This window comes from Stylophora pistillata, chromosome 3, assembly GCF_964205215.1.
Source record: "Stylophora pistillata chromosome 3, jaStyPist1.2, whole genome shotgun sequence".
Taxonomy (NCBI): Eukaryota; Metazoa; Cnidaria; class Anthozoa; order Scleractinia; family Pocilloporidae; genus Stylophora; species Stylophora pistillata.
In genome coordinates this window covers 6,846,875-6,986,288 of record NC_142521.1, presented here as the reverse complement: position 1 = coordinate 6,986,288, position 139,414 = coordinate 6,846,875, and the positions used below count along the sequence as shown (strand labels likewise).

General features: G+C 38.4%; 16 protein-coding genes and 2 pseudogenes across 20 annotated transcripts; 10 read left to right on the top strand and 8 right to left on the bottom strand.

Annotated features, from left to right (window-relative positions):
• Positions 1–2,964: 2,964 nt before the first annotated feature.
• On the bottom strand, positions 2,965–9,361 carry LOC111334505 (uncharacterized). Its single transcript, XM_088754446.1, has 4 exons — positions 9,103–9,361; positions 8,009–8,985; positions 5,019–5,063; positions 2,965–4,879 (listed from the first exon to the last, which is right to left on the bottom strand). Exons 1-3 carry the CDS (start codon positions 9,129–9,131, stop codon positions 5,053–5,055), a joined length of 1,017 nt encoding a protein of 338 aa, XP_088610572.1. The 5' UTR covers positions 9,132–9,361; the 3' UTR covers positions 2,965–4,879; positions 5,019–5,052.
• Positions 5,045–6,545, top strand: LOC148734324 (uncharacterized; annotated as a pseudogene).
• A 2,027-nt stretch (positions 9,362–11,388) lies between the features above and the next one.
• Positions 11,389–16,296, bottom strand: LOC111334501 (uncharacterized). The gene is made up of 3 exons (XM_088753448.1): positions 15,920–16,296; positions 14,220–14,999; positions 11,389–13,695 (listed from the first exon to the last, which is right to left on the bottom strand). The coding sequence occupies exons 2-3, from the start codon at positions 14,827–14,829 to the stop codon at positions 12,527–12,529; spliced, it is 1,779 nt and encodes a 592-aa protein (XP_088609574.1). The 5' UTR covers positions 14,830–14,999; positions 15,920–16,296; the 3' UTR covers positions 11,389–12,526.
• Positions 16,297–16,465: 169 nt separating this feature from the next.
• On the top strand, positions 16,466–18,621 carry LOC111334502 (uncharacterized). The gene has a single exon (XM_022940252.2). The coding sequence runs from the start codon at positions 16,604–16,606 to the stop codon at positions 17,999–18,001; it is 1,398 nt and encodes a 465-aa protein (XP_022795987.2). The 5' UTR covers positions 16,466–16,603; the 3' UTR covers positions 18,002–18,621.
• Positions 18,622–19,372: 751 nt separating this feature from the next.
• Positions 19,373–22,775, bottom strand: LOC111334499 (uncharacterized). Its single transcript, XM_022940250.2, has 3 exons — positions 22,443–22,775; positions 21,832–22,046; positions 19,373–20,691 (listed from the first exon to the last, which is right to left on the bottom strand). The coding sequence occupies exons 1-3, from the start codon at positions 22,737–22,739 to the stop codon at positions 19,422–19,424; spliced, it is 1,782 nt and encodes a 593-aa protein (XP_022795985.2). The 5' UTR covers positions 22,740–22,775; the 3' UTR covers positions 19,373–19,421.
• Positions 22,776–22,780: 5 nt separating this feature from the next.
• Positions 22,781–29,713, top strand: LOC111334504 (ribonuclease P protein subunit p40). 2 transcript variants are annotated; one of them, XM_088753449.1, is made up of 9 exons: positions 22,781–22,937; positions 24,606–24,753; positions 24,949–25,017; positions 25,575–25,664; positions 25,969–26,001; positions 26,315–26,440; positions 26,826–27,048; positions 27,527–27,664; positions 28,411–29,713. In XM_088753449.1, the coding sequence occupies exons 1-9, from the start codon at positions 22,818–22,820 to the stop codon at positions 28,601–28,603; spliced, it is 1,140 nt and encodes a 379-aa protein (XP_088609575.1). In that variant the 5' UTR covers positions 22,781–22,817; the 3' UTR covers positions 28,604–29,713. The 2 variants fall into 2 exon arrangements, with proteins under 2 accessions (XP_088609575.1, XP_022795993.2); XM_022940258.2 differs by lacking the exon at positions 25,969–26,001 and having other exon boundaries at positions 22,782–22,937.
• LOC111334510 (centromere protein N) lies at positions 29,334–36,570 on the bottom strand. The gene is made up of 8 exons (XM_022940266.2): positions 36,340–36,570; positions 35,703–35,759; positions 34,894–34,976; positions 33,954–34,121; positions 32,968–33,069; positions 32,249–32,321; positions 31,049–31,182; positions 29,334–30,558 (listed from the first exon to the last, which is right to left on the bottom strand). Exons 1-8 carry the CDS (start codon positions 36,548–36,550, stop codon positions 30,349–30,351), a joined length of 1,038 nt encoding a protein of 345 aa, XP_022796001.2. The 5' UTR covers positions 36,551–36,570; the 3' UTR covers positions 29,334–30,348.
• Positions 36,571–36,864: 294 nt separating this feature from the next.
• Positions 36,865–52,008, top strand: LOC111334488 (SUMO-activating enzyme subunit 2). The gene is made up of 19 exons (XM_022940241.2): positions 36,865–37,029; positions 38,916–38,999; positions 39,752–39,822; positions 40,323–40,387; positions 40,562–40,662; positions 41,748–41,869; positions 42,199–42,391; positions 42,753–42,849; positions 43,496–43,586; positions 44,131–44,188; positions 44,675–44,768; positions 45,039–45,151; positions 47,981–48,082; positions 48,288–48,341; positions 49,369–49,426; positions 50,314–50,352; positions 50,672–50,777; positions 50,975–51,096; positions 51,608–52,008. Exons 1-19 carry the CDS (start codon positions 36,874–36,876, stop codon positions 51,775–51,777), a joined length of 1,896 nt encoding a protein of 631 aa, XP_022795976.2. The 5' UTR covers positions 36,865–36,873; the 3' UTR covers positions 51,778–52,008.
• A 3,038-nt stretch (positions 52,009–55,046) lies between these two features.
• On the top strand, positions 55,047–90,366 carry LOC111334498 (short transient receptor potential channel 4-associated protein). Of its 2 annotated transcripts, XM_022940249.2 has the most exons (27): positions 55,047–55,515; positions 55,590–55,721; positions 55,971–56,099; positions 56,821–56,887; positions 57,102–57,163; positions 57,401–57,486; positions 57,578–57,645; positions 57,764–57,874; positions 58,199–58,264; positions 58,852–58,914; positions 59,048–59,131; positions 59,302–59,378; positions 59,530–59,595; positions 71,164–71,252; positions 71,494–71,542; positions 71,658–71,716; positions 71,813–71,868; positions 72,153–72,198; positions 72,387–72,470; positions 86,969–87,059; positions 87,230–87,367; positions 87,544–87,649; positions 87,771–87,880; positions 88,170–88,250; positions 88,575–88,633; positions 88,931–88,997; positions 89,315–90,366. In XM_022940249.2, exons 1-27 carry the CDS (start codon positions 55,435–55,437, stop codon positions 89,429–89,431), a joined length of 2,244 nt encoding a protein of 747 aa, XP_022795984.1. In that variant the 5' UTR covers positions 55,047–55,434; the 3' UTR covers positions 89,432–90,366. The 2 variants fall into 2 exon arrangements, 1 of the variants encoding a protein (XP_022795984.1); XR_015998507.1 differs by lacking the exons at positions 55,047–55,515; positions 55,590–55,721; positions 55,971–56,099; ... (20 more) ...; positions 88,931–88,997; positions 89,315–90,366 and adding an exon at positions 83,304–85,528 and having other exon boundaries at positions 87,230–87,276.
• Positions 65,099–70,149, top strand: LOC148734323 (uncharacterized; annotated as a pseudogene). Its single transcript, XR_015999409.1, has 2 exons — positions 65,099–65,192; positions 65,336–70,149. The product of XR_015999409.1 is annotated as an uncharacterized LOC148734323 (transcript).
• Positions 73,079–76,100, bottom strand: LOC148734322 (uncharacterized). Its single transcript, XM_088752449.1, has 4 exons — positions 75,836–76,100; positions 75,170–75,244; positions 74,303–74,480; positions 73,079–73,510 (listed from the first exon to the last, which is right to left on the bottom strand). Exons 1-4 carry the CDS (start codon positions 76,025–76,027, stop codon positions 73,374–73,376), a joined length of 582 nt encoding a protein of 193 aa, XP_088608575.1. The 5' UTR covers positions 76,028–76,100; the 3' UTR covers positions 73,079–73,373.
• LOC148734321 (uncharacterized) lies at positions 76,598–81,603 on the bottom strand. Its single transcript, XM_088755374.1, has 3 exons — positions 81,586–81,603; positions 81,018–81,198; positions 76,598–77,247 (listed from the first exon to the last, which is right to left on the bottom strand). The coding sequence occupies exons 1-3, from the start codon at positions 81,601–81,603 to the stop codon at positions 76,598–76,600; spliced, it is 849 nt and encodes a 282-aa protein (XP_088611500.1).
• On the top strand, positions 80,942–83,305 carry LOC148734320 (uncharacterized). The gene has a single exon (XM_088752448.1). The coding sequence runs from the start codon at positions 81,937–81,939 to the stop codon at positions 83,281–83,283; it is 1,347 nt and encodes a 448-aa protein (XP_088608574.1). The 5' UTR covers positions 80,942–81,936; the 3' UTR covers positions 83,284–83,305.
• A 3,633-nt stretch (positions 90,367–93,999) lies between the features above and the next one.
• LOC111334506 (collagen triple helix repeat-containing protein 1) lies at positions 94,000–96,698 on the bottom strand. Of its 2 annotated transcripts, XM_022940260.2 has the most exons (4): positions 96,540–96,692; positions 96,014–96,173; positions 94,760–95,074; positions 94,000–94,557 (listed from the first exon to the last, which is right to left on the bottom strand). In XM_022940260.2, exons 2-4 carry the CDS (start codon positions 96,104–96,106, stop codon positions 94,207–94,209), a joined length of 759 nt encoding a protein of 252 aa, XP_022795995.2. In that variant the 5' UTR covers positions 96,107–96,173; positions 96,540–96,692; the 3' UTR covers positions 94,000–94,206. The 2 variants fall into 2 exon arrangements, with proteins under 2 accessions (XP_022795995.2, XP_022795997.2); XM_022940262.2 differs by lacking the exon at positions 96,014–96,173 and having other exon boundaries at positions 96,540–96,698.
• A 2,131-nt stretch (positions 96,699–98,829) lies between these two features.
• On the bottom strand, positions 98,830–109,648 carry LOC111334507 (perlucin-like protein). The gene is made up of 7 exons (XM_022940264.2): positions 109,605–109,648; positions 105,111–105,205; positions 104,377–104,442; positions 104,124–104,189; positions 103,840–103,905; positions 102,194–102,247; positions 98,830–99,464 (listed from the first exon to the last, which is right to left on the bottom strand). Exons 2-7 carry the CDS (start codon positions 105,175–105,177, stop codon positions 99,049–99,051), a joined length of 735 nt encoding a protein of 244 aa, XP_022795999.2. The 5' UTR covers positions 105,178–105,205; positions 109,605–109,648; the 3' UTR covers positions 98,830–99,048.
• Positions 109,537–117,914, top strand: LOC111334489 (adhesion G protein-coupled receptor D1). The gene is given in 9 exon segments (XM_088753667.1): positions 109,537–110,148; positions 111,373–111,550; positions 114,119–114,331; positions 114,859–114,944; positions 114,946–114,995; positions 115,444–115,580; positions 116,038–116,295; positions 116,402–116,522; positions 116,918–117,914. Coding segments are annotated over 7 exon segments (882 nt in total). The 5' UTR covers positions 109,537–110,148; positions 111,373–111,529; the 3' UTR covers positions 116,519–116,522; positions 116,918–117,914.
• A 1,176-nt stretch (positions 117,915–119,090) lies between these two features.
• On the top strand, positions 119,091–125,239 carry LOC111334490 (acid-sensing ion channel 2). Its single transcript, XM_022940243.2, has 6 exons — positions 119,091–120,455; positions 121,036–121,189; positions 121,766–121,828; positions 122,347–122,572; positions 122,920–123,011; positions 123,570–125,239. The coding sequence occupies exons 1-6, from the start codon at positions 119,538–119,540 to the stop codon at positions 123,698–123,700; spliced, it is 1,584 nt and encodes a 527-aa protein (XP_022795978.2). The 5' UTR covers positions 119,091–119,537; the 3' UTR covers positions 123,701–125,239.
• Positions 125,240–125,751: 512 nt separating this feature from the next.
• On the top strand, positions 125,752–134,091 carry LOC111334491 (acid-sensing ion channel 2-like). Its single transcript, XM_088755365.1, has 7 exons — positions 125,752–125,882; positions 128,768–129,890; positions 130,443–130,596; positions 131,169–131,231; positions 131,752–131,977; positions 132,253–132,344; positions 132,878–134,091. The coding sequence occupies exons 2-7, from the start codon at positions 128,970–128,972 to the stop codon at positions 132,988–132,990; spliced, it is 1,569 nt and encodes a 522-aa protein (XP_088611491.1). The 5' UTR covers positions 125,752–125,882; positions 128,768–128,969; the 3' UTR covers positions 132,991–134,091.
• Positions 134,092–139,414: the final 5,323 nt, after the last annotated feature.

The following is a 139,414-nucleotide window of genomic DNA, read 5'->3' as shown; positions in this document are numbered from 1 at the left end:
AATAATACATTCCCATCGTTGAGCTCAAGGGAGAAGAGATGGCTAAACCCAAATCAAAATTTGAGAAGTTTTTCTCGATTTCTAATATTTGTTGGTTTTACATGAAACTGCTATTCGAGTTTGCGAAAGGTTTGTGTTTGAAATGTTTTCAAATTGTGCCGCCAAAAGGCTAAAAACGAAAAAGCGTGACGTCACTACTGTGTTTACATTTTCTTACCTAAACTGACCAGTTGAGCAGTGAGAGCACACGTGCTCAATAATTTTATAATTACGTATACATATTGACTAACAGTATACTATGAATATATCAGGGCAGATCATAAATCAGATGTTATTTTCGCTAAGATTTCTACTTTAATCTGTACTTCCTTTCCAGCCTTCTTCAATTTGCAACGGTGGAATACCTGGTATGCAGGGGCGTGACGGTCGTGACGGTCGACGTGACTGCCGGCGCGCCGTGATGGACGCAAATGAGAGAAAGGTGATCGGGGCAGCCCAGGGAAGACTGGAGACCTGGGACCTCCTGCGTTAAATTTGTATTCCAATAACCTTTCTTTTCAAAATAAACAACAACAACAACAGAAAAAACAAAAAACAAAACAAAACAAAACAAAAAAAAAGAAAGAAAGAAAAAAAATATATATTTTTTAAAGGACTATGTGTTCATTAAGAAACACGCAAGTACAGTGCTTCATGTTTACTGGACTGTTGTTCTTCCAATTGCTGGCTGCAATATATGAGAAACAATCCAGAAAGATTAATTGAAAGTAATACAGACCATTCTGCGGCGGATCCAGGATTTAGTCAAGGGGGGTTTGGAGAATTGCCCGAGAGCAAGCTCCCCCGGGAGATTTTGAAAATTAGGTCATCGGAAACATGATTTCCAGCATTTTGAGGGATAATTTAGGAGAGTTTGAGCGAACCACCCCTGGATCTGCCTCAGCCATTCAGGGTACATGGGCTGATGCAATTGTTATACAAGCAGTTGCTGATGCATTAAACTCGACAATTCAGATTATAGAATTAATTTAATCCAGGATTTGCATCGGTTACTTATATCAGTCCAGTTAGCTCAGAAACTGATACTACTGTCATAAATATTGGACATCTTGATGAAATACACTATGTTTCAACTGTTCCTTTCAATAAAGAGGCAATGGCAAACAATGTAACATGCCAATCAACCAGCACAGTAAAGAGGGGGGCTTTGGGATTTTCGGTTTTGCGGTTTTGACTGTTTTTTGGATCGGTTTTTCGGTTTTTGGGCCAAAAAGGTTCGGTTTTTCGGTTTTGATGTTCAGAGCAGTTTGCGGATTTTAATCGTTTTTGCATTCGGTTTTCAGGCAAACTCTTATGCGGTTTTCGGTTTTTCCTTTTTGACCCTTTCTTTAAAGGTGAAAATGTAGCGGTTTTGTTAGGTCTTATCAGGTTTGCATGCGGTTTTCAGTTTTGCTGCCTTTTTTCGGGCCAGTTGGAAAATATAGAATGGACTCTGGACTAGACTGGACTGGACTGGACTGGACTTTACTTTTTTGTTAAATTGTATTAATATTAAATGGAGTTAATATTTTACTAATTATTTCTAAATTAAAAAAAAAATAAAAATTAATCGAAAAAATTACTCGAACGCTCCTCTGCGATAGCGCGTGGCTCGCGCGATATAAATTTTGTTCTGCGTGCATCCTGACGGCGAGTGAAATATGCTTCGTTTCCAAGCTTGAAAAGTGTTGACAGATTCAAAACACGGAATAGCGAGTCACAGTACCTTGTATGCGAAAAAAAAATAAATTGGAGAAAACGCCCGACTGTACTACATTTTACAGAACTTCAATGCAGTAACTATTGGCAGATTCTCTTATTACCTGGTTAGTAAATTAAAGTCATTTACATCAATGATATGCTTTTCTTTGTTTCCCCCAGTTCCTCTTAATGCTGGGAAGTCTAAGATTGGCAAAAATTAAAATAATAACTGTCCATTTCCTACAAAACTCATCCTTACCCTCTTCCCCTTCACACCTCAAACACCAAGCTCCTACCCTTTCACTCCCAAAAGTGATAAACATGTAACTTCTCCCTATAATATCCATACATTATCCAGCAAACAGGTAATGAGAATATTCAAACTTATCAGGTAGAAGTTGTTACCTAGATTTTATTACACCCCTCGGGCAGTCAGAGGGCCAATAACTAAAATCAACCAATCAAAATGCTCTATTGCCGGTCAATATTCTCTCAGTATTGGACCGGGCACTGTCCCGAATGGTCCCGAATGGTCCCGAATGATACCGCACTTGCGTCCCTTTAAACTTCAGTCGTATAATAAATCTCTTATTAACCAAGCTTGCTCTGGACCTTACTGGAAGAATATCGGCCCTCGGTCTTTTTTATACGGACCTCGCTGCGCTCGGTCCGTACTGTCAAGACCTCAGGCCGATATTCTCCCAGTACGGCCCTCGCGCTTGGTTAATAAGATATATGAACACCATAGGCGTACGAGCCGGGGGAGCGGGGAGGGGGGGATGGGAAGGAAATGATGTAATTTTTCGGGCAAAACGCTCTTGATTCAGGCATTGACATTTGGGAGAAAACATTATAAAATAATGCCGTTGGCGTGATTTCCATAAGTCGTGAATAAAGTTTCTAGTTAATTACTTTTCAGGTGATTAGATGCCTGAAAGTGGTGTCTTCAGAGATTTCGTAATTTGAATAATATCGTGTAAAATGTAAAGGGTATTGTTTAGGTAACATCTGCTGCAGTTCGTGCCTAATTTTCGCGCCAATTTCGCGGAGCGGGAAAACATTTTGACGAGTTCACACGGAAGGTTTAGGTTTCCTCATTGAAGTTCATTCGATTCGTTGTGAAGTCTGTGGACTTGAAAAGTTCAAGAAAACGTGAAAAACTTAGGTAACCAAAGGTCAAGCGGCCGTCAAGGTCAACAAGGCGAAAGGTAAATACTACACAAATTCCATTAAGTAATTCGTTTATTCTATTCGATCGATTCTATCCGTAAATCTCAGTATTAAAGTATCCCATAATTCGAGCTGATGTCACCCAGCTGGTAACTACCAGCTATTGACAGCTTTCAATGATGGCAGTTTCATTTGATGGGAAAATGGTGAACGTCTCCGTTTGCATCCCGATTTCAACCCTTACCCTTTCGGGCATTGCGTGTTTTTTTCGGGCAAGGAAGTCACCGCCCCCTTCCCCCCCCCCCCCTCCCCCAAGGAAATCTGTAGTAGCTAGAGAGGAGAATTAGCAATCAGGGCCCAGTTGTTCAAAGGCCGATTAGCTCCAACCCAGGGTTAAATTTTAATCCAGGTTTCTAAATTCTCTAATCAAAAGCCATTTTGGGATAATTTTCCTAGTTTATTTTAGGACATTCAATCATCAAATTGTAGACGAATGGAATTAAGCTGAATTTTCTTTCAGAGCTTTCAGATCTGAAATCAAATTTCACACTAACCCAGGGTTATCTTAACACAGCTTTGAACAACCCGACCCAGGTCTTGGGAGTTAAAGGGTTAAATCAACATAACTATGTGTATTCTATGATACAAAAGTTCATTCACATTTATTTATAGAGTCATGAAATTATGCCTGGATCTTTACTGCAAGAACCCGCATGTACTAGATCCCCTTCGACAGTTTATAATACTTCCAAGCAATAAAACAATACGGTATGGAAAAGTACAACGGCACTTCATGATTTTATAAAGTTACTGGGAAGTGTTTAATAATTATTGACAAAAATAATTTCGCCCTGTCCCTTTTCCATATTGTGTGAAATAAAACAGCAACATTATTGAGATCCATGATAATTGGTCTATATTTACAGAATTTGTAAGAACAAAGTTAAAGAGATCCCAGGGTGGAATGATGAAATCCTTAGATGGTGCCTAAATGCTGCTGAAGAAAGTGGTTTGAAACCAGGAGATTACTTAGGAGGATTTGCAATTGATAAGATGAAGATTCCAGTGAATTTTAGAAAATTTGGAAGACATACTACACTAATGAAAGGTATCCAGCATAACACTCATGTTTAAAATGAAACGTTCACAATTAAAGCAGTGAATATGCTTTTAAGTGAAATCAAATACTTTTTGCCGTCACTATTTTTTGATAGACATGTACATTTCACTACAAAAACAAAATTAAGTATACTACTCACTTGACATGTGTCCTGGGAGATTTTTAGTTTTTTAAAAAAAAAAAACAGTTCAATATTTTCATTTCCAAGCAGATTACTTACTTACATAGCACTAATACTGATTACCTCATTAAACTTACAGAAGAACCTAGAGATGACCTCTGTAGGTGGCAAACACAACTGATCTTGTAGGCTTTGTTGACCTTGGAAAGGGTCACGAACTGATGGGGAGTATATCAGGTTTGTTCTATAAATAACTTGCATGTCATCAACAACATTTGAACAGCTAACATAAATATATAGATTTGGCAAGGAGCCTCTTTTTCTATGTATTATTTTTATAAGGAGCAGTCAAATTAGAGTAACAACATAAACTATAGGCCAAAAAAATCTTAACATCCCTATGAATTGTACTGTATGGGCCTTTGGCACCAGATAACCTTTTAGAGGAAGGGGCTAAATGATTGAGAAAAAATATCCTATAACAAACCTGAATTGAAAGTGTTAAACCGTAGGTCCCTTCAGTTGCAGCAATTTACAGGTTATGATTTCTAAATCAAAACTTCAACATTATATTATCAATTTCAGGTCAAGGCAATGATCTAGAACTAGCAACACATGTGCTACAATTTGTCTTTCTGAGTGACGGTGGCTTCAGGTTCCCAATAGCTCAATGGCTGTGTGTGAAATGTGCTCCAAGTGACCTGTATCATCTGTTCTGGGAGGGAGTCCTGAAGATGTTAGAAATTGGATTTAAGTGAGTGAAATGACTAGTTTATTCTCCACTATGCACATACTGGTACAATTTAAGTCAACAATATTAATATTAATTAACAGGCATATACAGCTTAATAGTAACAATATACTTACCTTGCTTCATCGTTATCACATGGCTGGTAGGTATTTAAGTTGTACCTGAAAATATGGAAAAAGAATAATTTATTGCAAGATAACAAAAAAGGACACAATAACAAAAGAATATGTGTGAAGATGTAGTCTGATCGTCCGGGTGAGTGTAGTCCTGAGAAGGACTGTTGTCGGTGGCAGTGACTGACGTTTCGACAACCTGTGCGGAAGTCATCATCAGAGTCAAGTGAATGATTGTTGTCAGTAACTTAGTACTATTAGTACTATCCTTAATAACTGAGTATCAATTTATTGAATATATTCTTTTCTAATGTAAAAAATATACTGGTGTGTGATGGATGGTGCAGATTGTCATAGGCAGTTCATTGAATTGCATTTCAAGAATAAGGACCCTGCTGAAAGCAAGTTTGTCACAACCAACATTTATACTGGGGGTCTAATGATATTTATAATGGATCTAAAGGTAAAAATCTTTTTCTGCTTATTAACACAATATTACCCCTTACATTGTGGGTTACATGAGGATTGAGGAGTATAATAAAATTGAGGGTTTGGAATGGAAACATTGATTCTCACATGTTCACTACATACATACATACATACATACATACATACAAACATACATACATACATACATACATACATACATATATACATACATACTGTATTTGATGCGTAAATTAAGAAAAAGGCAGCCATAGGCTGATGTGGACCTACAGAATTACAATTACAAATAACATAGTAACAAAGACAGGAAATAGAACTATTTACAGAAATTCAATAGAGATTATTAACAAGCTAAAATATTTAAATGGGTCACAATTTACAACAATATAATTAAAATAAGCAAAAATATTTTTAAAATAGATAAAATCCTTTGATTTCATTGTGATGACTGATGCTTCTTCATTAAAAGAAAAGGCCTCTAAATCAGCTTTGATTTCTTTTTCAAAGAGCTTTTCAAAGAATTTTTCAAACTATTTGCACTGGCATGGTTCTAGGTGATCAAATTATTTTTTTTATCTGCTCTAGAAGAATTTATTGGGATGAATTTAGTCAATACAACCTAAAATCCTCATCAAAAAAACTTACTGGTATGTTGATTTTGATAGCAATAAATAATTGACACAAAAATTTAAATTTGTTATCTTTTCAGCAGCATACCATCAAAAAAATAAGGAACAATATTTAAAAAAGCAACAAAAATGGCAAGCCTACGAGCCTCAATATTGGTGGGAAATGTATCATCTGGAGCCAATTCAGAGAAGCTTTTAACTGGGACCAGCAGAGCTACAGCCTGCCATTACATGAGAAGTTAACTGTCCAGCACTTTGACATTGATTCAGTCAGCATTATGAGGAACAAGCTTGCAGAAGATGTGCTGGATTCAAGGATGCTTTTTTTGATGCAGGTGAACAATATTTAAAACCTCTTGAAACAATTTTGTATAGTTATATATTAAAACTCTACTTGCATTCCAGAAGTACCAGGGACACAAATCCAATGATGCTAATGCACTAGATGCAGTGATTGAGCTGTTGCATCACACAAGTGAGCTTCTCAGCCTATTTAAACAATAGAGTGTTTTTGTCGAGGAACTATAGGCTGATAGCTGCCCTGCGGAAATTTGATGTTCTTAAAACAAATATGCTAGTTTTAAAAACATCAAATTTTCATGGGGTAACTATCAGACCTATAGTTCCAAGACATAAACACTCAATTGTTTTTATTGTTCACCACTAAATTTTCTTCTGCGCCTACAGCTTGTCACAAATGTCAATAATTTGCAACCGTACATTGGCTAAATAATACGTTGTACCTGTCAGAATTGAAAAGTCACTGTTTTTCCGATCTGCCTAACTTCGCGGCCGTCAAACTATTCAAAACTTTTCACGGATGAGTACTATCAATCCAGGTATTTTCCGTGGACGGGCACTATCCATCCGGGAATTTTCCACGGGCGGGCACTATGGGCTGATAGTGTCTCTCCACAGATGAACACTATCGCGTCACGTGATCGATTTAAACCAATAAGAACTGGAGAAAATTTAGTGGTGAACTATAATCAAGGATATAATTTGGATATATCAACAAAGTTGAAATGGTAAATTGGCCACCGTAACGATTACAAAAGCTGACGTTTCGCAGCCCCAAACAGTTTCTTTCGAAACTATCAGCCTTTATAATCAATGATAGGCTCTTTATCACTTCACCACATGATGCAACACTGAATGGGCTGAACAGCTTTTATTACTGGATGCACCACTGGGCTGATGAAAGTCAAAGCCACAGCAACCACTTCATATCCCGTAAACTTTGGTTTGACTTGCAATCAATGTGCCCTGGCTTCCAGTCTCTGGTTCACTACAAGCTTACTGAATTTCCAAGTAAGACTGCATTATTATATTATTATATTATGAATTATTTTTTTATCTTTTTAGCCTTGTTCTTGCTGTAACTTTTAAAATTAGTAATTAGGATTGGAGATACTAGCTTGTAAGCTACACTGAAATTCGAGGATAAATAAAGCTTATGATGCATGTATCTATGTGGAGAATCATTTCTGCCAGATATGTTCTTGCAATGGGCAAAACCACAATCCCACATTTTTACAGCAGCAGTCAACCCAAAATTCTATTAGGTTAGGGCAAACAACAATCAGTTCAAAGAGCAATGCATCCTGTAACAGCCACTGCTTAGGCAAGAGGCCATGAATTAAAGGAATAGTTATTCAGATAGAGTGCCATGCATTTACGTGTTAGCATCTCTTTGGAGTTTTTCCTGTTTCCTTCAATACTAAAAGTATAAAATTCTCTCAATGGGAAATCTAAAAATATAGAAATGCACAGGGCTGTGCTCTTAGCACTATGGCCTGTGGTGTCCAATTTTATGAAAACTTTTGCTCTTGGGCGACAAGAAAACATCACATTTATTTTCAGCAGTTTTCCTACATACAGCAACTTTTAAATAAGTTATATTATTATACTCAATACCTCTTGAAATCCTTATCCTAATATGTCCATCTACTTCAGTGCTTTCTGTCACCCGCAATATTCTATCGTCCACTGTATGGTCTTCATCATCCATCTCCAGGCACTCTGCCTCAAACTTTTCCCTCCAATACTTTTCCCTTTTTTCTGCATTTAGCCCTGCTTGCCTCTCTTTTTGAAGCTGCTTGCTTACTTCGGCTTTGGAGAGGAAGCGCTTGTTGGTAAAGGGGCTGACTATTCCGTTGTTCTCAAGTTTTCTCTTTTTGCATTGCCGAACCGAATATTGCAATTTTTTGCAATTGGTGCAAGAATCACCTAAACTGCAGATTATTAAACATTTTGCAGAAAATGCTCTCCTTTCTGAATTGTTTGCTGAACTGGTCAAATCAGCGGAGTAATTGCCACTTTCATAGGGAAGCGTAGTATGTAGTGCCTCATTTGTAACTGTAATCCCACGACATAACGGGTAGCTATTAACAGTGGACAAGACCAATTCTATTCTGCCTTGTTGGTTTTCAGGGCAGTCGAATTTGAAGAAATCGGTGATGTAAGTTTGACATCCATGTGCTTGTAGTGAAATGGAGTTGAATCCATTTTCGTCCCTTACTTTAATCTCCGTAATCACTCTTTGGTTTTTAAATGACCAAGACTCGTGGCGGATGAAAGAGAGATCTTCTCCTTGATCAAGTAAGTGCCAACCTTTCAGCGATGAGATCTGCTGAATCTGTGACCTAAGGTCAACCAAGCTGGTGTTACAGGGCGATTTTCGCTGCAGATTTTCATAGTAATTCACCCGCCTTTGTTTGTGCGAGCCCCGTTTTACTAGCTTTACTCTGCATCCCCATATTTGCTTTATTAAGTGACCGAAAAGTTTCGAGTTGGGAGGGCGGGCAAATTTTTCTTTCACTTGCTCTGCATCAGAAATTATGTCGTTGACTCGTAACAGACCTCCCTCGCAGTGTTCAAAGCTCCGCAGCAACCTACAACAAAATATGTTCATATTGTACGTGTATTCGTAATTTTTTTATAGTATCCGTGATAGAATTCAAAGGTATCGTAGTTAGTCTACCTCGTTAGTTATATTTTTAAAAACTTACCATGCCTTCCATTCCAGCGATGAAGTCATCACGTTAAAAAGAACAGGAAAAAAAAAAAAACTTTGGCGAGTTCGAGGATGAGAACAACAATGACGATCGATCCTGTATTCACGATTCTGTATTCAAAATCAAAGCAAACATCAAAACAGCAATGACCTCATCCTCATCGATGTTCTGGCGACGCTACATCGAAGGCGTTCGTCGAGAGTTGGAAGTCACGTATGGGATAGACCAGAAGGCCCTCCCTCCTTCTGAGACTGGGACCGAGTGTCATCGGAAAAAGTCGGAAAAAACAAAATGGCGGACGAATGAAATGCAGTGCTGAATAAACAAAATCTCCAAAAAATCGATTGATGCTCAATATGATACTTAAACACGAAGGCGCGCTATAAATGGAGAGGTGCCTTAGGGTATGGCGTCCCATCGGGGCCAAAATTCAACATTGCGATTTGACATTGTACTTTTAGTATTCTTCCTTATTTCACGATTGGATATCCAAGTTTTTATTCCTTATGAAACTTTTTCCGATTCAACATTGTCTTTTTTACAATTAAACTTCCAAGTTTCAAGTATTAAACATTGTACTTCTCGTAATTCCACTTTGTAGTGGATATTCAGCATGCAGTACTTCGCGCTATTCAACATTCAACTTTCCATCATCCAACCGCAATCCAGCTATTAACGAAGGAGCGCAGGCTCACTAAGGTCAAGTACCTCATGAAAGCCTCATAACATCGTACGAGGTTATCTTGTGAGATGAAAAATGGACGATATCTCGTATTTGCTGGACCGTGTTCATAATATCCTAGATATTTTAAGTAATGTTGAAGGCGTACATAACAGTCATGGAAATGTTCAGCTTCTTGTTGGTAAAGTAGATTTGATGTAAAGGATGTTGGTAAATCTAGACATCGATGATTTCATTACAGAAACCATGGGAAGAGCTCATAGTTTGCTGGTAGAAATCGAAAGAACTGCGAATTCTTTTGGAGGTTATAGCGCTAGCGTGCAACAAGATGGTAGATGTGGACGTCCCTCTTACGTAATAAGCAAAGAACAGCTCTCATATTTAATTGAACAAGGTTTTAAATTGCAAGAGATTGCTACTAGGAACCTTTCTGCCAAGAAAAAGAGAAAATCAATCCTTTTTCTAGGTTGAAAGATATGAGCATTTTTAGATTCAAGTCACTGCAAAACGTTCAAGATGAAACCTCCATGCACTCACTTAGTAGAAGCTACAAGAGGAAAAAACAGCCTTCGTTCCTCGGTAACATTCCCCTGAATTATATTCATCGGTAAAAATTGACATCCCAAATCTTACTTATAACAGAAACGGAGGATCAAGTCTTTGATTCTTGATATCTATTTAGATTGTAGAACAAGACTGAATGGGGATGTATAGAAAACATAGACCGGGGTCCATGGACCACCCCTTTGGACCCGGTCAATGGACCACCCCTTTGGACTCGGTCCATGGATCACCCCTATGGACCCGGTCCATGGAACACCCCTATGGACCACCCCACTGGAACTGAGTTTTGTCGTACACGTGGGAAACATGGAGGAAGGTAAGAAGGGAAAGTGTTGCTATTTTTTCCTTCCCCGTGTTTGATTTTTTACACTAAGTAAATAAATAAATAAGTAAAAGGACTTGCTTTTGGCCGAGTTCAGGATAGCCCTACGATGCTCTAAAAAATACTGCGAAACCCGCAAAATATCCCCCGTATCATTTATAAATGAATTAAAAAGTGCATTTCTGCCATGGATTTAACAGATAAAAAAGCTTTGACTATGCTCTGTTCTGTTGTAAAGCACTCAAGATGCAGTTAGATCACGAGAGAAGTGTAGGGGGTAACACGAGACGTAGTTCTTCTTGAGTAACCCAGGAACTACTTTATCCTATCTAGTTTTCAACCAATCAAGGCTCATATTTGTCCATTTGAAATTTATCATCTTAGCCAAAGACCCCTCCTCAATAATGATTTATTTTCTCAGTTATTTTTCTCCTCAGGTCATTAAGAGGATTTGATTGGCTTTCACATTTACGAACCACGAAACGAAATGTCCGCGTTTAAGGCAGTTCGGATATTTCACAATAAAACAAAAGAAAACATGATATAATCTTTCTCCAAAATCCTTACTCCCTATGTCCTACGTATAGGAAAGTTGGAAATTAAATATTTCCTTCCTTGCTTAACCATGGACATTCATTCGGAAGTTCGCTATATCGTGTTTAGACTCTTGCGCATGCAATGTGTTTGACCGCGCTGTGTTAAACAGACTAAGTTAGGAAAGACTCAGTATGTGCGAGTATTTTAATCATAATAGTTATTATTTTCTTTCTTAAATTCCTTAGAACGTGACTTGTCTAAAAACCAGCTAAGTTAGGGGCGCAGGGATGGCGGAGTGGGGAGAGCGCTTGCCTCCCAACTGTGCTGTGGCCTGAGTTCGAGTCCCGCGTCTGGTGTTAAATGTGGGTTGAGTTTGTTGTTGATTTTTGTTCTTGCCCCAAGGGTTTTTCTCCGGGTCCTTCGGTTTTCCTCCCTTCACAGAAACCAACATTCCAAATTCCTAGTCGACCTGGAAACAGTGGGCAAGAAGAGCAACTTAATGGGATGTCCACTGCTGAAATTATCATTACCACTTAGGAGAGTAGATACCTGAGAAAGGCGAGTAAAACCGAGTGAAAAAAAAAAAAAAAAAAAAAAACAAAGAACATCCTTCATGATTATGCTCACAATGGCGCAGTATTTTAGAGGAAATATATCTGCACTTATTAGTGCCATAACTTCAGTGTGTGCCCTTTCGGAAATTAGACAAAAAGAAATTTGAATTTTCAATGCATTATTTACCCGGTTTCGCTGCATGATATGGTCACGAGAGGAACACTAACAGGATGGCCACAGCAACATGTTGCTTCCAGCGCGCGTTGGGCTTCAATTTTCGTTGCAAAAAAACAAATCAGTGCGGTAACATTAAATTCACTATTTTTGCAATTATGGATTTCGTTTCTTAACTTTGAAGAACTTTTTGGTAACACTTAAAAAAACAAAAGTATAGAGACAAAATGACAAGATAGAAAGCGAACACACTAAACTGTTGCGCAGGACAAACTATGCAATAATTAACAATCACTCCACGAGCGCGAGTTGGATATGAGATGATAGATAGCCAACGAGGCGCGTAACGTTACTGATATTACGCGAGGGGTTCTTTTTGAACTATACAATGTTACAATGACTATGTTTGGTAAACTGCATGAATCAACCACGGTAAGCTTCACTGGTACTGAAGCAATGCCAAAATGAAAGCACACCGCAGAAACGTGGCTTTCAGGAGAATAAATGATAACTTGTCTAAGCTGTTATTGTCTAATTCCTCCTCACCGGTCCCTTATCAGGAAAGACACTTTAAAAGTAGTTTGTTAAGTCGGTTTGACAATCCACTCGACAGCTCTTTCAAAGCCATTTAACATGGTCACTCGGCGACAGTTTAACAGCCACTTAGCTGGAAAGACGCGATTTTGGCAGCGGAGGAAGTTGCGGACAATTAACCCGTTATAATCTGCTACTGATGACCACGTGAGCTTGCGATTACGCTGGAAAGGGACCTCAGAGGTCACCAAAGCAGCTCGGAGGTAAGTGATGAACTCTACACAGTGGTCTTGGTACTCCACGAAAGCCTGTCTCGCGGTGGAATAGGCGATGGCATGACTTTTGGTGTCTTCAAGGACTTTCTTGCGAAAGTTGTCCCCTCGTGGCAAGTCGCGTGCAAATTTGGCAGCCTTGAACTCCCAATCTGTAAACTGGATCCAGTTCTGAAACTCAGTGATGATGACTGATGAAGGGTTATTGGGATTCATGTGTGGTTTCAACTTTTCCAGAAGTCTCCCCAGTGGTACAAAATCAGCGATATTTGAGGTTGTCACTCGATCGTACTTCCGGTCTGGAGGAAGGAATGGAGTTATCTCCATACAGTTGCACAACAGGAAGTGAAATTTCACTTGCCCTGTCACCAACCTCAGAGAGCATCTCTTGAGCACCTGACTAACATACTCACTGTACATTTTCAGAATTGACGGTGCACTGCTTACACGGCGGACATCTTCGTAATCCCATGATGTGAAGGGAGAGACCGAAGACTGAATGATGTAAGAGAACGGGCCTTTATTACGACTGATCTGAAAGTCAGAACCTGTCAGAGTGAAATTTTCAAAAAGAAGCGCACCTCTCGATTCCTTGGACAACAGGATCCCGTTGGCAAACCAATCTGATGCAGACTTTTTATGCTCTTTCGGGATTTCGGCCAAGTGCAGTCTCATGCCCTCCTTCGCTCCGGGGTTGTCAAAGCGTCTTCTTCGGGCTTCCGTTATCCACTTTTCCTTCCGTGAGCTAAGTTCCAGCCAAGTTCGCCACACTTGCGCGACTTCATGAAGTTGGTTTTGCTCCATCCTCAGGATGCCTTCTGTCAGTTCTTCAAGGCTGGACGTTTGGATTAAATCTTCCAAGGCATTGACAACCAGCTTATAATCATATTCGCTGAGATACAGTGAATACCAAATCTGCGTCACGGAACTTGCAGCTTGCTCTCCGCCTGTTAAAACAAAACCAAAAAAATCCATTAAACTTTGCTTTCTACACTTATTCAGATCCCATTCAGTCTGTAGTAATTCAAATTGTGAGGGAGTTTTGGAACTGAGTTCTGGATCCTCATTGCACCAGGCAGGTTGCCTGATCTGTCAAGTAGGGTGACCCTGTCAGCCGGGATCGCAATTTACCATGTACGCATCTTAAGGTGGGGTAACCCGCCTAGTTAGGGTCGCGTTCATGTTACATTTGCAAGCGCGTGAACGACCTCATCCTGGGATCTCGGGGTTGGAAGATTGTATGTAAACGCAGGTTTTTAATTCCACCACAGCTTAGCAGGTTACCTCACCTACCCAGGGGGTCCCCCCACCTTCGTGTAAACAGGCCCTGATTTTAGAGTCCAAATTTTAGTCCCAAGGTGTTCTACAAGACCCTCATCCAATCTTTTTAAACTGATCTGCTGATGTACGCACAATTCCAATGTCCTTGGTTACCCCCTTTGTGGCTCTGATTTATATAAACGTGCCTTACCTTTGATTATCATATAAAGTAAAAGTATCGCTCTGGCGAGTGTACAGGCGCAAATGTCATTCAAGACAAAGGTGAGCTCTTCTTGGTAAACTTCTGGAAGCTTTGAGACCGACAACACGATATTGCGTGGGTCACCAACACCACAAGCAAGGATTGACATAGGCTTCGAATACTCAGCACCTTCGTTCAGCGGAAATTTGATAAGATCTTGTGCAGGAATGTTACCCCAGTAGTAAACCGTTGCAGTGCCTGGCGTAAACTCTGTGAGGTCGTGGAGTTTCTTAATCTTTAGAGACATTTCTCTTGTATTTCTCGTCATCTTTTGACAAGAAACTTTATGTGCGGGCCAGGATTTCCTCAGACAAGCCTGATCGCAATACCAGGCTTGCAGACAGCTACCGCACTGTTTCAATCGGCTACTTTCCTTACTGCATCCAGAACATTTCCTCTTTAAGGTGGCAGTTTGGCAGTCCACCTCATGTCGAAACAGATCCCTGTTCCTGCACATTTCGCTGCAGTAATAAGCCACCTCGCATTTACTACAGCACACCTTCGAAGTCGGTGACTTACAGGTAACATCACATCGCCAACACCGATCATTCTTTAGCATTTTCGCCAAATTCACTTCTCGGTAGTGTGAAACCAAATCAATTTCATTCAAGCGGAAGGCCCTTTTGAAGTGATGCGCATGCGTAACTACAACATTGTGTTTCCACGAAAGGAGGCCGGTTTCCGGGAATTGGTCATAACAAACGTCTGCATTCTGCTTTTAATATAAGCCTAAAAATAATTAAATTTCATGTTAAGGTTATCATCAATTTTTTCGATAGTAAATGAATTATAATATTCATGACGTAGCTAGTAATACCGGTACCCCTTACAGAGTCCAAATTATTCTCTTTTTGCATATACGGTCCCAGAGCTACGTCAAAATATCTTACGCAATGACAACGATAGTATGGGTTTACATTGCCAACTGTACTTGTCGGTGAAGTTCATGGGAAATGTTTTCATGCCATATCATATATACTCCGTCTTCGAAAACGCTTCAGTTCTCTGTAGCGGCGTTGAAAATAGAAGAGTACCAGGGCCCGCGCGACAAATGTTTGACTGGGTTGGAGAGGGAACCATTATAGATTTGAACGAGGAATTATTGTCTATTGTCTACCGAAATGTATTTAAGATGATCACCCGTACTTGTCTAGCTGCGAGCTTTCATAGGGGGTGGGGATGGGGAAGTCGATTTCACTTCATGACTCGAAAGATAATTACTGTTTTCAAAGGGCTCTTATTCTAGAGTTACCTAGTATGAAAACGCGATGATACTCAGTTCGCGAGAGGAAGGGAGGAGAGGAAAAGTAGACTGGGGCCTCTAAGATGGCAATGGCAAATAACCTGCATGGACATGTATAGTTTCCCAAATTAAGTCTGAGGCGAATTAAATAGATTAGATTAAATGCAAATCGATAACAACTCGATGAACCCTCCTGTCACCCACTGACACTCGCGTCATTTTGCAGATCAATATGCGATAGACTTCCGCGTCTTAAGAAATTACAACAAGTAGCAATAAACAAACAGGGCCTCTGCTTCTAAACTAAAACAATTAAGGAGTCGCCGTTAGAACAGTATTGGCTCCGGCAAATAAAAACCTCTATAGCTGGATTACAGGATTAACGAGCGATAATCGTGATAATTACCTAAAGGAGTTCATTTGCCCTTCACGCTTCGATTTGCCTTGTCTCTTGACTTGATACGCCTTGAGTGATTCGCAGATCATTGGATTCTCTGTCAGAAACACAGAGACGGTTCTTTGTCAGTGATGAATAATTTAGTTTCACGGAAACATAAAAAGAACTCGATCGAAAGGAAAAGGAATGTTAAATTGGAAATAAAACTCTCAAAAACCATGAAAATTACAAGACAAACGAACCAAATTAGGACAAAATAGGCTTGGTTTTCTTTGTTAGAAGCCACTTGAGGTTCTTAGTATGTAAAACTGTGGCATTGAAAACCAGACAATTGACGCGGCTAAAAATATAATTATTAATCATCAACTGTCTGACAAAATAGCTCTGTCGTGATTCCCTGTGACAACATCTGTTATTTTTCAGATAGAAACTCTTTCAAAGAATAATTTTATCCTAGGTTTTGTGAAAATGTAGTTATTTTGTATCGTTTGTTTGAATGGTTGTAGTGGGCTAATTAGCAAGGCGCGCTTGGGGCTCGTTGCCTAGCAACACAAACTCATAAAGAAAGAAATCACATTCACCCTTTCAAATGAATTTTAAACAAGGTAATGGAAAATGGACAGTAAATTCAATAACTTATTCCGCAGTGGGAAAGCAGGTTGAATTATTCAATAATTCCCAAACAATTTTGATATGGAACCAGCTGACGGTCCGAGCGTAGAAACGGGCAGTAAAGAAAGAGAGCTAATAGAAAAGCTACTCGATTCTAGCGAGAGTCGAGAGGAAGAAGATTTTGACCGTGTCGTGTTCTCGAGCAGCTGGGATGAAGTCACTTGTGGATGGAAACGCACAGCGCCAAACGTTCGATATATTTCATCCGCTGATCGAAAGAAGAAGGCTAAAGACAAATGTTGGCGAAATAGCCCGGATTCGGAAAGTCATTACGCTAAAGTGAAGCGTCTCGCTGGAATGATCACGAATTCGAATTCGAACGTAAATAGCGTCACTGAAATAAACAAGGTAAAAACAGGAGGAACGTGGCCAGGAAATAAGACTGTGAGAACAAATATGCGGAATTTTCAAAACGCTGATGTGCTATCTTATGACAGCCCTTGCTGGAGATACATTATTGATCCTCGAACGTTGGAATATGTCGAGAGAACTCCGCTTCAAGTGCTCAGAAACATGACTGCCTCTCACAAATATCCGAACCAAACGCTTCTTCTTGAGAACGGTGGCATGATCACTTTTCAAGAGACCAGCAATGGAAGCATTTCTATCAGCGATCCGGCGCAGACCTTTGATCGTCGTCTCCTGGAGAACTTAGATCTGAAAGGAGAGTTCTTTGTTGATAAGCGCAGGTTTCCTTTCTGTTTCGAGCCTTCCGTTCGTGTTCCGTTGATCACCCAATACCGAACCGAAGATCATAAAATCAAAGTGATTCACGCAGTAGCTGCACGGAAGGAAAACCCAGTGGTTTCATTCTGCGATTTATGTCAATTGAGACCTCAGGATATCGTCAAACCTTCCTCAAAAGTTGAGATTTCTACGAACAGTTCAACGGAGCTTAAGCCTCTGCAGAAGATTACACCGGCACAGCGGCAAACTGCTGATGACAGCATCTTGGCAAGTAAAGTTTTGGGGTCACACTCTAAAAAATTGGACGATTCCACTAGTTCAAAAGGGTCCAAAAAAACGAAGGATCAGAGGGTTGTGAGCCAAAAAAGAAAATCTGGCCCGGTAGGGGAGGGTAAGTTGGACTGGCTGCCAATCACCAGGAACACCATTGGATACCCATATCCTTCAACAGTTGTGAGTCAGCCTCATGGTAAATTTGCTGAAAGGTCATCAGCTGGTTTCACCAAGGCATTCTCTTTACCAAAGTGCAACAAGAAAGGAAAGAAACTGACTCTGAGTGAGGCTGCAAATATAGTGCCAAGTACGGGAAAGCTGGATGATGCACTGAAAAAACTGTCCCAAGAGATGGACAGAAAGGTGAAGAAAGGCCTCAGCTTTTCTGAGCCCTTGTTGCCACGTGTTTCTGGAACAAAACTGGAAGTCCCAGCTTTGGCTAATATATGTGACAACTGATGTCAGAGAATGCCATAAATCATACTTCATCAGGCATGCAAAATGTTAGAACTTCCACAGCATCCAAGCAGACATTTAAGTATAAGCTATAATAATAAACATCTTCGCATGCATTACTCTACTACCCCTAAGCCTATAAGTTCATGGGAAAAAAGCTTGATCACTATATACCACTGAGATAGGAGTAAAGCTTGTCATTATGATCTGTATTTATTTCCTTGATAAGTTGTTAATTTCTTTTTAGTTAAAATGTAAAAGTTTCAAGTCATTTCTGATGATGAATAAAACAACACCTCAGTCAGAACTGAATTTATAATCTTGGTTGCTGATTTCTGTACATCATTTCTGAAGTTTACAATGCTATAAACTGAGTGTTTTTAATTTTAGAAAATTTAAGTTAGTACTGTCTTTGTTAGGGTTAGGAATCATTGACAAAGAAATGAACAATGTTAATAGATGATTCTTTTTTCTATTACAGATACTTCAGTTTTAACATTAGTAGTACTCAACAAAATCAGGAAATTTATTTCACTGGTGTACACATTCAGCTCAATCCTCAGTTTTTAAATAATGACAAATGCATAGTTCTCTCTTTTTCAATAAAAGAAAAGCAACTTCAATCAGTTAATATTTTGAATTTTTTGTCACTTGATCAGCTCTGTGAAGTGCTTTTTTCTTACAAAGTTATTAGTAAATAATAACAAACTGGAGGGTCAGGTGAGTGAAGAGGAAAGAAAAGCTGAAAATCTCACAGTGCTTTACAAGGGAGTTAGAATTACATAGTAAGAATACTTACCTGACACTGGCATCTCCAGAGTTTGAGTACCAATTCCATCATCACATAGTTTGAGGTTTGCTTTTCATCTTTTGTAGGGAACATGTGGCATGATGGTTATTGTGCCAAACTTCAAACCCAGAGGGCTATTTGGAACTCTGAAATTCAGTCTTGGAGAACGTATAACTTTGTCACAAAGGCATATATTTTCATGCTGTTTTGGTGACAAAATTTTGCTTTGTCTAGTTTGAGGTCATAGTTTTTCAAACCAGAAAAAAATTGTGTAAAACTGGAAGCTATCCTTGGTATTTCAGCTTGTGATGATTTTAGTGCATGACATATCATTTTCTTCTTTACTGGTGAACCCTTGAACTCCCAGAAGTGATTAACATGTACCTTCTCCCTATGATATCCATACATGCTCCAGTAAACAGGTAATGAGAATACTCACACTTATCAGGTAAAAGTTGACATAATGTAACAACAAATTCTTGTGACTAATGTAGAAGAAATTGTGTAGCAGCTAGAGGAAAGAAATTAACAATCAGATCTTGGGAGTTGAAGAATTAATAATATAACCCACAGAAACAGATCTATTTTATTTTGCAATTTTATTGCATTAAAGGTACAGTATGCTACAAACCACTATGTCTGAGTTTCAACACTGGACATCAGACAACTGTGATCAACAACACTTGAACAGGTTTGTGTTTGACAACCTGTGGAGGTGACAGAACAACTGCTGCACTGTTCATACATGCGTGATGTGTGTACACAGTGTGAATCTGTCTGAACACTGGATGACAATAAACTGGAACAGTCCAAGTCACTCTGCAATGTTTGAGTTTGTGAGTTTGCAAGAACAGTGTCATCAGCCAGCTCGGTGAAGTCTGACATTACTATGGATGTTTGAGTATGTATGTCAACCAAGTCTTCAAGAGCTTTGTACACAAACTCCTGCCCACTGTTTTCAAGACCTGGTGAAGTGACTGTTGAGTAGTCGTTAAACCATGTTTGGGTCTGCGACTCTGTCAGCTCAATGTCTTCAGAGTCAAATAAATCATTGAGAAGGTTTTGAGTTTGTGTTCCAGAATCAATAGAGCTATTTGCATCAATACCCAGGAAGGAAATCAATGTCTGTGTTTCGTTATCCTCTAGAGGAACTTGCTCCAAGCCACTTGTCTGAGTTTGTGAGCTAGTTAATGGTCGGAGGTCACAAAGACCAAAGTCTGAGCTTGTAATATTTGTCTGTGTTTGGATATTCAAACACAGTGGATCAATGGTAAGAGTCTGCATTGAGTTCTCATTTGTGGAAACAAACCCTGATCTTTGTTGCCCTGTAACAAAAGAACTATAGGGAGGAAGAGGTTGAACCTGGGAATCTTGTGGAATCCTTTCTGCAAACCCAAATGGTTGACTACTACTACTACCAGCTAAGCCTAACTGTGCCAGGAAACTTTCATCAGTGCCAACGCCAAAGTCACAGTGGTCTGTCAACACGGCAACTTGAGTCCCAACAGAAGATTGGTTATTGAAACCAATTCCTAGATTCCCATCAACATTGTTAAACTGAAACTGTTGGCCTGCAGTTGGTGGAAGAGTCTGTGTGTATGAATCACACCCTTGATCCATACTCACTGGACAACTGGGTGTTTGGGTACACATACTGTGCACATCGCAAGGAGGCTGTGTTTGCACGGACTTATTAACTGCTCTTTTTCTTGAAGAACTGAAAGAGCCTCTACCGATTTCTAAGGCTGTGACTGGGCCAGGTTTAGGTAGGATTGGCTGAAGTTTTGCAGCCTGATTTCCTGGACTGTCTTTCTTTCCAGAGTTAATTCCTACACATGGTATTGAGGTTGCAGGTTTAACAACAAGTACAGCAAATGCTGGTGCAGGTACTGGAGATTTTGTGCTAAAAATAGATATGAAAAGAAAATTAAGGTCATCTTACCTTACACCAAGTGTAGTAATAAAACAGAATGTATTCTTACAGGTATCTAATTTTCAAGCTAAGTGTATATGCTGTAGTTCAATTTTATCCTTGGTTCAAATTTTATTTTCCTTTGTTTCAAACTCATTAATCATACATTAACATGACAGAGAACAAAGGAAAATTAGATTTGAACCAAGGATAAAATTGAACTACAACATATATATACACATTTCATTTAACCCTTTCACTCCAGGAATTGTATTTAGAAATTCTCCTTACCGTCTACCATACAATGATTATGATGTTAATTCTGAGAATTTGGTTTTGGATCAACTAATAAAATTACCCTAACTTATATTTTGCTATATTCTCATCACTTGTCTGCTTGATATTGTACTGACATTGTAAAGAGAAACTCTGTCTTGGTCACTTGTGAGAGTTAAAGGGTAAACAGTTGGTTGGTGTAAAAGCACATGTTCATTGAACACATGGGAAGTTCAGGGAGAAAAAATGATACATTAACCCTTTCACCACCAAGATCCTCTTAATAGCAGGACTCCCACGCACGCTTTGCGCACGTGTGGCAGAGCCCCATACCAATGGAATATGGTCAACCACTTCGTTTGGTTGTCACGTGACTGACCGAGTGTACATATGTATGTACGTGCCCTCAGATTGCACGGGTATGGTAGGGGAGAATATTAAAATGAAGGGAGGGGTGACTCAGGCAAGTCTTGGAAAATGCACATCTTTTATGTTATCATTAATATTACGAACTTGGGAGCTCCGCTTTTAGGCTTGGCTAAATCTATATATTAATTCTCCTTACTTTCTGCTCTACAATTCTAAAAATGCAAATTTGAAGGACTTGGTATTGGATCAACTAACAATCCCTTTTTTCTTTATTCTCATCACTTGTCTGCTTGATATTGTATTGATATTGTAAGGAGAAAATCTGTCTTGGTCAATCATGGGAGTTTAAGGGTTAAGTTGCCTATAATCTGCCTGATAGCAACTCTGTACTTTCTTGAGTGCCTGCCAAATTTCTCAACTGCTTCATTTCTTTACGAAACTAAAAGATCTTAGAGACATTCCCTAAAAATGAAGGACACTACTAACCTTGCTGCCTTGGTTTTGTATTCTTCTGGCACTTGGTGCATCTGACGCCGTGCATGGGTGAGGAGTGCTTCAATTGTGGTATAAGGACACCCACATGAGCATGTGAACAACTGCCCACACTTGAGTTCATGCCGTTTACAAGCATCAGACAAACCAAAGCCTTTACCACACTTGCTGCAAACATTTGTTTTCTCTGCATGTACTGTCATGTAATGCTGTTTGATGAATGAGAAAAAATTGTAGGGAACTCAATACACACAAATGTTTCCAACCCTTTCACCCCCTAAATCTCATCAACAATTCTCCTTACCGTCTGTCATACAATTCTTATAATGTCAGCTCAGAGAATTTAGTATTGGATCAACTAATAATCCCCTAATTGATGTTTTTCTTTAAATCTTGTCCCTTGTCTGCTGGATTTTGTATTGACATTTTAAGGAGAAATTCTGTCTTGGTCACTCGTGGGAGAAAAGGGTTAAGATGCACACAGCGGACATAGCTGTAGCTAATTTATTTCGCAAAAGCCACCAATTCAAATCTTTCACCTGTGTCGGTTAGTGTATATTGCTTAATTTCTCCTCATAGTAGTTATGATCAATTGTTTTGATTACCTGTTTCAGCTGAGACATCCGTGGGAAAGGTCTTTTAGTACCTTGTCCTCGCACACAATGTTTAACTGGACAGTAAAAATGTTTTTCAACTTGACTCTTTCCCTGACCACGGGTAAAAAGCTTCTTTTCTTTGCTATTCGGCGCAGTGCCATGAGTCTTGATGAGGTGCATCCTTAGGCATGGACGATTTTGAAACTCTCTGGAACACCCCTCAATAGGACAGGGGAAAAAAGCAGCATCTTCCTTCCGAATAAGGGCTTCCACCGAAGGACAAACTTCTTCCACAAGAGTCGCCATGTTTTTTTCAACTGTTGATAGCTGAGTAGGAACTGGTGATGAACCGAACCAGACCCCGCAAAAGACTCGGTCGTCAATATGGCGGACGGATTAACTTTTAGCACGCCAAAGAGGAGACTGACGATTGATAAGTGTTCCTTCCGCGATGAAAAGGAAACATTCAAACGACACATAGAAGAACATCCCTTCAATCATGCGGTTTGTTCATATTTTATTTAATTGGACGCAAACGTCTCTTTTAATACAATACTTTATTTCAGAACAACATGCAAATACATAGTTATTAAGAAAAAGGAAACCCAGAGGTTGGCCCTATATCAAGGGTCTCCTATTTATGTATAAAAATCTTACAGAACTAGTTAATAAAAACAATTAGTTTGCCCAGATAAACTGTAAATAGACTTTGTGTTGGCAGCCTGCGGAAGAAAATTTTTATTCATAATTTTTTTAGGCTATGATTTTGAGTATTCTGATGTATCTTTTACGTGGAAATTTTTACCCAGGGTACTTAGGATTTGGCACCTCTAGGTCCCTACCCCCATATCATCCCTCTCTAACCTACCCTGTCATTTTCTCTTTGAACCTCTGTCTTCTGGTGAAAAACTTTTTAATTGATTGATTGATCAGCTGATCAGACAGTTACTTATTAAAGTGCACCTACACCCAAAAAATTTTTTTCGCTTAACGAAGTAAGCTTATTTTTTTGAGTATTTCTGTGCAAAAATTTTTTTATTTGATCAAATCTTCAATTTTCTATGCCCAGTCAAAATACGGAAAATCGGCCACCATCTTGCCCCACGACCGAGTTTAAAGAGGAATGGCTCTAGTGGGTAATGTGACGTCAAATCGAGAACACGAAAGTCTGCATTTCACACATTTTCACTTGTTTGGGAAGGTTGTAGTCGATAATTGTCCGAAAATATGCCGACTAAGTGTGTTGTAGAAGGATGTAGCAACGTGCGAAATTTGCAAGAGGGTATCGCGCTTCATACATTCTTCATACAACACACCTAGTCGGCATATTTCGGACAATATCAACGACAATCTTCCCAAACAAGTGAAAATGTGTGAGATGCAGACTTTCGTGTTCTCGATTTGATGTCACATTACCCACTAGAGCCATTCTTCTTTAAACTCGGTCGTGGGGCAAGATGGCGGCCAATTTTCCGTATTTTGACTGGGCATAGAAAATTAAAGATTTGAGCAAATTAAAAAATTTTTGCACAGAAATACTCCAAAAAATAAGCTTATTTTGTTAAGCGAAAAAAAAATTTTGGGTTTAGGTGCACTTTAACCCTTTGCACCCTAACATCAGTATGTATATTCCCCATACTGTTCTCTATCAGGGCTGTAGCCAGACTTCCAACTTGAAGATGAATTAAGCAAGTTTTGAGCACTGAAGGTGTGGGCTGCTAGGGGGGTCTGGGGCATGCTCCCCCAGAAAATTTGAAATCTAGAGGCTCAGAAATGCTCTTTTAAGCATTTTCCATGGCATTTTTCTTCAGAAAAGTCAATTTTCAAAAAAAAAAAAAAGGCCACAATCAAGACAAGGTAATTACCTCACCTTGCCTCATGCTAGCTACGGCCCTGTCTATGCATTTCTTGTAGCACTGACAAGGAGAATTTAGTTGAAAATAACGACTTTTTCAAGTTTACCATCATTCCTGTAATTCTCACAAGCCTAGTATTTTATTTAGCAGTGATACCTTAGTGTATTCAGAGAAACTGGAGGCTAATCACCTGGGGTTCAAAGGTTTATGAATTAATCAATCAATCAGTCAGTCAATTAATCAATCTTTAAAATGATATTTTTAGCCTTTCTTTTATTAAATTGATGCTCAGTTTTGATTTCCTTTGTATTTGCAGGTGGAGATAACTGTACCAGATTGTTTACTTGAGAATGTTACACAGTGTTTTCAGAACATTTCACCATCTCAGGATTCTTATTGTTTGATTGACCTACCCGTGCATGTCTTCACAGAAGTGGAGTTTATCAAGACATTTCTACAAAATGGTAATTTTCTGAAGCCTTCTTGTTTAAATTAATTTTTTCATGATATTTAAACAGCTGTTTTGGACTTGCCCTTCAGGCAGTTTATTTTTCAGAAAAACGTATCTAACTGTGTAACACATTTTGTGCATCTGTATCAAAATAGTTAGTAGTGAATTTTTAGTTACTATTTTGTGAACGTTTGAATTTGTTTCACAGGCCAGTTTATTGCACTTAGCTGGGAAACACACATTGATGCAGGCAACTGTGCAGCAGTCCTTCCAGCTGGTAAGAATGTGGCATATGGGTCAGACCTAGCAACCCTAAGCTGATAATTTGTAACTGTTTGAAAAGGTGTGGATTTTCACATTAGTTCATAGTAGTATTGATAAAGTGGACGTGGCCAAGTTGACCACTCAGCTGAATTCCATCAGTAAAATGAGTAGCCAGCTGGGAAAAATTGGGTCCTTTTTAATTTATCATCTGGTCACTGAGATGGAGCCCGACAGTGGCTCTTGCTCTGATGAAACAGAGGAAAACTAGGAATGACAGGTTCTTAATGTTTCACCCTCTATTTTATTCCTCCCTCTCTATTTTTCCATCATTTCCACTTACTAGGAGCCTGGTATATTAAGCCTACTAGTAGAATAAGATAAGATTTCAGACTGGTTTTTAAATTTATATATCAGAAGCAAGAAAGGTGATCACAATAGGGAGGTGCTTGTGATAAGGGTCACAGTTGCACTTATGATATAAAGAGAGAATTAGTGGAGTCTATACCAATGAGTTATAAAAAAATAATACATGATATTAATTTATATCTTACTTCTTGGTGAATCATATAGGAGTCCTCATTCTTTCTTTGGACAAAGACATGTATGAGCAGTTGGGTCTCACAGGGAAACCATCAGTGTTCCAAAAGAAACACAGATTCAGTAAGTACAGTCCCTATACTCACATTCATTACTTGAAAACCAGTTACTGACAAACTGTAATCAATTTATTCAAACAATTCCATATTATTGCTGCATGTCTGTTCAGTAACACATTGCAGTCTGACATAAAAATGTGGCAGACAAGGTGTGGCCAAGTCACAGTGAGGAAGTCTTCTGTGATCAATTACTGAACAGACCTGCGGCAACATGGAATTCATTTGCTCTATTTTTTTTTAATGAAGCAAAAGGATATTGTTCAAGGTGAAGTCATGCCTTGTGTATAACTTTCTGACTCCTCTAGTAGATCATAAAGAAGAACAAATCAAGATCCATGATGGTACAATTGAGCTTTTTTTATAATTATATATAATTAAAATGAATTAGTTCATGAACTCAGTGTAGTGTACTTTCAGTATCATTTACACAACTGCACCTGATGTACAAAGGTTTATGGGATTTTTATTATTAGCATGGCAGATTAACTTTGGTGAGGTTTGTGTGACTTTGGAAAAAAAAAAAAAAAAAAAACAGGACATGCAGGACCTGGAAATTTAGTCTTGGAGTTATAATTTTAGGACAAGATACTTTTATTAATTTAAAACTTTTGAACTCTGTGGGATGGTGCAAAATTTTATTTGTTTTGAATTCAGATATAGAGATTAATCTGGCTTCATCAAATTTTGTTCCTGGAAAAAAGATCTATGACAGAGTCAGATGGTGTTTAAAGGACAACCTGCCTTTAAAATTCAAGTTTCTCATGAGTTGGACAAATGAAGGTAGGTAATGACATACTGCAAGTTAAACTCTTGCGTATATGGGACGTTAAACTGAAGCCTACTCTTGCGTATATGGGACGTTAAACTGAAGCCTATGTTGAAATGATGACCTGAGAGCTACATGCCATTCATCTGGTCCTCGGTTTCAATTGTCTCAAGTGAGAGACACCCTGGAAGATGAAGCAGTTTAAGGGTTACCCTGCGAGCCCTGGCTGCTGCATTGTTGTGTTTTGTTTAAGGCAAGAAACATACTTTACTTTTACAGTGCCTCTCTCCACCAAGTAGCATATTATTAAATGGTTGGTGTGTTATTAAATCTGTCAGAGAATTCTGATAAAATGCTGAGGGTTAACCTTGTTTTAACCAATTTTAATACCTATCTTAGGTCAGGTATCAACGAGTAAACTCCACTCTTTCTTCAGCTCATTTTGTGGCCAGATGTTGCCAAATACAGAGGATATGAAAAAAGTTCAGAACCATCAGAAAGCTCCAAAGATAAGCTTTGACAAGTCAAGTTTCACAGAAGATAGCACCAGCACAGAGAATGATGTTTGTGACTGTATGTCATTTTTTGAATGGCTTGGATGTGTTACTTGTGGAGTGGATTGGTAATCAACAGCTATTTGCTCTTAGCTTTCACTAGGCTGATCTATCCTTTCATTTTTACAGATATAAAATTTATAGTCATTCGTTGGACAGCTGAGATCTAATACTCATCATTAACTGTTTTGACTTTGCTACTTTTTATATTTGCCTACACATCCAGTAATAAATTGGACACTCTGACTGATGTTTGTGGTCACAACCTAAGGGTGCAGTGCATAATTATTTTGTCATTGACTTAATTACAATTGAAAATAACTTGTAACTATTATCTGACTAATACTTCCTTTTAACTTTCCAAAAAATAACAAGATCTTCCATGGAGTTTAGTAGTAAGGAACCATCAAATTATAAACAAAAACCAAAGTAAGCATATAAATGCATAGTGTATTAAGTAACTGTTTCTTTCATACCTATTACTCTTACATTCTATAACAGCTTTGATTAAATGTGATTCAACCTTTTCCTCAAACTTTTTCCCAGCTCAGCAGCCTCTTCAGACAGCTATATATCAACATTAACATGTCCAGAACCATCCCGCAACATGAAACAACTGATTACATGCCGCTGGACTGGAATGATTACAAGCAAAAGCATTTTAACAATAATACAGACTGTAAGGTAAGCTCATAACTATAGAGCAAATGTTGGAAAGTGGATAAATATTTAAAACTAACAAGTTACCATTCTCAATGCTGGAATTAAAAGTAAACTTTTGTTACTTGTGAACTGACTCATTCAGCACTGCAATAGCTGGAGTAAAAACTATACTACGTGTATGTAATGAGGACAATATATACATTAAATACCCCATTTCTTTAACATCATCCACATGGGGGTAAAGTTTAACCTTTCCTAGATGGGAAGCTATTCTATGGCAAGAATTCTCCTAACAGTTTGCAGGTACCACTTACATCTGTTCATCTGAGAAATCTTAGTGTGGATAATTAGCTAAGATCTGAGCCCAATTTCTGTTCATATAGGAGATTTCAGGACTGTTACCAGGGTGAACATTGCTGGACCCATTAGTGGACTGACACTCCTTCTCATTTGAAGACATCAAAATTTTAGTAATCCCTCAACTTCCAAGGTCGGATTTTTAATTCTCCCCTTTGGTGTTACACATTTCCTGGTTAATTAGTTACAAGAATTTGATATTAGATCAAGATAACTTCCTCCTGAAAATTTTGAGTGCTCTTATTATCTGTGTGGTAGATAATGTGTGGATATCATTGGGAGAAGTTGCATGTTAATCACTTCTGGGAGTTAGAAAATGGAGATCTCTCCAGTCGCATTGAGAGGGCTTGCATGAAGAGGGCTCTTTTTTAATAGGTAAAAATCACTTAATATTAAATTTTCTCCTACAGAAACCTTCTAAAGACAGCTGAACTTCCTTGGGTATCAGTGACTGTGTGGGGATTTACTGACTGTCCAGTCACATGGAAACAGAAAGAACATGGACACTTTGTCAGTGGAGAGAACTTGTACACCTTTGTGGTGTTTCCCAGTGATCAGTACTGGCTCTATACAGCTATGGGTGGTCAGGATGTTGGTTTATAAGCTGTTATGTGGCTGAAGTACTGGGTGACGTAACAAGAAATTTGTCATTACCCATGATTATTCTCAATTACATGTATACTCACTGTTGGCATTGGTTTCATCATTCACGGATTACTCCAGTTGGCATGTAGACCAGTACAAGTGAGGCGCTGGCATTTGCCCAATCCAACAAAATATTCTTTTTGCCACTTGCTGTGAGTAGGTAGTAATTCAGACCGGGCAATTTTGACACATGTATTTGCATTGTGTTGTGTTCTTAGGCAAGACAGTTTACTCTCACAGTGCCTCTCTTCACCCATGTGTTTAAATGGGTACCAGCAAAGTTAATGCTGGGTGGTAACCCTACAACGGACTGGCATTCCATCTGCAAGGGGGGGGGGGGGGAGTAGAAATACTCCTAGTTGCTTCATGCTACAGAAACTGGATTTAAGCGCTGGCCTGATCAGCCACTTGGCTCGTAAACTGGCTTTACACATTTCCAAACCAGAGCCTCTTAACAAAGTTGAAGGCCCAAATCACTTCCAACAGTGTTAGCAAGTGCAAAGTCTGCCTTCATGGATTAGTTAGCCTCCTCCTCAAACTTTTTCTAGCAGAGCAGCCTTGCCAGACAGTTGTACTGTATATCAACACTTACATGTCTTGGACCATCCAGAACCGTTTGATTTTATGTCAGGTATTACATATTTATTTAAAATAGATATTAGAAAGGAAAAAGAAGTCTGCAAATAACAACTGGTAATCGGAAAAATGTTTAATTTGAAACTAAAGAATGGAACAGTTTGGTTTCTGATCCAGAAAGCAATTAGAAGACAGTGCAGTCAAAATACCTAGAATAAACAACGTCATCTTCCTTGGAAATCTTTTTTTGAGATTCAACCACATTAATTTTGCCTTTTGTCAGGTGAAAACAACAACTTGAAAATGTACTCAGTAGCTTGATAAATGAGCTGGTTGTGGACAAAAATTTTTTTTCAGGCCTGTCTTGTTTATAGAACAGACAATAATAAACTTTTGTCTGATATTTAATGGACATTACTGTAACAGTAACTATGATTTATTTCTTGAGGCAAAGTGTTGCTTGTTAACGTATATTAAATGAATTGAAGATGACGTTACATTGTATGTAATTGAAATGAGGGTTGAAATGTAACTCACAGGCCTGGATGTCAGAGACAAGATTTCTCACTCTAACAAGTTAAGCTCCATACCTGTGGAAGGGCAATTCAACTTTGATGTTGAATGATGATGTTTACAAATACCCAAAAGGCCTGGTACCATTCAAACTTTGCCTATACTCAGAATTATCTACAGAAATGTTCTTCTCCTTGGAATAAACAACAACATTCTATTTCAAACAGTTGATTTACGCTATTTAATATATTTCCAAATCCAAAATCAATTGTTTGACAAGCCAAGTTTAAAAATACAATCATCATTTGTAAACTATTCATGTTAAAAATGGTTATTTGCAAAAGAAAAAAATTAAATTAAAATTGAAATAATTTACTAAAACTACATTTATAAGATTCACTGTAAAAAATAGCTTGGATTCATACTTTAAAAGAAAAAGAAATAATTCTTATAAAAATAAAAGTGATCATAAAGTAACTCGGAAAATTTCAAAAGTAACACAGTTGTTTTAAATTTGTTGTTGTTTTAAAACAACATGAAAAGATGCATTTCAAACCTTAGCATTTAATTCTATCATTAGACTCTTAATTGCTACTGTCCTCCAAACATTGTTTTTATGTAGTTTTCTTTTCTTTTAGCAAAAGTGAGTTCCTTGATAGAGAATGCAGATTAGTCAGATAAGATGGCAGTGGTATGTCAACAAAACTCTGTGATCCAAGATTTTTGATGCCTTCTAGAACACTGGATCCTTCAAACCTGACATTGCATGAGATTGGACTGATAAGCTGAGGGAATTGTTGTCTGCTGCGTAGCCTTGTCTGCATCTTAAAAGTGAATTAAAAGGAAAATCAGGGTTGATTTATAATATTGGTAGTTTCTGACTGAATGATAAATGCATGCATTAAATAACAAATAAATGAAAGAACTAGCATGTAGAAAATAAGATGTATACTGCAAGGAGGAAATTGAAAATATTTAAAATCTAAAGGTGAATAGAATCAGGTAACATTTTGTCCAAAGAGCAAATCACACTTAAAATGTGGTTGAATTACTTTTCATAATAAATTCTAACAGAAACCAGAAAACCCTACTTTGACACCTTCAAACTGACACATTTTAATAGGGAAACTGTTCCAAGAATATCAGCTGATACCAACATCAATATTATTAAATGATCATGATTTTGCAGAACTTGTTAATCTGGTGTACTTTTTATAAGTATGGAATTGTCATTGATTCTTAAAGTTCAAGTACACTGCTTGATTCATGAGATTTCAAAAAATTTAATTTAATAAATATTACCCTGAGACCAACCTTAAACTCTATCCTTTCTAACTTAGGCTGTAGATTTGTGCCAAATGCACCATCTATTAATTGCTGTCTTTTTTGCTCCTCTGCCCAGTTCTCACTTGTGATTTCCTGACTTTGTAAAACTTCCAGTTTTCTATCTGGATTTAACACGAAACATAAGACAATAAATTGCTTTCATTTAAATCCAAACGTGTTCCAACTACAACTTACACCTGCTTAAGAGGACACATAGACCTCCTTTTAAGTCCGTCACTTCTGGAAGTACACAGTTTACACTTGACTCAACAAGGTTCATGTTCAGAGAAAAGTATTTTTATGATCATTAATCTCAACTCAACTTTGGTGCCATGTAAATGTAGCAGACATCAATGGGACATTCATCTTTGCTTGGGTGAACTAAATGTCCCATTGATACGGAATGATTTGCTTTGCACAGATTAAACAATACAAAGAAACTCTGTGGTGGGAGAAAGGCTCTTATAACATAACCAAGGTAAAGCACGCGCTCTGATTGGTCAATTTAGCGTCCCCCATTTGCCCATGGGTGTACGCTGCTGATGTGAGCAAATGCAAAGACTATTTTTCCGCGTGCGCTTGTTTTTTTCTGGTCACGTAAGATTTGTTAAATAAAAGGGAACTCTTTAGCTACAATGTGTTAATGTTATGTTATAAAACAAATGGTAAACACCTCAGCGTACACTATTGAGTTATGGATGCACTTGGGAGGTTTGCTAAGCACTCAAGAAGCTAGAGTCGCTCTCGGCTATCGCCTCGAGCAACTCTTACGCTTCTTTCGTATGAGGGCAAATTAAACATCAGCTTGTTTGAGGGGTTAACAATTTTATACACGTCTCATCAGAAGGATGGTTGTTAGAAAGTTTTGAGTAAATGTAGGCTGCCTTCTGACATGACAGTTCAAGTAGAAGGAGGTGGAAGTTTTTTTTTCCTTTCTTTCTATGACCTGGCTATTTAACCAAGTAGGAATTTTTTCTAGCTACCGGCTACTATTTACAACCTCACTTGATCGTCTCACTATAGCAAAAGTGTAGTTACCCCGGTACTAACTGGTCACTCTGCATAAAAAATGAAAACCACAAGGGTCCTGGAGACTTACTCTATGTACTGATCTCACATTGTTCCTATCAATTCACATTCATGTTAAAAAAAAAAAACTAAAATATATCAGATCTGTCATTCCCTTACCTTTCTCTCTCTTTCTCTTTCTACTGAGAGGGTTTCCATCCACCTGATTCAATCTGTACTTACTTAAGACTCCCTTCAAGAGACCAGAAAGCTGTCTTGTCAGCTCTCAATTATGAAATATAGAATTTGCGTACAAAACTTCAATCCCATAAAACTGAGTGGCAGATCTAGAAGGGAGGGTCTAGACTTCCCCAACCCTTGTCATACGGGTGGGTGGTTTTTATTACTTGTCCAACAAAAAAATTATGACAACAAAATTGAATATTACTATTCAACTGGCTGATTGTTTGTTTGTTTGTCTGTTTTTTTTTTCTAATAGAAATGTATGAATGCGATTGGAGGGGGGTGTGGGGGTGGGTTGGTCAGGTTGAGAATTCATTTTGATTCTCCCTTTCAAAAAGTCCCTGATTAGCTACAATGACTGTAATTGATTGTTATTGGCTTCACATACTTGAAATGCAAACAGGGAAACAAAAAATTAATTGAGAATAAAGTAACATAATTTAAAGTGATTATTATCAAGACTGACAAGAGGCAGCCCAGGAAGCCATCTAAAATGCACAAACTGAAGCTAGACATGGATCGAGTGGCAACAAATTACATGAGTTGATGAGAGGGAAGGAGGGCCTAACCTCATATTACCAGATTGAAGCCAGATACCCAAACCACTCTTTGACAAATTACCTTGAGTTCATATATTTTAATGTAGTTAGACTTACCTGGCTGCTTTTATTTAGCACAAGTTCCTTGAGTGAGGGCACATCCCTTCCTGACAACTTTACCTCTTCCAGAGTCTGACTGTGCAGTAGAGTTGACAGAGTCTGTGTGCAAACATTGGTAATAAACCACCCATGAATTAGGGTTTTTGAGAAAGTGTTTATGAACAAACTGCCTTTATGATTCTGGCAGTAGGCCACCAACCCAAAAGGTTATGAAATTAAATTTTAGTGTATCATTAGCCAATAAGTAGTTGACCATCGCGGGACTACTGACTGACTATCAGATTGACTACTGAGTACGTACGTGTATTAGTCCATCTACACAATGTCATGAACCTTGGAAAGAGCATGTTTTAATAAGCAGCCCTGCAAACCCCCACAGAAAGCTAACCCTTACATCCCCAGAAGTGATTAACTTGTAATACCTCCTTGTGATTCAAATATGTTATCTTGCTATTGAGTAATGAGAATAAACAAGCGAATAATAAATTCAGGGTTCATACACTTTTTCAGGCCAAAGATTCAAGGACTTTTCAAGGACTTTCCAGGACCCTACTTAGAAATTTCAAGGACTTTTTGTTATGACAATTTTACCTCAAAACCAAGAAAAATGTTTCTGTTAACATCTATGTTTTGGGTTTACTGATGGTGCAAAACAAAAGCAGATATTTTTGGATGTTGTACAATAAAAAATCAAGGACTTTCAAGGACCCAAAATGGAATTTGAGTACTTTCAAGGCCTTGAAATCGGCCTCCTGAATTTGAAGGGTTTTCAAGGGTTTTCAAGACGTGTGCGAACCCTGGAATATCAACCAGAGGGTGTTCTATCATAACACCAAATTCTCCTATCTAATTTACAAGAAAATGTATGGCATTCAGTTGGGAGAGATACTAATTGGATCTTGGAACTTAAGGGCTAGTTAATTCTTTTGTCATCGACTGTAAGACACATAAATGACACGTAAGAGATGAAAAGTACAATTTACCTGGAAAATATACTGTTTGTGGGCTGCTTTAATGGTGGACATGAAGACATATTCAGAGTTAGGATAGTAGATGATGAACACATTGTTGCTGAGCAAACTGGTGGAGGATCTATTACAGAATTGAATTCTTGTCCATAACCCATTTCTCCAGAGATGAACATAAATTTCCTTTAAAAAGGGTTTAAAATATTTATCACCTGCTCATACAATGCATATCCACTAAATCACTTGTATCAAAGGCATTTATAGAGTTTAAAATCATGATCTTAAAAAGGAATGTCACACCCACAAAGGGATAAAATCAGGAAGTTCAGACGGTAAAAGAGTTACACTTCAAATATTATATGTTTATCTGACTACCCCTAAACATTTTATTCGTGAGATTGCAACATTGCCCATGTTTTGAGACTGCAAAGAACAACCTAACCTTTAAAAACTGTCCTCAAAAGTGCTTGACACTAGTCAGACACTGCTACAGAGAGTTTAAATTTTTCAAAAAACCTATTACCTTTTTTCATTTACTGTAACAGTAAGTCCTACTTTTCTTTTTTTCAATCTCTTAGTGATCTGTTGGAATAATTTCTTGTAGGCATTCCACAGAAACACTTTCTTGAGTCAAACAGCCTTTTTTTTCTCTTTTTGCAATAAACAGTTACAGCAGTTCTGGATAGTGAACTGCCTGCTGTGGTCTCACAACTACAGTCAGTTTACTAAAATGATCATATCCATTGTTTAATTTTAGGCACATTATTTTGAAGACAACTTTTGAATGATTAGATTGCTGTTTTAAACCTCAAGATATAGTTTGTAGAAAAGTGATGTACAAACTTTAATGATATGGAATGAGAAAACTGGAGAGGGCTACATGCAAGTTGAACAGGTCTGAATTACATAATTTTTCCACAAAATAAAATTGTAATATATAAGAATCTGAACTCACCACTTTGAAGTAAAGTCCAAGACAGGATTTCAATTGTGACCTAAATTTCCAGGGTTCTGATGTATTTAGCATTTTCTTGGGATCTAAAAAGTAAAGTATGTGCACACAGAGAATAAACATTAACCTTTTGATCTCTCAGAGTAACTAGCATCTAAGTTATCCCTAAAATATCACCCTTGAATCAAATATTAACTTAGAGTGGAGCTGTGGTCTAGCAGCACCCAGTCGCCTGACACCTTACTTTTGCTCTTGGGCGATCCAGGAATCTTAGCTTTTTCATAAAAAGCATACGCTGGGCACCCTGGATTTCACAGTTTCAGAGCACTGGCTCCCTTCCATTTTTCTCAGAGTACAGCCTTGCTTAAAGGTAATGAGAATAAAGGAAATGATCACAAACTTAAAAGAAGCTCTTGATTTCACCTCAGGAAATGTATAGAGAACATTTTAGAGAATGTGCATACTGATATTTTGGAAGAATGTTGCTGAACAGTTAAAGTGCACTCCTGGTCTTCAACTACAGTAACAAGGAACAGAGAGATGTGATGAGCCAATAGGGTAGCTGGGTAAATTCAGTACAAGCGGTCGTTTTTTTTTTTTTTTTGTTGTCGTTGTTTTTTTTTTTTGGGTGGGGGGGGGAGTCCATACTATTTTTAATAGCTGGGTGTATAGTTAGCCTGTCACCTTATACTGTAGTTAAATGGTCATAACACATTTTTCTGACTGGTTTGTCATTAAAAATAAGTGATTGTCTTTGAGTAAAATATTGTTATACATGAGTATCAAAGGTTACTGTGGAGACTGTCACTTACCAAAGCCTACAAGTTTGTATACAGTCCATTTCTTGCAGTTAGGATGAGACTGGTGATCTGAAAAAAGCCCAAATGCAATAAACTCTCTCAATTAACTGAAACCTCCAGTGCACAGAAAAAGCTCCGAGGGATCCCTCAGATACTCAATTGGACCTCCTATTTTTCTTTTTCTTTCTTTCAGTTTTCCTTTGTTTTCTTGTATAGTAAGGCATTGATAAGTGTACAACAAAGAAATTAAAATCAAACCTAGGATCGATGAAATGGAGCCATGTAAATTATAAGCTTATTTATATTTAATAAACTTTAAGTGCTAAATTTTTTTCGAGCCTTTTTTCAATTTATTGCAATATGTACATTTATCGAGTGTTAATGCGTTCATGTTAAAAAAGTAGCTCTTATCTTTAAAACAGTATACTGAACAATTGGCAAAAATATGAAAGTTTGATTCGAATTGACACACAGCTGATCGATCACACAGTTCCAGTTTATAATTATTTTTGTTTTAATTTCTGCCGTTGATTTAGACTAAGAGTACAAATCTTGTACTTATTTAGACCAATGGAATCTATTAACATCAAATAAAAACCAAAAAACATTTATATCAGTCCAACAGGTTACCTAAGAGAAACGAACTTACAGATTAGATCCATTAGGGCAACATGTTCGGCCGTCACATTTTTGTCAAAACACTTCTTCAGAATGCGATTGACGAAATTTTCCTTCGTTCCTTCTGTATCCAGCACACCATCTTTCAAAAATCCATGTTTAATAAGTCCCTCAAGTAGTTCTTCTTTGTTGAATTTCTTGAATAATTTGCACAAATCTTTGATGAGAGGGTTGTCCGCCATGTTGGCGATTGCAAATCGAGCGCCAAAACGTGAACTAGCCAATCAAATATGCTTCCGCGAAAAACAACTTCTTATAGGGGATAGGGTGGACTCGGAAAAATTTTATTCTAAACAAAGAAAAGTAAAAAATGAATTACTGGAACAATATTTTCAAATCACTAGTAGCAGAATAAGTTTTCTAAAAACCCCCATGGGCTTTTAAAGTTTAGTCTTATTATAAAGCTATCTTTCCTGGCAAAACTGATAACCTATACCTCCCTACTTGATAAGTAGTTGTTCTCCTAAGGCTTAGACCGCTGACCGTCTCATAGGTAAATTTCAAGATGGCGACGGCAACATGTGAGATCTACCGCAAAGTTTTAGGAAGCGATTTGTCCCAACGCGTGGGAAATTCAAAAGTTTTGATGGTTGGGGCAGGTGGTATCGGCTGTGAACTTTTAAAAAATTTGGTTCTAACTGGTTTTAAGGACATCGAAGTGGTGAGTGCGCCAACTACTGATGTTGTGAAAAAATTATGACAATGCACATGTGAGCAAGCAATTGACAGCTTTAATTTAAGCGAAACGATTGAAAATATAAGTAACGGCATGCTTAATTAGCTGTGAAAGCTCTTACAGCTTACTGGTAAGTATCGCAGCTAGATCGGCTCTCTATGGCTGGAAACGTCTTTCACAATGATTTTCAAAATTTTTGACATCAGGCTTGGTTTTGTACTTAAACATAACTTATTGTATGCAAAGAGCCTGAATCTGAATTGCATTTACCGTGATGATGAATGAACAGATGTGGATGACGTGGTCTGTTTGTTAAACTACTACAACTCACTGATAATTGCTTATATTGTAAAACATGCACACTGGCCTTAAAAGTAATCATATAAATACTTTCCATTTCCAAATTAAGTTTTGATTGTATTCTGATCGTCTCTGTGAGGGAAGTCCTGACAAGGACTGCCCTTGGTGATGTTGCTTGGCATTTTAACAACCAGAGCAAAGTTGAAGTCTCAGTCACTGCCATTGACAACAGTTCTATTGAGGAAAAACTCTTAGCCACATAAACAGAGGAAATGATCAATATTATTTGGTGAAATTTCTGTTATGACCTGTTTGGCCCCATGCACTTTTTCATTGAAAAAGAACAGAAAAATCCCAGTCGATACCCAATTGTACTTGATAGTGCGAGAAGACAAATGTCTTGACCGGAAGTAAAATCCAAGTTAAAGGGAAAATACAGAAAGAGTGGTGGCTACAGGTTTAGATGCAAGTTGAATGCATCAGGTCATGTCAGGCAGAAAAATATCAAAAGCTCCAATGAGCACATGGAATACATTGCATGTGCAGTAAAAGATTACAAAGAAATCACGTGTTTTTGATACAATACAGTGGAACCCCTCTAAACCGGACCCTTGTTAAACTGGAATCCTCTCTATACTGGGCCTTTCTTTCAGCCCAAAATCTGTCACACATTTTCTCTATTTTTAACCTCAATAAACCGGAACCCCTCACTTCTGGAAACCAGACGCTTTTTTCAGTCCGTAATCACATACTGATAAAGAAATTGACCTTGTTAAACTGGACACGAAAGTTTTAAACTTGCTGCCAAAATCAAATCACATGTTTTAAAACGTGATTAAAATTAAAATCGTAATCATGCAGCTGTAAAATCCCAATCAGAAGTGAGAAACATGCATCGGCTAATTACTCGTTGTTCTATCGGTACTGAAGCAAAAAATCTGAAGTCGACAATCGTGCCGCTGTTGTTGGGTTGAATGACAGCCAACAATAGGGGTCAGGTTAAGAGACTGTCATGTTGCGGGTGAAAATCCCTTGTGAAAACAAACAAAGTAGCAAACATCGCTATGTCTGAGAGACCAGCGAAATGCCAAAGAATCAGGTTATCATTAGAGAAGAGAATTGAGTTGATCAAATGCGCAGAATCAGTGACTAAACCAACACTGAAGGCTCTAAGTGGTGAATTTGGGATCGGTAAATCAACTGTAGGTGATAATTTAAAGAAGAAAGAAGTCTACAAATGAATTAAAAGCGGCGATCATATTACCCTGTGTGTAACACTGAATTTTTTTGTAGATTAAATAAAATTATGTTGAAAAGCTTCCTCGTGATCCATGTTGTTAGTTCCTGTAGTGATGTGCTTTGGTGGTGCTCGTGTGCCGTGTACTGGTACTTACAGTCAGACAGTACATTCTGCTGCATAAAATTGCCTTATGGGTAAAACCTCAGTACACCGGACACCCCTCTAAACCAGACACTTCCCCTAGTCCCAAGGGCATCCGGTTTTGAGGGGTTCCACTGTACTCAGTTTACTAGGAGTTAATGGTAATTCCAATTTTCATTATCTAATTTAGATTGATCTAGATACCATTGATGTTAGTAACTTGAATCGTCAGTTCTTGTTTCAAAAGAGACATGTTGGAAAATCCAAGGCACAGGTACTGTAGACAAATGTGAGGCTTTCATTATTTAAGGATTATGCTGTAAGGATTCAAACCCCTCCCAGTTCTGATTAATGACCTGATGTTTCACCAACTGAGCAGCAGTACATGTGCATTAGCTCAACCATTTATACAGATTAATTGTGACAATGATACATGATGGTATTTATTGCTAAATCATCTGTATTTCATTTATTGTGCCCCATTATATTAAAAAGAGCAGAATTTATACAAATAAATTAAAATGTGAATGCTCACTACTGAGCTGAAAGATGTACCAAAACAGAAATTCACAGAAAATTGTAGTATATAATATAAGTATAGGTAGTTCAGAAGGCTTAGTAATATTTATTATCTAAACAGTAATATTGAATGATCGTCAAGGATCAGCTATACTTTAAATTTTGGGGGTAACTCTGTAAAGAAACTATGGCAGGTATTTTATGAGATTATTTGACTTTATCAACTGGGCTGATAACAGAAATTGGTCACTCTAAATAGTTTCTGAAGCTGACATTCAACTAAACAAATAAAACCAAATTATCTTAATGTATATTTAAGTGTCCTGTGTGTAGATGAATTCAAGAAGATGGAAATTTTTTTCAACCTGACTAAGGTAGAAAGCAAATGTTGAAAATGTTTCACAAGCTTTAGACACTAGATTTCCTCAAATTGACAAAGATTTTGATCTATTGGTGTTGTGAATTAAAGGATGCTAGTAAAAGAAAGCAAAATTGTACAACTCACAGGTGTCCCGTGAGAGTGCTCTTCAATTCAATCCTGATGCAAACATCAAAGCTCATCATGATAACATAATGAGGTGAGCCACTACGAGTAAACTACGGTCATTACTAACAAGTTAGCCCAAAGGATAGTGCGCTGGACTGTTGTGTGGGAGGTCTAGTTTTTGAGCCCCGGCCGGACCAACACTCAAGGTCTTAAAATAATTGAGAAGAAGTTGCTACCTTTCTATAACATCAAGAAATGGTTAGATATTCTAGTCTTCTCAGATAGGGATGAACAAACGGAGGTCCCATCTCCTGCAGGGTTGGGGCAGGAGACGTTAATTTCCCACACACCAGAATACTGTGTGATGGATTTCCTCCCCTGGGGTGGGATGGATGGGAAGGTGGACTAGCTCGAATGGTTCATATGTTCCTTTCTAGTCCTTCCCCACTGCAAATTAATGCAGTGAAAATGGAATGAATTAAATTAAAATTTAAAATTAACATTTTTATCCCTTTACTTTTCTCTTCTCAAATTCTTTTCTGAAACAATGATATATGTACGAGATTTTTCTTACCTTTTTTCAAACCTCAGCCCTGACTATGGCTTAGACTACTTCAAGCAATTTGATGTGGTGATGAATGCTCTGGACAACAAAGGTAAGGTGATTCCACCCTCTCACTCAGACTTCTTTGTAAATTCTGAGTTACGTCATGACAAAATCTTTAAGTGAGGATTCAGTTATCTAGAAGTTTTTCATTGGTTAATAATTAGGTAGATTTTAAAATGCTTTTTGTGACATGATAATAATATTGTTTCTATGTTGCATGTAGCGGCTAGGAACCATGTGAACAGAATGTGTCTGGCAGCGGATGTTCCTCTGGTAGAAAGTGGCACTGCTGGGTATCTAGGACAGGCTACTGTTATTAAAAAGGTGTTAATCTTTAATTTTTTGCCAAGGTTACATTTACAGTATCTTCCTTGCCTGAGAGATGTAAAGGTTGAACTTTGGAATGAAAGGTTCCTATTCAAGCCCAAGATAGGTAGCCTGTATACAGCCACTCCTACCCTCCAAAAGAAAATTGGGAAGGAAGCTCCATCCAGATTGTCGTTTGGAGGGTATGGGTAGCTGTACATGCTATAGCTAGGTCTTTGTGTATAGTGTTTTTTGGCAATACAGTTTTTTCCACAGTGCCTTTCTCTACACAGTAGTGGTATGAGTATTTCTGGGTATTGATGATCTACTTAGGAATGCTGCCAAAATTCTAGAAGGGCCAGTGAGGTAGGGGTAACCTGCAGCATTCCACATACAAATGGAGTGGCAATGCACTTTGTCATGTTGTTTTTCAATAAAGCATTATATGAAAAAAATTCTTCATTCTGATTGGCTTAGAGAAATGCAGTTTTCAGGAACACTATGTGAAAAAAGGTAACAAACTGTTAAGCTTATCTTCAAACTTCCTTGAGGCTAAAAAAAATTTAAATTTAAATTTGAAAAATTTAGATTTAATGCGGCTGCTTTACATTTTGTAGAAATGATTTTCATGCTCTCCTTCTGTCCCTTCCTAATTATGAAAAGCTATCACAAAGATAATTATTCTTGTGTGTTACTAACAAGTTTCTCATGTAGTTTGGAATGAAAAAACTCTGAATCAAAATCATGTAATAACAAGTGCAAAACCCAGTTGAGCTCATAAAGCTTCACAGTGCATCTCAAGAGGAATAAATCTTTTCAATTTTCCACTTTTGTTACTCTGCCTTACTCTCAGTGGCATGAATTGTGTCAAAGTGCAGCTTAGTTAGCTTGTAATTTGGTTATATCAACTAAATTGAAATTGTAAATTGGCTACTGTAATGAGTTAAAAAGCTGAGGTTTCGAACGTTAGCCCTTCGTCAGAGCGAATTTTAACTTAGTTAGTTGATATAACCAAATTACCTTGTTACCCCACCAATGCAGCACCACAGCTTCTTTAGAAACTTTCAGCCTTAGTTAGCTTGTGTTTGTTTTCCCTTCCTTAGGGGGTAACTGAATGTTATGAGTGCCAACCAAAACCTACACAGAAGACATTTCCAGGTTGCACAATCAGAAATACTCCTTCAGAACCAATCCACTGTATTGTGTGGGCGAAACATCTTTTTAAGTAAGTCATGAGTTATCTATCATTTAAGGTCAAAACAATGCAAGTGTGGTTTTAGTTTTATAGTCACTGACTGGAAAATGTTGTGCAACTGGAATAAATGAACTTCCATATGGTCAGTGATGAGATTATTTTCATCTTTTTTTTTCGGCGGCAGTTTGGATGTTATGCCATATTTGCAATTCCCTTTACTACTCACATGCTTTACCATTTTGCAATAAAACCCCACACAGTTTACTTTTATAGAGAGTAAATTATAGAAGAAGCGGGTACAAATAGAAAGTGTGATGCACAGATTAGTTTACAAGGTGTTGTTCTTAATCTACCCATAGCCAGCTCTTTGGTGAGGCTGATGCAGATGAAGAGGTATCTCCTGACACTGAGGATCCAGAAGCCGTGGGTACAGCAGGAGAGAAGGCAGTCCAAAATCAGGAGAAGGAGGGTGGGACTGGAGGTATAGAGAGAGCATCAACAAGAACATGGGCTGAGGAGATTGGATATGATCCTGTGAAGTTGTTTAACAAAGTAAGTTACATGTAAGTCAAATAGTGATCATTTTTATGGACTCTCCTTACAATTTGATAAAAGTGTCAAGTAGACTGGGAATGAAAATTAAGAAATGATCAACTCAAGGATACTGTCTTCACAAAATGCAACCATCTCAGAAGTGCTTCATAAGCAGTTTGGAAAAATTAGCTTTCATATTTCAAGAATTATGTGTGACTTGCTTTATTATTATTTTTTTTAACTTGTCTTTTTTATTTTTTTCTTTATGAATGGCTACCTGAAAATAAATTTTTGGTAACTTCATGTGGTCTTCCCAACCCCAAGTAACAAATCATAAGGCTTTTGATGGCGTATTGTTGTATAATTGCTCTCTCTTCAGTTGTTCAATGAGGATATCAAATACCTTTTATCAATGGATAAGTTGTGGAAAAAGAGAAAACCTCCTGTACCTGTTGACTTCCAAAGTATCAAAAAAGGTAAGGAGTGATAATTTTTTCCTAGTTGTTTTAACTAATCATAGACCCACAATGTCACAACCCCAGTACTTTAAGATGAGACAACTTTACACATTGGATATTAAATCACTTTTGTTGAACAGTCTTCCTTGTGAAGTGGGTCAACTGTTTCAGAAAACTTTTCAGCTCAAATAACTCGGACTTCATTATGCCCCCAACTGGGGGGGGGGGGCAGTCTCAATGTATCAACTTTTGCCAGTTTGTCACTGTAGACATTGGCAACTTGAACCTTTTTGGTGGTGGATCCAGATATTTTTGGTAGGGGGGTGTCAAAAATCGACCAAACCATGCCTGCTTCCCTCACCTGATTTCTCTCAGTTACTCTGAAAAATCAGCCAGTTGTCTGAAAATGAGTAATATTATGAGATCTTATAGTTGCAAGAATTTTGGTTTTAGACAAGTAATTAAAGAAGCTCTCCAGTATGATAGGTGTGGGGGTGGATCTTTGGGACCTTTCCGTTGAATCTACCACTAGTTTTCACTTTTCCTTGTAAGATTTCAGGTTATGGAACTGCACTCATCTTTTGTTCAAAAACAAACAAATAAACAAAACAAATTAACCAACAAAACACCGACCAATTTAAAATCAAGTGTGATTGTTTTGCAGGATGCGACACTAATGAAAAGGATGCGGATAATGGTTTACAAGATCAAAGAGTGTGGAGTCCTGATGAGTGTGCAGAAGTCTTCAGTCAAAGGTTGGTTTCATGGAAAATCACTTTTTGCTCGATTGTTAAAAGGCAAGTACATATTGGCAAATCACAACAGCGGTTCATTTCCCAAAGAGAAGATGAGAATGTAAACAAAATGCAATTGACTGTGGCTTAATCGAACCTTCTCCACCAATAGTGAACAGAGGAGGGACGTTTGTAAAGAAACGGTGGTGCCACCATGAAAAAAATTCTAGAGCGGACGTTTCGAGCTTTAGCCCCTCGATGTCTAGCTCTCAACTCCTAGAACTCAAATTCCTCCAACAATTTAATTTCCGTTGTATATACCTTTTATTTTTTTGTAAGTTTATTGAGGTCAGATACTCTTAATGATAAGAATTACTGACGAATATTGTCAGTGTTAAAATATTTTCCATTACGCTACCTAATTTTGTTCTTTTCATCGCGAGAAAACAATTTATTAACAACGTTAACTCCATCAAGGCCGAAAGATATAGGCGGTTCAGTCAGTGCATGCTTATATACTGCAGGTCTTTGACTATTTGTATAATGATTATCCTTATCATTCCAGTGTTGATACATTAAAGAAGCAGTTATTGACCCGAGGAGAAGACCTTGTGTGGGATAAGGTCGGTATTTCATTCAATTTCACTCACACAAACTAGTAACAACAGTGATGTAGATAACGGAAAGGAACTGGGGAAAAAGAAAATGAATTAGGAACTTATTTACCTTGCTGAAAACAACGCACATACCTGGTAAATCCTACCCACATCCCTTGGCATGCCTACCAACAGCTTACCAACAGACTGCTTACAGTTTCAATTAACTTGGGTTTAGTGGTAAAGGTACGATCAAAACAGTGTTCGTCTGTTTACTGACCAACGGTCCCCTTTCTGCCCACTAACTGCAAAGAGTCGGCCAACAGACAGCTTATAGTTTTTCAACAAATGTCTACTGGTTCTTTTGGAGAACTTTTTTTCCTTTCTGACCTTTCTTTTAGCTCCACAATGTTTCTATATTTTTCATAGTTGAAACAAAATTTAAGGCTTGAATTTTTACATTACTGTCCATAAAAGAATTGGTTTTCTTTTTTGTAACTGTACATGACATAGGATGATCCTGCCTCCATGGACTTTGTTACAAGCGCAGCAAATATCAGAGCACACATCTTTAGTATTCCCATGAAAAGCCGCTTTGACGTGAAAGGTTTGTGAATCATAGAATATACTTCACCTAGATTCACTCTAACTATCAAGCCGTTGATTGTAAGTCAGCAATGCTTTTTTGATATGTGATTAACACCTTTTTTTTCAAGGTGTAGCTGAACAAAACCTTCTAGACCTAGCAAGATTGGAATTAATGCGTTTACCCCGTCAACTTCATACGTATAGCTCTCTTACTTCTTCTTGTTAACGTAATTCAAACTTTGTCCTCGGTTTCGTGTACTCACAGCACTTTGTTCTTCTTTTGTTTTAGCTATGGCGGGCAACATTATACCAGCCATTGCCACAACAAATGCTATAATATCTGGCCTCATTGTTATGCAAGCTCTAAACATCCTCAGTGGAAAGCTGGACAAATGTAAAACGGTACGTTTCCGCAACAACGAATTAAATACCATCAAGCCTTTGTGGTTTTTCAGACTTTTGAATTATCCCAACATTATTATCTGATTTGTGTTGTACTTCTTCCCAGAGTGCTCTTGGAGTTAGTGTCGTAAAACCAAAACCAAAGTAATCACAACGACAGGGTTCGACACTTGGCTTCCTGCATTACTAGCCACCGGGTTAGTGATTTCTAAAATTTACTAGCCCGAAACACAACTTGGTAGCCCGGATCAATTTCCCTCGAGGTCTACTTCAACCCCAAACACGCAACCCTTCCTCTAAACTTATTGGCAAAGTCTTTCAAAATGATAAAGAATGGCGTTTTCTCTTTCGTTGTGATAACATAATGTGCTATTTATGGAAAAAGCTAAGTAAATTTCAAGTGCGAGGCGATCGTGCGAAGCGATGTGCAAAGCATCGCAACATTGGTAGGGAGAAGACTGGGGAAGACATTGACCATTAAGCACAGAGTCTGGGATCTAGTGATGGTTACGATCGACACGCAAGACAGAAAAGACGCCAGAAGATGAAAGATTTATGCCTTCCTATTTAAATTCACGACTCATACACAAGAGTGGGTGTGCAGCTCGGACTAGGAGCCTGAGTATTTAATGCCGTCCGACAAAGTTACACAGAGTAGTAAACGACTAGTCATCACCTCTCGGGCTAAAACGTTTTGTGTGCCGCCGCCTGATACGAAAACCCGAAAAACCCAATGAGAAAAATAGGAACGTATTCTCCGTCCAAATGTAGGCACACTGACCTCTGGGGGTTAGAGGTAAAACAGCTTAAATACATACAAGATAAAATTTAACAAAAACTAGAAAAGTTCGAGAGCTGAGATGAATACATTACAAATTTCAAACCTTAAATACGCCATACAACAAATGACTCAATTAACGCCATAGCGGCCCACGTGCTAACGTACCAATAGGAAAATATTACATTCTTTTTCACGGCCACTTACAGCTTAGCTCCACCGAATGTAAATACATTTCTTTATTGTTATTATCATTGCAATTTAAACGATTTTTTTAATTAACTGTGAGCTTCAAGTAAACTAATTATATATAATTTCTTTCAATTTTTCTACTAGCCAGCGGGCTATTAAACGTAGTTTTTTACTAGCCTCGGGCTACCGGGCTAGCGGAGATGTCGAACCCCGAACGACCAATCAGAATAAAGGAGAATACTCCAATAAGCGAATGAGAAATCAACGTAAAAACATGCTAACAGTCTAAAGCGCGGGAAAATACAGTCATGCTTGATTTTAGTTTAAAGTCTTAGTTTAAAGTCTAAAAGAGCGGGAAATACAGTCGTGATTGGTTTTAGTTTAAAGTCTAAGGCGCGGGAAAATACAGTCGTGATTGGGTTTAGTTTTAAGTCTAAAGCGCGGGAAATACAGTCATGATTGGTTTTAGTTTTTAAGTCTAAAGCGCGGGAAAAATACAGTCGTGATTGGTTTTAAATTAAGGTCTAAAAGCGCGGGAAAGTACAGTCGGGATTGATTTTGTTTTAAACTCTAAAAGCGCGGGAAAATCCAGTCGTTATTTGTTTTGGTTTTCTGGACACATATCAAACTGTTTCCCCACTGCGATGAACATTTGTTTTTGTCGGTTCCAGCCTGGCGCGGCCGCTAACCCAGATCCCCTCCTGAGAAAATTTTCAAAATGGCGGACAAACCAAAGAGAGAGATAAGAGAACCAAAGCGATTCTGCAACGAATACTCAGCATACACCCCTGTTAAAAAGGTCATTTCACAGAGAAAAGATACAAAATTGTATGATATTAAAGTCACGGAGGTTGACAAACCCAACAAGAGACTGAAAATTCACTACATTGGCTACAGTACACGCTTCGATGAGTGGAGACCCTTCGGGGTTCTGTCCTCGTGTACCGGTTCACAAGAGCCAATACAAAAGACCAAACAATACACAATAGCTAACCGATAACTCCTAAACAAAGAAAGAACGATGGTAATTCACTTGTGAACCGGTACACCAGGACAGAACCCCCTTCGGGGACGGTGAAGCATCTGAATATTTTCCTTCGAAATTGTATAGATTAGTAGGCTGCAACAAAAATTTATTAGACAACGTTTAGGGTAAAAACAGCAATCTAACCTGAAAAAAATGTATTTATTCCGACTCTTTCGGAAAATAACTTTACAAATCTTACTTGTTTATCTCGTAAGTAAACGATGGTGAAGCGCTTTCCGAGCTACCCGATTCTTCTCCCACTGCTTTCACGCTTATAAAACAGGAAACGAGCAAAAGGAGGAAGGTGTGGCTGTTTTGACTAGCCATTTGACGAGGTTCAATCTGCTCCTTGTTCGACAATTTACATATCAAAACAAAGGAAATTTGTTCCTCTCTTTGATTTTGGCGGTACATTTTCAATTTGCGCTTGCGTAAGAGAGAAATCGCCCAAGACTCCTTGCTCGGTCTTGTTTTGACCACGAACGCCTTCTTAATTTTGACGGACCCGCTCGGGAAAAGGTGAAAATGACGAGGGAAAAACTTTACTTTGTAGTACGAAAATACACAAAATGGAAAGCCATGATATTATAGTTCAATATTTCGGTGGTACATTGTTAACTTTTTATACAGAGAGTCGGCAAGATGATGTAACATCCAAAAGTCGCACTCGATTTGAGTGGGCCGATGAAGTGGGCGTGGTCACGAAATTCAGTAAGAGACTATTTGTACCCCGTGAGTTTGATACGATCAGAGAGAGAAGTTAAGCCAAACGAATGCAATCCCGGACTTCACTTGATTTTCGGTAACTTCTTTTTTGTCGTTTTGTTTGCAGATCTACCTTAATCGACAGCCGAATCCAAGGAAAAAATTACTAGTTCCTTGCAACCTTGTTCCACCAAATCCTAAGTGTTACGTTTGTGCCGCTAAACCAGAGGTAAGAAAGAGGCAAAGTGGTCCTCAAAGCAATTTTATTGACAAGAGGGGCTAAAATGGTTCAACCAAAGTATACTCTGTATCCATTAGTCTCTTTAAGAAGGAAAATTATTTCCGTTCCTCCACTTATCGTTGTTTTTGTTTAACTTTTTTCACTGAATGCACAAACGATCTGGTCACTGACTACTCTTTTCTCTTTTTGTTAGGTGACTGTCTTCTTAAACACCGAAACTCTTACAATCAAGGCGTTAGAGGAGAAAGTGAGTGAAAACACTCTTCACGAAGTCTTCTTTTGACAGAACTTTCTCTACTGCTCTTCTTCAAGGGATGTCTGTCTCTCTTGTCTGTGTATTGTTGAGAAAAAAATAAAAAGAGGTGCAGTTGTCAGATTTGGCCGACAAGAATAAGTGGCCCGTGCGAAAAACTGAAGGAAGTGAGAAATATTTCGATCTAAATAAGTCAAAGAGTTTAAAACGCCTAAGTGGTCGAAATTCAACTTCATCGCAATACCAAAAAGTTTTGTAACTTATACTGTTTACTTTAGCACATATTTGCCTTTTGTGATTTCTTAACGGTTTGAGTAGATGTTTATAAAAAAAATTTAAAGTGCACCTAAACCCAAAATTTTTTTTGCGCTTAACGAAATAAGCTTATTTTTTGGAGTATTTCTGTGCAAAAATTTTTTAATTTGCTCAAATCTTTAATTTTCTATGCCCAGTCAAAATACGGAAAATCGGCCGCCATCTTGCCCCACGACCGAGTTTAAAGAAGAATGGCTCTAGCGGGTAATGTGACGTCAAATCGAGAACACGAAAGTCTGCATCTCACACATTTTCACTTGTTTGGGAAGATTGTCGTCGATATTGTCCGAAATATGCCGACTAGGTGTGTTGTATGAAGAATGTATGAAGCGCGATACCCTCTTGCAAATTTCGCACGTTGCTACATCCTTCTACAACACACTTAGTCGACATATTTTCGGACAATTATCGACTACAACCTTCCCAAACAAGTGAAAATGTGTGAAATGCAGACTTTCGTGTTCTCGATTTGACGTCACATTACCCACTAGAGCCATTCCTCTTTAAACTCGGTCGTGGGGCAAGATGGCGGCCGATTTTCCGTATTTTGACTGGGCATAGAAAATTGAAGATTTGAGCAAATAAAAAAATTTTTGCGCAGAAATACTCAAAAAAATAAGCTTACTTCGTTAAGCGAAAAAAATTTTTTGGGTGTAGGTGCACTTTAAGCTCTGCTCAAAAGCGATTTTGTGCGTTTACTTTTTAGATGCTAAAGGAGAGATTTGGTATGGTAGCACCTGATGTCGAGATTGAGGATGGAAAAGGTAAACTTTTCTCTACGTTTTTATTCTTTTTCAGGGCTGTGGTCTAGCAGTGCCCGGTGGCCACTGGCGCCTTACATTTGTTCTTGGGCGACCCAGGAATCTTAGTTTTTTCATAAAAAGCATATGCTGAGCACCCTGGATTTCACAGTTTCTGGGTACTGGGCTCTCTTTAATTTTTTTTAGAGCACAGCCTTGTTTTTATTTTTCCTCTTCAAGACTCTCCTTGATCTAGTATAACCAGTATTTTGGCTCTCTTTTATTTCCGTTCTTAGGGATCAGTGTATCTCCCATTTAATCACAAACAAACCAGGGTATGGAGCAATTCCTTAGTTTTGATTGGCTCATAGGCAATGTTCTCTTAGTTCATATACCACGGAAATGAGATGGTTATAGTCAACGGGACGTGTGACGCCATCTAATGTCTCGTATTCAAGGCCCGCCCACAGTCGCTGGATAATTGTTGGCAAGAGATTATCAACAAATAAAGAGTTTATAATCTCTTTTTATTGGTATCAAATATTTCGAGTTCGTCCACAACCAAATTTAAATTGTTTAATTGCTCGATTCACATTCCAACACAACTAAGCGAGAATCACACAAGATGTGTGTAAAACAAAACCTAGCTAGCTTGCGAGAGCATGTGCTTCGAATCACGTGACTAGGAACTGTCAATCATTTCTTACAAGTGGATCACTACATCATACACGGTGGATTTGACTTATTTTTTTATGCGGGAAAATCGCACTCATGTTATGGCTTGCAAGCGAGAGAATTTGAAATAACTGCATGTGATATGTATGTTTGTTGTCCATACTACATGTATTATTGCCGCCGTCGTTAGCATTCAGAAGGCAGAGTATTTTTTTCACTGTTCTTACTTTTTTCAGGTAGCATATTAATATCCAGTGAAGAGGGTGAAACTGATGGTGAGTTATGCGCATTTATGATCGCACGATTTGTAATGTGCACCTTGTGTGACATAAGTATGCAATTTAGCAACACAACTTGAAAAAAGGAAACAAGTATACTTGTTTCCTTCTGAACTGGAACTAAGCGAATAGCGAAAAGGTTTGTAAGCACTGGAAGAAAAGGTGGGACATTGCCGAGGAAATTTGAGAGGATAGAAGCACATCCGCAACACAAAGTGTGTCTGGGAAATCAGAGAAGTTACAAAAGCTTCAAGTGTTTTAAAAATCTTTATAGCTTGAAATAACAGCGGTGACATATCTGTCTCCTGTTTTCTAGAAAATTTACCGAAGACGTTAAGGGAATTCCATGTGGGCAATAGTGCCAGGTTAAAGGCGGACGATTTCCTTCAGAATTACCAGCTTATTCTTAACGTTGTGCATAGGTAAGTCAGTTGTAAATAGTTGAATATTTAACGCGATTCGTGGTCTAATTGCGTGCAGAGCTGCGAGCACTTTGCTCGATTTTTGCGGTACCTAACTTATCCCATCGGTCAAATTATTTTTATTGATCTGAGATCTCTCACCGTATGTCGTAGCTCTCTTTCTAAGCATCAGTCTAATGCCCTTAGTTAAATTTCAGAGATGATTTAGAAGACGGTGTTGAATTTGAAGTAGAAGGTGATTTACCCGAACCCAAACCAGATGGTCCTGAACCGGGTGCGTCTACAGCGTTAGAAGAAAGAGAGAACCAACCTGTAGCGGGTAAGTTCATTTGAGGAACCCTCTGTGATAAAAAAAAAAGATAACCTCATTTTCAGATAAAAGTGCTTCGGATATCTTTATCTGAGTATTACAGTTAGTGTTGTAAAATTCTCTGCATCAGTTAGTAGTACTAAAAACTACGTTGAAGAGTTGATGAAAATGGCCGAACACACCTAAATGCGGGCTGTCTGTATGGTCTACCGGACCCATGTAAGAAGCATGAAATATCGTCACGACTTTAGAAACTTATGCCAATCAGTTTCTAACACCTTAACTAGGATTGTCGATCCACTGCGTATGGCTCCTGCGCTCCTTGAACGTCCTTGAAAGAAAGTATAAGTTTCTAGCACAAATCGCGAAAGTGAGTTTTTCTTTCAAATCCCGCGTCCGCTTATGTTTGGCACGTAATATACGACTAAAAAGTCCTTTAAAGTCCTTGAACTGGGTTCCCGAAAAAGTGCAAGAACCCTAACTGCAAATCTTAAAGTATTCACTCGTATCTATTTATTAGGCGACACAGAGGAAGTGATGGTTGTGGATGAACCAGCTCCCTCGCGGAAGAGGAAAGCCGACGAGTCAGAATTGCAGACTGGAGAGCAGCAAGACTTAAAGAGTTCAAAGCGAGCACGAGTGTCTAATGTGCCAGCGGATGAGGATGACGACGACATTATTGTTCTTTGAGCCGTAAAGACAAGTTCTTCTGAAGTTGTCCTTACGGAGTCGAAGAAGTTTACCTCAAGATATTTTGTATCATCTGTGGCGCCGCCCAGGATTATCTTCAACTTGAAAGAGAGTGAAAAGTATAAGGGAAATTTAAGCTCGGCGCTTACGGCGAACGGCAAAAATTAAAATCTTGCCGTCGTCTTTGATCCGTTTGTGCGCTAAAAAGAAAATATTTTCCGTAACTTTGAACAGGATGTTTTTTCGCTATTTTTCTTAAGGGTTTATTGAAGAGTTATGGGAAAAGTGAGTGTAATTTGGCTTCGTTTTTGCCGTCGTCGTGAACGTCTTACACAAATCCAAAGTACGTTTGTTTAGATGCAGAAGAATCAAAGAGGGAATACTGGGTTAAGGAGGAACAGGGATACCTCTAAGGCTATCGGCTGTACGTGAATAAAGATTGACCTCCGAAGCAAATTTTGAATATCCGACGTATAGCGCGTTTGCCCTACGTCGTTTGGCTCCGATTCTAAGCGCTAGCGCTAGACACGGCAGAGTGGTTCAAAATTCGCTATGGCAGTTGACCTAGTACCTTAATCAACTTTTATTTGAAAACCAACCCAAGACTGGTTTTCTCTAACGTAGGAATCGGAGTCCGTGTCCATATCAGAAGTGCAAAGTGATAAGATTCGACGAAAATGAAACTGACGGAACCAGAAGCAGAGTATAAATGCTGTTTGTGACTGACTGTTGCGGTGTATAACCTGGGAAAAACATATTGCTGGAATCGTCAGTCATCAGATGGCCTGAGAAATTGCATTCTCATTTAGAGTCACTGGTTGCTTATTCTGACAATCTAGTTTTCCCTACATCAAAAGCGTCGGAGTGTTATGCGTAATCGGAAGAAAAAGCATTCGTTTTGATTCCTCCAACTTTGACACTGTTAAGCTTCTGACTCAGTTTACAAGACCGATTTTCAATTCTTGTTGCGACTCTGTCGCTTATGAAAAATTGCTTTTCTTGCTTGTCGGCGCCTCTCAGCTGTCTTTAGAAAATTACTTCGATTGGACATCAGCCGAATGGACATCAGTTTCAAAAGTTTCGTATTAGGAATTTTAATGCGACAGCTACAGTCAAGCATCTCACTGAAACAAGTTTTAGTAAACGTAAGATTTTCACTGTTCTTACTTTGTATAGTGCATATTGAAAAGGTTGAATAGTTTCTCTCAGCCAGTAAAAGAAGTTTTGTTCCGTTTAAGATTCACATAGATAGTATTAAAATTGTTAATTAGACTTGCTTGTCAGAAATAAATTTTAATAGTTTTATTGTTACTGTTGCTTTAGCTTTAGACCCGTTCGACACAAGCATTAACAAAGCGGTAGAGGCCTGGCATTGAACTAGGCTTAAGGAAGGCTTAAGTATACTATAAAAGACGGACAGATTGTGTTATTCTCAACGCAACGAACAACGGCAAAGTTCTTAACAACCGGAAGCATGTTTGCGCTGTTGCTAATTTATGTCCGTCTCAGCCTTTTTCTGAAATAGTTCCTTGTTTCGCCGTCCCGCACTCTGCGAATGTTTACAGCATTCACTTGACTTCCCAACTAGTTCAAGCGTGTCCGTACAGCAACAGACTAAACTCTAGGCCGGCAAAATTCAAAGTAACTATCGCGAAGGGCTTCTTTGTATTTTCAGTTTGAGTCGGTAATTCCATGCGGTGTTTCAGACAACATTTCAAAGAACACCGAAATCGTTTCATCGGTTCATATGTCATGATTTCTTTCGATTCTCTTCCAATTATTTGTGAACAGATGAGAATTGAAAAACAAGGCGGGAAATTAAAACATAATTTGAAAGCCCTTGCGAAGGGAAAGAAGTTACCACTTGTTCCTCAGCTTAGTTCAGAAGAGACTAAACCATTACCTCTTGTTATATTATTATTTTAAGTTTATTTACTTGATTAACTTTAATTTTATTTTTCCTCTCACTTTGTTAAGCGCCTGGATCTATCATTGGATAGGCGCTATAGAGATATCATTATTATTATTATTATTGTTATTATTATTATTATTATTATTATTATTATTATTATTATTATTATCAAACCTCCTTGTAAGGTTCTTTCGCTTCTATTTCCTTATACCTAGCTTAACATTTTACCATCTGACTCATTCTTTAAACCACGACGCTTTAGATATTGCCGATCTTTGTAGTAAGCAGGGTGAAATCCCTGGACTGAGGTTCGATCATGATTCCGTCATGGGTAATTCATAATATTTTCTTTGTCTAGTCCCATACTCGTAGCAAGACGATAACATATTTCCCTCTAGACTTTAAAATTAAAGGAGGATTGATTAGTGCTAGCACTTTCCTCTTTACACGAATGAAACACTTTAAATCTACTACAATCAAGTTTAAATCTTTTTTTTTTTCCATAAGACTCACGACTTTCTTTCAATTATGACAACAGACAACACTTCAATACGCCATCAACCCGAAGGATTTGTATTTCAGAAAAAAAAAATCTCAAGCAGGGCATATTTTTGAAAACGAAACGAAAGAACTAAGCTGGGGAACGAGCGGTAACTTCTTTTCCTTCGCAAGGGCTTTCAAATTATGTGTTTTAATTTTCCGCCTTGTTTTTCAATTCTCATCTGTTCACAGATAATTGGAAGAGAATCGAAAGAAATCATGACATATGAACCGATAAAACGATTTCGGTGTTCTTTGAAATGTTCTCTGAAACACCGCATGGAATTACCGACTCAAAAATACAAAGAAGCCATCCGGGATAGTTACTTTGAATTTTGCCGGCCTGGAGTCTTTGTCAACTTTTATTGTTCAGGTGTGAAGGTTTGAAACTTCGTAAAAAAATGAACTTCAAAGATCTTCGGCTCGGAGACCACTAGCGTTGTTCATTTAAGAATAACTTGACGATAGGAAACTGAAATCACAATCCAAAATTCCCCGTTTAATATTTAGCTGACTGTGCGATTTTGCTTTTACACCTCGTCCAGCGGTGAAAGAAGATCGAAGTCGACTTTTCTACTTTTAGAAAATGTTGCAGTTTGCAGAAAAAGCTTATTTAAAGCTCAATCAGATCTTTAAGGGCGTAAACTGAATGTCTAAACTTATCAACAATGGATGGGATCAGGAACTTTGCGTGCGTAATGCCACGAATAACACGGACTTTCTAAAAACAAAAACTAACTTAAGTTCATCCTGTCTCTTCGAAAGCGTGACGCACCGACAAAGGAAACAACCTTTCTACTTTGTGCTAAGTGTATACTAGAAAAGAAAGCGCAAGCCTTACTGAAGTGAATTCGATCATCTATCAATCGAATTTTAGTACAGTACAGTTTAGTCAGGTGTTACGCGCCATTTTACCGAGCGGTACCCCCTGACCGCCAATTAGCAGGTGTAATATAAAGAAGTACAGGATTGGCCACCGCCGGCGGTAGGAATAGAAGGAGTGTTTTCATTGGTCAAATGTCTGGGGAGGCTCTGATCATTGAAAAGCGCGCAAGCTTGATATATGAAAGAGGGAAATGGTTGTATTATTGCTTACATTCTGATCGTATACTTCTCGATTGTGGCAAGTCTTCGACATTTTTTAAATTCAAAATATCTTAGTATCGGTTTGTAGTAGCTTGATTACCTCGTCGTGTTATTAGTCTATGATGGCGAAGAGAAATAGAAATTTGGTTTCGTGCATCATGGCATCCCAAGTTTCTGGAAAATGCATCAGAACAAACATGGTGAGTTCGATTCTTCTATCAGATTCTAGTTTGACAAGTGCATAGGTGGTGATATTCTCGTTTCGTTCTTTCAGCTTCCCAAAGATTTCATAGAAGATGTGGATCGCCGTTTGAATTTTAAAGAGATACCTGTTATTTTGGCGAAGCTTGAACGACATAGCAGTCTCCAGAGGTTTAATGTCACGAAATGTATGAGATACATAGAGGTAGGGATTCGATTTTAATCCGTATTTCATCGAGCTTAGAGATGATTATTTTTACTTCTCGTCATAATAGCTAGATTGTGTTGTGAATATATCATGCATTTCACGATATCAGTCAATCTAATCAACCTTGTTACGAAACGACATTACAATTGTTCTGTGCAGTGACTTTGACGTGTTTACTCGATTAGGTTCTTCGATTTTAATGTGAGGTACTATTCTTTCTTATGATCTACGTTATTTTTCTTTTAGGAACTTTCACACTTCTTCTCAGAGACAATGAGTGTATCAGAGATGTTTTACAGCGAAAACGAACTTCCAGTTTACACGAAGGAGAGAGCTCGAATTGGTCAAGTTTTAAATTTATTCGGTGGAGTGGAGGTAAGCCATGTTAATTGTGAATCTGTTTTGTTTATTCCAACTTTGAAGTTAGTCGATTTTGTTTACTATTTGCTAAGAAGGGTTTTCGTTGAAGAATTTATTTATTAGACTAAACTGGGTAAAAAATTTACTCCACTATTACTTTTTTAGAAGTCCATTAACACACCGTATTTCCGAAAGATTTCAACACCGTTTCAAAATGTTTGTAATGCCTGCTCGAAGGTGTAGAAAATTGCGATTAGGATCTCAGATATAATTTCGAAGCCGGAATTCGACAAGAGTCCATTGAAGAACTCACGCTCTATCTTTGTTCGTGAATCATCCTATAATTATGTTGTCTTCGAGGACATAACTACGAAACTTTGACCAGGTCGACGTAGTATTTATGGCTTTTGTTTTTATCTTTTTACCATGTCAACCCTTGTTGCTGGTATTACAGATCTCTCGCGGGAAGAATTTTCTATTTTAAACAGCTGTTATTGGCATATTTGTTTCTCGGTCGTTGTTGTTTTTGTCGAAATAGCGTTTATTACTTGCTTCCTGATACAAGGTGGTGTCAACGGGTCAGACTAAATGTCATTCCCTTACTTCCGGTTCAGATTCTGTAATCATTGTTAACGGTTCTCACTGCAACACCTTACACAGCTGTTCCTGTTGTTGTAGCTGCCCTAACTCAGTCAGTTGCTTGTTCCTCAGTCAGTCTTTATTTTATTCTTGACAGATTGTGGTGCAAATCCTTTTTTATCCTGTTACTTATGGCTTCAAGCTTTGCAAGATAAAACCAACAAGTGAGCGTAGTAAATGTAGAAAGATATTTTGATAATCAAAGTAATATTGAAGCACTTTAGAATTAATTCAAAACTTGTGTTGGGTTCCACATGAACCACAGTCACATGTCTGCGTTGTATTTAGTCTCTTGTCTGTCTTCTTTCATCACTCATGAAATGACTTGAAGAGTGGTGCAAATATATATATAGACATTTCTTGTTGTTGATCATGCAGGGCTGCAGCAAACAGAATTGTACCTAGGGTGTCTTGATTTCATCCATAACATTTGTCTTGTGGTAAGTACTGTTTAACATACTGGTAATGCTATTGTGTTTATCTGCTTTGAATGCCAATCCACACCATATTTTACTAAACTTATAAACAAGTTAGCTATGATATTGAAATAAAGTATGTTCTCGACAAATCATCAAATAAAAGATACGCTAAGGTTTTCATGCCAGCCCTCATGCACATGTAACCATCAAGTTGCACTTTATTTTAATGCATTATTCCTTGACTTTTTCTCTGGACAGGTTGATGGAGTTGCTATTAATTTGGCAAAGAGAAATGAATTGATTAGTCATTTGTTCACTCTCCTAGAACAAAAGAAAACCTTTTCGTAAGTTTCAAACTTTTATTTCATTTCTTTATTGGGAAATAAAGCAAAATATTTATTTTTTGGGTTATAATTATGTTCTATTATATTGCAGCCGTGCATTGGTGGTATTAGAAGATCTGTTTGGTTCCAGAAAAGAACTTATCGATTTAGACCGCATTGGTATGTTAAATTTTTTTACCCAGCACGTCAAGACTATATGAGCTGTTCATTGGTATAATTCCACTTTTTTGCGAGAAGTCCTATATGTTTATATATTTTTTTATTTTTTTTTTTTCAGTAAATATGAGAAAACTGATAAACATCTTAGATCAGAAACAACTGGGGAACTTTTGTCGTGTTTTGTCATTTACCTTATCAGATTTGGAATCTGTAGAGGAGAGAAGTACTTGTGAGTGTTGTTATTTAATTCATTCCTTAAGGATAGTTTGAAAAATTTTACTGCACAGTAGTTTCTAACCAGTCATTTTAACCCCTTTGAACCCAAGAATGACCCACATCTGATTTCTCCATACAATTAAAGTGCCAAATCATTCATTGAGATCATGAAAGTAAAGGAAGTGATTGCCAACCTAAAAAAATATTTGATTGGTGTAGACAAATTCTCCTTGTCAGCACCAAAGGAAAAATGTTTTGAGAAGAGTATTAGAGAATGTGAATAGGATGTAAAATGTTAAATACAAGTGATAACCAACATATTTTTTACTTTTGATAGTGCTAGCCCAAGATGAAGTGGACAGAAGAGGAATGTCACAGAAGGATGTTGCTGATAATAATCAAGGTCCGTATTTATATATGTTCTAGTTTTATCAAGTGTTGCGTTAAGTGTTGTGCCTGATAGTGATGGGGAGGTCTGCGTGTCTTAATGATCTTGGAGGTCTTACCAACGGTGACTTTGGTCACTGGTAGGTTCAACCATGTTGGGCAAGTTCCAAGTGAGAGGCCTGACTAATTGCATCACCTGGCCCTCCAGGTTGAGGGTTGGGCGAAGGGCTAATATCCCTTCCCTGTACAAAAAAATATTATTACTGAAACCAGAAGGCCTTATGCGCAACAGAACACGAAGGAGACTGATGATGATGAGTTTTATCAAGTATATCTAATAACTAGATTATGAACTTCAGTTGTCTATCTCATGAGAGTTGTACACTTCTGGGGTTAACACTTCACTATTATATAATATACATTTCATTCTGCAGCCAATCAGACTGCAGTATTAGTGATAGACTAGACTATTACTTGGTTTTAATAAAGGCTACTAGAACTAAATGTAGTGTAACTATGTTACAGCCAGATATAATATGAATCTAAATATATATTGATGCTTAAAGAGCACACTGAAGTTTTATGTTTATGGTTCTATTGCAGCAACACTCATAGGTTTAAAGGAATTTCTCCCAAGGATAGTTAGACTGGCATGTCAGCCAATGGGTAAGATTTAATTTTTTTCTGGGTCTTGATTAGTTTTATCAACAATCTAATGACAAATATTGAAGTATCTAAATAAAATTTTCCTGATTAGTGGATCAATTGAATAACAATATCGTTTTTTTTTCTTTTGCAGTAGAGAGATCATCCCATTTCCTGGACATGGTTGATTTCCAAACATTCTTGCAAGATGTCTTTATGTCAGAGGGGCTTGATTTAGGTGAGCAGTCTTCATAAGAAATATCCTAATGATTAGCTTTCATTCTCTATTTATAAATTATCTGAGATTGATCTTTTTTATACAAAATTCATCCAAGTTCACTTGCTGTGGAGCCCTCTACATGCCATCACCCTAATTTCACTGACATGCATGAGTTATTCCCTTTGCAGAATCTGACGAGCATGAATCATTAGGACATAGGACTTTACGATCTTCTTTTAGCCACATACAGGGTCACATACATGAGGTTTGTACAACTGGACTGATTTTATAACAGCATTAACATGCAAAGGAGTATTGTCGTGTTGCACAGGCACAACATGTTTGTGATTAATTGTTCCAATATGGTTTGATTTGTCACTTATGTGTGGTATTGATTTTCTGATTATTATTTCTAGGTGATGCATAAAGTGGAGGTTTTCTATGTCCTTTGTTTGTTCCTGACTGGAAAACACAAGTTAATTGTGAGTTTAATTTTTTTTTAACAAGGAATTTTCCAGTAGTTAGTTTAAGGTAGACAGGTTGTCACAGAGCAATCCTTTATTGCAAAGGATGTTAATTCCCTTACCGAATGGACAGATATGTAAAGTATCTGCAAAACTGTCCTTCTCACATCTGTTACAGTACTGCACAATGTTTGTAATGGTTTTATTCATATCTGTAGCATATCTGCAATGTTTGCAGATATTTCACAGATATGTAGGAACTTCTTTCAAATATCTGCAAAGTGTCTGAGGAAATTGACATATATTTAACATGTATGTAGGCGATCAACTGAACAGAATGAGTTATAAATCAAGGATCCATCTTTTATCATCATATGCCAGTCGTGATATTTGAATTTTCCCCCAGTAGGGGACCATATTCAGCTTAATGCTGACCAAACATTGAGTGTCCAAACATGCAGCAACCGCACTTTTAAACCATCAATTTTGCAAAACTACAAAGACCTCTATGGAAAATAGCATATTGACTGAGTGACATGTAACTGTTTGCAAAAGGGGTCTACTCAGCCATGATGTCTTTAAAAATCCTCCTTATTGCGGTATTTAACTTCAATTGTGTCCTTAAACAAGAATAAATACTGATTACAAATGTAGGATCCAGAAAAAAAAATTCACACAATCAATTTTCTGTTTGTACATCAATTTACCTGCTTTGCAAATCTAACATGAACACAGCTCAACCTTTTAATAAACAAGAGGGTTGTTGTTGTCTCTAAAGTGTTAAGCTTGCATCAACTTTCCATTATCGTCAACTAAACCCATATCTGGAATTATTTCATTACTGTTCAGTTTTTCTACGTTTTCATAAAAGTATGAAGGAAGTTCTTCATAATTTTGTACTTCAACGCTATCCACAAGTGAGCCTGAATCAAAAACTGTGTCCTGCAGTGTGAATCCTGACCATCCATTTTCAGCTGTTGAAGAATTCGAAACCAGCGATCAATTGGAACCATCGATGTGTTCTTCAAAACACCGTGGATCGAGTTAATGGAGGGGTTGGTTTGAAATTATTACAGCTTGTGTTGTGTTATTTATCGGCGAGCGTAAAAGATCCGAACGACGCCATTCATTCAAGAACTTCCAGTGCCTTTTTACTGCCCGTCACGTGACTCGGTACAAAGTACAAACTATAACAATTTTGACAACACAACATCTCCTCCTTTAAAAACTACGGGGAGAAGCCAAAACTACTAAACATGAAGGTAATAAAGTTTGATTTAACTTATAACATGAACTGTGTAAACTTAGAGATCGGACTGTTCAATTCATAAATTTATCCCGCACAGTCACAAGTCCAATCTTCTGGGGGCACTGACTACTCGCCCAGATCTAGTTGTGGTTGCACCAGCTGCACAAGCAGCTGCCGGAACATCCAACTTGATCGCCTCTGGAATTTGCTTGCTCGAATCAGGACTGCTAGGGTACAGCGGAGTAAGGTCCTTCCGGTTCCTTCTGATAGTTCCTCTGGGGCTGCTAACAATGTATGAACGAGGTGTCTCAGCCTCTTGAGTCACGGTCGCTGGGACTTTCATGTCTCGAATCCAAACCTCGGTTCCCACAGGAATCTTCTTTTGATCTCTTGCGCCATGATGAGAATCAAAGTAAGCCTTTTGCTCTTGCTTTCGAACTTCCTCTCTACCTCGGACTATAGACAAATCAGGCCAACCGGGTTTCAGCTCCACCGCAGCAAGTGGAACTCTGGATCTTATCTTTCGACCAAACAGAAGCTCAGCTGGACTGTAACCATTCTCTAATGGTGTTGAGCGATATGCAAGCAACGCCTTAGCAGGATCATCCTCCTTCTTCAGGACATACTTTGCGGTCTGCACCGCCCGTTCAGCCATCCCATTTGATTGGGGGTACTTTGGACTGCTTGTCACACTTGCAAATCCCCATTCCTTTGCAAATTTAATGACTTCAGCTGAACTATACTGAGGACCATTGTCAGATCTGACAGAGTCTGGAATTCCATGTCTCGCAAACATAGATTTCAGCGCCTGAATGACATCTTGCGAAGTCTGGGATGATGAAAGCAAGGCCACCTCAATGTATCGGCTGAAGTAATCTACGACCAGCAAATAGGTGCGGCCCTTTAGCTGAAGCAAATCTGTTCCGATGATCTGCCATGGCCTGTTTGGAACCACTGAAGGAATAAGGGGTTCTGCTCGGGAAGATCGGTGTTCTGCGCATTTGCGGCATCCCTGAACCATATCCTCAATCTGCCTACTAAGGCCTGGCCACCACACAGACATCTTGGCACGGCTGCGACATTTTGTGATGCCCTGATGGCCTTCATGCAAGCAATCAAGAATCTCTATCCTCATGCAGGACGGTATGATGACTCTGGAAGCCTTCAGAAGTAATCCACGAACTAAGGTAATTTCTCCTCTCTCACTCCAGTACCCTTTTAGTGCCTCCGGAACTCTATCTTTTTCTGGCCAGCCAAGTTGGCAGTAGGCTGCAAGTTGTCGGCATACTTCATCCTCCTCTTGTCGTTCCCTTATCTCTTCCAGACGTCTGTCGCTGGCTGGAATTTCACTCAAAACACTGTGCGCATACAGGGCTATTTCTTCTTCTTGTAAGCCTGACTGCTGCTCCTGGTTTATCGGAGCTCTTGAGAGAGCATCTGCTGTTGTCAAACTCTTGCCTGGAACGTGTGAGATGGAATACTGGAATCTGAGCAGCCTCATTCGTAAACGCTGAATTCTTGGTGGCATTTCATTTAAGTTCTTTGACCCCAGGAGAGGAACTAATGGTTTGTGGTCCGTTTCAATATGAAATGGCTTACCGATGAGGTAGTCCGATAACCTTTCGCATGCCCATGTCACTGCTAGAGCCTCCTTTTCTACTTGGGCGTACCTCTGTTCTGTTGGCGTCAATGCCCTGGATATGAATGCAACGGGTTTCCAACCGCCATCCTCTTGGGCTTGGGTGAGAACCGCTCCAAGACCAAACGAGGAAGCGTCCGATGATACCCTTGTCTCTTTGGCTGGATCATAGAGGGCTAGTGTTGGCGTAGAGACTAGGGCCTTCTTTACGGCATTGAATGCTTCCCGCTGAGCCCCAGTCCAGAGCCATGCATTGTTCTTACTCAGAAGATCCCTCAGTGGCTTTGTCATGTCCGCCAGGTTAGGAATGTACTTCCCTACTTGATTGACCATGCCCAGGAACCGCCTTAATTGTGCAATGTCAGTTGGTTCCCCCATCTGTGCGACAGCTTCCACTTTAGTGGGGTCGATTTGCACTCCATCTTTGCCGATCACGTGCCCCAGAAATTCCACTTTATCTGTTGAGAACTTGCACTTCTCCAGGTTAAGGGTAACATTAGCATTTGCTAACCGCTCCAGTACTGCAATCAACCTCTTATCATGCTGCTCTTGGGTCTCTCCAAATACTAAGATGTCATCAACTTGACACTCCACCCCATCGAGACCTTCTAGGATCCTCTGCATCGCTTTCTGGAAGTGTTCGGGTGCTGAAGAAATACCGAAGGGTAGTCTTGTGAAACAGTACCTTCCCCATGGTGTGATAAAAGTGGTAAACAGCTTTGAATTCTCACCTAACTTCCTCTGCCAAAATCCACTATTTGCATCCAGCTTAGACATAATCTTTGCGCCAGACAGTTTGGCTAGAGTTTGTTCAGTTGTTGGCATTTGGTGGACCTCTCTCTGAACAGCCTTATTTAACTGGACAAAGTCACCACAAATTCTGACACTGCCATTCCTTTTGGGTACAACAACAATCGGGGAACACCACTGGGTAGGTTGATCGACCTGTTCTATCACTCCCATTTGCTCCATTCGCTCAAGCTCCTTCTTCACTTGAGGTAGTAAAGGAATAGGAATACGCCTTGGGGTACACAGATTAAATGGAGTGACTGATTCATCCAGCTTGATCTCGTAAACACCATCCATGCATCCTAACCCCTGAAACAAGCTGGGGAATCTCTTCTCATAGTTGCTGTCCTTTGAGTCAACACCAGAGATTCTAGCAATTGTCCCGAGCCGGCTACACGCGCTTCTTCCCAACAAGGACTGTTCAAGGCCAGGAACCACATAAATTTCGTCAGCACAGCATTGCAGGTTATGCGTAAGGGATGCTGTAAATTTACCTTTGCAAAACAGTGGTACTTTGCATGGGCCATACAATTTCTTATCAGGTGGAAGGAGCTTTTCCTGAATTGACAAAAGACCAAAAGTCTTTTCTGATATGACAGAAACATCAGCCCCACTATCAAGCTTGAAACTAACTGGGCAACCATTTACCAGGATTTCAGCTTTCCACGGATGTGCCTGCATGCTGTCAACACCGATCTCTCCAAGAAACACACTGGTATCTGGATCCTCAGAAAACTGATCCTCGGTTACAACTTCTTCAACCTGTTGGGACATACATACTCGGGCATAATGACCTTTCTTGGAACATTTATGACAAACAGAATTAAGTGCAGGGCAATTCCCTCTGGTGTGATTTGCAGATAATCCACATCGTAAACAGCCACTGGGGTTTGACTTATCTCTAGCGCCAACGACACCTCCACGTTTCTTTGGTGGAAACTTCTGCAACTTTGCTCTGAATTTGGCTCCAATCTCATCGATTTCGGTGGATGTCGACCGCTGACCACTCCTAATGACTTCTTGTTGTTTCTTGACTGACTCGCTTTCCCTGGCCATTTTCACAGCTTTTTCAAGAGTCAAAGTCGATTCCAACTGCATCTTTTCACTTAGTGTAGCATCTTTAACTCCCACCACAATACGATCCCGAATCATCTCTTCTTTCAGGGCGCCAAAATTGCAATGCTCGGCCAAGCAATGAAGCGATGTGATGAATTCCTCGGCGGTTTCGTCAGCCTGGGTTCGCTGGTTGAATTTCGCTCGTTCGTAAATGACATTTCTCCTGACTAGGAAATACTGGTCGAACTTTTCCTTTACTTTGTCGTATTTTAGCCGGTCTCCCTCATCGCCAAACACAAATGTAGTCATAACATCGTCGGCGGCATCGCCCATCGCGTATAGCAACGTGTTTACTTGAATTTCTTCGCTTTTTCTGTGTAGATCACACGCCATCCGATATCGACCGAACCGACGAATCCATTTTTCCCACTCGTCTGGCTTTTTGAAATCGAACATTTCGGGTGCAGTAATCTTGTTAGCCATGATTCCTCCAGAACAGTAGTACGCTTACTTCCCGGGTTTCTTCTGCTGTCGCGGCGAACAATTTCTCTTTTGTCAATATTTAGCTCCGCTCGAGTAACCTCAAAGAACTCTCCTGTATTTTCCTCTAAGGGCCTCGACTATCCAGTTATTCTTCTCGTCAAGGGACTCAAAATCCCACTTCTGACACCATGTTGTGTTATTTATCGGCGAGCGTAAAAGATCCGAACGACGCCATTCATTCAAGAACTTCCAGTGCCTTTTTACTGCCCGTCACGTGACTCGGTACAAAGTACAAACTATAACAATTTTGACAACACAACAGCTTGGAGCTTCAATTAAAGCATTCCTCATATGACAACTCAAGATTTGGTGGCTAAGGATTTGCAACGCAACGAAAAGGTGTTGAAACGCTTGCGTTTCCTTGAATCAATCCATTTGTCCGCCATCTTGCTTTACACTGTAGATGGACAATGGTGGCACTTTTCTTTTTGTGGTGTGATATATTTCAGTTATTCAAATGCTTGCATTTGGCATTGTTTTAGCATGCTGCAGACTTCTAGTTCAGCTTACAGATAAAGATCAGCTCTGAAAAATGTCGAAAAGGAATCGACGAATTACCAAAGCATCAACACGTTTTCAAGAGGATAATGGTGAGTGACACCCATTTTTTTTAGTGGTGAAACTTAAAACTTTTTTTATTTCGTTCATAGTTGTGAATGACTTTATCGAAACTAGCTACGAAAAAATTGTTTGTAGCAAGACTTACTTCAAACAGATAATCTTAGTTGCTGATACCTTTTTTCCTTATGACTTTCACCTTGTGAAATTTACTGAGGATGGAATTAAGTGCCTGTTCGGTAGAGGTAAAGTTGAAATAATTTACCAGTGACGATGTTGAGGCAGGCTCCTTGTGTGACACATTCTGCAAAGGGCAGGTACCCAGTGATAATTCTTGCTTTTGGTTGTAGGTAAACTGAATAACCTCTCATTCTCTCTTTTTTATCTCACTAATTTCAATTCCTTAAATGGTGCTTTGCCTCTTTCATGTTTCAATGCCATTTCGTTATTTATATTGTAGCCTGCAGTTATTAGTGCTCCCAACCGATTCAAGTTGTTGTAATTAAACCATTGAGTTTACGCAGTGATTCCTTCTTTATTGGCGTGGTGGCAGTGTTTAACTCATGCCTCGACTTCCCTAACACAAGTGTAGACTAATTTGGATCCTGCGACATTCACTCCTTAGCAAGGTGACAAAGCTGTCATTTCAGGTAAGCAACTTGTGAACTTTTCACAATGGCCGCCTCACCTTAAGCACCCAAACAGTGGCAATTAACGAAAATCGAGACGATTACTTCATTCGAAAGTTGGCAGCAGAACTTGATCCATGTCCTTTCACTCAACAAGAACTCTGTTCCCTTCCTTGATGCAACTTGGCAGAAACAAACCGCCACCAATCCACTTAGGAGCCTTACAACCAATGGCTCTGCAGTTCCCAAGGCTCAGCGACTCACTGCTGCCCAAAAGAACGCCCATCTGGACTTACTACTCAGCCAAATAGCCAACTTCTGTCCTGTGATCTCTAGGAATTCTATTGTTAAACACTCAACTTCCCTGACTGACATATGGCAGAAAATCCGTCAACATTATGGTTTCCAGTCCACTGGAGCACACTTCCTTGACTTGGCTAGCATACACCTCCAGCCAGATGAGAGACCCGAGGACCTGTTTCAGCGCCTCATGGCTTTCTTTGAAGACAATCTCCTTTCTGTCCACGGTGGCTTAACACACCATGGAGATCAGGTTGCTGCTGATGAAGACCTCTCCCCCACATTAGAGAACACTGTCGTCATCCTCTGGCTCCAATTGATACACCCAGACTTACCTCTTCTTGTGAAACAAAAAAATGGCTCTGAGTTACGCCATAAGACCCTGGCTTCACTAAAACCTGAAATCTCTCTAGCTCTTGGATCTCTCCTTGATGAGTTACGTAGCATCAACGATACCAAAGCTATGCATATCGGCAGTACCACACCAAGGCGCCACTCTAATAGTGATCTAAGCCACCCTCATCGATGTCCCTTCTTGTCCTGCATACTCTGCAAAACTGCCGGTCACCCACATAAAACCCACAACCTGATGGATTGCCGTTATCTACCAAACTGGGACTGTCGACCATGGGCCCAGTTATGCATGGTGACAGATGACCCCGACGACCTTGATGCTGAGATCTGCGAGCCCTTGGATGAGAGCAGTGACCTTGTAGTCCCACCAGTCCAGGGTGAAGAACCAACAGCCATCTGTGTCAGCATAGTCCAGTCCCCTTTACTTCACACCTTCTATCACAAACACCCAGTGCAGCTGACCCTGGACACCGGTGCAACCTCCAACACGATCAGCGCCTCCTCCACCAAACGTCAGATTGAGATAGGTGGCACTGAGATTATCAGTTACAGCTCACCTTCCAGGCATACACGTCAACTCAACATACGCCGTACACAATCCTTCCTACTGCGCAACCCAAACCACACTGTCCTTCTAACATGCCACGCAAACCAGAAGAGGCATGGCCTCCGCCCCAGCAAATTCAATCTGTGGATCATGCGGTATGCATCTCCAACACGACCGGCTCCCCCATTCTCCTGAAGAGTGGTGAGCAGCTTTGCTAGCTTCGGCAAATTCTACCCGTTGAATCTTCCACTTCACCTACCCCCACATGTAGTGCTGTCTCTCCTTCACCGGCCACCTGCAAGCCCTTTTCACCCTGTGTGATCCTTGATCCTCATGGGTGCCTAGATCAGGACACTCATGACAAATTCATAGCTCTCAACCTGGAGTTTGATGATGTGTTCAACCCCTCCATCTCTAAATACAATGGTGCAAGTGGCAAAATTGAAGCTGTTGTCAACATTAACCCCACCCTTCCTCCCCAGCACAAATGCAGGCTCCCACAGTACAATAGGAACGCCCTTGAAGAATTACGAAACAAGTTCAATAAGATCAAAGAAAGTCAATGTCCATGTGGAGTACCTGGACACCTCATTTCTTGTGAAGATACCCAATGGCAGTAGCAGACTTGTGACATCCTTTGGAGAAGTTGCCCAGTACAGCAAGCCTCAACCCTCCTTGTTGCCTAAAGTTGATGGCGTACAGCGTGAAATAGGGAAGTGGAAGTACATTGTTATCACCGATTTGCTGAAGTCTTTCTATCAGATTCCCCTGGCCAATTCATCTAACTGTGGCGTTGCTACCCCATTTAAAAGCATCCATGTTTACACTCGTTCTGCCATGGGCTTGCCTGGGTCCAAAACTTGCCTTGAGGAGCTGATGTCCCGAGTTCTGGGAGACCTCATTCAAGAGGGCTGTGTTCCCAAAAATCGTCGACAACCGGTACGTTGGGGGAAATAGCCCCATTGAGGTCCTCGACAATTGGAGAAGAGTTCTTGCCCTACCCCAAAAGAACAATCTTCGCTTATCTGCAGACAAAACTATCATCTGCCCAAGAAAGGCCATCATACTGGGTTGGGTGCTAGCCCCCACAAATTGGCTGCACTATCCTCAGTACTCAAGCCTCCCTCAACAGTACAAGGCCTCTGATCCTTTGATGGAGCTTACAAAGTTCTAAGTCGTGTGCTCCCAAGATTTGTGGAGCTGCTTCATCCCCTTGACCAATCCACTGCAGGGTAAGGATCCAGAGAAAAAAATTGTGTGGTGCGATGAATTGATACTGGCCTTCAAAACCACTCAACGTACATTGGCTGACAGCCAGATCATCACAATTCCCCAGCCTCAAGATGCCTTATGGATAGTGACCGACGGCTCCGTCAAGAATAGAGGTATGGCAGCCCGCTCTTAGCAGGCTGCCATGCCTAGGTCACTGCTCTTAGCAGGATTCTTCAGTGTCAAGCTTCGTAAGCAACAAGTGACTTGGTTGCCTTGTGAGATTGAAGCCCTGGCAGTTGGTGTGGCAATTAGACATTTTGCCCCCTATATCATTCAATCTCCGCACACCACCAAGGTACTCACTGACAGTAGACCCTGTGTTCAAGCTTATAAAAAGCTCAAGAGAGGAGGATTCTCAGCCAGCTCAAGGGTCACCACCTTCCTGTCCACAGTCAGCCGCTATTCTGTCCACAGTCAGCCGCTATTCTGTCCACATCCATCATATCGCCGGAGTTGAGAATCTACCCTTCAACTATGCAAGCCGAAACCTAAAGGAATGTTTGGACTCTAGCTGCCAGATTTGCAAATTCATCATCGAATTCAAAGACTCTGTTGTTTGCCGCCTTTCTGTTAGTGATGTCCTTTGAGGCTCTGTCAAGATGCCCTTCACTAGCCGTGCTGCCTGGCAGGCTACCCAGCTGAAGTGTCCTCACCTCCGGAGAACACACTCTCACCTTAGCCAAGGTACCCGACCCTCTAAGAAAGCCACCAAGGTTATTGATGGGAAACGCTACCTCAAAGATGTTGTGATTGCCGCTGATGGCCTTCTTGTTGTGCGTGATCATCGACCCTTCCAACCCTCACGTGAGCGCCTAGTTGTACCTCGCTCCGTCTTAGACAGCCTATTAACAGCTCTCCACATCAGGTTTAGTCACCCATCAAAGTACCAAATAAAGCATCTCTTCACCTGATACCTCTTCGCTTTAGATGTTGACAAAGCCATTGACCTTGTATCGTCCTCTTGCCACAACTGTGAATTGTGAAATCCATCCCTAAACACTTCCAGCCCCAGTCACGCAAGGAACCCCCTTAGACCATTGGTGTTTCATTCGCTGCTGATGTTGCCCGATGCCACCAACAATTAATCCTCGTACTAAGTAAGACTGTCTCCTCCTACACTTTAACCACCCTTTTCAAGAGTGAGAAACATTAGGATCTCCGCAACGCCCTCATGATCTTATGTTCCCAGCTGCGTTCCTTGCAGAATGGCGGTGCAACAATCCACATCGATCCTGCTCCTGGTTTTTGTGCACTTACCACCGACCCAATTCTCCTTTCCCACGGAATTACCTTGGAGATTGGTAGGGTCAAGAATCCCAGTAAGAATCCTGTCACAGAATGTGCCATTGAGTCACTTGGTCTAGAGCTCCTCAACTTGTCTCCTGAGGGAGGGCCTGTGAACAATGCACAGTTCTGCAGCCTGTGCATGACATTGTCCCTGTTCAGGTCACTGTCCCTGCTCAGGAGCTTCCTCCAGTACCTACAGCCATTGTTCCGTCAACCTGCTCTCCAGCCCCCTCTCCAGACAGCTCAACTCCTTCAGACACTCCTCCTGAGTCTGCTGCTGTCGTTCCTCACAGGAGGTCTTGCCGCCAACGTAGTGCCCCATTTTGGCAAAATCAGAATTGAGATTTAAAGTAGTCTTCTTAACTTTTTCGTTCTTCCTTCTTACACTGATCTGCATCCTTTCCCCTCATTGTAGTAATTTTATTTTACTCATTACATTTAGAAGGACAGCTCTAAGGGACCTGTGACTGCACCCGTTGTGCATATATCCGATTAGTTTCAGCTTCACTTTCATTGTTGTTGTTCCACTTCAGCTCCTCAACGTTGGTCATTCTCAATCTCTGGCAGTCTAGTTACAGTGTGCATGGTCAAACAAACTACTGTACTCTCCTTGTTGGTTGAAATTTTTTCAGTATTTAGATTATGAAACTCCATGTTACCAACATAATCAACTCAACTGTATAGGGCTGTTTGTTGGTAATCCACAATTTCAATCATTTGAGAACTGATTAATGAACACTTGTCTTTTAATTGCTTCCCAGGTTTGTTCTGGATGAGAAAAATTATAGAATGCAGGCTGTCACAGTGTAAATAAAACCCTGCAAGATAAATGCTGTTGAACTTGTAGAGGAGTATATAAAAAAAAAAAAAAACAGCTAGAACTTTATCACAATTTTATGATTATTCCTGTATTTTTTAATGATTTTTTAAGTTTTATATGTTCTTGTTGATTAGAAGAGAAATGAAAATTGCATACATAATTAATTTATGTCAATAAACTATGTCAAATAGATAACATTGCAGTGTCTTATTCACTTGCTCTTAGTTAATGAACTACATCCCATGCCCCCCTTGATAGCCTCCCCTATTGCCTCCATAGGGATCCACAGATAGTTAACATATTTGTAGTAGCAGATATTTCCACAAATATGTATGTACTGTTGGTTTTTCATAGCTGTCACATATCTGTCACAGTTAGAAATTTGGGGTCAAATTCCTATATGTTACAGATAGGTCACGCAGATATTCCACAGATATGCTGCAGACCTAAGGAACATATTTGCCGGTTTGGTGAGGGAATTTATTTTAAATTCTTCATTCTATGTTTTATTAATGATTTTTTTATTTCCAACCTTGCCTGCAGGTTCAGAAGAAGCTGTCAGAAATGAGACTGATTCCTGGAATGAGCCAGTTGTTTGACAAAATGTCATGGCTCAATGAAACAGAAAGAATGTAAGCCTATGTGCATGTATTATTCTGTCATGCTTTTTTTCTTGGATGTTCTTGTAGACATGGTTGGCATTGTGCAAACAAGGTCATCATACCTCAAATGTTGTTTGTTATACTTACCCTATATCAGTTGGTGATTGCCTTGGTCTATAATTTTTTATATTGTTTTGAAGATTTAGACTGTTACCATTATAAGATGTCAATTAAGGCAACTTTGAAAAATTCAATGTTTTTCTCCTAATAGGAATCAAGATTTGATGGACTTAGAGATTGCAGATCATGAGTGTACACCGGTAAGATTAATTATTTAATGTTATTACAGAGAGATGTAAGTGCTAAAAAAAAAATATTTTGACTGATCTCTTCTCTCCATGAGTCTAACCTCCCCAATGGTTCATTATATTTCAGCAAACTGCGTTGAAGATCCAGTTCCTGCGACTAGTTCACAGTTTCTGTGACAGGCACGAGTAAGTTAATTTTTTTCCCCTTTAAATTACTATTTTCTGTGAGTAATTGATATGTTTATCTATTATCTAGAATTAACCTTTGTACTCTGTTTGTAGGAATAAGCATCTTCTTTTAACACCCAGAGAGGTGGATGAACTTCAAGAGTTATATGGTAAGTGGGGCTTCTCAGATGGTAGTATGAATTCTCCCTACTTCAGTTCTGCCATCTCTTTCTTCCAATTTTAGCTATAAGAATTATTTCTTGTAAGGTCAAACCAATTACTCCCATTTGATACTCTTCTACACAACAGTTTATTGACAGCGTAAAGAGAAAGAAACTACTGGTCATCTGTTAGAATGAATAGATTTTTTAAAAAGTTCTTGGAGAAATTTAACCGTAAAGATATGAAGTGTGACAGTCTTAGATGGTTTCTCCTTTCTGTCTCCTTTCTCCAGTTCAAAATGACCTGGAACTACCTGAGAGTTTGACAAACACCAACAGGTTTGTGATTTTTTAATTTTTTGCTTTAGGGATAGACAATTTCTGTCAAACATGTAGAGATATTTTGATTTGTGCATTGTGTGCATTCTTTGGTACTCTTTTTGAAGAAGAAGCTTATCGATTGTACAATAATTTCTTTCTCTTTAGTCATCAGCTGTTAACTATTGTTATTATTTGTAATCTTACAGGAAATTGTGTTGTACTGGAGAAAAAGGACTTCTTTCAAAAATTCTAGAAACACTGATCAGATGTCCTCCTACTGCTCCACTTAGGTAAGTTACCCCTTGATCCCTAAGAGTGATTTGTTTCTAATTTCTCCCTACAAAGTCACCCTTGAATTACCTAGTAAGGTTACAAGAATAAAGAAAATGATGACCAACTAGAGAAGTTGTTGATTGTTCAACAAATTCTCCTTGTCAGCACCATATGAAATATATAGAGAACATTACCCTTGCAAAATAAGACTGGAATATTCTGGTTATTTCTAGAAATTTTCTAGAAATATGACAGAAAATATTTCTGGAAATTTCTAGAATTTACCAGTTTTCTTTTCTGGAAAATTCTAGAATGTTAATGAAACATGCTAATTAGGGTAGATTCAGCCAGAATTTGCCAGCTTATTCCAGAAATCACTTTACTAGGATAAAATCAGCTTTTTTTCCAGTTTTTTCCAGCTTATTACAAAATGTAGATTTCTAGAATTTTCTAGGAAATTCTTGCATACTCCATAAAGGAAGCAGTGATTAAATAATGTATCAATTTCCAGCTTTTTCTAGCATATTCCAGATTTTCAAGATTTTTTCAGCATTTATTCCAGCTTTTTCAGGTGTTTACTTCATGATGGTTCACTCTAATGACTGTTAATAATTTTTACTTGGCATTCAATCATTTCAAAAAATTTATTAGATGTATACAACAAGGCTAAGCCAGTAAATCTCAACAGGTTTTTTGCTGGTAGCACTCACATGCCCAACAGAAAAAAGAATCACGTTTTTGCCAGCAATAACTTGAACAAATGTTTGAAATTCTTAACAGGAAAAACAAATTATCCAAAATATATGTTACATAGCAAAATCTTTTCTTTGTCTCTATGACTATCCTGGACTGAAACTGAAGAATTAAAAAAAATCTTGTCTTTTTTGATAAAAAAAAAAACAGGGACAATAAAATCTTCCTCATAGCTTTCTCTGTTCTTGTCCTCTACATTTGGCCTTGTTTTCTTTATTTTCCCTGGCCTTCTTGAGGACCAGGCCAAGGTCCTTTCTCACAGATGACCTTGTAACTGCAGGAAATCCTTTCCTTAACACAATACCTGTAAAAAGGAAAAAGCAAATGAAAGCAGTTTAAGTAAAAAGCATCTTACATTTGAAACTGTATAGTGCAAAACACAAATTATAAACAGGAACTCTGACTTGCTGAAAGATCTTTATTTTTGATCACATGTTAATTACTGAATTTTAATAGCAGAATTTAAACCAGTAAATAGATGCAGTCCGCTTACATGTGTGCATCCTTTTTGCCACCCAATTCAGATTATCTGGTGATTCATGTGGGAGTCTGCAATTGCTCTCTTTGTACAATGTTGCACTCCATTCCATGCAACAGATGGCACAATCTATTAATTGCACCCTCCCAAATGAATCTTTAATTGAGTAACAAAAAGGCTGTAAACACAAACATGTAAGCTCGTTTGCCTATGTTACTTGAAGTGCAAATGTAATTGTAGTGGGAAATGTTGACCATTGGACAGTATGTAGTACGACAATATGTATTTGCAGCATTTTGACAACATATGGCCATAGCAATGAGAACTTTTCTTTCAGTTTCTGTTTATGTCTATTGCTTTTATTTGTTAACAAAAGTCAAGGAAATGCAGCCAAGACCTGTGACACAAAACTACATATTCTACTTAAGCAGTTTAAAATGTTTTGAATTTTGCAAAGATGTTGGGTCAACTATAAGCCAATTGCCAGCAAAAGATGCTGCTTTTATCAGGGAGACCAAATGCTTGAGAGACCAGGAGATCTGTTCTGTATTTAGGACAATTTGCACATATAGGGGTATAGAGATAATTAAAGAAATACATCTTTAAAAATTAACTCACTTTCTAAAATGCTCCGCCTTGATGGACTCAGGCCTGGCCTTGCTGTGTAATCTTTGTTGCACTGAAAACCAGTGACTGACGAATTCTGCAGTTCCTCACTTGAGTAAAGCTGCCTTGCTAGTGCCTCCACAGCTGACTTAGCATCAGTATAATCCTCTATTAACTTGACCAGTGCCTCCTAAAAGAGCAATATAAACTGTAATTAACTATGACACTACAAGTCTGAGTTTTGAACATACATGTAGAGTCTGTTGTAATAGACACTCTAAAGATTGCAATCAAAACCAACAGAGTTATGCAATTGAGCCAAAAATCACAAATACTTTCTCCATAGGAGCAACTTGGGAAAAATTGTGTGCTATCAGCAAAAGAAATACAGTGGGCCAATCAATCAGATTCACAGATTTTTAAGACAAGGAAGCTGAATGACTACTAAAACAAATTTCCAAATATCATTTCTTTTGTAAGATACATGTACCTGTCATATACGTTTTTTAGGTGTGAATGGAAGCAGTTAATGTCATTAAGGTAAAGAAGTCATTTAACATACATTCATCAATGTGGTTTACATGTGCATCTTGAAGTGAAGAAATAAGGGGGGTGTCAGCTCTAAGGAGGCTTGTTTTGGGAGAAAAACAAAACTCTTCCAGGAATCTGAAGATTTCGCCCAGAACTGGGAGACTCAAGAAAATTTCCAGGAGACACGAAGCAGTGTAACTAAAATTTCATGAACTTTGAGATTTTGTGAGAATGTCTCAAAACCTTCTGGGACAATGTTCTCAATTTACGGGAGGACTTTTATTTACAGATAGTACTGCTCAAACAGAGTTTTTTGGCATTGTTCCCCCCCCTCCTGTGATGAAATACCTTTGTAAGCCCATTGAATCTCTCTTCATTTGGGTCCTCCTTCTCTGCAACTTCATTTTCAATTTCCACTTTTCCCTGTTGATAAACAATGCAATGTCTGTCATGTCACAGTTAAACTAGATGGTCTTTTGCACAGAACTTTGCAAAAATGTATCACAATGTTCCAATATTGATATACAGTTTGCCCCAAGCAACTTAGCTTCCAACAACAGCTTAAACTATTTTGCATTATGAACTTACTGCTGGAAATATGTCTATAACAAAAAATAAGTATTTCTTTGAATCTGCTGCTAAGTTATAATATTAAGAGAACAAATCAAATTGCCAAATGATTGCATGTCACAATAAATGTACTATGTATGTGTCAATTAGTGAAAAAGACTGACTCAATACAGCTGTACATTTGTCAAACATGTTTGCACAGTTACAACATACCCAGAATAATCCAATTATTAATATCAAAAGCATTGTGGCATAATGAAAACACACATGTATGCATAATACAACTTTTGTTGCCAAAAAATACTTTAACAAACCTTTGATTTAACTTCTCAGAGTAATAGTACAAAGCATATACAAGCTCAACATTACTTTAGATGAATAGCATTGTGAAAGAAACCTGTGCACTACTTGATATTAAAGTCCCAAATAAAGCAAGACCCGTACCTTTCTTTTCTTCCTCTTTAGTTTTTCAAATTCAGCCTCCAAGCTGCAAATTCGTTTATTAAGAGACATTAGCAGAGGCTGACATCCTGAGCATGCAGTAGGTAGACTGCTGAATGATGTCTGCCCTTGTTGCACAACATCTCTGTTTACATGTATGTGGTCATCCATTTCCAGTTGATAGCTGGGATTCATTGCTTGATCTAAATCTGACACATCAAAGTCTGAGCATTGGTGTAAGCTCCTAAAGAATGAAAACTCCTGCTGTTGTGTAGCTTGTTCAAAATGGGGTGATCCAGATGATCTTGACACTGTACATGTATGTTGTTGCTGGTGGGGTGAACTGTGTGTGCCAGATGTATCTGTGGCTTCTGGTGCTGTGATGTAACTTTTATTTGTGGACTGTAGTGGAGAGGGGAAGCTGTTTGTGACATTTAAAGCACGACGGATAGACCGGTTGGTGCCACCCGAAGACTGATATGAAGGAGGAAGGATGTTGATTACACTTGAAGATTGGTGGTGTCGAGGTGTCTCCAAGTTGCCATTGAAAGACTGTTGGAGAGGAGGTGAGCTGCTAGGTACACCTGAAGGCTGCTGGCATTGTGGTGTATTGGCACCTGACGATTGATGGACAGGAGGCAAACTGTTGGTTACACATGAAGGCTGTCTGTGTTGTGGTGTAAGGAAGTTGGTTTCACCTGGCTGGGGCTGGTACTGGGGTGAACCAATACTCCCACCTAAAGACTGCTAAGGAGAAGGCAGACACTACATTACATCTGAAGACTGCTGGTGTTGAGGGGAGTTAAAGTGCCCAGCTGGAGATTGATGTAAAGGTAGTGAAGTACATGGAGGCACAGATTCTTTTCCCTGTGTGAGATCGTATGTCTTCTCTACTGTCTGAGCTTCAATTGTTTCAGACCCATCAGGATTTTCATCATCACTAACAGTGATTTGCTGCCTTCGCAAAAGCAGATTCTGGACTCTTTTAGCATTAGCCACTGTTACTATTTCCTGGTCATTTGTTTCTTGTTCTCCTTTCCTCTTACTCTTCTGTTTCTTGAACACCAACTGCTTTTGCCCAGAAACATGATTGTCACCGTCATTTAAATTTCCTGCTGTTTTTCTTGACTTCTTGTGTTTATGTTTTTGGGAAGCAATTATCTTATTTACTGGGGCAGTTCCATCCTTATCTTCTACCTCTGCTTTCCTCTTCATATGTTTCTGTTTTTGAGATGCATTAGACTCCTGGTTTTTTTGTGAAATATTTTCGACAGAATTCTCCAATGCTGCAAGCTTCCTTTTGGATGGCTTAGGTTCTCGACGAGGCCGAGGTCCATCCAAGGTTGTGACTGCCTCTTCGATTTCTTGAGGGGTTACCAGCTCATTGACCTTGTTTTCAGCCTCCTTCTTAGAGTCTATATGAAAACATGAAATCAGATGTAATTTAGCTGTCCACATGTACTTCCACCACTACCGAGTATTATAAGTAGTAAAAACTGGACCCTCGATTAACTATGACTAGACATAACTAAGTAGATAACTACTAAACTGTAATTTTGACTGAAATGCACTCCAACTTGACCTACAGCTTGTTTTTTCTAAAGAAGCCCTCAATGCCTGGCAAAAAATCATTAGTAAACACTCCTAACAACAAAGAGCGAGTCTTAAGATTTATGTTTTAATGAGCATTGAGGTGAAGATCAAACCAAGCACTTCAGAGGAAAACGGGTTTACCAAGCATATGATTTACAATACAATACTTTATTCAAGAGAAAGGAAAATAAAAATTGTAAAAGTATCTCTCGAAAGGGGATATTCTAGAGGTTAACCCTATATAAAAGATTCCCCGAATAAAAAGATCAAAACATTATATACAAATAATTAAAAACTGTTTACCATCATCTCAATCAATATTCATGTAAATCTTTAGTCTGTTACGAAATAAAGTCAATGATCCTGCGTGTACAATATCTTTAGGCAAATTATTCCACATATTAACGATCCGTACAAAAAAAGAAAATTTGTAGCAATTTACAATAGCTATTTTTACGTAGAGCTTATAATCGTGATTGGCTCTAGTTCGATTACATTTAGTAAGTTCAAAAAAGTCCGAAAAATGAAGACTATCTATTTCCAGAACTATCTTGTAGCACTGGATCAGAGATAAAAACTCTCTTCGTTTCTCCAAAGTTTGCCAATTCAGTAGGCGTCAGCGGTCTTCATAGCTCATTTCTCCGCGTTTTTGCTTTAATGTCAACCGAGATGCCCTTCTTTGGACTTTTTCCAAGGATTCGATATCCTTTTTTTGGTATGGGCTCCAGACGGGGACAGCGTATTCGAGTATAGGTCTTACTAACGACTTAAAGAGGCAGGAAAACGCATAGCGATTATCGTTTCCAAGTGATCGCCTAATTATACCCAACACTTTGTTCGCCTTGTTTACTATGTAGGAAACGTGTTTACCCCAAGATAGATCGTAGTTTATTGTGACCCCTAGGTCCTTGGCGCTGTCGACAGATTTTAGTTGCGTACCAAGGGAATAACTAGGCTTGGATCTGTCTCTACTGTGCGTTACACGCATAACTTCACATTTTTCAGGATTAAAGCGCAACTGCCACTTGTTAGCCCAATCGCTTAATTTGTTCAAGTCCAGCTGTAAGGCTGGTATATCCTTATCAGGCTCCATGATCTTGCGATAGATTTTAGTATCATCAGCGTAGATTTTCACGGTTGATGCAATGTTTGCCGAAATATCATTTATATAAATAATGAATAGGATTGGGCCGAGTACTGTTCCTTGAGGCACACCTGAAATCACGGGTGACCAGTCTGAACAATTGCCCCTTAACACTACACGCTGCCTTCTATTCGTCAAAAAATTTCTAATCCACAGTAGTAGAGAGCCGTCTATCCCATACCGTTGTAGTTTCAGCAGCAAGCGCTCGTGTGGCACGCTGTCGAAAGCCTTGGAGAGATCTAAGAAGATGATATCCGTTTGTTGCGAGCAATTCCTAGCCTTTGCCCAGTCATTGTAACATGTAAGTAATTGTGCCAACGTCGATTTACCCCTTAGATACGCAAATTGGTCTGGATTAAAAAGATTGAGGTCTGACCAAAAGTCGACCACACGGGACTTTACCACAGCTTCTGCAATCTTGCAAACAATACAAGTCAGTGATATTTGGCGGTAGTTCTCCATGAGATTTTTGCTCCCTTTCTTATGGACTGGAGTGATGTGGGCCGACTTCCATATACTTGGTAGTTGACCTTGAGAGAAGGATGTATTCAAAAATAAAGCCAGTGGAGATGACAACACTTGAGCACATTCTCTTAGGATGCGAGGTGATATGTAGTCGGGCCCGGGGGACTTGTAAATATTCAAATTTCTTAGCAATTTCTCAACTTCCGTGGCAGAACAAAAGATGTTACATAATTTCTCATCTGTAATATATTCAAGGTCGGGAAAGTTTTCGTGATCCTCGACAGTAAACACCGATGAGAAATAAGAATTCATACAATTGGCAATGCTCAGGTCGTCGTTAAGATACGAATCGTTCACCTTTAAGGACGCTAAATCACATTTGACTTTTCTCTTTGATTGAACAAAGTTCCAAAAAGGCTTTGAACTGTTTCCGGTCTTTAGTTCATCTGCCAGATTGTTTATAAATTGCCTACGTGCAGAGTTGCACTCCTTCTTCACATAGTTGTTGAATTTACGATATTTGTTCCAATCAGAAAGAGCACAGGTTTTTTTTGCCCTTTTATAAAGCACTTTCTTTCTTCTACACAACTTAATTAGATCCCCGCTTATCCATGGTACATTCGAAGTTCTCTTCACTGTCCGCCTTGGGATACACTCGTTGACAGCAGATAAAAACATATCAGACCATGCAGCCCAAATACAATCAATGTCAGTATCCATAAAGGCACAATGCCATGGAGTGTAATGTAAAAGATTCCTGAGGTGATTCCAATCCGCCTTCTTAAATAAATAGCTCAACTTCTGTGATTTCCTTTCAGAGAATGATTTTCTTGATAGTAGCATAGAGATCGAGTTATGGTCAGAGAAGGGAAGGCCAACTTTTAGATCGTAGACTAGGTCAAGAGACGTGACGAATACCAAGTCTAAGATATTTCCGTTGCGAGTTGGGTCTTTGACCAGCTGGAATAGAAAATTGTCGTGAATGATATCCGACAAAAAAGTAGCGTTAGGTGAATCCACAGAAGTGCAGTCGGTGTTCCAGTCGAATTCGGGAATATTAAAGTCGCCAACAAGGACCATCTCTGGGTTTTGTGATGAAGAAAGCACGGTATCAAGAGCCGTTTGTAGATCCAACAGGCAGTTAATGCTACTGTTAGGCGGCCTATAGAAGACACCTAGACTAATTTTTCTATTCGCCGGGAATAAAATATCGACAAATAATAATTCGGAGTCGAAATTAACATCTTCTCTCACAGACGCACGCAACGTATCGCGTACAGCTATCAAAATACCGCCACCGCGTCGACCATTTTGAACACGATCACGCCTGAAAACCGTATAAATAGAAGGGAAGAGTTCACTATCCAAAATAGAGCTGTCCAAGTGAGTCTCCGTAAATACCATGAGATCATATTGATAGGTAGCAATCTCTAGTTCCAGCTGATTAATCTTGTTAACCAAACTCCTTGAGTTGGCGAAAAAGACAGATACATCTGACCTAGGATTTACATACGCCATGTTGTTTCCCTCACTGCTAACTCTCAAATTCCGATCACCAGTCTGTGGACCTGGATGGGGATGGATATCGCCGTGGCAGCAAATAAACTCGATGTTAAAGGTTGAAACATGGTTACTGTAATAAGGTAACCGGCTGTAGGTGTAACCTTTCTTCTTTCTTCGTATAAATCGATCGAAGTAACGAAGATGGCGGGCGATGCGGAGTTGTTCGGTACAAATTGTCTCCGTGAACAGCGAATGTCGCATTGAAAAGCTTCTAAAACCAGGCCTAACGTCCATACCACATTCGTGGCCGTAACAACTATGTTTCAGAGATAATACAGAGAAACCGCTAGCGCAAAAAAGGAAAAATATTACACAGGCGTGTCGTGAACGTCCGGTCGCATACATGATGATCGCAGATTTCACCTCACTTTAGAACGAAAATCGATGTAATTGAGAAAAACACTGGGTGTACAAACTTACCAAATACTGCAAGAACATGTCCATAAAACAACATGGGTCTCTTTGTCCCTGGATCCGTTCCTTGCAGCGAACACTCATCTCCTTCTCTCACATTGAAGGGATCGCGAACGATGATCTTGGAAGAACTCTGCGCCTCCACTCCCCACGATCCCCAGTCAACAACAACGTACTTGTGCTTGGGCTTTTCCAGAAATCGAAATTAAAAAGAACGCAGCTGAACAGAATGGTGCTCCAAGTTAAAATGCACGCCAAGGACGATCACGGTAAAACACGTGGAGATACGAATGTCACAGAATGAATAGACGCTTCCAAATTCAAATCTGGCGGAAATCTTGCTTTGATCGTATTGAAAAGCTGCGGTCACTTCAAAGTCGGCCATAAATATCACATCATGGGATGAGTCGAAAACAAAGACGTGTGAAATTCCAGGAGCATTACGTTTGACCGGTTTGCCAGATCGTTATTCTTCCTATTCGCTTCGCGCCCACTCTGCCCAAGCATCACTCTTTCTTGCAGAGTTAATTTAAAAAATCCGTGACAAAGTCCTCCGCTTCAAAGTAAAGGATACTCTGGACACACTTTGCATTTTTTGTGAAGCAAGCGGCCGAAGCAGCCACCCCGTGGTTTACCGAATGTAACGAATTTCACCGCTGACCGGTGAAATTCGAATGTAACGCTGACCGGTGAAACGCCGAATGTAACGCTGACCGGTGAATTTAACGAATTTTCACCGCTGACAGCTTTTACGTTACGCGATCGCACTCAATAAATGATGACGGTCCTCAGCAAAACTTTGGAAGCTAGAACTGATCGGAGCGATCAGCATATTTCCTATATGGACGAGATCTCATTTATCCAGAACAAACTCTTTTTTGAGACATTTCCAGCTGCTATTGTGAAGTTATGAGCGTCCTGTGCCATGTCAAGCTGCTGGGAAATTCAATATTTGCTAACTCACTACCTTCATCGAAAGATGGCTGTACTTGACAGCGTGAACCATACGAGAATGGCTGTTCCAGTATTTGAATCGCTTAAAGAGTATTTTAAAAAGATAAATTTGAAAGATACCAAAGTAATTCAACACTTGGCTGTATTCAAAACGGCAATAACGTCGTTATGTTTTCGTGACAATCGTTCCAAAGAAACAATCTTCAGTCGAGCGTTTCTTAACCGTTATGAGTGTAAAATCAAGGAAAAGCTCTCCACAAGCGATAGTGACGGAGATGAAATGCCAGTAACATGGAAAGGAAACGAACCAGCTGAATTTATTCCTTCAGTTAGCCTGCCGGTTTTAAGATTGCGAGGAGGAGCTAATGGAGACGACGAAAAGTGGTTGTGTGACATTTGTGGGAAGTTGCTCGTCTCCAGGAGAAATCTTGACGTGCATATGGATTCTGCTCATGCTACGAACCCAGATTTCACCTGCGTTACATCACCTGATGGGCTCTCAAAGTGGAAGTGCAGTTTGTGTGGCAATCTTCTTTCTTCAAAGCAGCGAGTGATTTCACATTTAATTAAAACTCATGGTAAAACAAACCTTGGCGAGAAAGAACATCAACAAACCCTAAATTCCCGAACGACATTGTGGAGAAGAAAGCGTTCAGTTAATGGCTCTTTTGTTCAAGGACAAAGCTCTTCTACTGCTTATCTGGAGCAAAATTTAAGCTTTAACTCTGAACATTGCTCAGCTATTTTAAATGAATCACCTAGACAGGAAGATGCAAGCTTTGTCTCAAGTTTCTATCAGTCAATTTCAGGAAAAGAATATTTACACTTTTTACCTCATAACAACACTTGTGATGCTGAAATCTCAAGACAAAGCTCACATTGTTACAACAAAGGGAACAGTGCCCAGAGTGTTATAACTCATTGCCCAGCTTCTGAGAATTTATATTGTGACCCAGTTATTTGTGAGGAAGTAACATACTCATCAGACTCAGACTGTTCCGCAACCAGTTGCACTGATTATAGTTCCTCTGAAACAGAGCAATCGACATCCAGTAGTGAATCAGACTCAGAAGACCAGGAGACAGACTTAGTCTCAGATAAATCTGTTGACATGACCCCGTCACTAGTTAATGAAAAGGAGAAACTGAGCATACTAATTTTATCATACATTGCTAAACATAAATTAAGCGGCTCTGCTTCTGTTGACCTGTTAGATCTTCTTAAATTCATTGCCCCAAAAGATAACACCTTACTGTCATTGACACTCAGTGAGATTAAAGAAACACTAGGAGATTGCATTGTTAACGTCTTTGATTAATGTGGAAAGTGCTTTTCGATTTTTCCAAAGGATGAGAGTGTTTACCGGTGCAATACAACAGACAATGGGGGAAACCAATGTGCAGGTTTACGTTTTGGTGGCAATTTGGGTAATCAGGCTAAAAAGCAGAGGAACTTGTACTTTGTGACTGTTTCAATTGAATAGCAGTTGACAAAACTTCTGGAGCGCAACAGCATCTGGATGAAAATTCAACAATATAAAGACACACCAAACTGTTCATCAAATATCAGGGACATTGTTGATGGAACAGTATACAGGAAATTTAAAGAACCTGGAGGATTTCTCTCCAATAAAGCCAATTTAACTCTACTTTTTAATACAGATGGCATACCATTATACAAATCTTCAAAGGTTAATATTTGGCCTGTTTTCCTTGCCATAAATGAACTTCCTCCAGAAGAACGGTTTGCAAAGAAGAACATGATACTCTGGGGATTATGGCAAGGGAAGGGAAAACCCAGGTTTTCCACTTTTTTTGAGGTGTTTACAGATGACGTTATCCGACTGAAGTGTAAAGGTTTCACCATCTCGGAGAAATGCAGTCCTAAAGTTATGCTTGCACTTGGCACTACAGACCTACAAGGTAAAGCACACCTTATGTACATGAGTCACCATAATGGTATCAATGGTTGCATTACCTGCGAAGAGGAAGGTTTTGTTACAAAGCAAGGCAAAGGACATGTACGTTGTTATCCTTTCAAAGATCCACCTGCCCCATTAAGAACTAGTGAAAGTGTGGTTGAGAATTCTTTGTCTGCTATGGAAAGTGGTCGCAGAGTGAGAGGTTTCCATGATGTGACACCATTGGCAAAGCTTCCTTGGTTTGACCTGGTACTTGGAATTGTCCCAGACTACATGCATGGTGTCTTACTGGGTGTAACAAAACAACTTCTTAATCTTTGGTTGTCCTCATCAAAACATAAGAAGCCTTGGTTGATTGGACAGAAAACAAAAACTATTGACAAAAGACTGAAAGAAATGAAACCACCTGACTTTATACAAAGACTTCCGCGACAACTGGAAACAAGTCGAGCTTATTTCAAGGCATCTGAACTACAAGTATGGCTTCTTTTTTATTCTATACCATGCCTCATTGACATTTTACCAGAAAAGTATTTGCAACATTTTGCTTGCCTAGTAGAAGGTATTTACATACTACTTGGAGATAATATAACACCAGATTTACTATCTTTGGCTAGAGATGTTTTATTCAGCTTTTACAGGGATCACCAGGTTCTTTATGGGGATAGCAACTGCAGTCTAAATGTGCATAATATTGGAGCACATTTAGTGACTTATGTACAAGCATGGGGGCCCCTTAGGGCATGGTCGTGTTTTCCTTTTGAAGATTTAAATGAAGCCCTACTAGAGAGTGTTCATGGGACAGGAAATCAGTGTCGCCAACTTATTTGGATGATGTATGCTCAAAATTCCCTCCGAACCAAATGCCATTTAATTACTGAAATCAATGTACGTTGCTTTGTGGAGCAAATGCTTTCTGGTGAGAGAAGCCTACGAAATGTGAAGGATGCGGCAAACTGTCAAGTTGCAGGAGCCCTTAGGAAGTGGGCAGTCAACAATGACATTTATAAACAGGCATCCTTACTACTTCCTTCAAGTTACACCGATAGACCAGTCTTTTTAGAAGCAAAACGTGTGATTGTAAATGGTCATATCATTTATTCAAGGATCTATAAAAGAATGAGAAAACATTGTGGATTTGCAGTTCTTGTGGAGCATAATGGAGGGAATTACATGGCCTTTGTTGAATACTTTTTGTTTGAGAGTAATGTAAAAACCGTTTTTGCTGTAATTAAGCCCATTATTTTAGATTTTGAAAACCCTTTCCTTGTGTGTGATAAACCAAAGCACCTCCTCAGAGTTGTAGGTGAAGATGACAAGTACACTGTTGTCACTGTGGACTGTATCCTTGAGAAAATCATTTACCTTTCTGGCAACCCAAACAATAGGTGTGTTGCTAGGGCTCCAAATTTCTGCGGTCATTGTCGATAAAGTTGTTTGTAATTTACAAAAAAAGTGAGTCATTTACTTATTTATCATTGTACTTGTAGTATTAAGTATCTTTCTGTAAAGTTTTCTCTTCATGATGCGAGGCCTCAAAAGCAACCATTCTCAAGGTGTCAGAGGTAGTCACAATGTGACTCAATAATTCTTAAGAAAACTTTGGACTAAAATACAACGAGGAAGACAACAGAAACAAGCTGTAAGTTCTAGTTGTATCTTGTATTTTCATTCATGTAAATTCTTTTATGCAATTTTCTATTCAGAACTCTGCAGTGAAGAGAATCTGTCAGAATTTTTAAATTGATTATGAGAAACTTATTTACGTAAAACCAACGGTAGTCATTGACTAGATGACTGTATAATCAGACAAATCTGCCAATAGATTTTTTATTATAACATAACCAAAGTAAAGCACGCACTCTGATTGGTCAATTTAGCATCCCCCGTTTGCCCATGGATGTACGCTGCTGACGTGAGCAAATGCAAAGACTATTTTTTTGCACGCGCTTGTTTTTTCTGGTCACGCAAGATTTGTTAAATAAAAGGGAACTCTTCAGCTACAATGTATCAATGTTATGTTATAAAACAAATGGTAAACACCACAGCGTATTCTATTGAGTTATGGATGCACTTGAGAGGTTTGCTAAGCACTCAAGAAGCTAGAGTCGCTCTCGGCTATCGCCTCGAGCGACTCTTACGCTTCTTTTGTGCTTAGCAACCTCCCGCGTGCATCCATAACTCAATAGTGTACGCTGTGGTGTTTACCATTTGTTAAATAGTGGCTTTGCTTAATGAAAAAAATTCAGCTCACAGAGAATTCATTTTTCAATGACAGGTGACTTAGAACTGTACATCAAGCATGCCTGCCCAAAACTGGTTAATCAATTCACTCAGGGTTTCCTGCAACATTTTATTTTAAATTTCAAATCACTGATCACCATTCCTAACAAAAAAGAAAAGATCTCACTGATCTTGAAAAGGTAGATCTAGAATTGTATGCTAACCCATAAAGGTAAACCCTCCCAAAAAAGGAAAGAGCCAATGATAGTTGTGTAGATGTTACTACTTTTTAGTCTATCAAGCTATAAGGTGAAGTACTTCTTTTCCTATACTATTTTAAGATTTTGAAATAAAATGAAACTGACACAGCTGAAAATTTCTCTCAGGTTTGCTATTATGTAAATTAGTTGTTAACTACTTCCAGCTTATTCCAGTTTTCTGCAAGAAATGCAGACTGGAAAAAGCTGTCAATTTCTGGCAGCAGCTAATACGTGCATTAAATTCCAGCTATTTCCAGCTTTTGAAAGAACTTAAAACTTGAAAAATCTGGAAAAATACTTTCTAGAAAAAAGCTAGAATAGGATTCTGGAATAAAACTGTCATATTCTAGAAATTTCTAGAAACTTCCAGAAATTAACAGAAAGCTGGAAATTGGAATGGAGAATGTGGCTACTGATTAAAGGGTGATGTTAGCAAAAGTTTTAGGTCTGTGGTTTGGTTCTTCATTGCCCAATAGAATTCACCATCTTTCCTGCTCTATCTACTGATTATTTTCCTGTTCAGGTTAACACTGCCTTTAAGCAAGCGAAGTCAAAATGCCTATAGAGTCCAACTAACTTCTATTTCAAATTTCCCTCAGATTTTGGCTGTCCAGAGCAATTGAGGGATTTCTCCGTGGCAGAGCATCAGTTGGCGATCAGCTGTTTCTCATCAAGAGAGGTCTTCTTGAGGTGAGTTTTTTTTTCCGGATTATTCTCATTTACTTAAGAGCCAGTGGAAGGTGATTTAGGAGAATTATGATTAAAATTGTAATGAAGGGAAATTTTTTAAAATTTTTTTCAAACTGTAAGTCCTACTTTTAGAAGTGATTTAAGAAGTTAATCTAATGTCCTCTTTTCAGCACCTTGTTGACCACATCACAAGTGAGGAACTGAAACCAAAAGAGATTCTTCAAAGTAGCTTTGATCTCCTGGGGGAGTTAATGAAGTTCAATCAATTTGCCTTCATAAGATTTGATCAGGCTATCAGCACAAAACAGGTGAGTAAACCTGCGGTTAAATTTGAAAAATGAAACAATATCCTCTTTATAAATGTACTATTTTGGTGTGTAAGCTGGGTTTTTCATTATAAAAAGTTATATAAATTCTTTACAAATGTGTCTTTTTTATTTTATAGTTTTTAGTCCATCATTAATTTTAATGTTTTGATTTGTAGTTTGAGAAGTTTGTTGGCATCTTGACATCAAATGTTGTGGATTCCAACATGTTGATTCGTTGTTTGGTCCTGTCACAAGAACACTTTCTGTCAAGTCCTTTTGCAGGTAAAGCTCAGCATTTTTTATACCCTGCATTGTCACTGATTTCTCACAAGAAATATTAATCACTGAATTGTTAGTGCCTCATGTTCTAAGGTCTAATGACGTATTTCTCTCTGTACAAAAGATTTTTCAGCTGGAGCATTTAAGCTTGGTTCACTTATTAGCAACTGGGAGCAGATGATCTTCCTTCTCTACAAGCTCATCAACTCCATTACTGTTGGAACACTGACACAAGTAAGCTTTTTTGGATCAGTTCAAGTGATATTAATTTTTGCTGTTTTTCACCAATAACATTTCTTGAGACAGTTTCTTGACTCTAGATTGGTAGATTTATGTGGAAACAAAATGTATACAATGAAATTTTGACAAAGAATAAATGGCTTTTATATTTCAACCTTACCTAGATCATTTTTGGTCTGTGAAGCTTTGCTGTTCTTAGAACTGATACATCATCAAGTATTGATAGGGTGTCATTGCATGGTAACAGACTTGTAAATCAACATCTGTTTATCTTTTCTCTCAGGAAAATGTCAGCTGCCTTAATACGACCCTTGTTTTCTTGATGTTTGCACACAGACATGGAAAACTTCCAGCTTATCTAATGGTAAGTTAGTTGTTAAAATTTTCTGTTGGATGATTGGTACTTTTGTCTGGTTTATATATTGGAAAAAAAACCTTTTGCAACCCTTTTACACCCTACATCAGTGTAGATATTCTCCATACTGTTTTCTGTACATTTTCTATGATACTAACAAGGAGAGTTAATTTAACAATTAAGAGCTCCTTTAGTTGGCCATCACATTCATTATGTTGCTATGATCATTTAGCCCCTCAAGCAGGCTTGACATTTCTTTTCATTAAAAGAATTTTTTCTCTTTCTTGTCAATTTGTTTTGTAAAAAAAACTTAAGTGTTGCCTTTTCTTGCAGGCCTTTGTTAGAGAAGAGAACATTCAGAAGAACCCTGGATTTATTCTGACAAACTTAAGGTTAGTTTTATTTTGTTCACTGTAGAAATCAATGGCCGTTTGTTGTAAAGCAGCTTAAGAAGGAGGCACACATGGTTTGTTGTCTAGCTGAGTATTTGAATGAAAAGATTGCTTATTGCTTAAAAGAGTAAATTTGTTTTTCAAAGATAATTTTACTGTTGAAATGCGGAGAAAAGTGGTTTTAATGGCAAGTGGAAAAACTTCTTTGAGAACTATTTTGTTACTGAACAGAAGCTTTAAAGGAGAATAGCACGAAAAGGAGCTAGAGGGTAATGTTTTTTGTCTTGATCTCTGCAGACTCCTTTTGGAATTCTGGAAGACTCACTACTTGAAAAGAGGAAAGGATTGTTCAGCTCTTGAACAGGTGAGATTTTTGCCTCAGTCTATATTTACTTTGTTATTATCATTTGTTGTATTCAGGTGATATCATGTGACATGATCAATGTAATTGGATTGGGCATTATAGTGAAGTATTTACACAGAAATTCAATGTTAATGTGCTCTTAAGTTCTGCCTGTGACTTTAGTTGTGAAGTATAGAGGAAGCTCCTTTCAATATTTCCAGAAGTGTTAACCTAAAATTCTATGTTAAGAAAGGAGAAATCTTCTACTGTTTTTGGAAGTCTGTGTTAGCATTTACTGGGTGGATGCCTTACTAAACACAGAATTATTTCCCTTTTAGAGTTCCTGTATCAGCTTTGATCACTGGAAACAAGTTGTTGATGTCCTCTTGTCAGACTCTAATTACAGCACATCAGTCCTCCATTACCTACCATCTTCTTGCTCGAGGGAATCTTAACAGACAGCTGTCAATCAGAATGAAACAAATCTGGGAAATACACCAAATGAAGCCTTTCAGCTATAAAATAGGCCATCAAGCAGGTCTTGATTGTTCAAAGCAGAGTGGATTTTCTCTACTTGGCAAGAATTGTAATTTTTATTCCCCTAGCAGTTAATAACTGATCAGATTGTGATGGTGAAGGTCTTTCAAAAAGAGATTTATATTGTGATATACATTGCATTAATAATAATATAATGTTAGGTTGGTTCCAAAAAAAGAAAAATAGGGACATCTTGTATTTTCTTTGTGTAAGTAGATTATTGTGTAAGATGGAGGATTTGTGTACATGGCTCAATAATGCTTGAAAAGAGAAAAGTGTGCTAATACACTTTAGAAATTTTGGAAATGCCTACCATTTTTTTTGTTTTTGTTGTTGAAGAAATGTGTCATTTGAACACACAAGTGACATGTGGAAAAATATTTTGTGGGTGGTGGTTGGGAAAACACTCGTTGTAAGGTCAGTTGTAAAGTTTTCAACTGTTGTTATAATGGAGAATGAATATCTAATGGTTTTGTTTTTATCTTAGAATGGTATATCAATCGTTTACTGTAAATTGCAAGCTGTAATTAAATGCTTTTATGGATATTTTACGTTTCTAAAACAACTAAAAAATATGTATGTTGGTTAAGAAAGTATCAAAATGTAGGTTAGCTTTCATTACCAATCTCTGAGCACAAATAAAGGGTTTGATTGTCTTATCATCAGTTTATGATGTTTATGAAGGTAGCTAGAGGTAGCATTTATAATACTGTATTTATTGCTACATTATGACAATGTATTATAAACAATCTTAGTCTTGTAAAATATTAAATTATTTTTATGAATTATTTTTTTGTAAGACTTGTACATTCTGCTAGAAATTTTAATAAATGTCTAATTACTGGTGCAAAAATGTTTTGTGTGCGTGTATGTGTACAATTTACAGAAGTATTAGTTATGTTTACAGATTTATAACGTAGACCTTCTGACAAAAATTATCGTTTTCATTATTTGATAGGGTGCTTTTTTCGATTTAATCCCTGTTCGAACTGCCTGTATAGGAGATGCCTGAAACGGCGTTTTTGCTTTGAAAACGCATGGAAAGTTTTCCATCTACTTTCAGATTTTCGACCAGCTGACAAAGTTAGAAAACGCAATTTTATAATAGGATACATCCTTACGCATGCGCAGAATGAGGGTGTTATCATCCCATTGTCCTAGCGGATTTGGACCCCCGGGGTCCATATCCGCTAGCGGAGTTTTACCCCCCTCCGCAGATTTGGACCCTTTAACAAGTTCATTCTGTTCGCCTATCGAACAAGTAAGAATGACTCCACCAAATTCACATCGTTCGAGTTGATGTTTGGCCGTGCACCCGTGTTACCCATCGAGATGGAAATCAGGTAAAGTTAGCCGAGGCTCTTTTTATAAGACAAATCCGTGAATAATTACTTTCTAATGATTCTCTCATTCAGATTTATAAATCAATTCAAGCTTACTTTGATTACTGTTCGCCTACAAGGCACACTTGTGATTAAGAGTTGTGGACACAGCAAAACCGTAAAAAAAAAAACACTGCAAAACCGAGCTGCCTGAATTATTACCAGACAGACCAGATCTGGCTGAGAAGTTAATGACAGAATGACAGTTTTTTCCTGTAATAAACAGTAAGTATTTGCAATCAACTTAATTGTCAAACTCCTTAGTTAAAGTGGTTATCATAATTTAGGGGGTATTAAAATGATAAATTTCTGCCAAGAGGTTCTTAAATCATTAGGTTCTTACACGCGTAGTCTTTCCGTTGTTTTTACTCATTCATTTATGCACTATTAATTTTCGTGCATTATGTGATCTACGCAGCCCTATATAATTCATGTTTCACGCCCTAGAATTGTTTTAATTTTTTTTTTCGGTTCTGCACGAGTGTTTTTTTCCATTCCGCACGAGTGTTTCGCATTTTCTGAATTTCCTTCAGCATTTGGTAAGCTTTTTTGTCTCGTCATTATATTTATTGGTTAATTTTGTAAAGTTCGTTTTTCTGCATTTTAAGAATTTACCTTTTTCTCACACATCAAAAAGAGTCTGCCGAGTTAGAGTATTTTAATCTAAGTGGTCAGTTGCATGCCTCTTCGGCTATCATAATCATAAGATTTTCTTAGTCACTAGGCACATTTTCCAATATTCTTTTGATGTATCTAAAATATTGGCGAGCAAAGTTAACACCATGATAATTTTTTCTTTTCCTATATATTTTGGACTTACTCCTTCCATTTAGGTACTCCGAACATCATCTATGCAGTGTCCCACGCAGAAATTAGACCCTGTGTGTTGTAGATTAATTTTAGGTTTTTATTCAAGCGAGACAACATATTTTCCCGGGCTCTGTAACGTTATAAAGCCATGCGAAGCAACGGGTGCGATATCGGTTTTCACGAGCAGTTTAACACGGAATTTCCTCGTCAGGTAATTAATTTACCTTTGGTATTTTAACTCTTAGTGGTTTTTTTACTCCTAGTTTTCCCAATCGTTTTACTGATTTAGTCTTCCTGACATTTTTTTGTTTTTCATTTTGAAAATAGATCATCCCACAGAGTTTCAGTCATTAAGCCAAAACAAGAGAATATAAACAAAAACAGATTTGGTCAGTCTCTCTGCTTTTTATTACACACCCAAGCTCATAAAAAATCATCATAATTAAAATCCAGAAATGAGAGCAACCGTTCATAATCTAATAATATGATTAAGGAAATCATAGTCCTTATGAGACTTTTAGGTAGGATGGAGTTTCCCTTTTCAGATTTAAGACTGAGGTTTGGGTACTTCCGCTGAGATCCGGGACAATGAAATATATCCTGTGTAGGCATCGGCATTGCGGTATCCACGACAATTTCCTACCCAGAAACCCACGCGCACCTTGCCTTTTTTAATTTTGGTACAATGCCCTGGTGTTTTCTGTCTGGTGCTTTTTTAGTCAAGATTGTGCGAGTTGAGATGAGATTCTTGGTCCTGCAAAGATATGATGGCGCTGAAGGCGAAGTTGATTTGACAATCGTTGCAGAGTGGATCTTTAATTTTCGTTCAAATATGGGCTCGTTACAAACGCTCCGTTACTACCAATTCATAAACAACATAAATGTAGGCCGGAAGGTCTTTCTGTTGCAAGTACAGATGTTTTAAACTGGTTGAAAGTGCGTCAACATAATTAGATGGCGTCATTATTCACTACTACATTATTTTACCCGTATAGGAACAACAGAAGGCGCCAAATATGGGAACCTGAATATTCCAACCCTGAATTTTTAACCAACGTACTTAAAAGGACATAGATTTATTCGTTGGTTGTTTGTTTTTTGTGCACACCTTATTCTCAGATAAGCCGTTGGATTATTTCGAAGACAAGAAACCAAATTGATATAAAAGTGGCATGAAATATCCCTTGTTCGAAAGTCAAACATATAATTCGAGAGGAAATTTTTCTCATTACTCGTACTTTCTCCCTGACGCGTATTTTCTGAACATCGAACGGGGTGTACATATTGCATTGAAACAGAAATTAAGGCAAATTATTTGAGGCTTTAAGATGATTTAAAGCTAAATTTATGACTAAACGGGAAGGAAAATAACCTTCCTCATCATATTCCGCAGAGGCTTAAGCTTATGGATGTTATCTCTTTTAATGCTCGAGAATGTATGGTAAAGTTCTGCAGAACAAGCTCGTTTAGTGAAACACACATTAACTACATTCCTTGCGACATTTGTGTCCAATTCAACTACATTTTATCGGTCCAAGTATTTTTTTAAAAAAAACGTTTTTCCAAAGATGACAAAGACCAGGCAGAAAACTCTGAAACAAGAAGGCCCCCAAGGTTCAAGGAGGTATACAATAAATTCAGGCAAAATAATCTCAAACTTGAAAAGTTCCTGTCTCGCTAATTTTAAGAAATGTACAAGTCATACTTAACATGCTGACATTTGTCAATGGTTCCTTATCCACATCTATCCTTCTAAATGAAGCTTTGTCGCTTTTTCGGTGTTTTAATTAAGCGATGCTTGTTTTAATGTTAACACCTGTTCAAGTGTTTTGGAGCCGATATCTGTGACAATTATTTAGGGAGAAAAATATAGTCGGGATATTTTTACTATAGGAACTTATAGAACGAAACCTTCAAGCCTTGGTGATTTCTTTTGATCCATTGTCTGCCATAAAGATTCTATGCCTCGGGGTTAAAAGTAAATGCAACTTCATATTAATATGTGCATCCTGACCAAGCCCATTGGAATATTTACGATTGAATGATCAGTGGAAAAATAAAACATTTCAGTGGGGAATTCAAAGTCTCAAACCGACCGTTAGGCAGTCTCAGCAGTAAAAAAATCATCGTGAGGAAAGCTGGAGGAGGAGCCTCGGGAAATTGGGAGGCAGTCACATTATTGTCATCAACACAGAGTACCTGTAAAATCGAGGCCCTTAAGTTGGTTTTTATTGCTGCAAAATAAGAGAAAATATCACACACCTCTCCAAAAGAATGCAACGATGATTCAAATATTTTTGGGTTTTGTAATGTGTTATTTATTGATCTCAGACGTGCTAAAATTGCAAAACAGACTTAGACACAATTATATCTCCTCGTTATCGGAAGCCATTCAATACATGATCGATTCCTGCCGCTGAATACACCTAAATAACTAGTAAGAATATCCGTGATTTTCGATTCTTCGTGTTTACACTGGGTTATGTTCAGACTTGTCCACCTTAGGGCTGAGGCGCAGGAACCTCCTCAACAAAGATCCGGGACACTGAATTCCAACCCGTGTTAGCGTCAGCGTTTCCTAAACTGCGACAATTGCCAACCCAGAATCCCACGCGAATCTTCCCTTTATGGATGTTGTTACAGTGCCCCTCGATATGGCGGACACGGTGAGGATTCTGAGCTGCCCCACCCAGGTAAACGACACCGTCAATTGGCAGGGGACCCGAACATTCAGCACCATTGAAAGTGAAATACCAGCGTTTGCAACAGTTGCTACACTGAGCTACTCTAAGTACTCCAGTCCAGTAGACATGCAGGGCGGTGTCAGAAAAATTCTTGGTGAATATGCATTCCTGTAGGTAAGAAAATGAAATTGAAGAGATTGATTTGTCAAAATAGATGAAGAATGGTTGAAAGTAGATAGTAAGTCTATGCTGATGTAATTTGCCTCTTCTCAGATATTTATCATTACTAGTGCCAAATGATGCGGCACGAATGAATTAATAAGAAACTTAAGTTTCTTTTAAAACTAGTCTGGTTTCTACTGATTTTTACCTTTATAAGCCCTTGGTCCTTGCCGTCATTCAAGTTGTTCCAGGCACATTCTTTCCAGTTTTTAAAAGGCATGCCAATTACCCCATTTATCTCACCTTCTCCACGCTGCCCCTTTTGGCCGGTAGGACCCTGGATTCCAGGTTCTCCTTTAGCACCTTTAGAACCTGAAGGTCCATGGCGTCCAGTTCTTCCTGGGCTTCCCCGATCCCCTTTGGCTCCGTCGCGTCCATCGCGGCCGTCACGACCTGGAACCCCAGGAGACCCAGGCTTGCCGTGCATACCAGGTATTCCGGCGTTACAGCTTGGAGGACTTTGCTAATTTGAATATGAAACATTAATTTGTTGATAAAGTCAGCCGGGAAACAGAGACGGTCTCTGAGAGTATACATGCAAAGTACTTACACACAAAAAGTTTAAAGCAGGTATACAAGACAAAGTATCGAATGGGGGTTCCATCCTTAGACCTATAGATTGCTTTTTAGGGCTTTACAAACGGGCTATGGAAGACTCTTCAGTGGATTAGATCATATATCAGGTCAATCTATCAGTTACTAACGACCGGTTGCACTCAAATTTATCTTAGGATGTACGTGAGGCTTTAAGTACCACTGTATACGTAAAGACTTCCTATTTGATCCTCAGACTTCCAAGTACACTATAGTAATATGAACTAAACTTAAAAATTTTCTGAGAGCCTCAGCGAACTTCGCTAAACGCGTGTGTCCAAGAAAACCTTATTTTCTTTGCGAACCTCACGCTCAACAAAACTGTCTCTAAAAAAAAAGGATAATCGACACGTAAAATTAATATTCCAGAAAACACGATACATTTCTAATGGTCACGCGCAGCCGAATTTTTCAGAGCACATGCACCAACTTGGCGCCCTACAAAAGTAAAGCTACGGGAAAATAACACAATCTTCACGACAAAGATAGAATGATCGAAATTTGTCGAAAATCTGATTCCCAAGACTCGTAGCTATTCCTTTTAGCGTCACCTTAATTTGTATGAGTTTCATATCTGCCCTCTGGAATCAGCGAGCGATGATCAGTTCCGAACTAAAACATTCTCGAGCAAAGAAAGAAACTGCGCGACTTTTTTTTTTCCACTCCGGCTGTACTCTTTATAAATTGATCCGTTGATGTCAGGTGCAAAGACACCACCTAGGACAAGTATATTTCTTGATTCTCCATCGCAAACCCTCGATCATAACAAATTTGTTCTAAAAGACGTTCAGTTATCCTAAAGCTTTACCATGGGTTGATTGTCTGTTTGTTTCCCGCTGGTGATTTCTGTGAAAACGTGGATTGTAGCCAGAAGTAACAGCAACAAACTTGCTTTAGACATGGCGATCAGGTGGTTATGTGAGTTAAATTTGAACTCAGCCTGTGTGATACGGGCACTCTCTTGTTACCTGCATGTGGAGGAATATGGTTTTCACTGTGTAACCCAGTAAACTAGCACTTTTAGTTTTCTCAGCATCTTCCCTTTTCTTGAGAGTCTAAGTTTACCCCATAGCCAATTTTTTTATTCATCTGACATAATTAGATCAGTTTCTTCTTTTTCGAAGCGACACAAAAAGGATTATTTTCTATATGGTATCATCAATTGCTTAAGCCTTTTGTAATGATGATGTATCACCAAAAGCTTTTTTTCTCTCTTGGATAAAAAGGAGCTCTAAAGCGAAGACTGGAGAGGAAAAAACGTATTTGCACTGTACATAAAGAATTTCACTGAATATAAAGAGGAGAATTACGCAAAAAGGGAAAACTTGACTTACTATTCGTGAATTTTATGTACTGCAAGGGTCTGTCTTCTTTAGCAGGCGTATCACGATGAAGCGATGAGATCGTTCACACCGAGCGTGATGTTCATTGGTCTGTCGCTCTTTCCTTTTGGTATGATTCTTGCTGAAGCGTGGTTCGTCTGTTTCAATTTTATTGTTCAAAATACATGTCATGAGCATATCTCTGATGCAAGGGCTACTGAAGACAAAATTTCTAGCGGCATGAGCGCAAGATCTGAACGCAAACAAATGTCGCACCAAAAATTGGTATTTTGTGGGGGAAAAGTTGCATGTGATTGATTGTTAGCCCTCATGCGGCCCAAGCGCGTCAAGCGTACTGTGTGTGATTTTGGGGTCTAAAGGTCATTAACGGGAATACCTAACATATTAAGATTGAATTTTAAACCTAAATGAATTATAAAGAAAAGGAAAAAATAAAAAGGATAAGACGTGTTTAGTCTCCTTACCTTTGTAGCCGCCTTGTCGCTTACGGTCGTTACAACGCTATTTTGGCGACCTTCTTTGAGCCGCGTGTTGTGCTAGTATTATAACTATGAATATCTTTATAAAATGAATGCAGTTATGTAGTAGCAAAATTTTTATTTTGCACCCTTGTGACCGATTTTTGATTTTGGACACAATTGGCCGATTTCTCATTTTGGACACCGGTGACCGACACTAGTGGCTAATTTTTGATTTTAGAGAATAGTGGCCGATTACTGGTCATAATAACAAATTCCTAAATGAAATGAACTGAAAGTAACAAGAGAATAAACACCTCACAGTTTTAGTCTCTGATTTACCTTTTGTGAAGGAATAATATTATGAAATAAGGAACGATGTTTTAACGGCTTGTCGAGTGTAGCCAATTTAATGACACATTTCATTTAGAAACCAGGAAACAATAGATAAGTCATTTCCTACCTTAAGGTCGGTCTGTACGGTGTAAAAAATGTAACAAGGATCTTAAAATGCCACCCAACGTACCGGCAAATAACATATCTCAAATTGCAACAAAGAAAGTAATCAAACAACAAATATATATGAAATACATATATATGAACTGTGGTTATGAAACGTATATGTGCACGATCCTTCGCAGTAAAGCACTATTTAAGCAATAGTGAAAATCAGACCTATAAAAAACTCAGGCCTGTACGGGATTCGAACCACTGACCTCTGCGATACTAGTGCAGCGCTCTACCAATTGAGCTAACAAGCCAACTGGGAGCAGGCCATCAAATTAATTCGACATAAACCCGTAGATGATAAATCAAACAACAAATATATATGAAATACATATATATGAACTGCGGTTATGAAACGTATATGTGCACGATCCTTCGCAGTAAAGCACTATTGATGGCCTGCTCCCAGTTGGCTTGTTAGCTCAATTGGTAGAGCGCTGCACTAGTATCGCAGAGGTCAGTGGTTCGAATCCCGTACAGGCCTGAGTTTTTTTCAGGTCTGATTTTCACTATTGCTTAAATAGTGCTTTAATGCGAAGGATCGTGCACATATAAAGAAAGTAATGTAATCTGTTGACGGACTGGGTGGAAGAATACCGCCCGGTTCAGAACCATTAAGATCGAAGGACTTGTAAAATGCCGTTCGCTTACCCACTGACGATTATTGAAACCTTTTATACTCAGAGGTGATTAACATGTAACTTCTCTTTATAATATCCTTACATTGCCCAGCAAATAGGTAATGAGAATACTCAAACTTATCAAATAGTCGTTATTTTGATCTAACACCAAATTCCTATAACTAATTTAGAAGGATATGTGTAGCAGCTAGAAGGGAGAATTCACGCAATGATCAGATCTTGGGGGGTTAAAGGTTTGAGCAGTAGAACGTACTTTGTACTTTTGTGACGTAATAACGAGCCGGAGGCGAGTGATTCACTTAAACTAATCGCGTGTTTTTCCAACATTCCGTGTGAGTCATGATTACGCCGGTAAAGTGATAGGTAGAGCGGTCCATTACTTTTATGATATAAACTTCAATTTTGTGTGGGTTTTGCCGTGCAATAACAGATAGATTTTGGACCAATCAGGCCTCTCAGGGCATCTCAGTTACTTGAAATATCTAAAAGTTTACACTCACTTTTGTGGTTTTTTGTACTTTTCGCGAAAAACCAAACGAAATAAAAGATACGTCTAAAAGAAATGAAGGGAGTGCGACCTGCAGTGCATAACTAGATGTGCACCATGTATGCATTAAGCATAGTCAAAGACGGAGAGTTAAACTGTCTTTGTCAAAAACAAAACAAATATTCAAATATCTTTTCGAAGTTTTATTATCAGCTGTTACAAGTTGTTTTCTAATTACTATTAAGATTCACACTAAGCACAACCTACTTGGTTTGTTATTATAATCGAAATCTTAAACACGCTACATAATAGTTTTACGAAATTACTTTGCATTGCACTGATTTAATTAATTACCAGCTCTCAACGAAAAGATTTTTGAATGCACGATGACTTAGTTATCATTGCAACTAAGCCAGCTTTTTGCACACGGTGTTGTATTTAGGTGTACAAGGAACATCGTTCCAGTAACCGTTTGCTTTGAAGGGGAGCCTCGTGGACCCAGTGTACATCTCTACACAAGGTTCTTTAGCAAATCCATTAGGTTCATCTGGAGCCCAGTTGGTGTATGTTGGTACCGAACGGTCAGTCCAGTAATATGCTGCGGATTCTGGATGCCAAAACAGACCAATCCACGTGGGTTTACCATTCCCTGCAAACTTCCTTGCCAGGTACAAGACGAACTCGTTTTCCTCAGCGCTGGTTATCTTCACTAGGTCTCCACCTAGAGATTGACAAAATGACCTTGCCTCTCTCTGATTTCGTGGGGAACTGCTTGCGTGGTAACAGTATTCACTGAAGTGTGACCAGTCAGCGGGGCAGGGATCTGGTGGGGAGTAAAAACAACAACAACAACAACAACATTGACTTTATTTTTTTAAAATGAAAGAAATAAAGGCTTTTGTAGCCCGCAGTTAGCAAAGCTATTCTAGGCGGGCTACCTAAACAGACACTGTATAGGCTCACACACACACACACACACGCACGCACACACACACGCAACAATGAAATAAATAAATAAATGAGCAAATAAAAATAAATAATAAATAATAGTAGTAATAATCATGTTAAAGGTTTTAACTGAGCCAGTCACACAAGGGAGTTTTTAACAGGTCAAAGAGAAAGCTAATCAGTTGAAATACAAATATAAGCTAGAAAGGTCAAGGTAGCGCAAGTCAACATTCATCTCCTCAATTTCAAGAATTTTCAAAAGCAAGTGAGTTAGCTCACGTTTAAAAGGTGCTTTCTTTAGCTTACGAATTTCAGGGGGGATGCCATTCCATATTTTCGCACCAACTCTAGAAAAGGAAAACAACTGATGATTTGTTCTCGCCTGTTTTATATAAAAGCTTCCAGCTACTGAGAAACGAGTAGAGTAGGAATGAACCTGTTCAGAGTGAGTAAAAAGTTCAGAAATATTGAGAGGAGCACAGCGATTTTTGATGTCATGTAACAGAGAGGCAACCAATTTGAAGTAAAGCATTTTTATCGGTAGAATTCCCGAACGACTAAAAAGAGGAGCACTGTGAGATGTATAATCGGAAAAGTGCATTAGACGAAGAACCCGCTTTTGTAAAATGACGATTTTGTTTAGATGAGTATTGGCGGCTTGGCCCCAAGCAACGAGACCATAGGAAATATACGGTTCAATGAGCGAGCGGTAAATGTTTATAAGAGTAGTGAGCGGTACCAAGTGTCTTAGCCTTGCAACAATACCGATACCTTTGCTTATTTTCGTGGAAATGTAGTTAATATGATGCTTCCAGGAGAGATTACCGTCAATGAGAACACCTAGGTATTTAACATATGTCTTACGTTCAAGAGATACCAATTGCTCCGAGTTATTATCAAGTATTTTAAGGTTTACTTCTCGGTATAGTTTGTGTTGATAAGGATGAAAAATAACGAAATTAGATTTGGATACGTTAAGAGATAATTTATTTGAATTCAGCCATTCACACAACTTTAATATCTCTTCATTGACGACAACTTCAAGTTTCTTTAGATCTTTTTCTGCATATAGTAAATTGGTATCATCAGCAAATAGGTAAAAGTCAAACTTTTTAGAGGAACGATGCATGTCAAAAAAGACATAGGTAATCATGATTAAGGTGAAATCAAATGAAATCCACTGTAATTTCCCGGTTGTTCCCATCCATAGGCAAGACTGAGTTAGCCTGAGAAGCAAAGGTACTATCAGCAAGTGCATCCTCAGTATTTCATCGCGAAATGAGGGGTATAGACCGAGAAAAGAAAGTGAAAAGAAACTGTGAACTCGTCTTCAGCTCAGGTTGCTACTTACTCGCTGCTCTGTTATTTCCAGTGCTTTTCTTGGACTGGTTTCTTTTGGCTTTGTTTCGTTTTTAATTTTTTTTCTTTTTTTTTCTTCTTTTTTTCGCCACTGTGCCTTTGTCCCAGTGTTCTTTGTTTTGTATTTGGTTTGGTTTTTGTTTTATTTTACATACATACATACATATATACATACATACATACTTACATATACACATACAGACAGACAGACAGACATACATACATACATACATACATACATACATACATACATACATACATACATACATACATTTTATTGTGTTTTGAGATAAAAGTACAGTAACATGCCCGCGGGTAGCTAAGCTAATCTAGGCGGGTCATGTTTACTGGAAATAGATACAACTTCGTATGATGCACGATCCTCGCAGTAGATAGCGCTATTTAAGCAATAGCGAAATTCAGACCTGAAAAAAAATCAGGCCTGTACGGGACTCGAACCACTGATACTAGTATCTGCGATACTAGTATCGCTGCACTAGTATCGCAGAGGTCAGTGGTTCGAGTCCCGTACAGGCCTGATTTTTTTCAGGTCTGAATTTCGCTATTGCTTAAATAGCGCTATCTACTGCGAGGATCGTGCATCATACGTATCAAATACCGCAGTTCAATATATGATTTTCATATATTTATTCTATCTCAGATACAACTTCATACAGCTAAAAGTAACAAGAGAACTAAAAAAAGCTAGAATTGACAACAAGGACTGGAGACTACTGATAAACCAATGATATTACTAATCAACAGTCTTGACGGGAGATTACTGATACATCAAACAAAATAATTGAATACATATCAACTGATCAATCAAGCTGAAAGATAAATTCAATTTAACTTTTTGAACGATTTCTGGAAGATCAATATAACAATCTTCTGAAGCTAGGATCTCAAAAAGTGTTTGTTTTATTTTCCTCTTGAAGGTATTTTTTGAAAGTTTTCAAATGATACAGGCATTTCATTCCATATTTTTGTTCCGATTCTAGAAAATGAATTCATTTGAATTGAGAGTCTGGAACTTTGTGTGTAAAAGTTCTTAGAGGCAGAGGATCGAGTATTATAAGAATGAATATCAGAGACATGTGTGTCCTGTAGCAAGTTTGACAGTTCAGGTAATTTTATGAATTTAAATGGTAGAATTGAGAGACTCCTTTACCGGTTTCTGTCACGCCGAAGTGACGAAGGTATTGTTGTGTTACCGCAAGAATATTTTACGAAAGCTAAACTCACCAACCGCCTCTTCTATGTTTTCCAGTGTTTTAAGAAGCTCTTCTGCGAATTCATCTGTGAAAAAAGCGAAATAAAGACATTCGGATGTAAGGAGAACCTTGTTTTCTTTTTGTGCGCACAGAACTTTACATTTAAACACTTACCACCCGGAAATAATAAACATCAATTAGATATTCAGGTATAGGAAGATGGTAAGAGACATTCATTGGCTAGAAGATGATCTCTTAATATGACCTATAATTTCCATTTCTTTTTTTACTCGAAAATGTATGGAAGGATCAGATCTTGGCAGATTCTGGGTAGCAAACAAAATATTTCATACTTTTCCTATTACAGGTTCAACTTTACATTTCTAAAATAGAATAACTTCGAGTCAATGGATTCTCAGCTTTTAAGAGGGATCTTGTTTGAATAATTCATTGATAAATAAAAACAAAACAGCTTGACTGAGTATGATTTTGTTTTGTTGATAATGTTCTTTATTCTTCTTCTTGCTACATCTTGAAGAATGTGTAACCAGAATTAAATGGAGTGTTAAGGACATCGGCCAGAAGGTTCATTTTATTAAACTGATTATTAATTCGTTTACTAATTTCAGAATGATCCTAGATACGAACATAGTTACAATATTTATCTGTTTGTCGAGGGATTAAACTTGGTGTCCGTGAAACAGTGCTCGATACAAATAGTAGAGCAGGTATAATGTGTGGTAGGCTGGAAAAAAAAACTAAATATACATCCCTATAGACCTGTTTCGTGGTTGCCCACTCATCAGGGGATTTTAATCTGTTTGTCTGTATTGTCTATATTTTGTCTGTATTGTCTATATTATCTGTTTGTCTATATTTCTTTTGGTTTTGTAATCGAACTTTTCAGCATCACCGCGCGCTTATAAAACGCGAGTTTAGCGTCGCTAAAATTAGATTTTCGTAAGTTTTTGAGTAATCTTGGTGAAATTTCGCCCTTTCCTTTTCTTGAACCCTTTGGCACAAGCGGGACCGATATGTGAGTACCTTTGTTGTTTTCCTAAGTCTAGTTTTTCGGTGTTGGGCGAAAGTATGCAAACAGGTGTTCTGTTGTATTGCCGTATTCTCAATTGATTCAAGATTTAAAAGCCAAAACTGTATCAGATGCAGGTGAATTCCCACCACTTGGATAAGAAGAATGAGCTGTAAACCAGCCGCTAAAATTCTTGTAATTTTGTACCGAAACTTTTGTACTGGTTTCTTTGTATTGTTCATTGTCATTTTAATCTAGCTATCGGCGTTAAGACCCAGTTTTTTATACACCATATTTTGATTGTGTATTTCGCGACATTTCATTGGATTCATATAACTTCGGAGTTGTATTATTTTTTCAGTTTACGATTGATTAATTGTTAGATTGATTGTGACTTTGATCTTTGATTGTGGTTCGGTCGATTTTAAGAATAAGGATTCGTGTAAGCAGTCAATTTTGGTTTGTTATTCTTCAATCTCGATCCGTGAAATAGTCCCCAAACACCTCGTTGACTGCGTCTTGAAGCAACACCCCATAGAATCTTGGAATTTAGATTTGTTTTGGTCATCGCAAACGCTACAAGCAGGCTTTTAACTTCTCAGACTTCGGTTTTATGAAAGGGGAGAAACTGTTTAAACATGACTTACCCATCATTGGCTTGACGATTTCAGTTTCCTTTTCCATCGGATCCGCCTTTCTTTTGAGAGAAGAACCTGGAAACATATAAGAAATTTAAGAAAAGATTTGAGCTGAAAAAGTCGAAACCTTGCCAAGCCGGTTGCATTATTGCCTCGAGTTCATATTTAATCAACACCCCTTGGAATCTTAGAATTTAGATTTGTTTTGTTCGCCGCAAGCGCTACAAGCAGGCTTTTAACTTCTCGAGACTTCGGTTTTACGGAAGGGGAGAAACTGTTTAAACATGCCTTACCCATCACTGGCTTGACAAATTCAGTTTCCTTTTCAATCGGATCCTCGTTTCTATTGAGAGAAGAACCTGGAAACATATAAGAAATTTAAGAAAAGATTTAAGCTGGAAAAAGTCGAAACTTTGCCAACGCCCCTTGGAACCTTAGAATTTAGATTTTTTTTGGTCACCGCAAGCGCTACAAGTAGGCTTTTAATTTAACTTCTCGAGACTTAAGTATTTACGGAAGGGGAGAAACTATTTAAACATGACTTGCCCTTCATTGGCTTGACAAATTCAGTTTCCTTTTCCATCGGATCCTCCTTTCTTTTGAGAGAAGAACCTGGAAACATATAAGAAATTTAAGAAAAGATTTGAGCTGAAAAAGTCGAAACTTTGCCAAGCTGAATGCGTTATTAGCTCGAGTTCATATTTAATCAGCTTGAAACATCTCTTGTGATTGCTTAGTAGTAAATTCTCCAAGAATAAGGAAGTTAGCGTTGAACACTTTTTCCGTCAGAAAATTATGTTTTGAAAGAAAATTGATGGAATTTTGTTGACTGAATCAAATCATGGCTGTAACCTTGCCAGTTTTACCATAATCAAAGTCCTAAAGGTAAAGATGAGATTTAAAAACTATGAACTTTTATTCGCAATTAGATCCAGTGTGAAATCGCTAATGATTCTTGCAATCTAGTTGGCTCTAAGCATTGGGATCACACGAATGCTGGATAGATCTAGATCTCTACCCGGGGGATAGTGCAGTACGTTTTGCTGTTACTCACCCGCTGGATAACGATTTATTCGTTGGATAGCGTTGTCCGCCCTTTAAACGATTGGGCCCAGATAGAAATTTTCCCAATGGATAGCGCGAGTTACTTCCTCTTCGAACAAATGGGGCCTGGAGAATACTATAGAGCCTTAGGGGGACCAAGTAAGCTTTTTGTGACATGAACAAAATCCTCCCCCCGCCTCCCCCGCAGGTATAAGTGGTGACTGGTCCCAGAGTACCTGAGACAAAGCAACTCGTGGCCAAGAGAGTCAGGATATAAACCGGGAGAGGTACGGTAGACTTCATCTTGATCCTTCTCTGACTTTGGCAGATGCTAGGAAGAGAACAGGCCAGTACATATGAGAACACGTATGTTTAATTTCGAGATTCTAACCTTTTTAGCAATAAGTACTATACGCTTCACTGAACAAATGAATGAGTCTCTATAAATAGTGATAAGAACAAACGAGGCCTTGATCCATTATCATATAATTACTTTTATATCATAATGGATATTTGCCTCGTTTGCGTCTACACTCCAAGAGGCGAATAGAAAATTTTAGTATCTTCGGTTGATTAGTTTATATTTTGCCTGGCTGACAAGAGGTTCTTTTATATATACATAACTGCACTGCGTGACTGAGTTTTCCAAATTTCCACCTGAGGGCTCTTCGATGAGTACGACTTTGCGCTTCGCACTACATTTTTTTTTTACATATTTTCTTATATTTTGCGTGACTGAGTTTTCCAAAATTTCCACATGAAGGCACTTCAATGAGTATGACTGCACTGCATTTTTACCAATGCTCGCAGATGTAATTATTAGGCGCTTTAACAGGCAAGGCGCGAGAAAATCATTCTCAGTAAACAGTTGGAAAACTCTTCCATGCACTTATTGTTTTCATTGACCTCCAACGCATGTATCAACATAGTTTACTGTTAATGGTTGGTGGTGGACAAGACCTCCCTTTGCGGTTTTGTTAGGAGCCTTGATATGTTATGAGTCATTAAAAACATTACCTTCAACTTGAACAAGAAAACAATACATAATCTTGTTGGGATATAACATACCGTTACTAAGGCCATGAAACAGCAAAAAAATACATGAAACATGAAACAGCAAAAAAAAAACATGAAACATGAAACAGCATAAAAAAAAGGGACTGAAAGCTTTCGGGGATATGTTTGGATGTATACAAATTCCAATTGTGTTGTCTTCCTCCAGAAATCAAAAGACAGAACAGATCGTAAGAAACCTTCGTAGGCGAGTAGCGACGAAAGAGTTGATTCGGATTTTTTCCCAGACAAGCTAAAAAGTCGGGTGTTGCAAATGTAAATATAGATATCGTGTTTTTTTTATTATTTGGCGGACATTTTGCCGCATCAGTGAAGGTTTTCTGTCGATCTTAGATAGACAGCTAGATCAGCTTCATGGACCATTACTTATTTTTTAAATGAAGAATTAGAAACGATGGAAAAATATTTTGATTCGAAAATTTAGAACAGTTCTGTAATTAGCATTTTCAATTCGAAATGGCTCACATTGATAACCAGCTTGAATTAAGAACAGCCTTCGTTGCACGGTCTTTTAAAACTTCCAATTTGAATGAACTTGAATGTGCACAAACTGTTCACTGATGAATTATTTTTGTACTTCTTTGAAGAAAACCAATTGCTATATAGAATTAATACTTGAAAGAGTGAAAATTATACGTTTTACCTTTGCCTCCCCATTATAATGGTCAAGGGTTGAGAAAGTTCTAGACCTGGATGATTTTATGTGAGGTTATATTATCAAGAATCAATTCTTGCGGTTTAGCTCAGGCAATGCTATAAAACTCCCAAAAACACAGGGATGTATGGCCATGACAATCGTTTCTTTCTTAAAAAGTGTGAGATAGAAAACAATGAATAGGAGCATTCTATGTCGTTAGGAATCAGGGTTTCCTGTTGCTCTGTGCAAGAATAATTATGGTAGAAGTATTTGCGAGCCTTAAAAGGGACAATAACCTGATAAATTGAAGTAAAGTAGCCTCTTTTGGAAGCCTTATAGAGAAGTAACTAAGAGTTGAGTGTGATAGCGACCATTGATCTGTTCTAATTCCATAACAAGTTTCTAAAGAAACTGTGGTGCTGCGTCGGCGAGAAAGTATAATATATGTATATGTGCACGATGCTTCGCAGTAAAGCACTATTTAAGCAATAGTGAAAATCAGACCTGAAAAAAATTCAGGCCTGTACGGGATGAACGGATTTCACTATTACTTAAATAGTTCAATAATTAATTCACTGTACGGATTTCACTATTGCTTAAATAGTGCTTTACTGCGAAGGATCGTGCACATATACGTTTCATAACCGCAGTTCATATATATGTATTTTCATATGTTTGTTGTTTAAAGTATAATATAATAAGTATAAGAAGTATAAGTATAATAAGTATAATATAATAAGTATAATAAGATAATTTGTAATTGACGATGTAAATTGGCCACCTTAAAGAGTATCTAAGCTGATGTCTCGAGCATTAGCCCTTCGTCAGGAGAGGAGTTTTACGCATTAAGGTTTGCTATAACGATCTTCGATATACAGGTCTATCAGATTTATGTCCTTTTATTTTTACAAACTGATAGTAAAATAGTGGAAGATGTCTGTTAACATGAGCCTGTGAGGTTTGAAAGCAAATAGGAACAGTTGAACAAACTGATTCATGATAAGCTAGTCTGAGCTATTATTAAGCGTGATTACATATTCACCCTGAACAGTTGACTCAGATTATTTGCCAGACAGATACAAAAGCGAGCTGCTGCAGATTTGTCAAAATATTTGCACCTATACCTAAAATGAAAAAGATTTACAAATCATCAAATCAACTTACTCGTTAAGTCTTCCAAATCTTTGTTAAGTTTCTCGATCGGTCCTTTGGAACTCCTGAATTCTTCTGAATAGTTTAGGTGTGGCTAGCAACACTTAAGGTAGGTCTGCTGTGTCGGTGGGAATACAACCTTTTTATATATACAGTCAAGCCTGCATTATTAACAATATCTGATACTATTTAAAAACCTATAAAAAACGCTCTAGGTGAGATGCATTGTTAAGAAAGTTCAAGACCTAGACGGTTTTATGGAAGCTTATCAAAAATCAATCTTGCGGTTTAGCCCCGACAATGCTACAAAGCTCCAGCCAACACAGGGATGTATGGCCATGACAACTATTTCTTTCTTAAACGGTCTCACATGGAAAATAAGTAAATAATACCGTTCCACGTTATAGGAATCAGGGCTGTCTGTGGCTCTGTGCAAGAGTAATTATGAGTAGAAGCATTTTAGAGTCTTGGGCGAGGGACAAAGACCTAATTGATTGAGACAAAGTGGCTCAGTGTTTTGAAAGCCTTATAAGGACGCAATAAAGAGTCGAGTAAGATAGTGACTATTGATTTGTTCAAATTCTAAAACAAAGGGGATAAGTGCTGCGTCGATGAGAAAGGGGATAAGTGCTGCCGTCGATGAGAAAGGGGATAAGTGCTGTGTCGATGAGAAAGTATAATCAGTAATTTGCTTATCTTTATGTGTTGATAATTTAAATTTGCCACCTTAAAGAGTATCTAAGCTGATACTTCGAGCGTTAGCGCCTTGTCAGACGAATATTTTGTCGCACAAAGGTTTACTAGAACGATCTTACATATACAGTTCGATCGACTTTACGGTCCATTACTTTTAGAAATTAAGAGTAAACAGGTATCGGTTGTCTATTTATAGGAGCTCCTGTGGTTTAAAAGTAAATAGAAACAGTTCTACGAACTGATATAAGGTGAGCTAGTATGAACTATTGTAAGGCACAATTTCGCCGCTATTCATTCACGTGTCTTTGCGACGAAAAGTTTTTAAAGCTTTGTATCTTAATGTTATCTCTCGGTATTCGGCAGCCAATTTAACATACCGTGACCAATTAAAAAGCGAAAAATCCAATAAAAATGGAAGAATAAAAGCTTTGGGGAATAAGTCTGCATGTCTACAAAATTTCAATTGTATCGTCTTCAGCTCCGAAAGTCAAAAGGCAAAACAGATCATGTTGTACGAAGCCTTTTTGGTGTATAACGAAGAAAGAGTTGATCCACATTATTTCCAAGACAAAGCGGTTGTGGCAAATGAAAAAGCGAACTGCCACAGACTTTTTTCAAAGATTTGCACTTACACTAAGGTTATTTCGAAAAACCTTTGCAAATCATCAAATCAACTGACTTGTAAATCTTAGTTGGATTTCTGGATTGGTTCTTTCGAACTCTCGGACTCTTCTGAATACTTCAGGTTTAGCTAACAACACTTTTTTCAGGTAGGTCACGTATGTGGTTGGGAACTGAACTTTTTATGCAGTGAAGCCTGCATTATCAACAATGTCTAGTACTATTTGTTAAACGTAGAATAACACTTCACAATTAACATACCGTGACCAATGCTGTGAAATAAAAACAATGAATAACCAATGGCCGATAAAAGTGGAACGTTGAAAGCTTTGGGGAATGAGTCTGGAAGTCTAAAAAAATTTTTTTTGTATCGTCTTCCTCCGAAAGTCAAAAGCCTTAACAGATCATTTGTTAGGAACCCTTTCTAGGCGTATAATGAAGAAAGAGTTGATTCAGATAATTTCCCAGACAAGGCAGGTGTAGCAGATACAAAAGCAAGCTGCCATAGATCTGTCGGAAAAAAGATTTGCAAATCATCAAATAAACTTACTCGTAAAGTTTTCGAAATCTTCGTTGAGTTTCTCGATCGGTTCTTTGGAACTCTTGGACTCTTCTGAATAATTCAGATGTAGCTAACAACACTTCAGGAAGGTCAGGTATATGGGTGGGAATATGACTTTTTATGCAGTCAAGCCTGCATTATTAACAATGTCTGAGTATTATTTAAGAACCTAGAAAAACGCTCTGGGTAAGATGCATTGTTAAGAAAGTTCTAGACCTAGAAGGTTTCATGAGAGCTTATCAAATATCAATCTTACAGTTTAGCTCTGACAATGTTACGAAACTCCAAACAATAAGGGATGTATGGCCACGACAATCGTTTCTTTCTTAAAAGGTCTCACCTATTAAAATATGTAAATAAGAGCATTCTACGTTACAGGAATCAGGTTTTCCTGTGTGCAAGAGTAATTATGAGTAGAAGTATTTTGCGAGTCTTGGGGGAGGGACAATGACTCGATCAATTGATGTAAAGTGGCCTGTTTTGAAAGCCTTATGAAGACGCAACGAAGAGTTGAGTAAGATAGTGACTACTGGTTAGTTCAAATTCTAAAGTGACGGGAATAAGTTTCTAAAGAGACTATGGTGATGCGTCGATGAGAAAGTAAAATAGGCAATTTGGTTTTCTTAACTGTATTGATAATTTAAATTGGCCATCTTAAAGAGTATCTAAGCTGATGCTTCGAGCGTTAGAGCCTCGTCAGACGAATATCATATTCGTTGTCGCACAAAGGTTTATTATAACGATCTTACATATACAGTTCGATCGGCTTTATGCCCCATTACTTTTATAAATTGGATCGTCTGTTTACAGGAGCCCCTGAGGTTTGAAAGCAAATAGAAACAGTTCTACAAATTGATTCATGATAAGCTAGTCACACTTACGGAACCCACGAAGGATAGGATATTTCACGCCAAACATACTACCAATTTTAAAAAATAAAAAAAATAATTGCTGCCGAGCCCTAGCGAGGCAGCAGCCTATACTTTACAATAGCGAAACGGAAATTCTTCTAAAGGCAATGGATGACTTTGGCTCTCAAGTTAGCAGTCTCCTTGGTTACGATAGCTCGATCAACTCATCCAACTTAATTTTGTCATCCGAAAACATTGCTTTTAGGGTAGACCGCTTGAAAAACCTGAAACAGAAGGTAACTCCATTGATATATGTATAATGTGTGTCCAAAATTCTTTTTCCAATTGCTCGTATTAAATTAGAAAATATTGAGTTTGAGAACAGGTTAATTCTAGTTTAATTTTGCTTAAAACAATTTTTTTATCAGAAAATTCTGAAGATTTTATGCGAACAATGTCGAACCTGATTTCAAAGTTGTAGTGATGTTAAGCCTTAGATAGAAAACCCAATTTTAAATAATTCTTCTCCTTGGAAATCTTCCGACTATATGTCACAGCGATCTTGTATATTACCACTGTAAACTAACTGTCGAACAGACATTGTGGAACATGGACCTTCAAGTGTATTAGTGCTACAAATTGAACAATTCTGATGCAAATAAGTTGAGTTCTTTTTTCTTCATCTGTTCTCTTATTCGGTTGAGTGAACGATGTTGTAACTTTGCTGACGTATATATTTTAAGAACACAAATTTGCCTGGAAAGAAAAGAGATTTTTTAAATCAGCAAAGGACATTTTATTCTATATTCAAATTACTAAAGCTCCAAAACTGTTTGGGCATAAGCCAACAACATCGCTTTCTTAACAATAACGTGAGTTTACATTTTTCTTTCTTCCACTCCTAGTTAGACGTTGACTTCTCTCAATATGGCGCAACACTCGTTGTTCGTGGTTCAGTACTTTCGGACAGTTTAGAAATTCGTAGGTCAACCATTGTCTACAGAACACTCCAGAATGTTCTTCGACTTCCAGTGATTGGATCCAGACATCTTCAGAACGGCGATGGAAAGCTGCGAAAGAGCGGTACAAGTATTATGTCTGTCACAACTCATGATCGTCAATCTGGTCCACTAAAATAAGTAAACCTATCAAACTGGCTTTTAATCACACTAACAAGGTAACGGATGCTTCTATCTTTAACTACGAATCAGTCATAGAATAGACCTTAAATCAGCGAACGAATTTCACGTGCAAATGCCATCAGGCAGCAAGGGGTTACACCCACTGTTTTAAATGATAATCTGCATTAGCAACCTTTTCAGTTGAAATAACAACTAGTTTATTGAAGCGATCAGAAGGTCAAGGTTATTCTTTAATTTTTACAAAAGGAAACCGACGTAACTTAATGTATTCTCTAAAACTGTATCATTACATCAGTCCCCGTTACTTTGTATCTTGTGAATCGTAAACTGCGTCAGCTGTAAACTGCATCATCGTTACGAGTCTTCCCGGCGAAGTGCCATAATGCGCTATTGATCTGTTATTGTAAATAGCGCTATATAAGAAATAAAATATTATTATTATTATTCGAATAAGTAAAGATTTGGTAAAACATTTGACAATGACAAACTGCGATAAAATATTGTAAAGCATGACACGACGTTTCGACGTTTCCAGAACGTCATTATCAAGTAAACTAAAATAATAAAATCGAGCATATATATAATGAAGCGGTGAATAAATTACAAAACGTTAAAAGTTAAACAAAAAGTTTAGCCCTAATGGAATCGCTCTGGGTGTTTAAATTGGGCCTTATTGTTCTTATGTACAACATTTCGTAAACAAGACAATCCCATTTCGTGCCGCATTTTTTAAGCATTCTAAACTGGCTCTCATTGAGTAAGTCAATGTTCCCATGGGCATCTCTCAGGTGGCGACCAATGGCAGAGTATCGATGATCAGCAATGCGTTGAAACAGATGGCGCGTCGTATATCCGACGTAATTTGAATCACACAAATCACATTTAAAACAGTAAACAACACTATGCTGATTTAAGATGCGTGGCTTGATTTCTTTAAGCTTTAGGTCCTGCTCAAGTTTCTTACTGGTATAAACTGGTTGTTTCTTACTGGTATAAACTGGTTTTTGTGTGATTCAAATTACGTCGGATATACGACGCGCCATCTGTTTCAACGCATTGCTGATCATCGATACTCTGCCATTGGTCGCCACCTGAGAGATGCCCATGGGAACATTGACTTACTCAATGAGAGCCAGTTTAGAATGCTTAAAAAATGCGGCACGAAATGGGATTGTCTTGTTTATGAAATGTTGTACATAAGAACAATAAGGCCCAATTTAAACACCCAGAGCGATTCCATTAGGGCTAAACTTTTTGTTTAACTTTTCACGTTTTGTAATTTATTCACCGCTTCATTATATATATGCTCGATTTTATTATTTTAGTTTACTTGATAATGACGTTCTGGAAACGTCGAAACGTCGTGTCATGCTTTACAATATTTTATCGCAGTTTTTCATTGTCAAATTATTATTATTATTATTATTATTATTATTATTATTATTATTATTATTATTATTCAGAATCAAGCTTAAGTGAATCAAAGTATATTTCGATTTTTAACGTTGGCATACGTTGTAGTACGTCCCACACTATCCTCTTCCACAAAAGACGAGGGACTGCTGGACAATCTATGGTTCTCCTAGCGTATGGTTACAGAGTTATCGTCAATAAATTTTGTTTAGGCATAACTCAATAATCTGGGCTCAAAGACCTTCCTCAGGCTCATAGTGAACTTGATAACCTTTTTCGTAACAAGGAAGTAAGACGAGTCTGACCAATGTTGTCTGTACATATGTGGGCCTCAAATTATGTCCCATTAACCGCTGACTTGAACAAACCCCTTACACGTTAGCACTGTTTTACAGAAATTAGGGCACAGTTTCGTCTTACTTGATAAATACAAGGTAAATGTTTCTTCCAGCCGTAACAAGTGGCATAAGATATAAAGTATCTTCAAAATCTCTTAACGCGTCTGCAGTCCAGCTTACCACCGTATTATTTTGTCTATAGAGCCGTGATTTTCTCGGACAATGCATGTTTTTTAATATTGGCAAATCCCAGAGGACGTGGCTGACGCGTGGGTGTGTGCGCCTGGATCGTGAGTCAAACGCGCGTGTAACCACGTGCAAGTGTGATCACTTAAACCATTTTTGCAGTGCTAATGAACAACAAACGGTGCATGGGTTCTATTTTATTCTAAATACCACGAGTCTAAATATCACTTTCTCAATTTTGTGAAACTAAAAGCAGGAATAAATCAGTACATTGCCTCTAATGCGAGATCTATGGTCACTGTTATCAATTATTTTAACACTTTTTTAAAAAAAACAATTGCGTTTCGTATCCATTTATTATCTAGTTCTGTACTTACTATATTACGCTACCAAATTTTCTACTAATATTGCAGTAATGATGCGCCAGTTTTGATATCATCATTGATACTATCACTATTAGAATCAATCAAAATCATTCTCATCATCCACATTGTTGTCGTTATTTATGTCATTGTTTCATTCCTGGATGGGTTTCTGATTGATTCGTAATCTTCGGCTTGATTTCCTTTCAGGTCCAAACTCGTCATCAGCCGTACTTAAAACTTATTTCTGCCATAGACTCATGCGCATGCTCACTCTTCTTTCCGGTGCTTACTTGTGTGGTATTCCTCTTGTGTTGGAAGAAAGTGAAGAGTTTCCGATCAACAATGTTATTTCACCTGTTCGTTGCCATTGCTGTGTTCTACGTTTTCATTATCCTGGCCGATTATTTGGGAAAGCCGAAGGTAACTATAAACTAGATAATTTTTTGAAACCTCTGGTTTATGAATTTTTTTTTGCCTTGAACAAAAGTCATCGTAGGGAAAGAAGCATGCACTTACCAATAAACAGCTTTAGTATTTGATATCTTTTGCGTGGTTAATCACTCAAGTCCGTAGCCTGGTAACATCAATGGAAAATATGGAACTGTTAATGTGAAGGTTCTTCTTCACAGGGTCACAGTCTCCCTTTCGTCCAAGACAAAAAGATGAGCGTTTCGGCAGCAGATAATTTCCCAAGAGCTTATGCCGGTTGGAATTCTGTTTTATTAATTCTTTTGTTACCGAGTCAATTTCAATCTTAACATGCACCTCAGATTATGAAATATCTTAAATCATGAAATATTCAGTCACTGATACCTTTACTGTCACTGCCTCAGCCATTGCCATCGTCACCGACATCGTCGTCGTCATCGTTATCATTATCATGATCACACCTTACAATTGACGAAGAATTACATCTGCCAGCAAAATATTTTTCTTCTTATCCACAGGAGCTAAGCACAACAAATGCAGTATTACCCCATTATTTCCTGCTGTCTGTGTTATTCTGGAAGCTATGTCATGGTGTTATCTTGTTGGCAAGAAATTCTGGCATCAAAAAAAAAATGGTTTTACGCTCTGGGATGAGGTAAGAGAGAACTGTTAGAGCAGTGACATTTTCACTTCCACAGCTTGTGGACATACTCAACGCCAAAGTTTGATGTCATCAGGAGCCCATTACCCGGAGCTTCCATCTCTGTTGTACCCTTGAGTCAACCCTGTCCCGTATCTTTTTATTTTTAGAACTGAGATATTTTCGGGGTTCTTTAATCTTTCCGAGCTTTCCGCCATTATTGAAATAATTTCGTGCAGCCGGCAAGTGACACAATAGAGACGACAGCTCTCTTATGATTGGCTATTATAAAAACACCCGCGAAAGCCGCCGTGGAAGGTGCTTCTAAAAATAGAAAGATACGGGACAGGGTTGGCTCAGAGGGTCAGTATGAAAGATGGAAGGTCCGGGTAATGGGCTCCGAATGTCATAGTGGAACTGGAAGATCTGGATGTCACTGAAGCCTTTTTTCTGATCGTTCCAGGTACTCCAATTCCAATCGTGGCGATCTCTCTGGCAGCAACTGGAACCAAGTCTTATGCAGCGAAAAACTGTTGGCTTACAACAGAACGTTGTCTCATTTACTGGGCATTTGTTGCTCCAGTTGCGGTGGTTGTATTAGTGAGTTACCTCTACAGTACACTTGCTGCAGCGTGAAAGATTCAATTTGTTTCAAATATCCTTTCATATGAATAAGCACATTCTATGCTGTGATATGATACAGAAAGGCTGCCTTGAGCTTTGAATCAAACAAAAGAAGTTTGGGCAAAAGTCTTTTGTTAAAATGTGGCAAGACAGAGATACAACTAGACACCGTTTCTCTCGATCTCGCCCAAGATCGATGAGACATGTATCAATTAGGAAAATCGCTCAGGATGCTTTATGGACACATGAAAATTTATATGGCAAACAATTGAAACATAAAATTACTGCGGAGAAATTAGTATCAACAAGATGTTCGCAAAATACCCACCAAGGGAGGCTGCCTGACGAAGCTGCTCCCTTTTATCAATACTTCCTTTATCGTTATCTTTCACCTTCAATGTTCCCTTTATTTTTTTTTCTTTTATCAATTTAGATCAACTCAGCCCTTCTCATTTTCTTGCTTCGTCAAATAAACAGAGCTAGAAAATCCAAAACCAGCAAAACACCTGTGAAGCAACTCAAGGATTGGTTGAGACGCTTTGCAATGTTGCTGCCAGTTCTGGGTGTCACGTGGTCGTTTGGATTTCTCACATTCATTTCATCAACAGTAGTGTTTCATTACATCTTCACCATTTTGAATGTACTCCAAGGGGTTTTTATATTTGTCAGCTTTTGCATTCTAGACGACTTTGTAAGTAGCTTTTGTTCTTTCTGGAACTGTGATATTACTAATGTTTTTTTTCTACCATTGATCACAACATTTAATTATAAATTTATTTTTATAATTTTTACACTAGATTAAAGATGCTTTAGTGAAAATAGTTTCTAAGAGGAGAGCCACACGTCAAGAAACAATTCAGCTAACGACTGACAAGCCGAAAAAGAGAAAGAAAAACAGTTCTTCTCGGGTATAAACAGGTGAAAACAAAATCAATGTAATTGCTCGCGCTTATTGGATCTGTTCCAGGCTGGTTAAAGGAACGTCAGAGTCTGGAAAGCGGAAGGGTGGTCATGGCTATATCACTGTCATTTGAATTCCCTGTCAATGTCAGTCTCAATTTCACTGTCACCACTTCTATCTCAATTACCTTCGGGCGTGCGCACTTACCACTTAGTGACCGTAACTGTCATTGTCATTTCCATTTCAGTGTCATTACCATTTCAGTGCCATTACAAATTTAGAGTCATAACCATTTCAATGTCATTACCATTGCAGCATCATTACCAATTCAATGTTATTACCATTTCAATGTTTTTCCATTCACATGCTTCATAAATTTCTAATTGACATTTCCTTTTTTTGACCTTTCCAGTTTTGTGTCATGGATTCCTACTGCAAGTCCAACATTGAAGATTAATCTACTCTACGCTTCATTTATGGTTCTAAATTTCATTTATTTTGCAAGTTTGCCTCTAATAAAGGGAAACAAACGGAAGACTTCTCTTCACTGTCATAGATAAGAACGGAGGAGCAGTCTGATTATGTCTGATTTATGACTTATTCAGTTTATTCCCATAAGGTTTCCTAGTTTAAACAGTTACATCTTTTGTAGGTTGCTCGTCTCATTAAGCTGCGAGAAAATATGTCTGTCATTGATAAGAAGAGATGAGCCAACTGATTATATCTGATTTATGACTCCTTCACATCATTCCCTCAAGGTTTCTCTCATTTATAAGATTACATCTTTCAATTTTAGGTTGCTCTTGTCAATGCCTGTCATTGAGGCACCTGATTATATCTGAGTTATGACTTATTCCCTTAATTCTCTTAAAGTTTCTTAGTCTATACTATTACATCTTTTGTGGGTAGCTTGTTTCATTTAGTTGTGAGGAAATATGTTTACAAGCGAGTCGTAAAATAGAGAGGGAAAACGGCACGATAGTCAAATTCCACTTGACTTTCGGTGTAAGAATTATTGCACAAGACTCTCGCGGCAAATATGGGACCAGAAACTTATCAAATTGAAAACCCAACGGCTCAATTCTCTTAGTGATTTAGCTAGATTCAATTCCGTGTCTCTCTGGGCCAAGAATGAAGCGTACACCGCGATAGTCGTTTTCTTTTGGATGTGTTTCCTTGTGTTTCGCACAAGAATAGCCACGATATATTGGACGACTCAAGTCAAGATAAAAGTCATGCAATTTTACTCGGTTCTTTTCGCCTGATTTCTACCATAAGGCCTTTGATGTCAACTTAGAAATAATCACTGATAAAATGCTCTTTGTAACATTTGTAATTAGAGTGCAAATGTTAGCTAGAGTAACAAGTTTGTATTTTGCATGTAATAAATTTAGGCCTATTTGAAGGAATGGTCGTTGCACTCATGCTTTTCTTACAACACCTTTTCTTGATGTATTTGTAGACGTTTTTCCAAATTTTGTTGATGGTACACCGGTAAACAAATTATTTGGGGCGTAAAATTAAAAGAAAGAACAAACATCCAAGATCCTGAGGAAAGTATATAGCACACGCAGTCAAAGGATTAATGCAAAAAGTGTTTCCCATTTGAGTTCAGTGAAGCTTAAATTTATACAATTTCCGCTTTATTCAGTATTTAGATGTTACTCCTCCAGGTAATTTGTGGCAATTAATACCTAGTCAAACTTTGTTATCTTGTTTTAGACCAACAACAGAATGATAAAAAAGCAACGCTCTCAGCTGGTGGTAGCCGCACCCATCTAGTAACTGGGAGACACGGGTTCGAATTCCTTCGAAAACTGATTTTGATTTTTTTTTTTCAAATTGTATAGTCCAACTGCGAGGATTATTTCTTTTCGTTATAGTTTATACTGTGCTTCTTCTTGTTTTATCTTCCTATTCCATGAACCCAAGGTTTGCTTGGGGATATCATTTGTGATAGCTGGAAGACTTTAGGGCAAAATAATTATAAAGCCGAATGAGTTAACAAAGTGATTTTGAATCATTACTGTGTGTTAAAAGTTGTTGATTGGGGCTATATAGGACTGCTGGTACAGAAAAAAACATGAAAAGAATCAACTTCTTTCCACTTTATCGAATCATCACTATAAAGAACAAAAGTCTCCAATAACTGGTGCTAATTCACAAATGCAGCATTACCGATAAACCAAGTAATCCTTTAAACAGAACTGCGCTCAGCAGGACTTAAAACAGAGTGCTTAGAACTAATACCACTAAAGCAAATCACTCACTGCTTTACAACTTTACAAATGAGTATCTCTTGATATCCTTCGCCTCGGCGTACATGATTTCATATCACTCAAACGGTAAAATAAAGGAAATGAAAGGTTCTGAATTTCAAAATTTGATATTTCACAAGTTTAGTAACCTGGAATCGTAAAACTATAATGATATCTTCTTAGTAAATCTAATTAATTGTGTTGTTAGTTTGGGTATAAATATATCGAGTCAAACTTCGTTGTTAAGACGATTAACAAGAGGTTTATCATCAAAAATGTTCCTCCCTGCAGAGTCAATAAGTTAAGTGCAAGTCTTATATTAATTAAATCACCTCAGCAGGGTGACTGCTGATAACTGAGGAGACAAAGAATTATAAAATTTACACCTTTGGTAAATATAAACTTACCTTTGTAAGGAAAACAGAAAGCGCAAGAGTTTGGACTTTTTCAATTACGGCACTCTCTGGTTAATAGCAAACATGATACCTTTTAGCCGATAGCTTGTTGCATTCATCATTTACAATGCGCTGGTTTGTCAAATTATAAGCAACACATTTCTGTTTCATTTTAGAAAATCATGCCAGCTGTGATAGCATGCTGTGATTTTAATTAGTACAGCCTCTCAAAAGTAATTATGTCTTTGCAGCACCGTCGGAAGATTTTGGGATATTCTTCACATTCATTGTCGAAACAGCAGCATCGAACAGATATGTGAGAACCGTTTTGGTAGAATTCTCAAGCATTTTGATTGAAAGGAACTTCCTATTCTATACCATGGGATGTGAAAACAACACTGTTGATCTTCAAGAGGTAGAAGATGCAAGCAGGTTAAAAAGAAATAACATCAACACTAGGGATTCACACCCACAGCGCCCAAAGGTTGAAGGATGGAAGACGTTCGCTCAGGATACAACTCTACACGGGGCCAGATTTTTTTCCACGGATAACGTTTTCAGAAGATTTGTTTGGATTGCTGCAGTTAGTGGATGTGCGTTTTTCTGCATTTATCAAGTTTACAGTTTCCTCGGACACTATTATGAACGTCCATTTGGTACAACAATAACAGTTGACATTAGTGATGATAATACAGACCTTCCCTTCCCTGCTGTAACTCTGTGCAATTTCAATGCCCTCGACAAACGGCGTTACATAAACTATTACTTAACTCATAACTACAGCAAAGAGATACTAGACAAAAAACTTCAGGATTTGGTTCTTATGATAAGAAGATCGAAAGAGGTTTCTACAGAAGAGGTCCGGAACCGCACTCCAGAACTTTTTTATCGGCCAGAAGTTGGCGACGAAACAGAAATGTCGCAATGGATGTTTGGTCATCAAATAGAAAGAATGCTTTTACCAAACAGCCCACGCTTCAGTTCCTGTTCCATTAATGGCTTGCAGTGTAACGAAGATAACTTTACCAGCTCCCTGAGTGCAGTGGGATTCAAGTGTTATACATTCAATTCTGCAGAAGAAGGCGGGCTATTATTAAAAGCTTCATTAGCTGGCCGACTGAGTGGCTTGAGTCTTCGTCTTAACATCGAGCGAGACAGCTATATTACAAATTTACTTTCGCCTGCTGTTGGAATTGTTATCCTGATACACGACCAGAAGATTTATCCGCCCGTGGAAGAGTTTGGTATCGCAATTCAGCCCGGAATGTCTACATTTTGCGCCATAAAAAGAAGAAAGGTAAGAAAAACAGACAGACAGCGCGTACGCTACCAAGCCGATCAACTGACTAGCCAGCCTGCAAGCGGTTAGTCAATTAGTAAAGTCACTCATAAAGCCTCTCAGAGAGTCATCTGGTTGCTTATCAGCTTAAATTCTGTAAAGGATTGAGGCGGATTTTAAGCTCTGTGCGCCACACAAGACCCGTTACGTCGAAGAAATAATTTCGTGGAGCCAATTAGCCAACTTGCATTACACGCTAACCATTCACTCAGCTTATCTAACCAGCCAGCTATTTAGTCAGACATTCAGGCAGTTACGTAGTCAGGCTTCCGTCTTTAAGTCTGTCAGTTGTTCAGTCAGCAAGTTAGTCTCCAAGTCAGGCAGGCAGACAGTCGATCAGTCAGTCAGTCAGTCAGTCAGTTACTCAGTCAAACAGTCTGTGAGGCATTCAAGCAATCAGTCGTCAGCAAAATTTACTTGCAAGCCACCTTACTGGTTTTCCCAAGGCTAAACGCAACTCCCTTTTTGAACACTACGTACTATTTTTTTATCAATGTTTGACAAGCTATTATAAATAGGACACGACGCGTTTTTATAGATAATTAACTTGAAGAAGCCGTATGCAACCAACTGCCGGAGTGGATCTCTTATGTTCGACAGCAACTTGACATACACGAAACAGGCCTGTATGATAAATTGTCGAAACGATTACATGATTAAAGAGTGTGGCTGCACTGCATCAAAATTCCAAGGTTAGTTCAAGTGCATCCATAATAATTAAAAAACATAAAAGTTACGAGTTGCGATCCATACGCAGAAAATTACATGATGTACATTCTAAACATTTTATAGGGATTTATTTTGTCAATGGAAGATTTGAAGGGAATGAGGGCATAAAAATAGAATCACTTCTTTTTTTCTTAGTAGTGCAATTTAAACCAATCAGCAATGAGCGCTTCTTTTGGAAAATGTATTCCGCGCTCCCTTGCGTCTATTCCATTACAATTACAGATGAACGGCCTAATGTTGTTATAGACAAAATTTTGGCACATGTGGCGCAGCCGAGTATATATGTCACTGACTTTCTTAAAATTTTGATTATTTTGATCCATTATTAAATAAGGGTACGGCGACATGGAATTTTTTTGTTTTAAATGAACAAGAATGTAACTTCTTCAATGTCAAAGTGAGAACCAATCAAATTGGGAAAAAAGTTCAGCCCATTAAAATTACATAGATGTAGTTTGTAGTTGGGATGATACTCAGAGGCCGAAGGTCATTAAGTACAAGAACTGTAAACATTAAAAGCAATCTCTGTTATTTGACAGCCAATCGACCGATTCCAGTATGTTCAGTGAATGACTCGATTCTGTGCGCTTTTCCATCGTACGGTATGTAAATAAAATTATGCTTGAAAAAAATCTACTCTATTCCAAAATAATTATAAATTTAAACCAAACGACTACTTCCGCTAATGTTAAGTGCTCGACTTTCTTCTAACCACTAACCGCTGAAGACGACAGATAAGTGGTTAAAAAGGACTGAACAGTTCACTGGTTATTGCCATTCGTTTTACGGAGCTGAGTGAAAACTCCTGTATTTCCTGCTTTTTGATTGGCTAAAATGCACGAGCACGAGTTCGTCACGTTGGACAAAAAAAAACTTTGAATGTACTTATCACAAGGCAAGGAAAGGATTTATTTACTCCAAATCTCACTTACCCTCGAACAAGTCAAACAAGTATATCTTACGTGCACATTGTTTCTTCTCAAGCTGAAATTGAATGTTTTCAATCTGTATTGATTATCGAAACTTGCAGTATGACCTAGAACTGTTTCAGAAAAACTGACTTGAAACCGGAAAAAAAAAACTTTAACACAACACGTACGATGATTGATTTTTCCTGCAGTAAAGTTTGGCACTTCGCAAGAGAGAACAGAATGTGAAAAGGAGTGTCGCGAGCCATGTGAATATGTGGAGTACAGGACATCCTTTTCCTATAGCGGACTTCAGAAAGACGCTTACATTGAACACTTCATGTCCATTCTTAACGACAATGCGACATCAGCCATGGAACTGGAGATGTACAGGCCTTTATTGAACATGACGGAAGAGGAAAAGGAGAAATTTATTGAGTAAGTAATTTATCTCTTCATTTACTCATGTTAGACTCACTAAACCACGAATAATTACAATATACATTGAAAAAAAAAAAAAAAGAAAAAACATTATCCTTTACGTTCACTTGTTAATCTATGCTTATGGAAAACGTCTCGGCAAAATCAACTCACATAGAAAGAACCTCCTCACATCGAAAGAACCTCCTGGATCAATGAATAATATCAAAGTTTGACCATATTGTGCGTTCGTCAAATGGTGGAAAGGCTTTGGTGGTAACACTGGAAGATCGGGTGTTACTCTGTATTTATATATCCGAATCACATGAATGTGAGGTAAAAAAAGTTACTATATTCTTCCGCAGCAAAAACATCATCTCTCTGGACATCTTTTTTGAAGATTTGAGTGTTGAGATAATTGAGCAAAAACCTGTTTTTGAAATCTGGGCGTTGACTGGTGAGTACTGAGGTTAAGGTTTGATTATTGATAAAGAGAAATTGCCATTATTTTATCGTTACTTTGATCGACTAAAATTTGACAAACAAATAAATTATTGATGAAGTTTGAGCGACAAGTCTTGTCGTACTTTTTTAACCTCTGAGTTTTTCCACAGGGTCGTAATTGTATGTGATTTGTTTTACCTGACCTAAATTGGATTGTGTTTTCCTGTGATGACGATTTCCTGTGTTCAGTGGTTATAGCAAGCTAGTTGACCTCCCGTCCAATTTTAATTCCCAATTGTTTTCTCTGATTAATAAAGGGGGGAGGGATCGTCAGGGAAACATATGCCCCCCTTGAAGAAATCAATTAATTTTTGCCACTGAGTGGCAAAAATTAAAATTGATTTGTTCCCAAATTCCAGTAGCACTCTATTAAAGGAAACAATCCCTTTCCCTATGCTAAAGCCTGGCTGTGCCCATGGATTCATAAAATTTTGGTATATGATGAAGATAAAATAATTTGTTGTCCCTCTCACCATCTTAACAGTGATCTGTCATTTTGTTGCTCCACCAGGGAACTTAGGCGGTACCTTTGGCCTCTTCCTCGGAATGAGTGTCCTCACTTTCCTGGAATTCTTCGATTTTATTTTCAGGAGAATCTTACACTTGTTCAAAGCAAGAGAAAAAAACCGACATTTTACGTGAAGCATTAAATAAGTCATAAATAATGCTTTTTACTGAGACCTTTGTTTGTATGTGTGGAGTGACTCGCCCTTCATGTTTCCTTTTGGCCACAGTTTTCTATCCGTAAATTACGTCGACGCTTCCAATCTAACGATATTCTTATTTCCATATTCATAAGCATAAGAACACAATGTTTACTAGTTACAAGGTTCTATGACGGATGACTGTTGTTTTTTTCTTCTTCCCTTGCAACGAAGAAAGCGAAAGCGACTACAAAAAAAGGGAGAAAACGAAACGTTTTTGGGCACGGGAAATTTTGAAAGAAAGAAGAAGCCAAAGTAAACTTCACAACCTGGAGGAGCTACAACTTGGAGATCATGAATTTTACTTGAGGCGTATGCATGAAGGCCACTGAGCTACAAAATTAAACGTTGAATATAGATAAGTAAACTTCTCTCTGTCAAATTTACACTCTATTTAATTCAGAAAGAAAAAGTAGCTTTCTGTTTCTCTTTACTTATTGAAAAAATTCATCACGCATTAGTGTGGACGGGGCCTGAATTATAGACTGCGTAATTAAAAGTGACTTACGTAAGCGCAGCAGAGAATGCTTTTGTTAAAAGACAAAATTGGCGTCTAGCAAGAATTTTCCTTATATGTGTTATTAAACTTATTGAAGTGTCGGAAATGGATGAAAATAATATATTACCATAAGCCATTAAGTAAAAAGTTGTGATAAACAGGTTGATCATTTCCTATTCTTTTAGGCGGTCCTACTTTACAGGTGGAATTTCTGTCACCTTTTCTTGTCGTGACCGTGAGTTTGACATGGAAACAAATATTGCAACGTAAATTGCGATTTGTGGTTGAATATTGGAGTGTTTCCGTCATGTTGGGATAAAACTGCTTCAATAACGAAGAAAATGACCTTACGCTATAAAACCGATCCCGTACAGGAATTTCCCAGAAATGACCCTTTTTTACATTTGTAACCCTTTGACATTCTCGTTTTTAGACTAACTCCATGTTGAACTCTCGCTCAAGGAAATATTTCCTAAATTTCAATTTAGGGCGATCAACTCCTCTTTCTTTAATGGCGACTGAATGTGTAAACAACTTGTACTGCGCATCCTCCGCACTGAATCTATAATTAGCTAACTTATAAGAACAGCACTTAGTTCTGTTAGAGTTCTGTTTATTCTGTTGTTATCTAACAATCTTCGAAGACTATTTCCTCTAACGATATCTTTTTAAGTATGATTCCAATTCTGTCAATAAGTTATGTCGGCAATCTTGTTTTTGTTTTGCCGTAAGAGTAAGACCTTGACCGTAAGAGTAAGATACTTAAGCCTCGAAAGCTAGTTCAGGATCCAGGTTTTCGCAGTTCAAGTGAAATACACTCGAAAACTAAGACTCCTATACTCACGCTTTGCATCGCCTTGCGCTTGCCTCCGTTTAACTGAAAAACAGAGAAAAATTACACCTGTTTAGCACGGAATATAATAATAATAATATTAATGATAATAATAATAATAATAATAAAACGTTTATTATTCCCTATCTTCTGCTATTGATCATTTATAGGCGAAGAGTTAATATTTACAAAACAAAACATTGCCTTTTTAGCATCATATCTCGGTACTTATAACTAGATTATTGTTGAAATTCACCATAACAGCTTCAGGTACTCGTCAAAATGGGAGCGAGTGTTTGGAGGCTGTTACTGAATTGAATAAGAAATTTATGCAGATTCAAGCATGATTATGAGCCAATTATTCTTGCCCTTTAAGTCACCTGTCGTGTGCAGAAGAGAAATGCAAACACAATATGTAGGAAACTAATGAAGGAGCCACGATTTCGCATCCAGAATCACAGAAGGGACGGGTCCCAGGAAGCTATGTGCAGCTTAATTTCTACCCAAGGGAAAAGCAGTCGTTAATGAACCATATAAACGATCGGTTTTTGTTTCCCGCGGGTAATATGCTTTTGCAGCTGTTGATGATTAACTTTCTGACATTAATGAAAAAAGATAGCTGGTGTAGAAGGTTTACCCTTTGGTCCCCACCCTTCATACAAACGTAGACGAACGAATTAATAATTGATCCCAACGGAAGTCAATGCGTGCTCCAGACTTTACCGTCGACAATTGACGTTGGCAGAGTTGCTGCGCACCTCTTGGATTCATTTATAAAAGCTAATTTTGGTAAGTAGTTCACGATAAAATGTAAGCGAAATGAATTTCTAGCTCATTAGCAGTGAACGTAAGCGGCCTGACACGTTCAGTGGGATAACTGAATGCTATTTTGAGGCGATGGCTTGCAAAAATGGTTTTTCTTTGGGTCGAGGTCGAATCTTCATTTCGTTCTCTATGAGGTGTCTCGTAAGTCAAGCCATTCTGATATAAGGGTTCTCGGAGGTTTTACGGGGAAATTTCAAAATCTATATCAATGTCTACGCTCACAGCACTGAGGTGCAATTCGTAATCTACTACTGAATAGGGCAGTTCGAAAAGTACAATGGAACATTCAAACATAGCAGCTTTGAAAAACATAGGGTCGCTCGGCTCTTGGACGCCGCTTACTCTATATTGTTTGATGAAACTAAGTTTATATTATAGCTGGAGAACATGATCATGGCATCTCTATTTCAGTTGGGGTTGGATATCACGAGAAGTTTTAAAAGTAACTAACCTCGGGCTTTGTGCACTTCCGTACTTAACTACAGCCTTCTCCGTTTCGGTTTCGATCGTTTGGTTGGGGATTTTAAGAAAACCACGACGATAACGGCAACGGGAACGTCACTAGATAAAAGGTTTAATGAGCACAACAATGGTTGTGCACGTGCGTTATAAATCTTTGAAAATTTCTTTACGTCCTCTACAAAAACAACAACGTGAAATGGCCAAATGCAAACTTTGCTTTGACTGGAGAACGTGAACAACGACGGCTAATTTTTAAATTTCTATTTCTAATTTAACGCTGTGTTCCATATTCAGTTTGGAGATAGTTTAACAATAAGAAACAAACTAAATTAGACGATAACAAACAAACTATATTAGAGTATTGCAAGATTCGTAGGTAAAATATAGATTCACTTTTTCGGTAACCAACGTTGACCACGGCGTCGCCTTCTTATTTCGGGTGCAGTATAGAATTTCACTTCCTCGAACTAAGTTCGTAATTCGAACACTGTTCACAGCTCTCTGAAAAGGTTGTGCTTTTAAATTGTAGTGGAATTCACGACAATTTTTTCGTGATTACGACAAGTCGCAGAGTTTGAAAAATGATTAAATCATGATACTGCAAAATTTTCATGTTCGTGTGCACCTGCTGTAAAATAATTTAGTTAAGTGATAATTTAGACAAGCCAGGTGTCACAAAAGCTAAGACCCAAGACATAAGACCCCTCCGGCGAAAACTAACACCCCTCACAAAACTGGTTCAGGATTCAGGTGTTTCCTTTCAGTCGGTAATGTATATACTGTGGGATTTTTTACGCCGTTAACTAACGGCGTAATTACTTCCAGTCGGTATTACGCCATTAACTAATTAACGGCGTAATTTTTTTCAGTCGGTGATGTATATACTGGAAGATGTTACGCCGTTAACTAACGTCTTCGAATCCGGGACGAAGCATAAGGCTGACGACTTTTAATGAGTACAATCTCCTCGATGTCGACGATCAAAACGCGTTCATTTTTACCATACAGCTGCATCCTCTGGAAAGTACTGTATAGAAATACCTTGTGTGTGTATTATTATAGTAGCTAACACCGTTTGCCGCTCCGGCCACGCAACACATTCGTCCCCTCTTCTTGATTTCACTTATCTCCACCATAGTTGCCGATGTGTCTTCACATTTTTTTACGTCACAGCTGTGTAACATGATCCTTTTGGCCGCGCGCTCAAGGAATAAGTTACCAGTAACCGGATCCTTACGTTTGCGCAAAGATCTCTGGGATTGTTACGGGGCAAACATTGCAGCCCGTTAGAAAGAAATGTATGACGAAAGGCAGTTTCGATGTTCAAAAAACCGATTTTTGAGAGAGATCAACTCTTTTTCGCCGCAGTTTCATCATAGATGGATTAAGATAATTTTAATACAAGGTAGGTTTAAGTTTTGGTGGGAATTACCCCGAAATATGTTACGAAGTATACCTATAAACTTCTCTCCTTACTTAAGGTTTATTTGTTAAATGGTCATCGTGTAATGGTCTCGACGTCTTACAAAATTAGCCATTTGTACCTACTCATCATCGAAGAAAAAAACGTTCAGTTTTTGAGCCGATTATCAAGGCTGGTTCGTTCTCATAGATCACAACAAATAAGCAATGCCGGTGTTAAAAGTTGTTTCAGCACTCTTTTGTATTACAAAGCCAAGAATATAGCTAGAGGTACACTTAACACAATTAAGCAAAACTGATAAGGCTTTAATGAGTTATTTCTTGGCGATTCATCATGACCAAATATTTCTAAGTAGAGTTGGTACAAATGGGTCGCTTAAGGAGCGATGCACAACTGAATATATGTCTCCAGTTTCTGCCGGAGTTCCCGTGATCTTACCTTTCCCGAAAGGTCCTCCAAGGAGCTCGAGGAGAAAAATGGCAGCTCAAAAGCGTTTGGATTTTGCTCAAACAGACTATCGCTTGACCCAGGGGTTTCCGCAAATGTTTCATCGCTTATTCCACCGTTTCAAAGAGTAACAGCTCGGTTCAAAAACATTTCCATCACGCTGACAACGACTTCTCTCCCTTGAGGAGGTATATTTTCAGGTGTCGTAAGTTTTATTTGATACGTCGACAAGTATGAAGACAGGCTGTACTTACATAAACATAACTGATAACACTTAAATGAGTTGTCTCTTAGCGATTTATGACTAATTTTGTAATAGGTCGAGACCGTTACGCGATGATGATTTCACAATAGACCTTACGCAAGGAGAGAGGTATATCTATGTATTTTGTAACATGTTTCGGGGTAATTTCCGCCAAAACTTACACCTACCTTGTTATAAAATCATCTTAATCCATCTATGATAATACTCAGTGCGGCGGAATTATAAGCAACATATTTCTGCTTTTTCTTTTAGAAATCAAGCCAGCTGTGATAGCATGCTGTAATTTTAATCAGCACGGCCTCTTAAAAGTAATTAGATCTTTGCAGTACCGTCGGAAGATTTTGGGATATTCTTCACACTCATTGTGGAAACGGCAGCATTGAACAGAAACGTGAAAACCATTTTGACAGAATACTCAAACATTTTGATTGAAAGAAACTCCTTTTCCATAACAATGGGATATGAAAACAACACTGTTAATATTCAAGAAGAAGAGGATGCAACCAGGTTACAAAGAAATAGCATCAGCAGTAGGGATCTACACCCACAGCGCCAAGAGGTTGAAGGATGGAAGACGTTCGCTCAGGATACAACTCTGCACGGGGCCAGATTTTTTTCCACGGATAACGTTTTCAGAAGACTGGTTTGGATTGTTGCAGTTAGTGGATGTACGGTTTTCTGCATTCATCAAGTTTACAATTTCGTTGGACACTATTATGAACGTCCATTTGGTACAAAAATAACAGTTGACATTGGTGATGATAATACAGACCTTCCCTTCCCTGCTGTAACTCTGTGTAATCTTAATGCCCTCGACAAACGGCGTTACATAAACTATTACGTAACTCATAACTACAGCAAAGAGATACTGGACAAAAAGCTTCAGGATTTGGCTCTTATGATAAGAAGATCGAAAGAGGTTTCTACAGAAGAGGTCCGAAACCGCACTCCAGAACTTTTTCATCGGCCAGAAGTTGGTGACGAAACAGAAATGTCGCAATGGATGTTTGGTCATCAAATAGAAAGAATGCTTTTGCCAAACAGCCCACACTTCAGTTCCTGTTCCATTAATGGCTTGCAATGCAACACAGATAACTTTACCAGCTCCCTGAGTGCATTAATGGGATTCAAGTGTTATACATTCAATTCTGCAGTAAAAGGCACGCCATTATTAAAAACTTCATCAGCTGGCCGACTGAGTGGCTTGAGTCTTCGTCTTAACATCGAGCGAGACAGCTATATTACAAATTTACTTTCGCCTTCTGTTGGAATTATTATCCTGATACACGACCAGAAGACTTATTCTCCCGTGGAAGAGTTTGGTATCGCAATTCAGCCCGGAATGTCTACATTTTGTGCCATAAAAAGAAGAAAGGTAAGAAAAACAGACAGACAGCGCATACGCAAACAAGCTGACCAGCCGACCAGCCAGCCTGTAGGCGGTTAGTCAGTTAGTAAAGTCACTTATAAAGCCTCTCAGAGAGTCATCTGGTTGCTTATCAGCTTAAATTGTGAAAGGATCGAGGCAGATTTTTAAGCTCTGAGCACCACGCAAGACCCATTACGTCGAAGAAAAAATGTCGTGGAGCCAATTAGCCAATTCACATTACACGCTAACCATTCACTCAGCTAATCTAACCAGCCAGCAACTTAGTTAGACATTCAGGCAGTCACGTAGTTAGGCTTCCGTCATTGCGTCTGTCAGTTGATCAGTCAGTCAGTCAATTACTCAGTAAAATAGTCACCTCGTCAGTCTGAAAGACAGTCTGTGAGGCATTCAAGCAATCAGTCGTCAGCAAAAGTCACTTGTAAGCCGCCACCTTACCGATTTGCCCAAGGCTAAAAGCAACCCCCTTTTTGAACACTACATACTACTTTTTTATCAATGTTTGACAAGCTTTTGTAAATAGGACACGTGTTTTTATAGATGATTAACTTGATGAAGCCGTATGCAACCAACTGCAGGAGTGGATCTCTTATGTTCGACAGCAACTTGGCATACACGAAACAGGCCTGTATGATAAATTGTCGAAACGATTACATGATTAAAGAGTGTGGCTGCACTGCATCAAAATTCCAAGGTTAGTTCCAGTGCATCCATATGAATTCAAAAACATAAAAGTTACGAGTGACGATCCATACGCAAAAAATTAGATAATGTACACTCTAAACATTTTGTGGGGATTTATTTCGTCGATGGAAGATTTGAAGGGAATGAGGGCATAAAAATATTATCACTTCAGTTTTTCTTAGTTGTGCAATTTAAACCAATCAACAATAGGCGCTCTTTTTGAAAATGGATTCCATGCTCCCGTGCGTCTATTCCGTTACAATTGCAGATGAGGTCAAATTTTGGTATGAACAAAATTTGGCGTAGCTGAGTATGTCAATGATTTTCTTGAAATATTGACATCTTCTTTGATTCATTGTTAATAGAGGCACGGCAACAGGGAGCTTTTTCTATTTTAAATAATAAATGAGCAAGAACATGTGTAATTTTGTTTATGCCAAGGTGAGAAATAATCAAATTGGGCAAATAATGCAGCCATTAATATTATATAGATGTAGTTTGTAGTTGGGATGATACTCAGAGGCCGAAGGTCATTAAGTACAAGAACTGTAAACATTAAAAACAATCTCTGTTATTTGACAGCCAATCGACCAGTTCCATTATGTTCAGTGAATGACACGATTTTGTGCGCTTTCTCATCGTATGGTATGTAAATAAAATTATGCTTGAAAAAAAGCAGCCACTCTATTCCAAAATAATTATAAATTTAAACCAAACGACTACTTCCGCTAATGTTAAGTCCTCGACTTTCTTCTAACCACTAACCGCTGAAGACGACAGATAAGTGGTTAAAAAGGACTGAACAGTTTACTGGTTATTGCTATTCGTTTTACGGAGCTGAGTGAAAACTCCTGTATTTCCTGCTTTTTGATTGGCTAAAATGCACGAGCACAAGTTCGTCACGTTGGACAAAAAAAAACTTTGAATGTACTTATCACAAGGCAAGGAAAGGATTTATTTACTCCAAATCTCACTTACCCTTGAACAAGTCAAACAAGTATATCTTACGTGCACATTGTTTCTTCTCAAGCTGAAATTAAATTTTTCAATCTGTATTGATTAGCGAAACTTGCAGTATGACCTGGAACTGTTTCAGAAAAACTGACTTGAAACCGGAAAAAAAAAACTTTAACACAACACGTACGATGATTGATTTTTCCTGCAGCAAAGTTTGGCACTTCGCGAGAGAGAACAGAATGTGAAAAGGAGTGTCGCGAGCCATGTGAACATGTGGAGTACAGGACATCCTTTTCGTATAGCGGACTTCAGAAGGACGCTTACATTGAATACTTCATGTCCATACTTAACGACAATGCGACATCAGCCATGGAACTCGAGATGTACAGGCCCTTGTTGAACATGACGGAAGAGGAAAAGGAGAAATTTATTGAGTAAGTAATTCATCTCTTCATTTACTCATGTTAGACTCACTAAACGACGAGTAAGTGCAATGTACATTGAAAAAAAAAAATAAAAACAACGTTCAGTTGTTAATCTATGCTTATGGAAAATTTTTTGGCAAAATCAAAGCACATAGACAATCAAATTCCCCTCATATGAGAACAAGACTTTTGAAAGAACCTCTTGGATCAATGAATATTTTTTTATTTATATATCCGAATCACATGAATGTAATTTTAAAAAAGGTAACTATATTTTTCCGCAGCAAAAACATTATCTCTCTGGACATCTTTTTTGAAGATTTGAGTGTTGAGATAATTGAGCAAAAACCTGTTTTTGAAATCTGGGCGTTGACTGGTGAGTACTGAGGTTAAGGTTTGATTATTGACAAAGGGGAAATGGCCATTATTTCATCGTTACTTTGGTGGACTAAAAGCTAACAAACAAATGAATTATTGATGAAATCTGAGCCAGAAGTCTTATCGTACTTTTTTTACCTCTGAGTTTTTCCACTGGGTCGTAATTGTATGTGATTTGTTTTACCTGGCCTGAATTGGATTGTGTTTTCCTGTGTTGACGATTTCCTGTGTTCAGTGGTTATTGACCTCTCGTCCAATTTCAATTCCCGATTGTTTCCTGCGATTAATTAAGGGGGGGATCGTCAAGGAAACATATGCCCCCCTTCTTTTTGTCAAGATAAAGTGGCAAAAATAAATGGATTTGTTCCCAAATTCCAGTAACACTCTAGTAAAAGAAAAATATCCCTTTCTCACTGGTAAAGCCTGGCTGTGCCCATGGATTCATAAAATTTTGGTCAATGATGAAGATAAGATAATTTGTTGACCCACACACCATTTTAACAGTGATCTATCCTTCTGTTGCTCCACCAGGGAACTTAGGCGGCACTTTCGGTCTCTTCCTCGGAATGAGTTTCCTCACTCTCCTGGAATTCTTCGATTTTATTTTCAGGAGAATCCTACACTTGTTCAAAGCAAGAAAATAAAACCTACATTTTACGTGAAGCAGTAGATAAGTAGTTTTTTAGAAAAGCTTTTCAAGATAAAAATTAGTGATAATAATTTTGAACGACGTTCGACCTCGCTGAGGTCAAAATGACCTCAGCGAGGTCGAACGTCGTTCAAAATTATTATCACTAATTTTTATCTTGAAAAGCAGCAGATAACTCATGAATAATGCTTTTGACTGAGACCTTTGTTTGTACGTACAGAGTGACTTGCCTTTCATGTATCCTTTGGCCACAGTTTTCTTATTTGTAAATTAGTCGACGCTTACACTTTTTAAATAATGTGCTTATTTCCACATTCATTTATCTATTTATTCACTAAAACATACTAAGAATGTTATGACATAAGCTGTAACTTCCGTGTAGAGTCATGACTGCTGATGATGTTTTCGTTTATTTGCGATGATCGAGTCGCAAGATTTCCACCCTCGCAATCGCAGACGTTAGATACTGGAACAAGTGTTAGGGGAAAATTTATGTGTTTTAGTTTCGGACAATTTGTAGTATTTTTCTGTCGTGTAGTTCAAGTTTTATTTTCAATTCAAGTTTTATTTTCTGGGTTTCAATCTACCTCTTCATTTTGGTTCGTTCTTTGACTAAACCGGGTGAGCTGTAAAGAATGATGAATGAATGGGTTCTTTTCAGATTGTTCCTATATTGTGCAAATTATCGCCGAAATTTTGTATTAGTGTAGTTTATCATAAAACTTTGAAGTTGCGATTTTTCGTGGGTTTCTGGACATACTTATTCCTAAACTCTTCGTATATTATCATTTCCTATTTATTCTAGTTCATTCGAGTTCTTTCGTTTTCTACTGTTTAAAATATAGAAAAGCCACAGTTGTTTTCGGAAATAGATTTTGCATTGTTACGTTGTCTTCATTGTGCAGCTGCCTGTCGGTGCTTTTGTTGTTCAATTCTAGTAAATATCGTGAATTCAGAGAACAGTAGAACCTCACACCAGTTCATACTTAAGCAAGTACTTTGTAAAAGTTTTTTGATTTCTGATTAAGTTGAAGACGCTAGAGGTCATGTCAGTTGTTAGTCTGACTTAGCAATAAAAGTTACTGTGGAACCAAAACGCTGTCCCATCCTTGACGTCCCTGAAAGCTCGCTTTGAGTATGTAGCCGTGTACGAGAAAATCGTGACGAGTCTCTGTTTTCGCTTCCGAGTCGTCTCTACCATGCTGATTTCCCCAATTATTGTTGTGCCTTCTGCGAAAGTTCTGCATTTTGGGCGTGAAAACCTATCGTCATACGAGATCCCATCAACATGAGAGTAATCCTTCGACTCTATACCAGGCTCTTTTGCAGCTTTACTAATTTTCCATGCCAGCCATGAAAACCGGGCGAAAAGTGGAAAACGACGAAAACAGTCATCACGATCGCCAGTGTAATGGCAACGCAGATCTTAATGCTAAAAACAACAACAATAATCAGAGCCCTGAGGATTGGGAAATAACATGAAAAGAAGTAAAGTAACTCATCTCAGAATTATAGAAAAGAAGTATGAATAACTTTATCCAAACCAAGAAAACTGTCCCGATATCATGGAGAAGAAAGTGAATCCTGGGATATCACACGTGATCTTAAGTCTCACAGCCATGTTAGAAGAAGCCATTAGTCCACAATACCCTCTTCGCATTGAAGGTTCTACTATTCCTTGAATCAAACGTATAATCCTACTTCCAATCAGAGGAGACGAAGTTTAATAAGAAATTTTGGTGAAAGTCCTACTTCTAAAACCAACCATTAGGTGCTATTCTGTTGTGTAATTTCTCAGTACAACTAACACTGAGCGAGTGCCGGACCTAAACTAGGTTTGAGCGACTCCATTTTCTTTTCCGGCTCTGTTCTTTCACACCCATCGTGACAAAAACTTAGAAACACCAGGTTACCTTGTAGTTGAACTTAAGACGTATCAAACATCGTAAAAAAGGTAGACTTCTACTTTCAGAAAATTAGTACAGACCCTCGTGCAGCAACTGGCTAAACTTAGGATTACTCCTTGGAGGGGCCCTTGTCCGACTGCCAAAGTCCTCTTTACCATAAAAAGGCGAGAATCAGGTTTCTTTTTTTTAGAAAATCAAATTTTGAAATCTTAAATCAATCGCTTGGAGAGTTTTATCAGGGCTGAGAAGGAATTTCGTTTCAATGATCCTGAAAGAACGGAGTTAAATACTTGTTCTAAGTTATCCATTATATGGCCCTGTTCTGCAAGCCTGAAAACTCTTGGAAGCCTGTAAGCAATGTAATTTGTTGTGAGGTGAATCGGAAGTTGTTGTTTGGAGACTTTTCCAGTTAAGCCTTTTGTTTTGTTAAGCTTTGCCTCTTGCGCCTACGTGATGTTTTGGTAGATTTATGTTTTTTTGGCTCAGCTCGTGGATTTCCTTGTTACCGTGTTAGACATTTAGACAATTAGACAGTTTCACAGGTGGTCGTGTTTGCGTTGGTAAAGCTGGCCTTGAGTTCTACCCACACTGAAGTTCCTGTTTGTGTGCGCAATTCCTGTGCGCAGCTGTTAGGTTTGCGTGCGCGATTCCTGTGCGCAGCTGTTAATGTCCAATTTGTTCCTTGGCGCTCGACGAGTACTTCGGTGAGGGCCACCCAGTTTCCCCCTTTTTGCAAAATAAACGGATACACTGTGGAAACTCTCACGGTCAGCTAGCCCAAACATGTCTACGGTTTTCCAACTCAGATGCACATAGCATTAGATGCATAGAGCGTCGCTGTAGTAGCTCTCGAGAAGAGAATAAAAGAAGAAGAATACAGCGTCTTGGCATCTGTCGTTAATTCGGCCGAGCAAGCTGTAAAACCCCAACATAATGAACAGGACTGACAAATGGGAAAAGTCTCCACCAAAAGATCATTTTTTGTTGAAAAGTCTTTAACTGGTCGAAACGCACACGATCCTAGCCTCCCAAATGAAAGATACTGCTTTAAAAGAGTGGATAGAGCTCGATGTTCGTTCCGAACGCCCACCTCAGTTCTAAGTGTTGTTCGCTCATTCTAAGCTATACTAAGAAGTTTGGCTGAAAAGACTGAAAGGCCGGCGAACACAGGTGGACAGGCTAACATAAGGAAGTATGTTGCAGATAAGGTGTAGCATCTTCATTTCAGATAAGGTGTAGCATCAGTTCATTTCATATTGTCAAATGTAGTGGACTCATATTCCAAAAAGTTCATTCTAATGTTTTTGCCTCCGTTGAGTGCGAAAATGAAAGCCAACATTTCTAATTCGTAGGCACCTAAAGCCTTTTCGTTTTAATTAGTAACTGCACCCTACGGGAAGATGAAAGCAGGAATCGAAATGATTGTAATTTTCTTTCTTAGTGTCCTTTCAGCACACACGACTCACATCGTCCGCATTTACATTAAGACTTTGAAGCTCAAGTTTTGGTCAGCATACATCATTATTACTGACAAATCGACATCTTGACAGATCAAGTTCTTTACAATCCGTGTGTCGTAGCCAAGTTTTGGTTATGGAAATTTCCGAGAAAATTGATTTTCAATAGCGGCCAATTTATGCCAAATATTTTCGTGATTCTTTACTTGACTCCTCGCTTCAAAAATTATAACAGAAAAATAATTTCGATCAGCGTCTTTTTAATTTGGTTTTTAAATCCCTCTTCAGTTTCATAAAATAATGCAATTATATACCACTGAATTAATTTATCGAGGTTACTCTTCAGGTCAGGATCATCGGAAAAACTTGACAAGAAACAACTTTCATTTGCTTGAAATGAATTGACATACAGCGTTTCTAGCTGATCAAATCATACCTGAAGGTGTCGGCTTGAAATTCAAGAAGAGTAAACATTGAACTCTTTGATGGTTACAGCCGAAAGTGGTTTGAGCGGCCGGACTGTCGTGTTTCCTCAGGAACACTTTGCCATTTCTTGTCCATGAGAGCTTGAATTGGTTGCTCCCCTTAAATGATTGGACTAAATAGAGTAAATCTCCAAGCGTGGGTATAAGACTTCGTTTATGTAGAGTATTTAATGTATTTCTTTCTCCATGAAACTCACATTATCTCTACCGTTACAAAATCACTCGCTAATATTCCTACCTCATAGCTAATAATCTGTTGAATTAGATTTCACGAGAATTCACAATGAGTATTCATTACACTCAGAAAAAGCTGTTCTCGAGGCCCATTGAGAAACAATTCTGAACGTTTACAATTCAGTTGACCAAAAAATTCAAGTGTAAATCTTAGATTGTAGGCTACGTATTTTTCGAACAACTTCCTGTAAAAATATTGCGATCTCAAGGATTTGATGAAAGATTCTATGACGGCCAAACTTTTGAGAGCTAAATGAATAAAGGGTGAAAGTTTCTAGAGAAACAGCGGTGCTGCGTCGGTTGGGGTAACAAGATAATTTGGTCATATCAACTATCGTCATAGCGAATGACGAAGGGCTAACGCTCAAAACGTCAGCCTTTTCACTCGTTACGGTGGCCACTTTACAATTTCTACTTAGTTGATATAACCAAATTATTTTGAGAGCTAAAGTTCAAATAAGATCGAAAAAAATTCATTGATCGGATCTCGATTGATGAGTGGCTAGACTTCAACTTGGAGTCCAAGTTCTGGTTGAAATTGTCATGGTTTGCTCCTCTATGATTGCATGATAATGTCCCTTGTCCCTTGCTGCGTAGATCGCTTTCATTATCATCTCATAAAACCGCGGTTCACTTATATGATTTCATATATTCACAGCCATTAATTTCCCTTGAATCGTTTACCTTGATGTTAAATGAAAATATTCGTCGCAATTTTACAAACTTTTCAATAACACGAAAAAAATTGCTCTGAATTCAGATAAAAAAATGTTTAAACTGTATTTGTAGGTTTCTTGTCAATAAATGAGCTACGGGAGAAGTATTGCCCTTACCTAACAACATTCTTAAAATAGAGTGGTTACGTGTTCCTGTTTGCTCGTTCAGAACTTCCCGTTGAATCGACCTATTCTCTATTATTAGATATGATAGAAGTCACGCAAAAAACTACTGCGAACAGCCGTTACCATTAACACATCATTAAGTGAGTTCATGAAATTCACTTTTTGTAAAGTTCAACATAATTTCTTCAGCTTATTAGGTTGAATGGTGCCAACAAAACAAGGTTTTTCCAGGTTTGTTTAATAAAAAGGAGTACCTTCGCGTCAAACGGAATTCCATACGCTGCGAAGCATGGTGTTCAATGGTGCGAACAGCCATTACGATCTCCACGTAATTTCCCTTGATTCACGTCACTCTTAACACTTCATTGAAATTCACGTTTGTAAAGTGGAAAATGATTTTTTAGCCAATTATGTTGAATGGTGCCAACAAAGCAAACCTTCGCGTCAAACGGAATTCAATGCGGTGTGAAGCAAGTTTCATTTGAAGAGTGGTTTCTATCGATCAGTGACGGTAAGGTTTCCAGTTCAAGAGAAGCAAAATCAGATTAAGTTTTGGGTGAGTAGAAAGAATTCATCCACTAAAGATGACTTATAAGAACTGAATAATTTTGCAGAAACAAGTTTTGTAACATTCTTTTCTTTCAACACTTTCAGACCCCTATGGTAATTATAAAATTCAGTCCACTCTTCGAGCGGATCATTTATATTTTGTGACACTTAATTAGTTTTACCGTTCTTGTTGCAAGCGACTCTGAATGGGTGTACAAAAAACGATCTTTATTTTCGGGTTATATTCGCTTTACAGATATTTTAAAGGGCGAAGGAATTAAACCACGGAGCCGTTAAGAACTGATCAACAAGCTGCTGATTGTTCAAAACTGCTAAAAAAAATGGTCCCTGATAAATTATTAACAGGGTAATCAAAATACCAACCCCAATAACGCGAACCATTATTCGTTCCCCTCGCGGGTAGTTCGAGCTAGCGAGGTTCCCCTGTACCTTTGAATTCCAATCTAAAAATTTTCAAACCATTTCTGTAGGTGCTCTGTGAATAGAAGATCTGATAAACGCTAAGAAAGATGTCCTGTTTTTACCACGTATCTAACAGTATTGTAAAATGGAGTGGCTACGTGATCCAACGTTCAGAACTTTTCGTCTGTTGACTTCAACAATTAGACACATCAGAAGTCACCTGTCAATCGACCTAAAATTTAGCCATCAACAGTGAAAAGGGTCGATGATTATTTTTAATCTAAATCGTTAAGAAGCAGCTGAATATTAATCGTCAAGCGGTTTACTGAACGTTGTTTCAGATCTCTCTATTCTAGCCACTTGCCACGAGCAGTTTCAGATCTAGAAGAATATTTGGACTTGTAAATTAGACGGATAAAACTGATGGCTTTAAGATATTTTGCGTCAAATAACGTTGTGATATTTAAAAACAGTTTTTTCAGTTGATGACTTAACTGTACATTACGATACTGCTAATGTTTG

Excerpts from the sequence above, each read along its gene's own strand:
- LOC111334501 (XM_088753448.1), bottom strand. The coding sequence starts at position 14,829 with ATGCTAAAGAATGATCGGTGTTGGCGATGTGATGTTACCTGTAAGTCA. Across the intron at positions 13,696-14,219 it reads ACTTTATATGATAATCAAAG|GCGGAGAGCAAGCTGCAAGT; the intron begins GTAAGGCACGTT and ends TTGTTTTAACAG.
- LOC148734322 (XM_088752449.1), bottom strand. The coding sequence starts at position 76,027 with ATGAATCCCAGCTATCAACTGGAAATGGATGACCACATACATGTAAAC. Across the intron at positions 75,245-75,835 it reads TAAAGAGGAAGAAAAGAAAG|GGAAAAGTGGAAATTGAAAA; the intron begins GTACGGGTCTTG and ends GTTTATCAACAG. Across the intron at positions 74,481-75,169 it reads GATTCAATGGGCTTACAAAG|GAGGCACTGGTCAAGTTAAT; the intron begins GTATTTCATCAC and ends TTGCTCTTTTAG.
- LOC111334488 (XM_022940241.2), top strand. The coding sequence starts at position 36,874 with ATGGCGACGGCAACATGTGAGATCTACCGCAAAGTTTTAGGAAGCGAT. Across the intron at positions 40,663-41,747 it reads AGGCTACTGTTATTAAAAAG|GGGGTAACTGAATGTTATGA; the intron begins GTGTTAATCTTT and ends TCCCTTCCTTAG. Across the intron at positions 43,587-44,130 it reads GCAGAAGTCTTCAGTCAAAG|TGTTGATACATTAAAGAAGC; the intron begins GTTGGTTTCATG and ends TTATCATTCCAG.
- LOC111334491 (XM_088755365.1), top strand. The coding sequence starts at position 128,970 with ATGGGATATGAAAACAACACTGTTAATATTCAAGAAGAAGAGGATGCA. Across the intron at positions 129,891-130,442 it reads GTGCCATAAAAAGAAGAAAG|ATGATTAACTTGATGAAGCC; the intron begins GTAAGAAAAACA and ends GTGTTTTTATAG. Across the intron at positions 131,232-131,751 it reads GTGCGCTTTCTCATCGTATG|CAAAGTTTGGCACTTCGCGA; the intron begins GTATGTAAATAA and ends TTTTTCCTGCAG.
- LOC111334510 (XM_022940266.2), bottom strand. The coding sequence starts at position 36,550 with ATGGCGGACAACCCTCTCATCAAAGATTTGTGCAAATTATTCAAGAAA. Across the intron at positions 34,977-35,702 it reads ATACAAACTTGTAGGCTTTG|ATCCCAAGAAAATGCTAAAT; the intron begins GTAAGTGACAGT and ends TTTACTTTTTAG. Across the intron at positions 31,183-32,248 it reads AAAGAGAAAGAGAGAGAAAG|ATAGAAAACTGGAAGTTTTA; the intron begins GTAAGGGAATGA and ends TGTTAAATCCAG.
- LOC111334506 (XM_022940260.2), bottom strand. The coding sequence starts at position 96,106 with ATGTCTAAAGCAAGTTTGTTGCTGTTACTTCTGGCTACAATCCACGTT. Across the intron at positions 95,075-96,013 it reads AAACAGACAATCAACCCATG|CAAAGTCCTCCAAGCTGTAA; the intron begins GTAAAGCTTTAG and ends TATTCAAATTAG. Across the intron at positions 94,558-94,759 it reads AGGACCAAGGGCTTATAAAG|GAATGCATATTCACCAAGAA; the intron begins GTAAAAATCAGT and ends TCTTACCTACAG.
- LOC111334502 (XM_022940252.2), top strand. The coding sequence starts at position 16,604 with ATGGAACCAGCTGACGGTCCGAGCGTAGAAACGGGCAGTAAAGAAAGA.
- LOC111334505 (XM_088754446.1), bottom strand. The coding sequence starts at position 9,131 with ATGACTTCATCGCTGGAATGGAAGGCATG. Across the intron at positions 8,986-9,102 it reads TCGCTGGAATGGAAGGCATG|GTTGCTGCGGAGCTTTGAAC; the intron begins GTAAGTTTTTAA and ends ATTTTGTTGTAG.
- LOC111334490 (XM_022940243.2), top strand. The coding sequence starts at position 119,538 with ATGGGATGTGAAAACAACACTGTTGATCTTCAAGAGGTAGAAGATGCA. Across the intron at positions 120,456-121,035 it reads GCGCCATAAAAAGAAGAAAG|ATAATTAACTTGAAGAAGCC; the intron begins GTAAGAAAAACA and ends GCGTTTTTATAG. Across the intron at positions 121,829-122,346 it reads GTGCGCTTTTCCATCGTACG|TAAAGTTTGGCACTTCGCAA; the intron begins GTATGTAAATAA and ends TTTTTCCTGCAG.
- LOC148734321 (XM_088755374.1), bottom strand. Across the intron at positions 77,248-81,017 it reads ACATGTTCTTGCAGTATTTG|ACTCTAAGAAGGAGGCTGAA; the intron begins GTAAGTTTGTAC and ends GTTTTCATATAG.
- LOC111334498 (XM_022940249.2), top strand. The coding sequence starts at position 55,435 with ATGATGGCGAAGAGAAATAGAAATTTGGTTTCGTGCATCATGGCATCC. Across the intron at positions 57,875-58,198 it reads TGTAGAGGAGAGAAGTACTT|TGCTAGCCCAAGATGAAGTG; the intron begins GTGAGTGTTGTT and ends TACTTTTGATAG. Across the intron at positions 87,060-87,229 it reads TCAAGAGAGGTCTTCTTGAG|CACCTTGTTGACCACATCAC; the intron begins GTGAGTTTTTTT and ends TCCTCTTTTCAG.
- LOC111334504 (XM_088753449.1), top strand. The coding sequence starts at position 22,818 with ATGGCGGACGGATTAACTTTTAGCACGCCAAAGAGGAGACTGACGATT. Across the intron at positions 25,018-25,574 it reads TGCAGCAGTCCTTCCAGCTG|GAGTCCTCATTCTTTCTTTG; the intron begins GTAAGAATGTGG and ends TGAATCATATAG. Across the intron at positions 26,002-26,314 it reads ACAAATCAAGATCCATGATG|ATATAGAGATTAATCTGGCT; the intron begins GTACAATTGAGC and ends TTTTGAATTCAG.
- LOC148734320 (XM_088752448.1), top strand. The coding sequence starts at position 81,937 with ATGTCAAGCTGCTGGGAAATTCAATATTTGCTAACTCACTACCTTCAT.
- LOC111334507 (XM_022940264.2), bottom strand. The coding sequence starts at position 105,177 with ATGAAGTCTACCGTACCTCTCCCGGTTTATATCCTGACTCTCTTGGCC. Across the intron at positions 104,190-104,376 it reads ATTTGTCAAGCCAATGAAGG|GTTCTTCTCTCAATAGAAAC; the intron begins GCAAGTCATGTT and ends ATATGTTTCCAG. Across the intron at positions 99,465-102,193 it reads AAACATAGAAGAGGCGGTTG|ATCCCTGCCCCGCTGACTGG; the intron begins GTGAGTTTAGCT and ends ACTCCCCACCAG.
- LOC111334499 (XM_022940250.2), bottom strand. The coding sequence starts at position 22,739 with ATGGCGACTCTTGTGGAAGAAGTTTGTCCTTCGGTGGAAGCCCTTATT. Across the intron at positions 22,047-22,442 it reads GGATGTCTCAGCTGAAACAG|CATTACATGACAGTACATGC; the intron begins GTAATCAAAACA and ends TTCATCAAACAG. Across the intron at positions 20,692-21,831 it reads TACAAAACCAAGGCAGCAAG|CACAAAATCTCCAGTACCTG; the intron begins GTTAGTAGTGTC and ends ATCTATTTTTAG.